Raw genomic sequence first — 127,497 nt, 5'->3', positions numbered from 1 at the left:
CTCTCAGTGTTCATGTACTGGAGTGTCCAGTCAGTGTGTCTGTATTAACCCCTCTCTCTCTCTCAGTGCAGTGTTAATGTACTGGAGTGTCCAGTCAGTGTGTCTGTATTAACCCCTCTCTCTCTCAGTGCAGTGTTAATGTACTGGAGTGTCCAGTCAGTGTGTCTGTATTAACCCCTCTCTCTCTCAGTGCAGTGTTAATGTACTGGAGTGTCCAGTCAGTGTGTCTGTATTAACCCCTCTCTCTCTCAGTGCAGTGTTAATGTACTGGAGTGTCCAGTCAGTGTGTGTGTATGAACCCCTCTCTCTCTCAGTGCAGTGTTAATGTACTGGAGTGTCCAGTCAGTGTGTGTGTATTAACCCCTCTCTCTCTCTCAGTGCAGTGTTAATGTACTGGAGTGTCCAGTCAGTGTGTGTATATTAACCCCTCTCTCTCTCAGTGCAGTGTTAATGTACTGGAGTGTCCAGTCAGTGTGTCTGGATTAACCCCTCTCTCTCTCAGTGCAGTGTTAATGTACTGGAGTGTCCAGTCAGTGTGTGTGTATTAACCCCTCTCTCTCTCAGTGCAGTGTTAATGTACTGGAGTGTCCAGTCAGTGTGTCTGTATTAACCCCTCTCTCTCTCAGTGCAGTGTTAATGTACTGGAGTGTCCAGTCAGTGTGTCTGTATTAACCCCTCTCTCTCTCAGTGCAGTGTTAATGTACTGGAGTGTCCAGTCAGTGTGTCTGTATTAACCCCTCTCTCTCTCAGTGCAGTGTTAATGTACTGGAGTGTCCAGTCAGTGTGTGTGTATTAACCCCTCTCTCTCTCAGTGCAGTGTTAATGTACTGGAGTGTCCAGTCAGGGTGTCTGTATGAACCCCTCTCTCTCTCAGTGCAGTGTTAATGTACTGGAGTGTCCAGTCAGTGTGTGTATTAACCCCTCTCTCTCTCTCAGTGCAGTGTTAATGTACTGGAGTGTCCAGTCAGTGTGTCTGTATTAACCCCTCTCTCTCTCAGTGCAGTGTTAATGTACTGGAGTGTCCAGTCAGTGTGTCTGTATGAACCCCTCTCTCTCTCAGTGCAGTGTTAATGTACTGGAGTGTCCAGTCAGTGTGTGTGTATTAACCCCTCTCTCTCTCTCAGTGCAGTGTTAATGTACTGGAGTGTCCAGTCAGTGTGTGTATATTAACCCCTCTCTCTCTCAGTGCAGTGTTAATGTACTGGAGTGTCCAGTCAGTGTGTCTGGATTAACCCCTCTCTCTCTCAGTGCAGTGTTAATGTACTGGAGTGTCCAGTCAGTGTGTCTGTATTAACCCCTCTCTCTCTCAGTGCAGTGTTCATGTACTGGAGTGTCCAGTCAGTGTGTCTGTATTAACCCCTCTCTCTCTCAGTGCAGTGTTAATGTACTGGAGTGTCCAGTCAGTGTGTCTGTATTAACCCCTCTCTCTCTCAGTGTTCATGTACTGGAGTGTCCAGTCAGTGTGTGTGTATTAACCCCTCTCTCTCAGTGCAGTGTTAATGTACTGGAGTGTCCAGTCAGTGTGTCTGTATGAACCCCTCTCTCTCTCAGTGCAGTGTTAATGTACTGGAGTGTCCAGTCAGTGTGTGTGTATGAACCCCTCTCTCTCTCAGTGCAGTGTTAATGTACTGGAGTGTCCAGTCAGTGTGTGTGTATGAACCCCTCTCTCTCTCTCAGTGCAGTGTTAATGTACTGGAGTGTCCAGTCAGTGTGTGTGTATTAACCCCTCTCTCTCTCAGTGCAGTGTTAATGTACTGGAGTGTCCAGTCAGTGTGTGTGTATTAACCCCTCTCTCTCTCAGTGCAGTGTTAATGTACTGGAGTGTCCAGTCAGTGTGTCTGTATTAACCCCTCTCTCTCAGTGCAGTGTTAATGTACTGGAGTGTCCAGTCAGTGTGTGTGTATTAACCCCTCTCTCTCTCAGTGCAGTGTTAATGTACTGGAGTGTCCAGTCAGTGTGTGTGTATTAACCCCTCTCTCTCTCAGTGCAGTGTTAATGTACTGGAGTGTCCAGTCAGTGTGTGTGTATGAACCCCTCTCTCTCTCAGTGCAGTGTTAATGTACTGGAGTGTCCAGTCAGTGTGTGTATTAACCCCTCTCTCTCTCAGTGCAGTGTTCATGTACTGGAGTGTCCAGTCAGTGTGTCTGTATTAACCCCTCTCTCTCTCAGTGCAGTGTTAATGTACTGGAGTGTCCAGTCAGTGTGTGTGTATGAACCCCTCTCTCTCTCAGTGTTCATGTACTGGAGTGTCCAGTCAGTGTGTGTGTATGAACCCCTCTCTCTCTCAGTGCAGTGTTAATGTACTGGAGTGTCCTGTCAGTGTGTGTGTATTAACCCCTCTCTCTCTCAGTGCAGTGTTAATGTACTGGAGTGTCCAGTCAGTGTGTGTCTGTATTAACCCCTCTCTCTCTCAGTGCAGTGTTAATGTACTGGAGTGTCCAGTCAGTGTGTCTGTATTAACCCCTCTCTCTCAGTGCAGTGTTAATGTACTGGAGTGTCCAGTCAGTGTGTCTGTATTAACCCCTCTCTCTCAGTGCAGTGTTAATGTACTGGAGTGTCCAGTCAGTGTGTCTGTATTAACCCCTCTCTCTCTCAGTGCAGTGTTAATGTACTGGAGTGTTCAGTCAGTGTGTGTGTATTAACCCCTCTCTCTCTCAGTGCAGTGTTAATGTACTGGAGTGTCCAGTCAGTGTGTGTCTGTATTAACCCCTCTCTCTCTCAGTGCAGTGTTAATGTACTGGAGTGTCCAGTCAGTGTGTGTGTATTAACCCCTCTCTCTCAGTGCAGTGTTAATGTACTGGAGTGTCCAGTCAGTGTGTCTGTATTAACCCCTCTCTCTCAGTGCAGTGTTAATGTACTGGAGTGTCCAGTCAGTGTGTCTGTATGAACCCCTCTCTCTCTCAGTGCAGTGTTAATGTACTGGAGTGTCCAGTCAGTGTGTCTGTATTAACCCCTCTCTCTCTCAGTGCAGTGTTAATGTACTGGAGTGTTCAGTCAGTGTGTGTGTATTAACCCCTCTCTCTCTCAGTGCAGTGTTAATGTACTGGAGTGTCCAGTCAGTGTGTGTGTATTAACCCCTCTCTCTCTCTCAGTGCAGTGTTAATGTACTGGAGTGTCCAGTCAGTGTGTCTGTATTAACCCCTCTCTCTCTCTCAGTGCAGTGTTAATGTACTGGAGTGTCCAGTCAGTGTGTGTGTATTAACCCCTCTCTCTCTCAGTGCAGTGTTAATGTACTGGAGTGTCCAGTCAGTGTGTGTGTATTAACCCCTCTCTCTCTCAGTGCAGTGTTAATGTACTGGAGTGTCCAGTCAGTGTGTCTGTATTAACCCCTCTCTCTCTCAGTGCAGTGTTAATGTACTGGAGTGTTCAGTCAGTGTGTGTGTATTAACCCCTCTCTCTCTCAGTGCAGTGTTAATGTACTGGAGTGTCCAGTCAGTGTGTCTGTATGAACCCCTCTCTCTCTCAGTGCAGTGTTAATGTACTGGAGTGTCCAGTCAGTGTGTGTGTATTAACCCCTCTCTCTCTCAGTGTTCATGTACTGGAGTGTCCAGTCAGTGTGTCTGTATTAACCCCTCTCTCTCTCAGTGCAGTGTTAATGTCCTGGAGTGTCCAGTCAGTGTGTCTGTATGAACCCCTCTCTCTCTCTCAGTGCAGTGTTAATGTACTGGAGTGTCCAGTCAGTGTGTGTGTATTAACCCCTCTCTCTCTCTCAGTGCAGTGTTAATGTACTGGAGTGTCCAGTCAGTGTGTGTGTATTAACCCCTCTCTCTCTCAGTGCAGTGTTAATGTACTGGAGTGTCCAGTCAGTGTGTCTGTATTAACCCCTCTCTCTCTCAGTGCAGTGTTAATGTACTGGAGTGTCCAGTCAGTGTGTCTGTATTAACCCCTCTCTCTCTCAGTGCAGTGTTAGTGTACTGGAGTGTCCAGTCAGTGTGTCTGTATGAACCCCTCTCTCTCTCAGTGCAGTGTTAATGTACTGGAGTGTCCAGTCAGTGTGTGTGTATTAACCCCTCTCTCTCTCAGTGTTCATGTACTGGAGTGTCCAGTCAGTGTGTGTGTATGAACCCCTCTCTCTCTCAGTGCAGTGTTAATGTACTGGAGTGTCCAGTCAGTGTGTGTGTATGAACCCCTCTCTCTCTCAGTGCAGTGTTAATGTACTGGAGTGTCCAGTCAGTGTGTGTGTATTAACCCCTCTCTCTCTCAGTGCAGTGTTAATGTACTGGAGTGTCCAGTCAGTGTGTGTGTATTAACCCCTCTCTCTCTCAGTGCAGTGTTAATGTACTGGAGTGTCCTGTCAGTGTGTCTGTATTAACCCCTCTCTCTCTCAGTGCAGTGTTAATGTACTGGAGTGTCCAGTCAGTGTGTCTGTATGAACCCCTCTCTCTCTCAGTGCAGTGTTAATGTACTGGAGTGTCCAGTCAGTGTGTGTGTATTAACCCCTCTCTCTCTCAGTGCAGTGTTAATGTACTGGAGTGTCCAGTCAGTGTGTCTGTATTAACCCCTCTCTCTCAGTGCAGTGTTAATGTACTGGAGTGTCCAGTCAGTGTGTCTGTATTAACCCCTCTCTCTCTCAGTGCAGTGTTAGTGTACTGGAGTGTCCAGTCAGTGTGTCTGTATGAACCCCTCTCTCTCTCAGTGCAGTGTTAATGTACTGGAGTGTCCAGTCAGTGTGTGTGTATTAACCCCTCTCTCTCAGTGCAGTGTTAATGTACTGGAGTGTCCAGTCAGTGTGTCTGTATTAACCCCTCTCTCTCTCAGTGCAGTGTTAATGTACTGGAGTGTCCAGTCAGTGTGTGTGTATTAACCCCTCTCTCTCTCAGTGCAGTGTTCATGTACTGGAGTGTCCAGTCAGTGTGTCTGTATGAACCCCTCTCTCTCTCAGTGCAGTGTTAATGTACTGGAGTGTCCAGTCAGTGTGTCTGTATTAACCCCCCTCTCTCTCAGTGTTAATGTACTGGAGTGTCCAGTCAGTGTGTGTGTATTAACCCCTCTCTCTCTCAGTGCAGTGTTAATGTACTGGAGTGTCCAGTCAGTGTGTCTGTATTAACCCCTCTCTCTCTCAGTGCAGTGTTAATGTACTGGAGTGTCCAGTCAGTGTGTCTGTATGAACCCCTCTCTCTCTCTCTCAGTGCAGTGTTAATGTACTGGAGTGTCCAGTCAGTGTGTGTGTATTAACCCCTCTCTCTCTCAGTGCAGTGTTAATGTACTGGAGTGTCCAGTCAGTGTGTCTGTATTAACCCCTCTCTCTCTCAGTGCAGTGTTAATGTACTGGAGTGTCCAGTCAGTGTGTCTGTATGAACCCCTCTCTCTCTCTCTCAGTGCAGTGTTAATGTACTGGAGTGTCCAGTCAGTGTGTGTGTATTAACCCCTCTCTCTCTCAGTGCAGTGTTAATGTATTGGAGTGTCCAGTCAGTGTGTCTGTATTAACCCCTCTCTCTCTCAGTGCAGTGTTAATGTACTGGAGTGTCCAGTCAGTGTGTGTGTATTAACCCCTCTCTCTCTCAGTGCAGTGTTAATGTACTGGAGTGTCCAGTCAGTGTGTCTGTATGAACCCCTCTCTCTCTCAGTGCAGTGTTAATGTACTGGAGTGTCCAGTCAGTGTGTGTGTATTAACCCCTCTCTCTCTCAGTGCAGTGTTAATGTACTGGAGTGTCCAGTCAGTGTGTGTGTATTAACCCCTCTCTCTCAGTGCAGTGTTAGTGTACTGGAGTGTCCAGTCAGTGTGTGTGTATTAACCCCTCTCTCTCTCAGTGCAGTGTTAATGTACTGGAGTGTCCAGTCAGTGTGTGTGTATTAACCCCCCTCTCTCTCAGTGCAGTGTTAATGTGCTGGAGTGTCCAGTCAGTGTGTGTGTATGAACCCCTCTCTCTCTCTCAGTGTTCATGTACTGGAGTGTCCAGTCAGTGTGTGTGTATTAACCCCTCTCTCTCTCAGTGCAGTGTTCATGTACTGGAGTGTCCAGTCAGTGTGTGTGTATTAACCCCTCTCTCTCTCAGTGCAGTGTTAATGTACTGGAGTGTCCAGTCAGTGTGTCTGTATTAACCCCTCTCTCTCTCAGTGCAGTGTTAATGTACTGGAGTGTCCAGTCAGTGTGTCTGTATTAACCCCTCTCTCTCTCAGTGTTCATGTACTGGAGTGTCCAGTCAGTGTGTCTGTATTAACCCCTCTCTCTCTCAGTGCAGTGTTAATGTACTGGAGTGTCCAGTCAGTGTGTGTGTATGAACCCCTCTCTCTCTCAGTGTTCATGTACTGGAGTGTCCAGTCAGTGTGTCTGTATTAACCCCTCTCTCTCTCAGTGCAGTGTTAATGTACTGGAGTGTCCAGTCAGTGTGTGTGTATTAACCCCTCTCTCTCTCTCAGTGCAGTGTTAATGTACTGGAGTGTCCAGTCAGTGTGTGTGTATTAACCCCTCTCTCTCTCAGTGCAGTGTTCATGTACTGGAGTGTCCAGTCAGTGTGTCTGTATTAACCCCTCTCTCTCTCAGTGCAGTGTTAATGTACTGGAGTGTCCAGTCAGTGTGTCTGTATTAACCCCTCTCTCTCTCAGTGCAGTGTTAATGTACTGGAGTGTCCAGTCAGTGTGTCTGTATTAACCCCTCTCTCTCTCAGTGCAGTGTTAATGTACTGGAGTGTCCAGTCAGTGTGTCTGTATGAACCCCTCTCTCTCTCAGTGCAGTGTTAATGTACTGGAGTGTCCAGTCAGTGTGTCTGTATTAACCCCTCTCTCTCTCAGTGCAGTGTTAATGTACTGGAGTGTCCAGTCAGTGTGTGTGTATTAACCCCTCTCTCTCTCAGTGCAGTGTTAATGTACTGGAGTGTCCAGTCAGTGTGTCTGTATTAACCCCTCTCTCTCTCAGTGCAGTGTTCATGTACTGGAGTGTCCAGTCAGTGTGTCTGTATTAACCCCTCTCTCTCTCAGTGCAGTGTTCATGTACTGGAGTGTCCAGTCAGTGTGTCTGTATTAACCCCTCTCTCTCTCAGTGCAGTGTTCATGTACTGGAGTGTCCAGTCAGTGTGTCTGTATGAACCCCTCTCTCTCTCAGTGCAGTGTTCATGTACTGGAGTGTCCAGTCAGTGTGTGTGTATGAACCCCTCTCTCTCTCAGTGCAGTGTTAATGTACTGGAGTGTCCAGTCAGTGTGTGTGTATTAACCCCTCTCTCTCTCTCAGTGCAGTGTTAATGTACTGGAGTGTCCAGTCAGTGTGTGTGTATTAACCCCTCTCTCTCTCAGTGCAGTGTTAATGTACTGGAGTGTCCAGTCAGTGTGTCTGTATGAACCCCTCTCTCTCTCTCAGTGCAGTGTTGATGTACTGGAGTGTCCAGTCAGTGTGTGTGTATTAACCCCTCTCTCTCAGTGCAGTGTTAATGTACTGGAGTGTCCAGTCAGTGTGTGTGTATTAACCCCTCTCTCTCTCAGTGCAGTGTTAATGTACTGGAGTGTCCAGTCAGTGTGTGTGTATGAACCCCTCTCTCTCTCAGTGCAGTGTTAATGTACTGGAGTGTCCAGTCAGTGTGTGTGTATTAACCCCTCTCTCTCTCAGTGCAGTGTTCATGTACTGGAGTGTCCAGTCAGTGTGTCTGTATTAACCCCTCTCTCTCTCAGTGCAGTGTTAATGTACTGGAGTGTCCAGTCAGTGTGTGTGTATTAACCCCTCTCTCTCTCAGTGCAGTGTTAATGTACTGGAGTGTCCAGTCAGTGTGTGTGTATTAACCCCTCTCTCTCTCAGTGCAGTGTTAATGTACTGGAGTGTCCAGTCAGTGTGTGTGTATGAACCCCTCTCTCTCTCAGTGCAGTGTTAATGTACTGGAGTGTCCAGTCAGTGTGTCTGTATTAACCCCTCTCTCTCTCAGTGCAGTGTTAATGTACTGGAGTGTCCAGTCAGTGTGTCTGTATTAACCCCTCTCTCTCTCAGTGCAGTGTTAATGTACTGGAGTGTCCAGTCAGTGTGTGTGTATTAACCCCTCTCTCTCTCAGTGCAGTGTTAATGTACTGGAGTGTCCAGTCAGTGTGTGTGTATGAACCCCTCTCTCTCTCAGTGCAGTGTTAATGTACTGGAGTGTCCAGTCAGTGTGTGTATTAACCCCTCTCTCTCTCTCAGTGCAGTGTTAATGTACTGGAGTGTCCAGTCAGTGTGTGTGTATTAACCCCTCTCTCTCTCAGTGCAGTGTTAATGTACTGGAGTGTCCAGTCAGTGTGTCTGTATTAACCCCTCTCTCTCAGTGCAGTGTTAATGTACTGGAGTGTCCAGTCAGTGTGTGTGTATGAACCCCTCTCTCTCTCAGTGCAGTGTTAATGTACTGGAGTGTCCAGTCAGTGTGTCTGTATTAACCCCTCTCTCTCTCAGTGCAGTGTTAATGTACTGGAGTGTCCAGTCAGTGTGTCTGTATTAACCCCTCTCTCTCAGTGCAGTGTTAATGTACTGGAGTGTCCAGTCAGTGTGTGTGTATGAACCCCTCTCTCTCTCAGTGCAGTGTTAATGTACTGGAGTGTCCAGTCAGTGTGTGTGTATTAACCCCTCTCTCTCTCAGTGCAGTGTTAATGTACTGGAGTGTCCAGTCAGTGTGTGTGTATTAACCCCTCTCTCTCTCTCTCAGTGCAGTGTTAATGTACTGGAGTGTCCAGTCAGTGTGTGTGTATTAACCCCTCTCTCTCAGTGCAGTGTTAATGTACTGGAGTGTCCAGTCAGTGTGTGTGTATTAACCCCTCTCTCTCTCAGTGCAGTGTTAATGTACTGGAGTGTCCAGTCAGTGTGTCTGTATTAACCCCTCTCTCTCTCAGTGCAGTGTTAATGTACTGGAGTGTCTGGTCAGTGTGTGTGTATTAACCCCTCTCTCTCTCAGTGCAGTGTTAATGTACTGGAGTGTCCAGTCAGTGTGTCTGTATTAACCCCTCTCTCTCTCTCAGTGCAGTGTTAATGTACTGGAGTGTCCAGTCAGTGTGTGTGTATTAACCCCTCTCTCTCAGTGCAGTGTTAATGTACTGGAGTGTCCAGTCAGTGTGTGTGTATTAACCCCTCTCTCTCTCAGTGCAGTGTTAATGTACTGGAGTGTCCAGTCAGTGTGTCTGTATTAACCCCTCTCTCTCTCAGTGCAGTGTTAATGTACTGGAGTGTCCAGTCAGTGTGTCTGTATTAACCCCTCTCTCTCTCAGTGCAGTGTTAATGTACTGGAGTGTCCAGTCAGTGTGTGTGTATTAACCCCTCTCTCTCTCAGTGCAGTGTTAGTGTACTGGAGTGTCCAGTCAGTGTGTGTGTATTAACCCCTCTCTCTCTCAGTGCAGTGTTAATGTACTGGAGTGTCCAGTCAGTGTGTCTGTATTAACCCCTCTCTCTCTCAGCGCAGTGTTCATGTACTGGAGTGTCCAGTCAGCGTGTCTGTATGAACCCCTCTCTCTCTCAGTGCAGTGTTAATGTACTGGAGTGTCCAGTCAGTGTGTGTGTATTAACCCCTCTCTCCCTCAGTGCAGTGTTAATGTACTGGAGTGTCCAGTCAGTGTGTCTGTATTAACCCCCCTCTCTCTCAGTGCAGTGTTAATGTGCTGGAGTGTCCAGTCAGTGTGTGTGTATTAACCCCTCTCTCTCTCAGTGCAGTGTTAATGTACTGGAGTGTCCAGTCAGTGTGTGTGTATTAACCCCTCTCTCTCTCAGTGCAGTGTTAATGTACTGGAGTGTCCAGTCAGTGTGTCTGTATTAACCCCTCTCTCTCAGTGCAGTGTTAATGTACTGGAGTGTCCAGTCAGTGTGTCTGTATTAACCCCTCTCTCTCTCAGTGCAGTGTTAATGTACTGGAGTGTCCAGTCAGTGTGTCTGTATTAACCCCTCTCTCTCTCAGTGCAGTGTTAATGTACTGGAGTGTCCAGTCAGTGTGTGTGTATTGACGCCTCTCTCTCTCAGTGCAGTGTTAATGTACTGGAGTGTCCAGTCGGTGTGTCTGTATTAACCCCTCTCTCTCTCAGTGCAGTGTTAATGTACTGGAGTGTCCAGTCAGTGTGTCTGTATTAACCCCTCTCTCTCTCAGTGCAGTGTTAATGTACTGGAGTGTCCAGTCAGTGTGTCTGTATTAACCCCTCTCTCTCTCAGTGCAGTGTTAATGTACTGGAGTGTCCAGTCAGTGTGTGTGTATTAACCCCTCTCTCTCTCAGTGCAGTGTTAGTGTACTGGAGTGTCCAGTCAGTGTGTGTGTATTAACCCCTCTCTCTCTCAGTGCAGTGTTAATGTACTGGAGTGTCCAGTCAGTGTGTCTGTATTAACCCCTCTCTCTCTCAGCGCAGTGTTCATGTACTGGAGTGTCCAGTCAGCGTGTCTGTATGAACCCCTCTCTCTCTCAGTGCAGTGTTAATGTACTGGAGTGTCCAGTCAGTGTGTGTGTATTAACCCCTCTCTCTCTCAGTGCAGTGTTAATGTACTGGAGTGTCCAGTCAGTGTGTGTGTATTAACCCCTCTCTCCCTCAGTGCAGTGTTAATGTACTGGAGTGTCCAGTCAGTGTGTCTGTATTAACCCCTCTCTCTCTCAGTGCAGTGTTAATGTGCTGGAGTGTCCAGTCAGTGTGTGTGTATTAACCCCTCTCTCTCTCAGTGCAGTGTTAATGTACTGGAGTGTCCAGTCAGTGTGTGTGTATTAACCCCTCTCTCTCTCAGTGCAGTGTTGATGTACTGGAGTGTCCAGTCAGTGTGTGTGTATTAACCCCCCTCTCTCTCTCAGTGCAGTGTTAATGTACTGGAGTGTCCAGTCAGTGTGTCTGTATTAACCCCTCTCTCTCTCAGTGCAGTGTTAATGTACTGGAGTGTCCAGTCAGTGTGTCTGTATGAACCCCTCTCTCTCTCAGTGCAGTGTTAATGTACTGGAGTGTCCAGTCAGTGTGTCTGTATTAACCCCTCTCTCTCTCAGTGCAGTGTTAATGTACTGGAGTGTCCAGTCAGTGTGTGTGTATTAACCCCTCTCTCTCTCAGTGCAGTGTTAATGTACTGGAGTGTCCAGTCAGTGTGTCTGTATTAACCCCTCTCTCTCTCAGTGCAGTGTTAATGTACTGGAGTGTCCAGTCAGTGTGTCTGTATTAACCCCTCTCTCTCTCAGTGCAGTGTTAATGTACTGGAGTGTCCAGTCAGTGTGTGTGTATTAACCCCTCTCTCTCTCTCTCAGTGCAGTGTTAATGTACTGGAGTGTCCAGTCAGTGTGTCTGTATTAACCCCTCTCTCTCTCAGTGCAGTGTTAATGTACTGGAGTGTCCAGTCAGTGTGTCTGTATGAACCCCTCTCTCTCTCAGCGCAGTGTTCATGTACTGGAGTGTCCAGTCAGCGTGTCTGTATGAACCCCTCTCTCTCTCAGTGCAGTGTTAATGTACTGGAGTGTCCAGTCAGTGTGTGTGTATTAACCCCTCTCTCTCTCTCAGTGCAGTGTTAATGTACTGGAGTGTCCAGTCAGTGTGTGTGTATGAACCCCTCTCTCTCTCAGTGCAGTGTTAATGTACTGGAGTGTCCAGTCAGTGTGTGTGTATTAACCCCTCTCTCTCTCAGTGCAGTGTTAATGTACTGGAGTGTCCAGTCAGTGTGTCTGTATGAACCCCTCTCTCTCTCAGTGCAGTGTTCATGTACTGGAGTGTCCAGTCAGTGTGTCTGTATGAACCCCTCTCTCTCTCAGTGCAGTGTTAGTGTACTGGAGTGTCCAGTCAGTGTGTGTATTAACCCCTCTCTCTCTCAGTACAGTGTACCCCCCATGTTTGGGGGTCCAGTTTGTATGAACCCCTCTCTCTCTCAGGTGGCAGTGTTCAATGTACTGGGAGTGTCCAGTCAGTGTGTCTGTATGAACCCCTCTCTCTCTCAGTGCAGTGTTAGTGTACTGGAGTGTCCAGTCAGTGTGTGTATTAACCCCTCTCTCTCTCAGTACAGTGTTATGTACTGGAGTGTCCAGTCAGTGTGTGTGTATTAACCCCTCTCTCTCTCAGTGCAGTGTTAATGTCCTGGAGTGTCCAGTCAGTGTGTCTGTATGAACCCCTCTCTCTCTCAGTGCAGTGTTAATGTACTGGAGTGTCCAGTCAGTGTGTCTGTATTAACCCCTCTCTCTCTCAGTGCAGTGTTAATGTACTGGAGTGTCCAGTCAGTGTGTCTGTATTAACCCCTCTCTCTCTCAGTGCAGTGTTAATGTACTGGAGTGTCCAGTCAGTGTGTCTGTATTAACGCCCCTCTCTCTCTCAGTGCAGTGTTAATGTACTGGAGTGTCCAGTCAGTGTGTGTGTATTAACCCCTCTCTCTCTCAGTGCAGTGTTAATGTACTGGAGTGTCCAGTCAGTGTGCCTGTATTAACCCCTCTCTCTCTCAGTGCAGTGTTAATGTACTGGAGTGTCCAGTCAGTGTGTCTGTATGAACCCCTCTCTCTCTCAGTGCAGTGTTAATGTACTGGAGTGTCCAGTCAGTGTGTGTATTAACCCCTCTCTCTCTCAGTGCAGTGTTAATGTACTGGAGTGTCCAGTCAGTGTGTGTGTATTAACCCCTCTCTCTCTCAGTGCAGTGTTAATGTACTGGAGTGTCCAGTCAGTGTGTCTGTATTAACCCCTCTCTCTCTCAGTGCAGTGTTAATGTACTGGAGTGTCCAGTCAGTGTGTGTGTATGAACCCCTCTCTCTCTCAGTGCAGTGTTAATGTACTGGAGTGTCCAGTCAGTGTGTCTGTATTAACCCCTCTCTCTCTCTCAGTGCAGTGTTAATGTACTGGAGTGTCCAGTCAGTGTGTGTGTATGAACCCCTCTCTCTCTCAGTGCAGTGTTCATGTACTGGAGTGTCCAGTCAGTGTGTCTGTATTAACCCCTCTCTCTCTCAGTGCAGTGTTAATGTACTGGAGTGTCCAGTCAGTGTGTCTGTATTAACCCCTCTCTCTCTCAGTGCAGTGTTAATGTACTGGAGTGTCCAGTCAGTGTGTGTGTATTAACCCCTCTCTCTCTCAGTGCAGTGTTAATGTACTGGAGTGTCCAGTCAGTGTGTGTGTATTAACCCCTCTCTCTCTCTCAGTGCAGTGTTAATGTACTGGAGTGTCCAGTCAGTGTGTGTATTAACCCCTCTCTCTCTCTCAGTGCAGTGTTAATGTACTGGAGTGTCCAGTCAGTGTGTCTGTATTAACCCCTCTCTCTCTCAGTGCAGTGTTAATGTACTGGAGTGTCCAGTCAGTGTGTCTGTATGAACCCCTCTCTCTCTCAGTGCAGTGTTAATGTACTGGAGTGTCCAGTCAGTGTGTCTGTATTAACCCCTCTCTCTCTCTCAGTGCAGTGTTAATGTACTGGAGTGTCCAGTCAGTGTCTGTATTAACCCCTCTCTCTCTCTCAGTGCAGTGTTAATGTACTGGAGTGTCCAGTCAGTGTGCCTGTATGAACCCCTCTCTCTCTCAGTGCAGTGTTAATGTACTGGAGTGTCCAGTCAGTGTGTCTGTATTAACCCCTCTCTCTCTCTCAGTGCAGTGTTAATGTACTGGAGTGTCCAGTCAGTGTGTGTGTATGAACCCCTCTCTCTCTCAGTGCAGTGTTCATGTACTGGAGTGTCCAGTCAGTGTGTCTGTATTAACCCCTCTCTCTCTCAGTGCAGTGTTAATGTACTGGAGTGTCCAGTCAGTGTGTCTGTATTAACCCCTCTCTCTCTCAGTGCAGTGTTAATGTACTGGAGTGTCCAGTCAGTGTGTGTGTATTAACCCCTCTCTCTCTCAGTGCAGTGTTAATGTACTGGAGTGTCCAGTCAGTGTGTGTGTATTAACCCCTCTCTCTCTCTCAGTGCAGTGTTAATGTACTGGAGTGTCCAGTCAGTGTGTGTATTAACCCCTCTCTCTCTCTCAGTGCAGTGTTAATGTACTGGAGTGTCCAGTCAGTGTGTCTGTATTAACCCCTCTCTCTCTCAGTGCAGTGTTAATGTACTGGAGTGTCCAGTCAGTGTGTCTGTATGAACCCCTCTCTCTCTCAGTGCAGTGTTAATGTACTGGAGTGTCCAGTCAGTGTGTGTGTATGAACCCCTCTCTCTCTCAGTGCAGTGTTAATGTACTGGAGTGTCCAGTCAGTGTGTCTGTATTAACCCCTCTCTCTCTCAGTGCAGTGTTAATGTACTGGAGTGTCCAGTCAGTGTGTCTGTATTAACCCCTCTCTCTCTCTCAGTGCAGTGTTAATGTACTGGAGTGTCCAGTCAGTGTCTGTATTAACCCCTCTCTCTCTCTCAGTGCAGTGTTAATGTACTGGAGTGTCCAGTCAGTGTGTCTGTATTAACCCCTCTCTCTCTCAGTGCAGTGTTAATGTACTGGAGTGTCCAGTCAGTGTGTCTGTATTAACCCCTCTCTCTCAGTGTCTGTATTAACCCCTCTCTCTCTCAGTGTCTGTATGAACCCCTCTCTCTCAGTGCAGTGTTAATGTACTGGAGTGTCCAGTCAGTGTGCCTGTATGAACCCCTCTCTCTCTCAGTGCAGTGTTAATGTACTGGAGTGTCCAGTCAGTGTGTCTGTATTAACCCCTCTCTCTCTCAGTGCAGTGTTAATGTACTGGAGTGTCCAGTCAGTGTGTCTGTATTAACCCCTCTCTCTCAGTGTCTGTATTAACCCCTCTCTCTCTCAGTGCAGTGTTAATGTACTGGAGTGTCCAGTCAGTGTGTCTGTATTAACCCCTCTCTCTCTCAGTGCAGTGTTAATGTACTGGAGTGTCCAGTCAGTGTGTCTGTATGAACCCCTCTCTCTCTCAGTGCAGTGTTAATGTACTGGAGTGTCCAGTCAGTGTGTCTGTATTAACCCCTCTCTCTCTCAGTGCAGTGTTAATGTACTGGAGTGTCCAGTCAGTGTGTCTGTATTAACCCCTCTCTCTCTCAGTGCAGTGTTAATGTACTGGAGTGTCCAGTCAGTGTGTCTGTATTAACCCCTCTCTCTCTCAGTGTTCATGTACTGGAGTGTCCAGTCAGTGTGTCTGTATGAACCCCTCTCTCTCAGTGCAGTGTTAATGTACTGGAGTGTCCAGTCAGTGTCTGTATTAACCCCTCTCTCTCTCTCAGTGCAGTGTTAATGTACTGGAGTGTCCAGTCAGTGTGTGTATTAACCCCCCTCTCTCTCAGTGCAGTGTTAATGTACTGGAGTGTCCAGTCAGTGTGTCTGTATGAACCCCTCTCTCTCTCAGTGCAGTGTTAATGTACTGGAGTGTCCAGTCAGTGTGTCTGTATTAACCCCTCTCTCTCTCAGTGCAGTGTTAATGTACTGGAGTGTCCAGTCAGTGTGCCTGTATGAACCCCTCTCTCTCTCAGTGCAGTGTTAATGTACTGGAGTGTCCAGTCAGTGTGTCTGTATTAACCCCTCTCTCTCTCAGTGCAGTGTTAATGTACTGGAGTGTCCAGTCAGTGTGTCTGTATTAACCCCTCTCTCTCAGTGTCTGTATTAACCCCTCTCTCTCTCAGTGTCTGTATTAACCCCTCTCTCTCAGTGCAGTGTTAATGTACTGGAGTGTCCAGTCAGTGTGTGTGTATGAACCCCTCTCTCTCTCAGTGCAGTGTTAATGTACTGGAGTGTCCAGTCAGTGTGTCTGTATTAACCCCTCTCTCTCTCAGTGCAGTGTTAATGTACTGGAGTGTCCAGTCAGTGTGCCTGTATGAACCCCTCTCTCTCTCAGTGCAGTGTTAATGTACTGGAGTGTCCAGTCAGTGTGTCTGTATTAACCCCTCTCTCTCTCAGTGCAGTGTTAATGTACTGGAGTGTCCAGTCAGTGTGTGTGTATTAACCCCTCTCTCTCTCAGTGCAGTGTTAATGTACTGGAGTGTCCAGTCAGTGTGTCTGTATTAACCCCTCTCTCTCTCAGTGCAGTGTTAATGTACTGGAGTGTCCAGTCAGTGTGTCTGTATTAACCCCCCTCTCTCTCAGTGCAGTGTTAATGTACTGGAGTGTCCAGTCAGTGTGTCTGTATTAACCCCTCTCTCTCTCAGTGCAGTGTTAATGTACTGGAGTGTCCAGTCAGTGTGTCTGTATTAACCCCTCTCTCTCAGTGTCTGTATTAACCCCTCTCTCTCTCAGTGTCTGTATTAACCCCTCTCTCTCAGTGCAGTGTTCATGTACTGGAGTGTCCAGTCAGTGTGTGTGTATGAACCCCTCTCTCTCTCAGTGCAGTGTTAATGTACTGGAGTGTCCAGTCAGTGTGTGTGTATTAACCCCTCTCTCTCTCAGTGCAGTGTTAATGTACTGGAGTGTCCAGTCAGTGTGTCTGTATTAACCCCTCTCTCTCTCAGTGCAGTGTTAATGTACTGGAGTGTCCAGTCAGTGTGTCTGTATTAACCCCTCTCTCTCTCAGTGCAGTGTTAATGTACTGGAGTGTCCAGTCAGTGTGTCTGTATTAACCCCTCTCTCTCTCAGTGTTCATGTACTGGAGTGTCCAGTCAGTGTGTCTGTATTAACCCCTCTCTCTCTCAGTGCAGTGTTAATGTACTGGAGTGTCCAGTCAGTGTGTCTGTATTAACCCCTCTCTCTCTCAGTGCAGTGTTAATGTACTGGAGTGTCCAGTCAGTGTGTCTGTATTAACCCCTCTCTCTCTCAGTGTTCATGTACTGGAGTGTCCAGTCAGTGTGTGTATTAACCCCTCTCTCTCTCAGTGCAGTGTTAATGTACTGGAGTGTCCAGTCAGTGTGTGTGTATTAACCCCTCTCTCTCTCAGTGCAGTGTTAATGTACTGGAGTGTCCAGTCAGTGTGTCTGTATGAACCCCTCTCTCTCTCAGTGCAGTGTTAATGTACTGGAGTGTCCAGTCAGTGTGTGTGTATGAACCCCTCTCTCTCTCAGTGCAGTGTTAATGTACTGGAGTGTCCAGTCAGTGTGTCTGTATTAACCCCTCTCTCTCAGTGCAGTGTTAATGTACTGGAGTGTCCAGTCAGTGTGTGTGTATTAACCCCTCTCTCTCTCTCAGTGCAGTGTTAATGCACTGGAGTGTCCAGTCAGTGTGTGTGTATGAACCCCCCTCTCTCTCTCAGTGCAGTGTTCATGTACTGGAGTGTCCAGTCAGTCCAGTCCAGTTAAAGGTACAGCCCTACTGATGCGCTCTGTGTGTACTACTAGTGCAAAGTGCGCTCAGGAAGCCTGTCTTAATCTCCTCCTCTTCCTCTGTTCCCCAGGCTATCTGATGGAGAGGAAGAAGAAGGGGAGCTCCCGCTGGACAAAGCTGAATTTCGATATCTATACCGAAACCACGTATGAGGCCAAGAGGATGATTGAGGGCATTCTGTACGAGATGAGGGTGTTCGCAGTGAATGGCATCGGGGTGTCCCAGCCCAGCGCCAGCTCCAAACCCTTCATGCCCATCGGTACTGTCTCTGTGTCTCTCTCCCCCAGCCCAGCGCCAGCTCCAAACCCTTCATGCCCATCGGTACTGTCTCTGTGTCTCTCTCCCCCAGTCCAGTGTCAGCTCCAAACCCTTCATGCCCATCGGTACTGTCTCTGTGTCTCTCTCCCCCAGTCCAGTGTCAGCTCCAAACCCTCGTGTCCATCGGTACTGTCTCTGTGTCTCTCTCCCCCAGTCCAGTGTCAGCTCCAAACCCTTCATGCCCATCGGTACTGTCTCTGTGTCTCTCTCCCCCAGTCCAGTGTCAGCTCCAAACCCTTCATGCCCATCGGTACTGTCTCTGTGTCTCTCTCCCCCAGTCCAGCGTCAGCTCCAAACCCTTCATGCCCATCGGTACTGTCTCTGTGTCTCTCTCCCCCAGCCCAGCGCCAGCTCCAAACCCTTCATGCCCATCGGTACTGTCTCTGTGTCTCTCTCCCCCAGTCCAGTGTCAGCTCCAAACCCTTCATGCCCAGCGGTACTGTCTCTGTGTCTCTCTCCCCCAGTCCAGTGTCAGCTCCAAACCCTTCATGCCCATCGTACTGTCTCTGTGTCTCTCTCCCCCAGTCCAGTGTCAGCTCCAAACCCTTCATGCCCATCGGTACTGTCTCTGTGTCTCTCTCCCCCAGTCCAGTGTCAGCTCCAAACCCTTCATGCCCAGCGGTACTGTCTCTGTGTCTCTCTCCCCCAGTCCAGTGTCAGCTCCAAACCCTTCATGCCCAGCGGTACTGTCTCTGTGTCTCTCTCCCCCAGTCCAGTGTCAGCTCCAAACCCTTCATGCCCAGCGGTACTGTCTCTGTGTCTCTCTCCCCCAGTCCAGTGTCAGCTCCAAACCCTTCATGCCCATCGGTACTGTCTCTGTGTCTCTCTCCCCCAGTCCAGCGTCAGCTCCAAACCCTTCATGCCCATCGGTACTGTCTCTGTGTCTCTCTCCCCCAGTCCAGTGTCAGCTCCAAACCCTTCATGCCCATCGGTACTGTCTCTGTGTCTCTCTCCCCCAGCCCAGTGTCAGCTCCAAACCCTTCATGCCCATCGGTACTGTCTCTGTGTCTCTCTCCCCCAGTCCAGTGCCAGCTCCAAACCCTTCATGTCCATCGGTACTGTCTCTGTGTCTCTCTCCCCCAGTCCAGTGTCAGCTCCAAACCCTTCATGCCCATCGGTACTGTCTCTGTGTCTCTCTCCCCCAGTCCAGTGTCAGCTCCAAACCCTTCATGCCCATCGGTACTGTCTCTGTGTCTCTCTCCCCCAGTCCAGCGTCAGCTCCAAACCCTTCATGTTCATCGGTACTGTCTCTGTGTCTCTCTCCCCCAGTCCAGTGTCAGCTCCAAACCCTTCATGCCCATCGGTACTGTCTCTGTGTCTCTCTCCCCCAGTCCAGTGTCAGCTCCAAACCCTTCATGCCCAGCGGTACTGTCTCTGTGTCTCTCTCCCCCAGCCCAGCGCCAGCTCCAAACCCTTCATGCCCATCGGTACTGTCTCTGTGTCTCTCTCCCCCAGTCCAGTGTCAGCTCCAAACCCTTCATGCCCATCGGTACTGTCTCTGTGTCTCTCTCCCCAGTCCAGTGTCAGCTCCAAACCCTTCATGCCCATCGGTACTGTCTCTGTGTCTCTCTCCCCCAGTCCAGTGTCAGCTCCAAACCCTTCATGCCCAGCGGTACTGTCTCTGTGTCTCTCTCCCCCAGCCCAGCGCCAGCTCCAAACCCTTCATGCCCATCGGTACTGTCTCTGTGTCTCTCTCCCCCAGTCCAGTGTCAGCTCCAAACCCTTCATGCCCATCGGTACTGTCTCTGTGTCTCTCTCCCCCAGTCCAGTGTCAGCTCCAAACCCTTCATGCCCATCGGTACTGTCTCTGTGTCTCTCTCCCCCAGTCCAGTGTCAGCTCCAAACCCTTCATGCCCATCGGTACTGTCTCTGTGTCTCTCTCCCCCAGTCCAGTGTCAGCTCCAAACCCTTCATGCCCATCGGTACTGTCTCTGTGTCTCTCTCCCCCAGTCCAGTGTCAGCTCCAAACCCTTCATGCCCATCGGTACTGTCTCTGTGTCTCTCTCCCCCAGCCCAGCGCCAGCTCCAAACCCTTCATGCCCATCGGTACTGTCTCTGTGTCTCTCTCCCCCAGTCCAGTGTCAGCTCCAAACCCTTCATGCCCATCGGTACTGTCTCTGTGTCTCTCTCCCCCAGTCCAGTGTCAGCTCCAAACCCTTCATGCCCATCGGTACTGTCTCTGTGTCTCTCTCCCCCAGTCCAGTGTCAGCTCCAAACCCTTCATGCCCATCGGTACTGTCTCTGTGTCTCTCTCCCCCAGTCCAGTGTCAGCTCCAAACCCTTCATGCCCATCGGTACTGTCTCTGTGTCTCTCTCCCCCAGTCCAGTGTCAGCTCCAAACCCTTCATGCCCAGCGGTACTGTCTCTGTGTCTCTCTCCCCCAGTCCAGTGTCAGCTCCAAACCCTTCATGCCCATCGGTACTGTCTCTGTGTCTCTCTCCCCCAGTCCAGTGTCAGCTCCAAACCCTTCATGCCCATCGGTACTGTCTCTGTGTCTCTCTCCCCCAGTCCAGTGTCAGCTCCAAACCCTTCATGCCCATCGGTACTGTCTCTGTGTCTCTCTCCCCCAGTCCAGTGTCAGCTCCAAACCCTTCATGCCCATCGGTACTGTCTCTGTGTCTCTCTCCCCCAGTCCAGTGTCAGCTCCAAACCCTTCATGCCCATCGGTACTGTCTCTGTGTCTCTCTCCCCCAGTCCAGCGTCAGCTCCAAACCCTTCATGCCCATCGGTACTGTCTCTGTGTCTCTCTCCCCCAGTCCAGTGTCAGCTCCAAACCCTTCATGTCCATCGGTACTGTCTCTGTGTCTCTCTCCCCCAGTCCAGTGTCAGCTCCAAACCCTTCATGCCCAGCGGTACTGTCTCTGTGTCTCTCTCCCCCAGTCCAGTGTCAGCTCCAAACCCTTCATGCCCATCGGTACTGTCTCTGTGTCTCTCTCCCCCAGTCCAGTGTCAGCTCCAAACCCTTCATGCCCATCGGTACTGTCTCTGTGTCTCTCTCCCCCAGTCCAGCGCCAGCTCCAAACCCTTCATGCCCATCGGTACTGTCTCTGTGTCTCTCTCCCCCAGTCCAGTGTCAGCTCCAAACCCTTCATGCCCAGCGGTACTGTCTCTGTGTCTCTCTCCCCCAGTCCAGCGTCAGCTCCAAACCCTTCATGCCCATCGTACTGTCTCTGTGTCTCTCTCCCCCAGTCCAGCGTCAGCTCCAAACCCTTCATGCCCAGCGGTACTGTCTCTGTGTCTCTCTCCCCCAGTCCAGTGTCAGCTCCAAACCCTTCATGCCCATCGGTACTGTCTCTGTGTCTCTCTCCCCCAGCCCAGCGCCAGCTCCAAACCCTTCATGCCCATCGGTACTGTCTCTGTGTCTCTCTCCCCCAGCCCAGCGCCAGCTCCAAACCCTTCATGCCCATCGGTACTGTCTCTGTGTCTCTCTCCCCCAGTCCAGCGTCAGCTCCAAACCCTTCATGCCCATCGGTACTGTCTCTGTGTCTCTCTCCCCCAGTCCAGTGTCAGCTCCAAACCCTTCATGCCCATCGGTACTGTCTCTGTGTCTCTCTCCCCCAGTCCAGTGTCAGCTCCAAACCCTTCATGCCCATCGGTACTGTCTCTGTGTCTCTCTCCCCCAGTCCAGTGTCAGCTCCAAACCCTTCATGCCCATCGGTACTGTCTCTGTGTCTCTCTCCCCCAGTCCAGTGTCAGCTCCAAACCCTTCATGCCCATCGGTACTGTCTCTGTGTCTCTCTCCCCCAGTCCAGTGTCAGCTCCAAACCCTCGTGCCCATCGGTACTGTCTCTGTGTCTCTCTCCCCCAGTCCAGTGTCAGCTCCAAACCCTTCATGCCCATCGGTACTGTCTCTGTGTCTCTCTCCCCCAGCCCAGCGCCAGCTCCAAACCCTTCATGCCCATCGGTACTGTCTCTGTGTCTCTCTCCCCCAGCCCAGCGCCAGCTCCAAACCCTTCATGCCCATCGGTACTGTCTCTGTGTCTCTCTCCCCCAGTCCAGCGCCAGCTCCAAACCCTTCATGTCCATCGGTACTGTCTCTGTGTCTCTCTCCCCCAGTCCAGTGTCAGCTCCAAACCCTTCATGCCCAGCGGTACTGTCTGTGTCTCTCTCCCCCAGTCCAGTGTCAGCTCCAAACCCTTCATGCCCAGCGGTACTGTCTCTGTGTCTCTCTCCCCCAGTCCAGTGTCAGCTCCAAACCCTTCATGCCCATCGGTACTGTCTCTGTGTCTCTCTCCCCCAGTCCAGTGTCAGCTCCAAACCCTTCATGCCCATCGGTACTGTCTCTGTGTCTCTCTCCCCCAGTCCAGTGTCAGCTCCAAACCCTTCATGCCCATCGGTACTGTCTCTGTGTCTCTCTCCCCCAGTCCAGTGTCAGCTCCAAACCCTTCATGCCCATCGGTACTGTCTCTGTGTCTCTCTCCCCAGTCCAGTGTCAGCTCCAAACCCTTCATGCCCAGCGGTACTGTCTCTGTGTCTCTCTCCCCCAGTCCAGTGTCAGCTCCAAACCCTTCATGCCCATCGGTACTGTCTCTGTGTCTCTCTCCCCCAGTCCAGTGTCAGCTCCAAACCCTTCATGCCCATCGGTACTGTCTCTGTGTCTCTCTCCCCCAGTCCAGTGTCAGCTCCAAACCCTTCATGCCCAGCGGTACTGTCTCTGTGTCTCTCTCCCCCAGTCCAGTGTCAGCTCCAAACCCTTCATGCCCAGCGGTACTGTCTCTGTGTCTCTCTCCCCCAGTCCAGTGTCAGCTCCAAACCCTTCATGCCCATCGGTACTGTCTCTGTGTCTCTCTCCCCCAGTCCAGTGTCAGCTCCAAACCCTTCATGCCCATCGGTACTGTCTCTGTGTCTCTCTCCCCCAGTCCAGTGTCAGCTCCAAACCCTTCATGCCCATCGGTACTGTCTCTGTGTCTCTCTCCCCCAGTCCAGTGTCAGCTCCAAACCCTTCATGCCCAGCGGTACTGTCTCTGTGTCTCTCTCCCCCAGCCCAGCGCCAGCTCCAAACCCTTCATGCCCATCGGTACTGTCTCTGTGTCTCTCTCCCCCAGCCCAGCGCCAGCTCCAAACCCTTCATGCCCAGCGGTACTGTCTCTGTGTCTCTCTCCCCCAGTCCAGTGTCAGCTCCAAACCCTTCATGCCCATCGGTACTGTCTCTGTGTCTCTCTCCCCCAGTCCAGCGTCAGCTCCAAACCCTTCATGCCCATCGGTACTGTCTCTGTGTCTCTCTCCCCCAGTCCAGCGCCAGCTCCAAACCCTTCATGTCCATCGGTACTGTCTCTGTGTCTCTCTCCCCCAGTCCAGTGTCAGCTCCAAACCCTTCATGCCCATCGGTACTGTCTCTGTGTCTCTCTCCCCCAGTCCAGTGTCAGCTCCAAACCCTTCATGCCCAGCGGTACTGTCTCTGTGTCTCTCTCCCCCAGTCCAGTGTCAGCTCCAAACCCTTCATGCCCATCGGTACTGTCTCTGTGTCTCTCTCCCCCAGTCCAGTGTCAGCTCCAAACCCTTCATGCCCAGCGGTACTGTCTCTGTGTCTCTCTCCCCCAGTCCAGTGTCAGCTCCAAACCCTTCATGCCCAGCGGTACTGTCTCTGTGTCTCTCTCCCCCAGTCCAGTGTCAGCTCCAAACCCTTCATGCCCAGCGGTACTGTCTCTGTGTCTCTCTCCCCCAGTCCAGTGTCAGCTCCAAACCCTTCATGCCCATCGGTACTGTCTCTGTGTCTCTCTCCCCCAGTCCAGTGTCAGCTCCAAACCCTTCATGCCCATCGGTACTGTCTCTGTGTCTCTCTCCCCCAGTCCAGTGTCAGCTCCAAACCCTTCATGCCCATCGGTACTGTCTCTGTGTCTCTCTCCCCCAGTCCAGTGTCAGCTCCAAACCCTTCATGCCCATCGGTACTGTCTCTGTGTCTCTCTCCCCCAGTCCAGTGTCAGCTCCAAACCCTTCATGCCCATCGGTACTGTCTCTGTGTGTCTCTCCCCCAGTCCAGTGTCAGCTCCAAACCCTTCATGCCCAGCGGTACTGTCTCTGTGTCTCTCTCCCCCAGTCCAGTGTCAGCTCCAAACCCTTCATGCCCAGCGGTACTGTCTCTGTGTCTCTCTCCCCCAGTCCAGTGTCAGCTCCAAACCCTTCATGCCCATCGGTACTGTCTCTGTGTCTCTCTCCCCCAGTCCAGTGTCAGCTCCAAACCCTTCATGCCCAGCGGTACTGTCTCTGTGTCTCTCTCCCCCAGTCCAGCGTCAGCTCCAAACCCTTCATGCCCAGCGGTACTGTCTCTGTGTCTCTCTCCCCCAGTCCAGTGTCAGCTCCAAACCCTTCATGCCCATCGGTACTGTCTCTGTGTCTCTCTCCCCCAGTCCAGTGTCAGCTCCAAACCCTTCATGCCCATCGGTACTGTCTCTGTGTCTCTCTCCCCCAGTCCAGTGTCAGCTCCAAACCCTTCATGCCCATCGGTACTGTCTCTGTGTCTCTCTCCCCCAGTCCAGTGTCAGCTCCAAACCCTTCATGCCCATCGGTACTGTCTCTGTGTCTCTCTCCCCCAGTCCAGTGTCAGCTCCAAACCCTCGTGCCCATCGGTACTGTCTCTGTGTCTCTCTCCCCCAGTCCAGTGTCAGCTCCAAACCCTTCATGCCCATCGGTACTGTCTCTGTGTCTCTCTCCCCCAGTCCAGTGTCAGCTCCAAACCCTTCATGCCCATCGGTACTGTCTCTGTGTCTCTCTCCCCCAGTCCAGTGTCAGCTCCAAACCCTTCATGCCCATCGGTACTGTCTCTGTGTCTCTCTCCCCCAGTCCAGTGTCAGCTCCAAACCCTTCATGCCCAGCGGTACTGTCTCTGTGTCTCTCTCCCCCAGTCCAGTGTCAGCTCCAAACCCTTCATGCCCATCGGTACTGTCTCTGTGTCTCTCTCCCCCAGTCCAGTGTCAGCTCCAAACCCTTCATGCCCATCGGTACTGTCTCTGTGTCTCTCTCCCCCAGCCCAGCGCCAGCTCCAAACCCTTCATGCCCATCGGTACTGTCTCTGTGTCTCTCTCCCCCAGTCCAGTGTCAGCTCCAAACCCTTCATGTCCATCGGTACTGTCTCTGTGTCTCTCTCCCCCAGTCCAGTGTCAGCTCCAAACCCTTCATGCCCATCGGTACTGTCTCTGTGTCTCTCTCCCCCAGTCCAGTGTCAGCTCCAAACCCTTCATGCCCATCGGTACTGTCTCTGTGTCTCTCTCCCCCAGCCCAGCGCCAGCTCCAAACCCTTCATGCCCATCGGTACTGTCTCTGTGTCTCTCTCCCCCAGTCCAGTGTCAGCTCCAAACCCTTCATGCCCATCGGTACTGTCTCTGTGTCTCTCTCCCCCAGTCCAGTGTCAGCTCCAAACCCTTCATGCCCATCGGTACTGTCTCTGTGTCTCTCTCCCCCAGTCCAGTGTCAGCTCCAAACCCTTCATGCCCATCGGTACTGTCTCTGTGTCTCTCTCCCCCAGTCCAGTGTCAGCTCCAAACCCTCGTGTCCATCGGTACTGTCTCTGTGTCTCTCTCCCCCAGTCCAGTGTCAGCTCCAAACCCTTCATGCCCATCGGTACTGTCTCTGTGTCTCTCTCCCCCAGTCCAGTGTCAGCTCCAAACCCTTCATGCCCATCGGTACTGTCTCTGTGTCTCTCTCCCCCAGTCCAGTGTCAGCTCCAAACCCTTCATGCCCATCGGTACTGTCTCTGTGTCTCTCTCCCCCAGTCCAGCGTCAGCTCCAAACCCTTCATGCCCATCGTACTGTCTCTGTGTCTCTCTCCCCCAGCCCAGCGCCAGCTCCAAACCCTTCATGCCCATCGGTACTGTCTCTGTGTCTCTCTCCCCCAGTCCAGTGTCAGCTCCAAACCCTTCATGCCCATCGGTACTGTCTCTGTGTCTCTCTCCCCCAGTCCAGTGTCAGCTCCAAACCCTTCATGCCCATCGGTACTGTCTCTGTGTCTCTCTCCCCCAGTCCAGTGTCAGCTCCAAACCCTTCATGCCCATCGGTACTGTCTCTGTGTCTCTCTCCCCCAGTCCAGCGCCAGCTCCAAACCCTTCATGCCCATCGGTACTGTCTCTGTGTCTCTCTCCCCCAGTCCAGTGTCAGCTCCAAACCCTTCATGCCCATCGGTACTGTCTCTGTGTCTCTCTCCCCCAGTCCAGTGTCAGCTCCAAACCCTTCATGCCCATCGGTACTGTCTCTGTGTCTCTCTCCCCCAGTCCAGTGTCAGCTCCAAACCCTTCATGCCCATCGGTACTGTCTCTGTGTCTCTCTCCCCCAGTCCAGTGTCAGCTCCAAACCCTTCATGCCCATCGGTACTGTCTCTGTGTCTCTCTCCCCCAGTCCAGTGTCAGCTCCAAACCCTTCATGCCCAGCGGTACTGTCTCTGTGTCTCTCTCCCCCAGTCCAGTGTCAGCTCCAAACCCTTCATGCCCAGCGGTACTGTCTCTGTGTCTCTCTCCCCCAGTCCAGTGTCAGCTCCAAACCCTTCATGCCCATCAGTACTGTCTCTGTGTCTCTCTCCCCCAGTCCAGTGTCAGCTCCAAACCCTTCATGCCCATCGGTACTGTCTCTGTGTCTCTCTCCCCCAGCCCAGCGCCAGCTCCAAACCCTTCATGCCCAGCGGTACTGTCTCTGTGTCTCTCTCCCCCAGTCCAGTGTCAGCTCCAAACCCTTCATGCCCATCGGTACTGTCTCTGTGTCTCTCTCCCCCAGTCCAGTGTCAGCTCCAAACCCTTCATGCCCATCGGTACTGTCTCTGTGTCTCTCTCCCCCAGTCCAGTGTCAGCTCCAAACCCTTCATGCCCATCGTACTGTCTCTGTGTCTCTCTCCCCCAGTCCAGTGTCAGCTCCAAACCCTTCATGCCCATCGGTACTGTCTCTGTGTCTCTCTCCCCCAGTCCAGTGTCAGCTCCAAACCCTTCATGCCCATCGGTACTGTCTCTGTGTCTCTCTCCCCCAGTCCAGTGTCAGCTCCAAACCCTTCATGCCCATCGGTACTGTCTCTGTGTCTCTCTCCCCCAGTCCAGTGTCAGCTCCAAACCCTTCATGCCCATCGGTACTGTCTCTGTGTCTCTCTCCCCCAGTCCAGTGTCAGCTCCAAACCCTTCATGCCCATCGGTACTGTCTCTGTGTCTCTCTCCCCCAGTCCAGAGTCAGCTCCAAACCCTTCATGCCCATCGTACTGTCTCTGTGTCTCTCTCCCCCAGCCCAGCGCCAGCTCCAAACCCTTCATGCCCATCGGTACTGTCTCTGTGTCTCTCTCCCCCAGTCCAGTGTCAGCTCCAAACCCTTCATGCCCATCGGTACTGTCTCTGTGTCTCTCTCCCCCAGTCCAGCGCCAGCTCCAAACCCTTCATGCCCATCGGTACTGTCTCTGTGTCTCTCTCCCCCAGTCCAGTGTCAGCTCCAAACCCTTCATGCCCATCGGTACTGTCTCTGTGTCTCTCTCCCCCAGTCCAGTGTCAGCTCCAAACCCTTCATGCCCATCGGTACTGTCTCTGTGTCTCTCTCCCCCAGTCCAGTGTCAGCTCCAAACCCTTCATGCCCATCGGTACTGTCTCTGTGTCTCTCTCCCCCAGTCCAGTGTCAGCTCCAAACCCTTCATGCCCATCGGTACTGTCTCTGTGTCTCTCTCCCCCAGTCCAGTGTCAGCTCCAAACCCTCGTGTCCATCGGTACTGTCTCTGTGTCTCTCTCCCCCAGTCCAGTGTCAGCTCCAAACCCTTCATGCCCATCGGTACTGTCTCTGTGTCTCTCTCCCCCAGTCCAGTGTCAGCTCCAAACCCTTCATGCCCATCGGTACTGTCTCTGTGTCTCTCTCCCCCAGCCCAGCGCCAGCTCCAAACCCTTCATGCCCATCGGTACTGTCTCTGTGTCTCTCTCCCCCAGTCCAGTGTCAGCTCCAAACCCTCGTGTCCATCGGTACTGTCTCTGTGTCTCTCTCCCCCAGTCCAGTGTCAGCTCCAAACCCTTCATGCCCAGCGGTACTGTCTCTGTGTCTCTCTCCCCCAGTCCAGTGTCAGCTCCAAACCCTTCATGCCCATCGGTACTGTCTCTGTGTCTCTCTCCCCCAGTCCAGTGTCAGCTCCAAACCCTCGTGTCCATCGGTACTGTCTCTGTGTCTCTCTCCCCCAGTCCAGTGTCAGCTCCAAACCCTTCATGCCCAGCGGTACTGTCTCTGTGTCTCTCTCCCCCAGTCCAGTGTCAGCTCCAAACCCTTCATGCCCATCGGTACTGTCTCTGTGTCTCTCTCCCCCAGTCCAGTGTCAGCTCCAAACCCTTCATGCCCAGCGGTACTGTCTCTGTGTCTCTCTCCCCCAGCCCAGCGCCAGCTCCAAACCCTTCATGCCCATCGGTACTGTCTCTGTGTCTCTCTCCCCCAGTCCAGTGTCAGCTCCAAACCCTTCATGCCCATCGGTACTGTCTCTGTGTCTCTCTCCCCCAGTCCAGTGTCAGCTCCAAACCCTTCATGCCCATCGGTACTGTCTCTGTGTCTCTCTCCCCCAGTCCAGTGTCAGCTCCAAACCCTTCATGCCCATCGGTACTGTCTCTGTGTCTCTCTCCCCCAGTCCAGTGTCAGCTCCAAACCCTTCATGCCCATCGGTACTGTCTCTGTGTCTCTCTCCCCCAGTCCAGTGTCAGCTCCAAACCCTTCATGCCCATCGGTACTGTCTCTGTGTCTCTCTCCCCCAGTCCAGTGTCAGCTCCAAACCCTTCATGCCCATCGGTACTGTCTCTGTGTCTCTCTCCCCCAGTCCAGCGTCAGCTCCAAACCCTCGTGTCCATCGGTACTGTCTCTGTGTCTCTCTCCCCCAGTCCAGCGTCAGCTCCAAACCCTTCATGCCCATCGGTACTGTCTCTGTGTCTCTCTCCCCCAGTCCAGTGTCAGCTCCAAACCCTTCATGCCCATCGGTACTGTCTCTGTGTCTCTCTCCCCCAGTCCAGCGTCAGCTCCAAACCCTTCATGCCCATCGGTACTGTCTCTGTGTCTCTCTCCCCCAGTCCAGTGTCAGCTCCAAACCCTTCATGCCCAGCGGTACTGTCTCTGTGTCTCTCTCCCCCAGTCCAGCGTCAGCTCCAAACCCTTCATGCCCATCGGTACTGTCTCTGTGTCTCTCTCCCCCAGTCCAGCGCCAGCTCCAAACCCTTCATGCCCAGCGGTACTGTCTCTGTGTCTCTCTCCCCCAGTCCAGCGTCAGCTCCAAACCCTTCATGCCCATCGGTACTGTCTCTGTGTCTCTCTCCCCCAGCCCAGCGCCAGCTCCAAACCCTTCATGCCCATCGGTACTGTCTCTGTGTCTCTCTCCCCCAGTCCAGTGTCAGCTCCAAACCCTTCATGCCCAGCGGTACTGTCTCTGTGTCTCTCTCCCCCAGTCCAGTGTCAGCTCCAAACCCTTCATGCCCAGCGGTACTGTCTCTGTGTCTCTCTCCCCCAGTCCAGTGTCAGCTCCAAACCCTTCATGCCCATCGTACTGTCTCTGTGTCTCTCTCCCCCAGTCCAGTGTCAGCTCCAAACCCTTCATGCCCATCGGTACTGTCTCTGTGTCTCTCTCCCCCAGTCCAGTGTCAGCTCCAAACCCTTCATGCCCATCGGTACTGTCTCTGTGTCTCTCTCCCCCAGTCCAGTGTCAGCTCCAAACCCTTCATGCCCAGCGGTACTGTCTCTGTGTCTCTCTCCCCCAGTCCAGTGTCAGCTCCAAACCCTTCATGCCCAGCGGTACTGTCTCTGTGTCTCTCTCCCCCAGTCCAGCGTCAGCTCCAAACCCTTCATGCCCAGCGGTACTGTCTCTGTGTCTCTCTCCCCCAGTCCAGCGTCAGCTCCAAACCCTTCATGCCCAGCGGTACTGTCTCTGTGTCTCTCTCCCCCAGTCCAGTGTCAGCTCCAAACCCTTCATGCCCATCGGTACTGTCTCTGTGTCTCTCTCCCCCAGTCCAGTGTCAGCTCCAAACCCTTCATGCCCATCGGTACTGTCTCTGTGTCTCTCTCCCCCAGTCCAGTGTCAGCTCCAAACCCTTCATGCCCATCGGTACTGTCTCTGTGTCTCTCTCCCCCAGTCCAGTGTCAGCTCCAAACCCTTCATGCCCATCGTACTGTCTCTGTGTCTCTCTCCCCCAGTCCAATGTCAGCTCCAAACCCTTCATGCCCATCGGTACTGTCTCTGTGTCTCTCTCCCCCAGTCCAGTGTCAGCTCCAAACCCTTCATGCCCATCGGTACTGTCTCTGTGTCTCTCTCCCCCAGTCCAGTGTCAGCTCCAAACCCTTCATGCCCAGCGGTACTGTCTCTGTGTCTCTCTCCCCCAGTCCAGTGTCAGCTCCAAACCCTTCATGCCCAGCGGTACTGTCTCTGTGTCTCTCTCCCCCAGTCCAGCGTCAGCTCCAAACCCTTCATGCCCATCGGTACTGTCTCTGTGTCTCTCTCCCCCAGTCCAGCGCCAGCTCCAAACCCTTCATGCCCATCGGTACTGTCTCTGTGTCTCTCTCCCCCAGCCCAGCGCCAGCTCAAAACCCTTCATGCCCATCGGTACTGTCTCTGTGTCTCTCTCCCCCAGTCCAGTGTCAGCTCCAAACCCTTCATGTCCATCGGTACTGTCTCTGTGTCTCTCTCCCCCAGTCCAGTGTCAGCTCCAAACCCTTCATGCCCAGCGGTACTGTCTCTGTGTCTCTCTCCCCCAGTCCAGTGTCAGCTCCAAACCCTTCATGCCCAGCGGTACTGTCTCTGTGTCTCTCTCCCCCAGTCCAGTGTCAGCTCCAAACCCTTCATGCCCAGCGGTACTGTCTCTGTGTCTCTCTCCCCCAGTCCAGTGTCAGCTCCAAACCCTTCATGCCCAGCGGTACTGTCTCTGTGTCTCTCTCCCCAAGTCCAGTGTCAGCTCCAAACCCTTCATGCCCAGCGGTACTGTCTCTGTGTCTCTCTCCCCCAGTCCAGTGTCAGCTCCAAACCCTTCATGCCCAGCGGTACTGTCTCTGTGTCACTCTCCCCCAGTCCAGTGTCAGCTCCAAACCCTTCATGCCCATCGGTACTGTCTCTGTGTCTCTCTCCCCCAGTCCAGTGTCAGCTCCAAACCCTTCATGCCCAGCGGTACTGTCTCTGTGTCTCTCTCCCCCAGTCCAGTGTCAGCTCCAAACCCTTCATGCCCAGCGGTACTGTCTCTGTGTCTCTCTCCCCCAGTCCAGTGTCAGCTCCAAACCCTTCATGCCCAGCGGTACTGTCTCTGTGTCTCTCTCCCCCAGTCCAGCGTCAGCTCCAAACCCTTCATGCCCATCGGTACTGTCTCTGTGTCTCTCTCCCCCAGTCCAGTGTCAGCTCCAAACCCTTCATGCCCAGCGGTACTGTCTCTGTGTCTCTCTCCCCCAGTCCAGTGTCAGCTCCAAACCCTTCATGCCCAGCGGTACTGTCTCTGTGTCTCTCTCCCCCAGTCCAGTGTCAGCTCCAAACCCTTCATGCCCAGCGGTACTGTCTCTGTGTCTCTCTCCCCCAGTCCAGTGTCAGCTCCAAACCCTTCATGCCCATCGTACTGTCTCTGTGTCTCTCTCCCCCAGTCCAGTGTCAGCTCCAAACCCTTCATGCCCAGCGGTACTGTCTCTGTGTCTCTCTCCCCCAGTCCAGTGTCAGCTCCAAACCCTTCATGCCCAGCGGTACTGTCTCTGTGTCTCTCTCCCCCAGTCCAGTGTCAGCTCCAAACCCTTCATGCCCAGCGGTACTGTCTCTGTGTCTCTCTCCCCCAGTCCAGTGTCAGCTCCAAACCCTTCATGCCCAGCGGTACTGTCTCTGTGTCTCTCTCCCCCAGTCCAGTGTCAGCTCCAAACCCTTCATGCCCAGCGGTACTGTCTCTGTGTCTCTCTCCCCCAGTCCAGTGTCAGCTCCAAACCCTTCATGCCCAGCGGTACTGTCTCTGTGTCTCTCTCCCCCAGTCCAGTGTCAGCTCCAAACCCTTCATGCCCATCGTACTGTCTCTGTGTCTCTCTCCCCCAGTCCAGTGTCAGCTCCAAACCCTTCATGCCCAGCGGTACTGTCTCTGTGTCTCTCTCCCCCAGTCCAGTGTCAGCTCCAAACCCTTCATGCCCAGCGGTACTGTCTCTGTGTCTCTCTCCCCCAGTCCAGTGTCAGCTCCAAACCCTTCATGCCCATCGGTACTGTCTCTGTGTCTCTCTCCCCCAGTCCAGTGTCAGCTCCAAACCCTTCATGCCCAGCGGTACTGTCTCTGTGTCTCTCTCCCCCAGTCCAGTGTCAGCTCCAAACCCTTCATGCCCATCGGTACTGTCTCTGTGTCTCTCTCCCCCAGTCCAGTGTCAGCTCCAAACCCTTCATGCCCAGCGGTACTGTCTCTGTGTCTCTCTCCCCCAGTCCAGTGTCAGCTCCAAACCCTTCATGCCCAGCGGTACTGTCTCTGTGTCTCTCTCCCCCAGTCCAGTGTCAGCTCCAAACCCTTCATGCCCAGCGGTACTGTCTCTGTGTCTCTCTCCCCCAGTCCAGTGTCAGCTCCAAACCCTTCATGCCCAGCGGTACTGTCTCTGTGTCTCTCTCCCCCAGTCCAGTGTCAGCTCCAAACCCTTCATGCCCAGCGGTACTGTCTCTGTGTCTCTCTCCCCCAGTCCAGCGTCAGCTCCAAACCCTTCATGCCCATCGGTATTGTCTCTGTGTCTCTCTCCCCCAGCCCAGCGCCAGCTCCAAACCCTTCATGCCCATCGGTACTGTCTCTGTGTCTCTCTCCCCCAGTCCAGTGTCAGCTCCAAACCCTTCATGCCCATCGGTACTGTCTCTGTGTCTCTCTCCCCCAGTCCAGTGTCAGCTCCAAACCCTTCATGCCCATCGGTACTGTCTCTGTGTCTCTCTCCCCCAGTCCAGTGTCAGCTCCAAACCCTTCATGCCCATCGTACTGTCTCTGTGTCTCTCTCCCCCAGTCCAGTGTCAGCTCCAAACCCTTCATGCCCATCGGTACTGTCTCTGTGTCTCTCTCCCCCAGTCCAGTGTCAGCTCCAAACCCTTCATGCCCATCGGTACTGTCTCTGTGTCTCTCTCCCCCAGTCCAGTGTCAGCTCCAAACCCTTCATGCCCATCGGTACTGTCTCTGTGTCTCTCTCCCCCAGTCCAGTGTCAGCTCCAAACCCTTCATGTTCATCGGTACTGTCTCTGTGTCTCTCTCCCCCAGTCCAGTGTCAGCTCCAAACCCTTCATGCCCAGCGGTACTGTCTCTGTGTCTCTCTCCCCCAGTCCAGTGTCAGCTCCAAACCCTTCATGCCCAGCGGTACTGTCTCTGTGTCTCTCTCCCCCAGTCCAGTGTCAGCTCCAAACCCTTCATGCCCAGCGGTACTGTCTCTGTGTCTCTCTCCCCCAGTCCAGTGTCAGCTCCAAACCCTTCATGCCCAGCGGTACTGTCTCTGTGTCTCTCTCCCCCAGTCCAGTGTCAGCTCCAAACCCTTCATGCCCAGCGGTACTGTCTCTGTGTCTCTCTCCCCCAGTCCAGTGTCAGCTCCAAACCCTTCATGCCCAGCGGTACTGTCTCTGTGTCTCTCTCCCCCAGTCCAGCGTCAGCTCCAAACCCTTCATGCCCATCGGTACTGTCTCTGTGTCTCTCTCCCCCAGTCCAGCGTCAGCTCCAAACCCTTCATGCCCATCGGTACTGTCTCTGTGTCTCTCTCCCCCAGCCCAGCGCCAGCTCCAAACCCTTCATGCCCATCGGTACTGTCTCTGTGTCTCTCTCCCCCAGTCCAGTGTCAGCTCCAAACCCTTCATGCCCATCGGTACTGTCTCTGTGTCTCTCTCCCCCAGTCCAGTGTCAGCTCCAAACCCTTCATGCCCATCGGTACTGTCTCTGTGTCTCTCTCCCCCAGTCCAGTGTCAGCTCCAAACCCTTCATGCCCATCGTACTGTCTCTGTGTCTCTCTCCCCCAGTCCAGTGTCAGCTCCAAACCCTTCATGCCCAGCGGTACTGTCTCTGTGTCTCTCTCCCCCAGTCCAGTGTCAGCTCCAAACCCTTCATGCCCAGCGGTACTGTCTCTGTGTCTCTCTCCCCCAGTCCAGTGTCAGCTCCAAACCCTTCATGCCCAGCGGTACTGTCTCTGTGTCTCTCTCCCCCAGTCCAGTGTCAGCTCCAAACCCTTCATGCCCATCGGTACTGTCTCTGTGTCTCTCTCCCCCAGTCCAGTGTCAGCTCCAAACCCTTCATGCCCAGCGGTACTGTCTCTGTGTCTCTCTCCCCCAGTCCAGTGTCAGCTCCAAACCCTTCATGCCCATCGGTACTGTCTCTGTGTCTCTCTCCCCCAGTCCAGCGTCAGCTCCAAACCCTTCATGCCCATCGGTATTGTCTCTGTGTCTCTCTCCCCCAGCCCAGCGCCAGCTCCAAACCCTTCATGCCCATCGGTACTGTCTCTGTGTCTCTCTCCCCCAGTCCAGTGTCAGCTCCAAACCCTTCATGCCCATCGGTACTGTCTCTGTGTCTCTCTCCCCCAGTCCAGTGTCAGCTCCAAACCCTTCATGCCCATCGGTACTGTCTCTGTGTCTCTCTCCCCCAGTCCAGTGTCAGCTCCAAACCCTTCATGCCCATCGGTACTGTCTCTGTGTCTCTCTCCCCCAGTCCAGTGTCAGCTCCAAACCCTTCATGCCCATCGGTACTGTCTCTGTGTCTCTCTCCCCCAGTCCAGTGTCAGCTCCAAACCCTTCATGCCCATCGTACTGTCTCTGTGTCTCTCTCCCCAGTCCAGTGTCAGCTCCAAACCCTTCATGCCCAGCGGTACTGTCTCTGTGTCTCTCTCCCCCAGTCCAGTGTCAGCTCCAAACCCTTCATGCCCATCGGTACTGTCTCTGTGTCTCTCTCCCCCAGTCCAGTGTCAGCTCCAAACCCTTCATGCCCATCGGTACTGTCTCTGTGTCTCTCTCCCCCAGTCCAGTGTCAGCTCCAAACCCTTCATGCCCATCGGTACTGTCTCTGTGTCTCTCTCCCCCAGTCCAGTGTCAGCTCCAAACCCTTCATGCCCATCGGTACTGTCTCTGTGTCTCTCTCCCCCAGTCCAGTGTCAGCTCCAAACCCTTCATGTTCATCGGTACTGTCTCTGTGTCTCTCTCCCCCAGTCCAGTGTCAGCTCCAAACCCTTCATGCCCATCGGTACTGTCTCTGTGTCTCTCTCCCCCAGTCCAGTGTCAGCTCCAAACCCTTCATGCCCATCGGTACTGTCTCTGTGTCTCTCTCCCCCAGTCCAGTGTCAGCTCCAAACCCTTCATGCCCATCGGTACTGTCTCTGTGTCTCTCTCCCCCAGCCCAGCGCCAGCTCCAAACCCTTCATGCCCATCGGTACTGTCTCTGTGTCTCTCTCCCCCAGTCCAGTGTCAGCTCCAAACCCTTCATGCCCATCGGTACTGTCTCTGTGTCTCTCTCCCCCAGTCCAGTGTCAGCTCCAAACCCTTCATGCCCATCGGTACTGTCTCTGTGTCTCTCTCCCCCAGTCCAGCGTCAGCTCCAAACCCTTCATGCCCATCGGTACTGTCTCTGTGTCTCTCTCCCCCAGCCCAGCGCCAGCTCCAAACCCTTCATGCCCATCGGTACTGTCTCTGTGTCTCTCTCCCCCAGTCCAGTGTCAGCTCCAAACCCTTCATGCCCATCGGTACTGTCTCTGTGTCTCTCTCCCCCAGTCCAGTGTCAGCTCCAAACCCTTCATGCCCATCGGTATTGTCTCTGTGTCTCTCTCCCCCAGTCCAGTGTCAGCTCCAAACCCTTCATGCCCATCGGTACTGTCTCTGTGTCTCTCTCCCCCAGTCCAGTGTCAGCTCCAAACCCTTCATGTTCATCGGTACTGTCTCTGTGTCTCTCTCCCCCAGTCCAGTGTCAGCTCCAAACCCTTCATGCCCATCGGTACTGTCTCTGTGTCTCTCTCCCCCAGTCCAGTGTCAGCTCCAAACCCTTCATGCCCATCGGTACTGTCTCTGTGTCTCTCTCCCCCAGTCCAGTGTCAGCTCCAAACCCTCATGTCCATCGGTACTGTCTCTGTGTCTCTCTCCCCCAGTCCAGTGTCAGCTCCAAACCCTTCATGCCCATCGGTACTGTCTCTGTGTCTCTCTCCCCCAGTCCAGTGTCAGCTCCAAACCCTTCATGCCCATCGGTACTGTCTCTGTGTCTCTCTCCCCCAGTCCAGTGTCAGCTCCAAACCCTTCATGCCCATCGGTACTGTCTCTGTGTCTCTCTCCCCCAGTCCAGTGTCAGCTCCAAACCCTTCATGCCCATCGGTACTGTCTCTGTGTCTCTCTCCCCCAGTCCAGTGTCAGCTCCAAACCCTCATGTCCATCGGTACTGTCTCTGTGTCTCTCTCCCCAGTCCAGTGTCAGCTCCAAACCCTTCATGCCCAGCGGTACTGTCTCTGTGTCTCTCTCCCCCAGTCCAGTGTCAGCTCCAAACCCTTCATGCCCATCGGTACTGTCTCTGTGTCTCTCTCCCCCAGTCCAGTGTCAGCTCCAAACCCTTCATGCCCATCGGTACTGTCTCTGTGTCTCTCTCCCCCAGTCCAGTGTCAGCTCCAAACCCTCATGTCCATCGGTACTGTCTCTGTGTCTCTCTCCCCAGTCCAGTGTCAGCTCCAAACCCTTCATGCCCAGCGGTACTGTCTCTGTGTCTCTCTCCCCCAGTCCAGTGTCAGCTCCAAACCCTTCATGCCCATCGGTACTGTCTCTGTGTCTCTCTCCCCCAGTCCAGTGTCAGCTCCAAACCCTTCATGCCCAGCGGTACTGTCTCTGTGTCTCTCTCCCCCAGTCCAGTGTCAGCTCCAAACCCTTCATGCCCAGCGGTACTGTCTCTGTGTCTCTCTCCCCCAGTCCAGTGTCAGCTCCAAACCCTTCATGCCCATCGGTACTGTCTCTGTGTCTCTCTCCCCCAGTCCAGTGTCAGCTCCAAACCCTTCATGCCCATCGGTACTGTCTCTGTGTCTCTCTCCCCCAGTCCAGTGTCAGCTCCAAACCCTTCATGCCCATCGGTACTGTCTCTGTGTCTCTCTCCCCCAGTCCAGTGTCAGCTCCAAACCCTTCATGCCCATCGGTACTGTCTCTGTGTCTCTCTCCCCCAGTCCAGTGTCAGCTCCAAACCCTCATGTCCATCGGTACTGTCTCTGTGTCTCTCTCCCCAGTCCAGTGTCAGCTCCAAACCCTTCATGCCCAGCGGTACTGTCTCTGTGTCTCTCTCCCCCAGTCCAGTGTCAGCTCCAAACCCTTCATGTCCATCGGTACTGTCTCTGTGTCTCTCTCCCCCAGTCCAGTGTCAGCTCCAAACCCTTCATGCCCATCGTACTGTCTGTGTCTCTCTCCCCCAGTCCAGTGTCAGCTCCAAACCCTCGTGTCCATCGGTACTGTCTCTGTGTGTCTCTCTCTTCGTGGGTCTTGTCTCTCTGCAACCTGTGTGTGTGTCTGTCTCTGTGTGTAAGTGAGCTGTTTCACAGCCTCACTCGCTGCCTTCTCGCTGTCTCACCCCCTTCTCTGTCTCCCCCTCAGCCCCCACCAGCGAGCCCACCCACCTGACGGTGGAGGATGTCACCGACAGCACAACGACGCTGAAGTGGCGCCCCCCAGAGCGCATCGGGGCGGGAGGCATCGATGGCTACATCATCGAGTACTGCAAGGAGGGAGGTGAGACACGCAGAGGGAGAGACAGACAGGTACTGAAAGGAGAGAGAGACAGGCTGGGATACAGACAGAGGGAGAGACAGACAGGTAATGACAGGAGAGAGACAGGCTGGGATACAGACAGGGGGAGAGACAGACAGGTACTGACAGGAGAGAGAGACAGGCTGGGATACAGACAGAGGGAGAGAAAGACAGGTACTGACAGGAGAGAGAGACAGGCTGGGATACAGACAGAGGGAGAGACAGGTACTGACAGGAGAGAGAGACAGGCTGGGATACAGACAGAGGGAGAGACAGACAGGTACTGACAGGAGAGAGAGAGGCTGGGATAAAGACAGAGGGGGAGAAAGACAGGTACTGACAGGAGAGAGAGACAGGCTGGGATACAGACAGAGGGAGAGACAGACAGGTATTGACAGGAGAGGGTTTGTTGAACCATATGCTTTGAACCCACTACTGACCTGGCAACGAAGGACAGGGTGCTGTGAGACAAGTATCCCTGGGGGGGTCAAAACATTGGCCAGAGAAAGTCAGAGGTCAGGTCAGAGAAGGTCATGGGTCATGATGGAGGTCAGATCAGCGAAGGTCGAAGGTCATGTAATAGAAGGTCAGAGGTCATGCCGGAGGTCAGTCAAGGAAGGTCAGTGGAGGTGTCAGAGAAGGTCAGAGGTCATGCCGGAGGTCAGACAAGGAAGGTCAGAGGGGGTGTCAGAGAAGGTCAGAGGTCATGCCGGAGGTCAGTCAAGGAAGGTCAGCGGTGGTGTCAGAGAAGGTCAGAGGTCGGGTCACAGAAGGTCAGAGCTCGTGTCAGCCGTCACCCCCAGGGGCGACTGGGCTGCCTGGGGACAGCAGTCATGGTGACAGCAGAGCTGAGGGCGTGTCCTTTCCCCCTCTGCCCCCCCAGACACCGAGTGGGTCGCGGCCAACAAGGATCTGATCGACAGGAACAGCTTCATGGTCAAGGGGCTGCCGACGGGGGAGAAGATGAACTTCCGCGTCACTGCCGTCAACATCGCCGGCCGCAGCGACCCGGCCGTGCTGAGCCAGCCGGTCACCATCCGCGAGATCGTCCGTGAGTCTGCGCTGTGTCCTGTACACCAAGGGGCGTGGGGGTGGGGAACAAGCTGCCCAGCCATGTTGTTGAGGCCGATACCCTGGCTTCTCTCCAGACACAGCTGGGTGAGCTCCTGGATCAATAAACTGCTGATTATGAGTCGTGAGACTGAGGGCACAGTGGCTAAGAGGTCAGCACTGCAGCTGGACTGCACCGGGCTCAGGGCCCAGCTGAGGGACCGGTCAGTCAGTTCTCTCCGTGTGTCAGTGTCGGGTGAGCTCCTGGGGTGTGTGACTGTGCTTCGCTCTCGATCCCACAGAGTACCCCAAGATCCGACTGCCGCGCCACTTGAGAACAAGGTACATCAAGAAGGTTGGGGAGAAGGTCAACCTGGTCATCCCCTTCATGGTCAGTGTCCAGTCAGTGTGTGTATTAACCCCTCTCTCTCTCAGTGCAGTGTTAATGTACTGGAGTGTCCAGTCAGTGTGTCTGTATTAACCCCTCTCTCTCTCAGTGCAGTGTTAATGTACTGGAGTGTCCAGTCAGTGTGTCTGTATGAACCCCTCTCTCTCTCTCTCTCAGTGCAGAGTTAATGTACTGGAGTGTCCAGTCAGTGTGTGTGTATTAACCCCTCTCTCTCTCAGTGCAGTGTTCATGTACTGGAGTGTCCAGTCAGTGTGTCTGTATTAACCCCTCTCTCTCTCAGTGCAGTGTTAATGTACTGGAGTGTCCAGTCAGTGTGTCTGTATTAACCCCTCTCTCTCTCAGTGCAGTGTTAATGCACTGGAGTGTCCAGTCAGTGTGTCTGTATTAACCCCTCTCTCTCTCAGTGCAGAGTTAATGTACTGGAGTGTCCAGTCAGTGTGTGTGTATTAACCCCTCTCTCTCTCAGTGCAGTGTTAGTGTACTGGAGTGTCCAGTCAGTGTGTCTGTATTAACCCCTCTCTCTCTCAGTGCAGTGTTAATGTACTGGAGTGTCCAGTCAGTGTGTCTGTATTAACCCCTCTCTCTCTCAGTGCAGTGTTAATGTACTGGAGTGTCCAGTCAGTGTGTGTGTATGAACCCCTCTCTCTCTCTCTCAGTGCAGTGTTAATGCACTGGAGTGTCCAGTCAGTGTGTCTGTATTAACCCTTTGTACTCTATGTCTCACAGGGTAAGCCTCGTCCCATTGTGAGCTGGACAAAGGATGGGGAGCCCCTAGACCAAAAGAAAATTGGGATTCGGACAAGTGATGTGGACACCATCCTGTTTATCCGCTCGGCAGAGAAGGAGCACTCTGGGAACTACACTCTGACTGTACAAATAGAGAACATGCAGGACTCTGCAACTATCGACATTCGCATTGTTGGTGAGACGGTCTCTCTTAACTTTCTTGGTTTTAACCATGTCAATAGTTACAGAGTTGCAGAGGGATTAATCTGCATTAATCCCTCTGTGTTTGAGGTGTGTCTCTGGGGTCTATATTAGGGTCTGTATTAATCTGTGTGTGACGTGTGTCTCTGGGGTCTATATTAGGGTCTGTATTAATCTCTGTGTGTGTGAGGTGTGTCTCTGGGGTCTATATTAGGGTCTGTATTAATCTCTGTGTGTGTGAGGTGTGCCTCTAGGGTCTATATTAGGGTCTGTATTAATCTGTGTGTGTATGAGGTGTGCCTCTAGGGTCTATATTAGGGTCTGTATTAATCTCTGTGTGTGAGGTGTATCTCTGGGGTCTATATTAGGGTCTGTATTAATCTGTGTGTGTGAGGTGTGTCTCTAGGGTCTATATTAGGGTCTGTATTAATCTCTGTGTGTGAGGTGTGTCTCTGGGGTCTCTATTAGGGTCTGTATTAATCTGTGTGTGTGTGAGGTGTGTCTCTGGGGTCTCTATTAGGGTCTGTATTAATCTCTGTGTGTGAGGTGTGTCTCTGGGGTCTATATTAGGGTCTGTATTAATCTCTGTGTGTGTGAGGTGTGTCTCTGGGGTCTCTATTAGGGTCTGTATTAATCTGTGTGTGTGTGAGGTGTGTCTCTGGGGTCTCTATTAGGGTCTGTATTAATCTCTGTGTGTGAGGTGTGTCTCTGGGGTCTATATTAGGGTCTGTATTAATCTCTGTGTGTGTGAGGTGTGTCTCTAGGGTCTATATTAGGGTCTGTATTAATCTCTGTGTGTGAGGTGTGTCTCTGGGGTCTATATTAGGGTCTGTATTAATCTGTGTGTGTGAGAGGTGTGCCTCTAGGGTATATATTAGGGTCTGTATTAATCTCTGTGTGCGTGAGGTGTGCCTCTAGGGTCTATATTAGAGTCCCTCTAAGCTATCTTTCTCTCTGTATCAGAAAAACCTGGCCCTCCTCTCTTAGTGAAGATCACTGATGTTTGGGGCTTTAACGCCGCTCTGGAATGGAAACCACCCAGGAATGACGGCAACTGCGAGATCACGGGCTACACCATCCAGAAGGCCGACAAGAAAACCATGGTAAACACCTGCCTGTCCTGCTGCCTGTCCTGTGGGCTCCCCTTCTGTTTCTGCCTGTCTGTGTCTTCTCCTGTTGACCTGCCCCTCTGTGCTCTCTCCGACAGGAGTGGTTCACAGTCTACGAGCACAACAGGCGCACCAACTGTACCGTGTCCGACCTCATCATGGGCAATGAGTACTTGTTCCGCGTCTTCAGTGAGAATCTGTGCGGTTTGAGTGAGGAGGCCGGCGTCACCAAGAATACTGCTGTCATCCAGAAGACGGGTCTGTCTGTCTCTCTGTCTGTGTCTGTCCAGTCCTCTGTCTCTCTGTCTGTTTGTGTGTCTGTCTGTCCAGTCCTCTGTCAGTCTATCTTAGTCTCTGTGTGTTTGTCTTTCAGCATCTGTGCCAGTGTGTCGGTCTGTCAGTGTGTCAGTGTGTCATTGTGTCAGTGTGTTGGTCTGTCCAGCCCCGTGTCAGTGTGTCAGTGTGTCATTGTGTCAGTGTGTTGGTCTGTCCAGCCCCGTGTCAGTGTGTCAGTGTGTCCAGCCCCGTGTCAGTGTGTCAGTGTGTCATTGTGTCATTGTGTCATTGTGTTGGTCTGTACAGCCCCGTGTCAGTGTGTCAGTGTGTTGGTCTGTCCAGCCCCATGTCAGTGTGTCAGTGTGTCAGTGTGTTGGTCTGTCCAGCCCCCTGTGTCAGTGTGTCAGTGTGTCAGTGTGTTGGTCTATCCAGCCCCCTGTGTCAGTGTGTCAGTGTGTCGGTCTGTCGGTCACCAAGACCACTTCAGGATGAATTCTCCTGTGTCCCCCAGGTCTGCAGTACAAACCCCCAGAGTATAAGGAAAAGGACATGAGCTGCTCCCCCAAATTCACTCAGCCGCTGGCGGATCGCTCGGTCATCGCGGGGTACAGTGCTGCCATCAGCTGCTCGGTCAGGGGCTTCCCCAAGGTACTGCACGCAGTTTTATTCTCTCCCTCAGGGGACCCCGGTACTGCGGACTGGACTGCTCACTCAGGGGGGACCCCGGTACTAGACAGACTAGAAGTGTAGAAGTGATGACTGGCTATATCAGCCCCCCCCATGCTCTCACTGCCCCCCCTCGGCATGTGACCCCCACCCACACACCTGCCCCTCTCCCTCTCCCGCTGGGGGCACCACTCACCCCGTTTCTACCCCGCCCCCCCCGCAGCCCAAGATCATCTGGATGAAGAACAACATGGAGATCAGGGAGGACCCCAAGTACCTGATGCAGAACAGCCAGGGGGTGCTGACCCTCAAAATCCGCAAGCCCAGCCCCTACGATGGGGGCAGGTACTCGTGCCGGGCCATCAACGAGCTGGGGGAGGACGAGGTGGAGTGCAAGCTGGAGGTCAGAGGTAACGAGGGGGCGTGGCGTGAACAGGGGGCGGGGCTTGATCACAGGGAGGGGACTCGGGGAGGGGGAGGGGTTGAGCAGGGGGAGGGGACTGGGAGAGAGGGCAGGTACTCGTGCCGGGCCATCAACGAGCTGGGGGAGGACGAGGTGGAGTGCAAGCTGGAGGTCAGAGGTAACGAGGGGGCGTGGCTTGAGCGTGGGGAGGGGTTTCAATGGAGGGAGGGGGCGGGGTTACGGGTGGGGGAAGAGATTAATTAACGACGGGTTCAATAAAAGAGAGAGAGACAGGTACAGACAGGAGGGGAACAGCAGTCAGAGAGAGAGAGATGGGTACAGACAGGAGGGGAACAGCAGTCAGAGAGAGAGACAGGTGGTAAGTGCTGAGTCTGGGGACTGTGTCTGTGTGTCTACCTCACCAACAAACTAACCAGCCTTCTCTTTCTCTCTCTCTCTCTGTCCCAGTCCAACCCTCTGAGAAGATTTAAACAGGTGAGTCTCCCTCTGCTCTCTGCCCTCTCTCCTGTTCTCTCTCTCCCTCTCCCTCTTCCACACCTCTGATCTCTCTCACTCCTCCTCCCCCTCTCTCTCTATCCCTCACTCTCTCTCTATCCCTACCTCTCTCTCTCTCTCCATCCGATCCAGTTTTCGGACTCTTCCACGACCCCCTGCTCTCTGCGTCTGTGAGCCCCCGAGGAGAGAAGAAACTACGAGGAAGAGAGGAAAGAGCGGAGGAGTGAGAGAGTGTCTTCGTCAGCCAACATATCCCCCCCCCCCATCCTCTTCCTCCTTTCCCCTCAAACTACCCCCCAGCCCTTAATAAAGAAAGTCTTCAGCCTGTCTCTCCCTGCTGTGTCTGTACTGTCCCTCAGCCTCCAGCCGGCTGAGCACACTGCCGCCACCTGCTGGCACTGCGCTGAACTGCAGCCCGCGTACCCAGCAGCCCCAGTCCCAACTACCTTTGACCTTTAACCCTTGACCTTTATTGCCCCGCTAAGGGAAGTTGTTGCAACATACACAGCAACACATAAGACAATAATACAATACAGCAACAACAGCACTGCCATGCTGCGAACCAACATGTATCAGAATTGCTCAGTCAGAACTCAATTCAGTATCATGAGATGGAAAAACAGACAGGTAGCTGGGAAAGTGTCTAAAACAACAATAAGACCCCTATATCAACGCTGTCAGGTGTAAAAGAAGTGAATGACGAGTCCTGGCCTCTTCTCTGCTTTCAGGGTTCTGATTTAAAGTGAACTGCCCGTTTCAACACCTGCTAATCTCTGTCTCTCAAGGGTCTACAGATGGACAAACACCCCCCCCCCCACAGGGCCAGCGTCGACACTCAAACAGAACGTGACAAGACAATACAATCGTTCTGTGTATTTTCATGATCATGCAGAAACAGAAACAAATTAATAGCACAGCCTTGGAGAGCCTCAGACTGCTCTGTCAGTGTCAGTGGAGTCTGATTATAATCCCAGTGAATCACTAATCCAGCTCCCAGTCCAGTCAGTCCAGTCCAGCCTGGAGAGTCTCAGACTGCTCTGTCAGTGTCAGTGGAGTCTGATTATAATCCCAGTTCATAACTAATCCAGCTCCCAGTCCAGTCAGTCCAGTCCAGCCTTGGAGAGCCTCAGACTGCTCTGTCAGTGTCAGTGGAGTCTGATTATAATCCCAGTGAATCACTAATCCAGCTCCCAGTCCAGTCAGTCCAATCCACCCTGGAGAGTCTCAGACTGCTCTGTCAGTGTCAGTGGAGTCTGATTATAATCCCAGTTCATAACTAATCCAGCTCCCAGTCCAGTCAGTCCAGTCCAGCCTGGAGAGCCTCAGACTGCTCTGTCAGTGTCAGTGGAGTCTGATTATAATCCCAGTGAAGAACTAATCCAGCTCCCAGTCCAGTCAGTCCAGTCCAGCCTGGAGAGTCTCAGACTGCTCTGTCAGTGTCAGTGGAGTCTGATTATAATCCCAGTTCATCACTAATCCAGCTCCCAGTCCAGTCAGTCCAGTCCAGCCTGGAGAGTCTCAGACTGCTCTGTCAGTGTCAGTGGAGTCTGATTATAATCCCAGTTCATCACTAATCCAGCTCCCAGTCCAGTCAGTCCAGTCCAGCCTGGAGAGCCTCAGACTGCTCTGTCTGTGTCAGTGGAGTCTGATTATAATCCCAGTTCATCACTAATCCAGCTCCCAGTCCAGTCAGTCCAGTCCAGCCTTGGAGAGCCTCAGACTGCTCTGTCAGTGTCAGTGGAGTCTGATTATAATCCCAGTGAAGAACTAATCCAGCTCCCAGTCCAGTCAGTCCAGTCCAGCCTGGAGAGCCTCAGACTGCTCTGTCAGTGTCAGTGGAGTCTGATTATAATCCCAGTTCATAACTAATCCATCTCCCAGTCCAGTCAGTCCAATCCAGCCTGGAGAGTCTCAGACTGCTCTGTCAGTGTCAGTGGAGTCTGATTATAATCCCAGTTCATAACTAATCCAGCTCCCAGTCCAGTCAGTCCAGTCCAGCCTGGAGAGCCTCAGACTGCTCTGTCAGTGTCAGTGGAGTCTGATTATAATCCCAGTTCATAACTAATCCAGCTCCCAGTCCAGCCAGTCCAGCCTGGAGAGCCTCAGACTGCTCTGTCAGTGTCAGTGGAGTCTGATTATAATCCCAGTGAAGAACTAATCCAGCTCCCAGTCCAGTCAGTCCAGTCCAGCCTGGAGAGTCTCGGACTGCTCTGTCAGTGTCAGTGGAGTCTGATTATAATCCCAGTTCAGAACTAATCCAGCTCCCAGTCCAGTCCAGCCTGGAGAGCCTCAGACTGCTCTGTCAGTGTTGGTGGAGTCTGATTATAATCCCAGTTCAGAACTAATCCAGCTCCCAGTCCAGTCAGTCCAGTCCAGCCTGGAGAGCCTCAGACTGCTCTGTCAGTGTCAGTGGAGTCTGATTATAATCCCAGTGAAGAACTAATCCAGCTCCCAGTCCAGTCAGTCCAGTCCAGCCTGGAGAGTCTCAGACTGCTCTGTCAGTGTCAGTGGAGTCTGACTATAATCCCAGTGAAGAACTAATCCAGCTCCCAGTCCAGTCAGTCCAATCCAGCCTGGAGAGCCTCAGACTGCTCTGTCAGTGTCAGTGGAGTCTGATTATAATCCCAGTGAAGAACTAATCCAGCTCCCAGTCCAGTCAGTCCAGTCCAGCCTGGAGAGTCTCAGACTGCTCTGTCAGTGTCAGTGGAGTCTGATTATAATCCCAGTGAAGAACTAATCCAGCTCCCAGTCCAGTCAGTCCAGCCCAGCCTGGAGAGTCTCAGACTGCTCTGTCAGTGTCAGTGGAGTCTGATTATAATCCCAGTGAAGAACTAATCCAGCTCCCAGTCCAGTCAGTCCAGTCCAGCCTGGAGAGCCTCAGACTGCTCTGTCAGTGTCAGTGGAGTCTGATTATAATCCCAGTTCATAACTAATCCAGCTCCCAGTCCAGTCAGTCCAGTCCAGCCTGGAGAGTCTCAGACTGCTCTGTCAGTGTCAGTGGAGTCTGATTATAATCCCAGTGAATCACTAATCCAGCTCCCAATCCAGTCAGCCCAGTCCAGCCTGGAGAGTCTCAGACTGTTCTGTCAGTATCAGTGGAGTCTGATTATAATCCCAGTTCATAACTAATCCAGCTCCCAGTCCAGTCAGTCCAGTCCAGCCTGGAGAGCCTCAGACTGCTCTGTCAGTGTCAGTGGAGTCTGATTATAATCCCAGTTCATAACTAATCCATCTCCCAGTCCAGTCTGTCCATTCTAGCCTGGAGAGCCTCAGACTGCTCTGTCAGTGTCAGTGGAGTCTGATTATAATCCCAGTGAAGAACTAATCCAGCTCCCAGTGCAGTCAGTCCAGTCCAGCCTGGAGAGTCTCAGACTGCTCTGTCAGTGTCAGTGGAGTCTGATTATAATCCCAGTGAATCACTAATCCAGCTCCCAATCCAGTCAGCCCAGTCCAGCCTGGAGAGTCTCAAACTGTTCTGTCAGTGTCAGTGGAGTCTGATTATAATCCCAGTGAAGAACTAATCCAGCTCCCAGTCCAGTCAGTCCAGTCCAGCCTGGAGAGTCTCAGACTGCTCTGTCAGTGTCAGTGGAGTCTGATCATAATCCCAGTTCATAACTAATCCAGCTCCCAGTCCAGTCAGTCCAGTCCAGCCTGGAGAGCCTCAGACTGCTCTGTCAGTGTCAGTGGAGTCTGATTATAATCCCAGTTCATAACTAATCCAGCTCCCAGTCCAGTCTGTCCATTCTAGCCTGGAGAGCCTCAGACTGCTCTGTCAGTGTCAGTGGAGTCTGATTATAATCCCAGTGAAGAACTAATCCAGCTCCCAGTCCAGTCAGTCCAGCCCAGCCTGGAGAGTCCCAGACTGCTCTGTCAGTGTCAGTGGAGTCTGATTATAATCCCAGTTCATAACTAATCCAGCTCCCAGTCCAGTCAGTCCAGTCCAGCCTGGAGAGTCTCAGACTGCTCTGTCAGTGTCAGTGGAGTCTGATTATAATCCCAGTTCATCACTAATCCAGCTCGGAGAGTCTCTGTCAGTGTCAGTGGGAGTCTATAATCAGTCAGTTCCGACAGAAACAGAAAGGTAATTTATTTTAACGACTTTCTGAGCGCGTAGCAGACCACACCGAAATCCGTTTCACAAGAGGTGTTGCACAAGCAACCACAACAAACCTACACCAGCTGCACACTGCTAACAACGCACTGTAGAAACACACCCCTTTTAAAAACACGATATTCTCTTCCACTCTGAGAGAACGGACAGTCCCTCCGAAAACTAACGATTATCAAAGAAAAATTAACATCATGTAGGACATTAAGGTGATTATCGAAGGCGAGGGAGAAAAATACCGCCTCACGAGTAAAAGTGAAACAAACCTGTATTTTAGAGGTATTTTCCCAAGTGCGTTGATTTTACTTTTAAATGGAGATTCCTACATTAATGAAAATTCAAAATGAGTTGGCTGAACGACTCTTTTGTGTGCGTAGAAAAGTTTACACAGAAACACGTTTTGCGAAGACCCGTGACACGAGTAACGACAAACCTACACCCGCTACACGCCATTCACCACTCTTTCCAGCTGGGAGGTCCCTGCACTCTTCAAAAAAAACATTTTATTCTCTTCCATAGCCACAATAAATACAATAACGCCTATGGGAGTTAAGAACCGTAATAAACAAATGTGAATTCCTAAATCAAGCAAGCAGAAGAAAGGTAAATTAAATATCGACGGTGAAAGAGAGAAATTAGGCCTCCCAAGGGCAGAAGTAAAAAAAAAAAAAGTACTTTAAGAGGGATTTTCCAAAGGGCGTTAATTAATTAAGGAAGCCCAGCTGCCTCGTCCCGTGACTCCCCTGTGACTGACTGGCTGACCTGAGGCGGGCCTCTTCCGGCTTGACGGGCACCCGCGCCGGCCAATCACCGGCCAGAACCCGAGAAGTGGCGTGGCGCCCGGACCAATCACAGGAGGGGGGGAGCCTGCCTGCCGGAGATAGCCGAACGCCGCCGAGCGGGGACCCGAGTTTCGAAGTGCGGATGCGGACGCGGACGCGGAGAGTTTGCAGCTCCGGGCGTCGCTTCGGGGAAACAAGTTTGGTTTTGCAGCGAGTTGAGACTCCGCGGGGACCCGTGCGTGCGGATACCGAGCAGCGAGCATGGTGCGGCGGGGGTTCGGGCTGCTGGCCGTGTGCCTCGTCCTGTGCTGCGGCCACGCCGTCGTCAGGTACGCGGGGCCCCTGAGCAGTCGAGGCGCGGGGTCTCTGGTGGGGCGGAAGTCGCTTTTCAGCTGAAGCCTGTCGCTGGCTCCCAGTCGGGGACACGAAAACTACGCGGTTTGGGTCTCTCATCTGGAGGGGAGGGGGTCGGTGAGCGATAGGACCACCCCAACAAAGTTGGGTGTTTAGACTGTTGATCTTGTGCGTCTCTGACACCTGTCTCCCTCTCTCCTGTCTGACCGTCCCCTGACCCCTGTTCCTCCTCCCCTGTCTGTCTGTCGGACCCTCAGTTTCTGTATCTCCCCTGTCTCTCTCTCTCTCCTGTCTGTGACTCTGTCCCCCGTCTGTCTCTCTGACACCTGTTCATGGTCAGCGGTTCGGAAACTGTCCAGGATGAATTGGGGTTATTAGTTTGGTGGTTCTGACTAAGAGTTACAGAGCTCCTGACCCTGCAGGAGCAGGACTGGACACCCCTGTCCTAGAGCCAGGACCCTGCCTGGAGGCTCTGATTGGCTCATGAAGGAGTGAAGACCTGTAGAGACACTGACTGACCCTGCAGGAGCAGGACTGGACACCCCTGTCCTAGAGCCAGGACCCTGCCTGGAGGCTCTGATTGGCTCATGAAGGAGTGAAGACCCGCAGACACACTGACTGACCCTGCAGGACCAGGACTGGACACCCCTGTCCTAGAGCCAGGACCCTGCCTGCAGGCTCTGATTGGCTCATGAAGGAGTGAAGACCCGCAGACACACTGACTGACCCTGCAGGAGCAGGACTGGACACCCCTGTCCTAGAGCCAGGACCCTGCCTGGAGGCTCTGATTGGCTCATGAAGGAGTGAAGACCCGCAGACGCACTGATTGACCAACCGTCCCTCCTGGTTCATTTTCCATACCCCCACCTCTCTTCACGTAAAGGCATTCCCCCTGCTGCTCGAGTGTCGCTGTTGATTCTGCTGTACCGTGTCTCTGGGATTGAAGGAGCTGCTTTTGAATGTTTGAATCGAGCCCCAGGGGGAGAGGAAGCCTGACTTCTCCATCGAGCCCTCCTGTGATTCACAACATCCTGCTCTCTGCGTCTCTCGGTCTGTCTCTCTGCATGCGCGCGACACGATCGGCTGCCTGCGGCCGCGATAGGGAGGGACTGTTTCTGACAGGGCCGTTGGTGCTCAGGAAGTGGGGGTGTGGTGACCCCTGCGGTCTCCGTGTGTCGCCCCAGACTTCCTCCCCCAGCTCCTGCAGGAGGCTGGGCCCCGGGGGGGCAGTTTCTGCCAGCAGGGCAGAGAGATTCTGCTCGGCTCCTGTCTGTCCGGAGCGGACAGGGCGTGTCGCAGACGAGTACTCCCGATCCGGTCATTTCTAGCTAACTAATCCCAGGAGCTCACCCAGCTGTGTCTGGAGAGAAGCCAGGGTATCGGCTTCAACAACAGGGCTGGGCAGCTTGTTCCCCACCCCCACCACCCTCTGTGTACAGCAGAGCCTCCTGTCCTGACTGGAGGAGCTCACCCAGCTGTGTCTGGAGAGAAGCCAGGGTATCGGCTTCAACCACAGGGCTGGGCAGCTTGTTCCCCACCCCCACCACCCTCTGTGTAAAGAAGAGCCTCCTGTCCTGACTGGAGGAGCTCACCCAGCTGTGTCTGGAGAGAAGCCAGGGTATCGGCTTCAACAACACAGCTGGGCAGCTTGTTCCCCACCCCCACCCCCCTCTGTGTAAAGAAGAGCCTCCTGTCCTGACTGGAGGAGCTCACCCAGCTGTGTCTGGAGAGAAGCCAGGGTATCGGCTTCAACCACAGGGCTGGGCAGCTTGTTCCCCACCCCCACCCCCCTCTGTGTAAAGAAGAGCCTCCTGTCCTGACTGGAGGAGCTCACCCAGCTGTGTCTGGAGAGAAGCCAGGGTATCGGCTTCAACAACACAGCTGGGCAGCTTGTTCCCCACCCCCACCCCCCTCTGTGTAAAGAAGAGCCTCCTGTCCTGACTGGAGGAGCTCACCCAGCTGTGTCTGGAGAGAAGCCAGATAATCAGCCTCAACAACACAGCTGGGCAGCTTGTTCCCCACCCCCACCACCCTCTGTGTACAGTAAGAGTTGAGAGAGTGATTTAAGAGATATGTTAAGTTACCAAACTGCAGACATGGAGGTGTGGGGTGGGGGACTTCTGGACCCATCTCCAATGGCAGTGGGGTGGGACTTTTGCACAAATACTGACCTCTCATTGGTCAGAATTGGGGGGGGGGGGGTGAGGGGGGTCGAAGGATTGACAGGCTGTGTGTCTTCACTGCTAACGCCTCCCCCTGCGCCCTCTCCCAGAGTTCCTCTCCACAGGATGCGGACTGTCCGCCGCCAGCTGACCGACAGCGGGCTCACAGTCGAGCAGCTGAGAGCGCGATACGGGGCTGCGACGGGGGTCGGAGGGGGCATCACCATGGCCGCGCCCCCGGTGGAGAGGCTGACGAACTTCATGGATGTGAGCAGATCCATCCCGTCTCCTCCTGAACCTGCGGCGCGTTCGAGCGTGTCTGTGCCTGTCTGTCTGTGTCTCTAGGGTCTATATTAATCTCTGTGTGTGTGTGAGGTGTGTTTCTAGGGTCTATATTAGTGTCTGTATTAATCTCTCTGTGTGTGAGGTGTGTCTCTAGGGTCTATATTAGGGTCTGTAGTAATCTGTGTGTGTGAGGTGTGTCTCTAGGGTCTATATTAGGGTCTGTATTAATCTGTGTGTGTGAGGTGTGTCTCTAGGGTCTATATTAGGGTCTGTATTAATCTCTCTGTGTGTGAGGTGTGTCTCTAGGGTCTATATTAGGGTCTGTAGTAATCTGTGTGTGTGAGGTGTGTCTCTAGGGTCTATATTAGGGTCTGTATTAATCTGTGTGTGTGAGGTGTGTCTCTAGGGTCTATATTAGGGTCTGTATTAATCTCTGTGTGTGTGAGGTGTGTCTCTAGGGTCTGTATTAGGGTCTGTATTAATCTGTGTGTGTGTGTGTGAGGTGTGTCTCTAGGGTCTGTATTAGGGTCTGTATTAATCTGTGTGTGTGTGTGTGAGGTGTGTCTCTAGGGTCTATATTAGGGTCTGTATTAATCTGTGTGTGTGTGTGAGGTGTGTCTCTAGGGTCTATATTTGGGTCTGTATTAATCTGTGTGTGTGTGAGGTGTGCCTCTAGGGTCTATATTAGGGTCTGCGTTAATCTCTGTGTGTGTGAGGTGTGTCTCTGGGGTCTATATTAGGGTCTGTATTAATCTGTGTGTGTGTGTGAGGTGTGTCACTAGGGTCTATATTAGGGTCTGTATTAATCTGTGTGTGTGAGGTGTGTCTCTAGGGTCTATATTAGGGTCTGTATTAATCTGTGTGTGTGTGAGGTGTGTCTCTAGGGTCTGTATTAGGGTCTGTATTAATCTGTGTGTGTGTGAGGTGTGTCTCTAGGGTCTGTATTAGGGTCTGTATTAATCTGTGTGTGTGTGTGAAGTGTGTCTCTAGGGTCTGTAGTAATCTCTGTGTGTGTGTGTGAGGCGTGTCTCTGGGGTCTATATTAGGGTCTGTTTTAATCTCGGTGTGGTCAGTGGGTCTGTCAAGTCAGTGTTCATGTCCCCCTGCTCTCTCTGCAGGCTCAGTACTATGGTGTGATTGGGATCGGCTCTCCACCCCAGAATTTCTCCGTGGTGTTTGACACTGGCTCCTCCAACCTCTGGGTGCCCTCTGTGAAGTGCTCGTTCCTGGACCTGGCCTGCTGTGAGTCGCCGGGTCGTGTTCGGGGCTCGTGTCTGGAAGGTTGTGGGTTCGAACTCCAGGGATGAGGGAACAGGGGTGACCTGCTGGAGGGGGAAGAGGAAGGAGGCTCGCAGGAGGAGGAAGCCTGGTTCTCGGGGTCCTGGTGCCCGTTCCAGCCCCCCTCATGCCTGCCGCCCCTCCCTCTGTCCCCCCACAGGGTTCCACCACCGCTACGACTCCAGGAAGTCCAGCTCCTACGTCCAGAACGGCACCGAGTTCGCCATCCAGTACGGGAGGGGCAGCCTGTCGGGGTTCATCAGCCAGGACACCGTGACGGTCTGTGAACCCCTCTCTCTCAGTGCAGTGTTAATGTACTGGAGTGTCCAGTCAGTGTGTGTGTATTAACCCCTCTCTCTCTCAGTGCAGTGTTAATGTACTGGAGTGTCCAGTCAGTGTGTGTGTATTAACCCCTCTCTCTCTCAGTGCAGTGTTAATGTACTGGAGTGTCCAGTCAGTGTGTGTGTATTAACCCCTCTCTCTCTCAGTGCAGTGTTAATGTACTGGAGTGTCCAGTCAGTGTGTGTGTATTAACCCCTCTCTCTCTCTCAGTGCAGTGTTAATGTACTGGAGTGTCCAGTCAGTGTGTCTGTATTAACCCCTCTCTCTCTCAGTGCAGTGTTAATGTACTGGAGTGTCCAGTCAGTGTGTGTGTATTAACCCCTCTCTCTCTCTCAGTGCAGTGTTAATGTACTGGAGTGTCCAGTCAGTGTGTCTGTATTAACCCCTCTCTCTCTCAGTGCAGTGTTAATGTACTGGAGTGTCCAGTCAGTGTGTGTGTATTAACCCCTCTCTCTCTCAGTGCAGTGTTAATGTACTGGAGTGTCCAGTCAGTGTGTGTGTATTAACCCCTCTCTCTCTCAGTGCAGTGTTCATGTACTGGAGTGTCCAGTCAGTGTGTGTGTATTAACCCCTCTCTCTCTCAGTGCAGTGTTCATGTACTGGAGTGTCCAGTCAGTGTGTGTGTATTAACCCCTCTCTCTCTCAGTGCAGTGTTCATGTACTAGAGTGTCCAGTCAGTGTGTCTGTATGAACCCCTCTCTCTCAGTGCAGTGTTCATGTACTGGAGTGTCCAGTCAGTGTGTCTGTATTAACCCCTCTCTCTCAGTGCAGTGTTAATGTACTGGAGTGTCCAGTCAGTGTGTCTGTATTGACCCCTCTCTCTCTCAGTGCAGTGTTAATGTACTGGAGTGTCCAGTCAGTGTGTGTGTATTAACCCCTCTCTCTCTCAGTGCAGTGTTAATGTACTGGAGTGTCCAGTCAGTGTGTCTGTATTAACCCCTCTCTCTCAGTGCAGTGTTAATGTACTGGAGTGTCCAGTCAGTGTGTGTGTATTAACCCCTCTCTCTCTCAGTGCAGTGTTAATGTACTGGAGTGTCCAGTCAGTGTGTCTGTATTAACCCCTCTCTCTCAGTGCAGTGTTAATGTACTGGAGTGTCCAGTCAGTGTGTCTGTATTAACCCCTCTCTCTCTCAGTGCAGTGTTAATGTACTGGAGTGTCCAGTCAGTGTGTGTGTATTAACCCCTCTCTCTCTCAGTGCAGTGTTAATGTACTGGAGTGTCCAGTCAGTGTGTGTGTATTAACCCCTCTCTCTCTCAGTGCAGTGTTAATGTACTGGAGTGTCCAGTCAGTGTGTCTGTATTAACCCCTCTCTCTCTCAGTGCAGTGTTAATGTACTGGAGTGTCCAGTCAGTGTGTCTGTATTAACCCCTCTCTCTCTCAGTGCAGTGTTAATGTACTGGAGTGTCCAGTCAGTGTGTCTGTATGAACCCCTCTCTCTCAGTGCAGTGTTAATGTACTGGAGTGTCCAGTCAGTGTGTCTGTATGAACCCCTCTCTCTCTCTCTCAGTGCAGTGTTAATGTACTGGAGTGTCCAGTCAGTGTGTGTGTATTAACCCCTCTCTCTCTCTCAGTGCAGTGTTAATGTACTGGAGTGTCCAGTCAGTGTGTCTGTATTAACCCCTCTCTCTCAGTGCAGTGTTAATGTACTGGAGTGTCCAGTCAGTGTGTCTGTATTAACCCCTCTCTCTCAGTGCAGTGTTAATGTACTGGAGTGTCCAGTCAGTGTGTCTGTATGAACCCCTCTCTCTCTCAGTGCAGTGTTAATGTACTGGAGTGTCCAGTCAGTGTGTGTGTATTAACCCCTCTCTCTCTCTCAGTGCAGTGTTAATGTACTGGAGTGTCCAGTCAGTGTGTCTGTATTAACCCCTCTCTCTCTCTCAGTGCAGTGTTAATGTACTGGAGTGTCCAGTCAGTGTGTGTGTATTAACCCCTCTCTCTCTCAGTGCAGTGTTAATGTACTGGAGTGTCCAGTCAGTGTCTGTATTAACCCCTCTCTCTCTCAGTGCAGTGTTAATGTACTGGAGTGTCCAGTCAGTGTGTGTGTATGAACCCCTCTCTCTCTCAGTGCAGTGTTAATGTACTGGAGTGTCCAGTCAGTGTGTCTGTATTAACCCCTCTCTCTCTCTCAGTGCAGTGTTAATGTACTGGAGTGTCCAGTCAGTGTGTCTGTATTAACCCCTCTCTCTCAGTGCAGTGTTAATGTACTGGAGTGTCCAGTCAGTGTGTCTGTATTAACCCCTCTCTCTCTCAGTGCAGTGTTAATGTACTGGAGTGTCCAGTCAGTGTGTGTGTATGAACCCCTCTCTCTCTCAGTGCAGTGTTAATGTACTGGAGTGTCCAGTCAGTGTGTCTGTATTAACCCCTCTCTCTCTCAGTGTAGTGTTAATGTACTGGAGTGTCCAGTCAGTGTGTCTGTATTAACCCCTCTCTCTCTCAGTGCAGTGTTAATGTACTGGAGTGTCCAGTCAGTGTGTCTGTACTAACCCCTCTCTCTCAGTGCAGTGTTCATGTACTGGAGTGTCCAGTCAGTGTGTCTGTATTAACCCCTCTCTCTCTCAGTGCAGTGTTAATGTACTGGAGTGTTCAGTCAGTGTGTGTGTATTAACCCCTCTCTCTCTCAGTGCAGTGTTAATGTACTGGAGTGTTCAGTCAGTGTGTCTGTATTGACCCCTCTCTCTCTCGGTGTAGCTGGCAGGTTTGGCCATTCCCGCGCAGCAGTTTGCAGAGGCAGTGAAGCAGCCGGGCCTGGCCTTCGCTCTGGCGCGGTTCGATGGGATTCTGGGAATGGCGTACCCCTCCATCTCTGTGGACGGGGTGCCCCCTGTCTTCGACACGGCCATGGCCAACAAGCTGCTGCCCCAGAACATCTTCTCCTTCTACATCAACAGGTCTCTCCCTCTCCCTCCTCTGCCTCTCGGGTCTCTGTCTGTCTCCGTCTGTCTCTCTCAGGGACTGGCTCCTGTCTGCCTGTGTCACAGTCTGGGTCTCTCTGTCTCAGGGACCAGACGGGCCCAGTGGGCGGGGAGCTGGTTCTGGGGGGCGTGGACCCCAGCTTCTACCAGGGGGAGCTGCACTACGTGAACGTGACGCGGAAGGCGTACTGGCAGATCGCCATGGACGGGTGAGCGACAGTCTGGGGCGGCTCGAACCCGGGTTCTTGCATCCGCTGGCCAGTCTCTCACGATGGGGGTCACCTGATTCCCCTTGTAAGTCCAGGGAGCTGGCCCTTCAGGCCTGACCCTGCCCGTCTCCGATGTTCTCCGAGTTAAAGTCCTGCTGCTGATCGCAGCCAAGACGTTTCAGGGCTCAGGAACTGGTGAATTACTGATCTGTAAAACCTGCTGGATTGGGGAGCTACATAGCCAGGGTCAGGGGTCAGTATCACACTCCGTACTAATCTCTGTGTATGTGAGGTGTGCCTCTAGGGTCTATATTAGGGTCTGTATTAATCTCTGTGTGTGAGGTGTGTCTCTGGGGTCTATATTAGGGTCTGTATTAATCTGTGTGTGTGTGAGGTGTGCCTCTAGGGTCTATATTAGGGTCTGTATTAATCTGTGTGTGAGGTGTGTCTCTGGGGTCTATATTAGGGTCTGTATTAATCTGTGTGTGTGAGGTGTGTCTCTAGGGTCTATATTAGGGTCTGTATTAATCTGTGTGTGTGTGAGGTGTGCCTCTAGGGTCTATATTAGGGTCTGTATTAATCTGTGTGTGTGTGAGGTGTGCCTCTAGGGTCTATATTAGGGTCTGTATTAATCTGTGTGTGTGTGTGAGGTGTGTCTCTAGGGTCTATATTAGGGTCTGTATTAATCTGTGTGTGTGTGAGGTGTGTCTCTAGGGTCTATATTAGGGTCTGTATTAATCTGTGTGTGAGGTGTCTCTGGGGTCTATATTAGGGTCTGTATTAATCTGTGTGTGTGAGGTGTGTCTCTAGGGTCTGTATTAGGGTCTGTGTGTTTCTAGGGTCTGTATTAATCTGTGTGTGTGTGAGGTGTCTCTAGGGTCTATATTAGGGTCTGTATTAATCTGTGTGTGAGGTGTGTCTCTGGGGTCTATATTAGGGTCTGTATTAATCTGTGTGTGAGGTGTGTCTCTGGGGTCTATATTGGGGTCTGTATTAATCTGTGTGTGTGAGGTGTGTCTCTAGGGTCTGTATTAGGGTCTGTATTATGGTCTGTATTAATCTGTGTGTGTGTGAGGTGTGTCTCTAGGGTCTATATTAGGGTCTGTATTATGGTCTGTATTAATCTGTGTGTGTGTGAGGTGTGTCTCTAGGGTCTATATTAGGGTCTGTATTAATCTGATTTGAGGTATGTCTGGGCTCTGTGTTAATGTCTTGTGATGTTTCCTTAGGGTTGCTGTGGGCTCCCAGCTGTCTCTCTGCAAGGGGGGCTGTCAGGCGATTGTCGATACTGGTACCTCGCTCCTTATCGGACCGAGTCAGGAGATCAGAGCTCTACACAAATCCATTGGAGCCATTCCTCTCCTGATGGGCGTGGTATGGGCTGTCCCTGTCTGCTTTGCTATGTTTTGTCTTTACAAGTGAAGCCAGTGAGCTGAACCTCACTCTGTCCTCTCTATCAGGCCATGATAGACTGCAAGAAGATCCCTTCTCTCCCAGTGGTCAGCTTCAGTCTGGGAGGGAAGCAGTTCAACCTGACTGGAAAAGACTATGTTCTTAATGTAAGTAATGTAATTCTCTCTCTCTCTCAGTGCAGTGTTAGTGTACTGGAGTGTCCAGTCAGTGTGTGTGTATTAACCCCTCTCTCTCTCAGTGCAGTGTTAGTGTACTGGAGTGTCCAGTCAGTGTGTGTGTATTAACCCCTCTCTCTCAGTGCAGTGTTAATGTACTGGAGTGTCCAGTCAGTGTGTGTGTGTATTAACCCCTCTCTCTCTCAGTGCAGTGTTAATGTACTGGAGTGTCCAGTCAGTGTGTCTGTATGAACCCCTCTCTCTCCCTCTCTCTCTGTGTGTGTAGGAGTCTCAGGCGGGAGTGTCCGTCTGTCTGTCGGGGTTCATGGGGATGGATGTTCCTCCCCCAGCCGGCCCGCTGTGGATTCTGGGAGACGTGTTTATCGGGCGATACTATAGCGTCTTCGACCGGGAGAAGGACAGGGTGGGATTTGCCCCCGTGAAGTGAGAGAGGGGAACAAGCTGAAAGGAAGCTCCCGCGCACACGCACTGACACACACCCGCGCACACGCACTGAAGCACAAACACACAAACACGCACACGCACTGACATGCACGCGCACACGCACTGACACACACACATGCGCATCTGCGCACACGCACTGACACACACACACCTGCGGGGGGTTTCAGAGGGATTCACACACACACACACAGCTAAAGCTGATGACGGCGCCGATGCCTGCACTCCCCGCCCCCAGCGGAGTGTGGTGCCACCCGTACCCCGCCGCGCCCAAGAGACCAGGACCCCTCCCTGATCCCCGGGACGAGCGCCCCAGGGGCCGGTGACCCCGAAGAGGAGGGCCTCTGGGGGGGACGGGTGTCGCTGCTCCTCCTGTCTGCTGCACTGAAGCAATAAAGCCGTTTCCCAGCCTGATCGCCTGTGGCCCCTGTGTCCCTCAGGCCCGCGGCCCGGTTCTGCTCTCCCTGCGCCCTGGGCCCGGGGTTCTGGGAGGAGGAGGGTGGGGGTGGGGGGGTTGATTGGTCCTGGCCACGCACGCTGGCCAGCCTGGAACGGGAGTTGGACCCCCCTGTTCTGGCACGGGCCGGTGTTCTGGAGCTCTCAGGACCCGGTCTGGCCCGAGGCACGGGGTGCGGAGTTGGTGGGGGTGGGGGAGGTCTCCGGCTCTGGTTCTGGGGTTCGTGGGGGCAGAACGGAACTGGGGGTCTGTGTCCGGGTGCTGACACTCAGCTCGTGCGCCTGCAGTCCCCCCCTGCTTCGCTCCGAGTGGGGCTGAGGGGTGACTCGCCAGCTTGACCTGTAAGACGGGGGGTCTCTGTTCACCCCCTGTGGGTGGGAACCTGTGTGGACGCTGTACCCCCACACTATATCACCCCTGTCACCCTGCAGTGTGAGCCTGCCCAGTACCTGGAGGGGAGACTCCTGGGAGAGCTGAGGCTGCTGCCGGGAGAGGTGTGAGTGGGGCCAGCAGGGGGCGCTAACCCTGCGGTCTGTGTGGGTCCTGATGCCCCAGTATAGTGACGGGGACACTAGACTGTAAACAGGCGCCGTCCTTCAGATGAGACGTAAACCCGAGGTCCTGACTCTCTGTGGTCATGAACAATCCCAGGGTGTCTCTCGACAAGAGTAGGGGTGTCACCCCAGTGTCCTGGCCAAACTCCCCCCTGGCCTTTACCCCTCATGGCCTCCTAATAACCCCCCTCTCTGAACTGGCTCCATCACTCTGCTCTCCTCCCACTGAGAGCTGGTGTGTGTGAGAGGACTGGAGCATCATCCAGGTGGGGGTGCAGGGGATCCCCATGAGCTGTACAGCGCTCAGAGTGGAGAGTCCAGAAAAGTGACATACAGATGTCAGGGATTATTAAGACTCTGTGTGGAAGACGCACCAGACTGGAGTCGAACCCTGGACCCCGAGCTGGACGGCGGTTTCCCCGGTTTGGGAGAGAAATGGGAAAGAGCCGACCCTGCAGCTGCAGCTCCGCCCAGCGCCTGCGGGCGGCTCGTTAGCGGGGTCTGGAGGGGCTTCGTCGGGGGGGGCTCAGGGCAGGACAGTGCCCGGTCCTCAGCTGCCCCCCCTGGACTGTGAGCACGCGCACACACGCGCCGATCGGATCAGCGCTTCCCTCTCGGCGCCAGGCTCGACCCGTCGAGCGAGAGAAAGCCCGGGTCAGAGACGCTATCCTCTCCCCCCCCCCGCCGCCGCCGCTGCCAGAAGCTGTGTCTGGGCAGGAGTCCAGACCCTGAGGCGCGGCCCGGTCTGTCCAGCTCCACCGGTCTCCTCCTGCCCCACTGACCCCCCAGGACCACAGGCCCGGCCGCGGGGAGCGTGGTTTCCAGAGGAACGCGCCGGCCCGACGAGCTCACATTCCTCCTCGCTTTCGTTTGGCTGACACAGGGCCTGCTTCCTCCTTCCCGCCTGCCCTCGCGCTCCTCTGCGGAGAGCCTGACCTTTCCTGACCGAGGAAGGGAAACCGCAGTCTACCGGTTCACAGACAGCAGTGATACCAGCTCGCTGCTAAACACAGGACTGATCTGAATCAGTGAGATATACTGTATGAACCCCTCTCTCTCTCTCTCAGTGCAGTGTTAATGTACTGGAGTGTCCAGTCAGTGTGTCTGTATGAACCCCTCTCTCTCTCTCTGAGTGCAGTGTTCATGTACTGGAGTGTCCAGTCAGTGTGTGTGTATTAACCCCTCTCTCTCTCAGTGCAGTGTTAATGTACTGGAGTGTCCAGTCAGTGTGTCTGTATTAACCCCTCTCTCTCTCTCAGTGCAGTGTTAATGTACTGGAGTGTCCAGTCAGTGTGTCTGTATTAACCCCTCTCTCTCTCTCAGTGCAGTGTTAATGTACTGGAGTGTCCAGTCAGTGTGTCTGTATTAACCCCTCTCTCTCTCTCTCAGTGCAGTGTTAATGTACTGGAGTGTCCAGTCAGTGTGTCTGTATTAACCCCTCTCTCTCTCAGTGCAGTGTTAATGTACTGGAGTGTCCAGTCAGTGTCTGTATGAACCCCTCTCTCTCTCAGTGCAGTGTTCATGTACTGGAGTGTCCAGTCAGGGTGTCTGTATTAACCCCTCTCTCTCTCAGTGCAGTGTTCATGTACTGGAGTGTCCAGTCAGTGTGTGTGTATTAACCCCTCTCTCTCTCAGTGCAGTGTTAATGTACTGGAGTGTCCAGTCAGTGTGTGTATTAACCCCTCTCTCTCTCTCTGAGTGCAGTGTTCATGTACTGGAGTGTCCAGTCAGTGTGTCTGTATGAACCCCTCTCTCTCTCTCAGTGCAGTGTTAATGTACTGGAGTGTCCAGTCAGTGTGTGTGTATTAACCCCTCTCTCTCTCAGTGCAGTGTTAATGTACTGGAGTGTCCAGTCAGTGTGTGTGTATTAACCCCTCTCTCTCTCAGTACAGTGTTAATGTACTGGAGTGTCCAGTCAGTGTGTGTGTATTAACCCCTCTCTCTCTCAGTGCGGTGTTAATGTCCTGGAGTGTCCAGTCAGTGTGTGTGTATTAACCCCTCTCTCTCTCAGTGCAGTGTTAATGTACTGGAGTGTCCAGTCAGTGTGTCTGTATTAACCCCTCTCTCTCTCTCTGAGTGCAGTGTTAATGTCCTGGAGTGTCCAGTCAGTGTGTGTGTATTAACCCCTCTCTCTCTCAGTGCAGTGTTAATGTACTGGAGTGTCCAGTCAGTGTGTGTGTATTAACCCCTCTCTCTCTCAGTGCAGTGTTAATGTACTGGAGTGTCCAGTCAGTGTGTGTGTATTAACCCCTCTCTCTCTCAGTGCAGTGTTAATGTACTGGAGTGTCCAGTCAGTGTGTCTGTATTAACCCCTCTCTCTCTCAGTGCAGTGTTAATGTACTGGAGTGTCCAGTCAGTGTGTCTGTATTAACCCCTCTCTCTCTCAGTGCAGTGTTAATGTACTGGAGTGTCCAGTCAGTGTGTGTGTATGAACCCCTCTCTCTCTCAGTGCAGTGTTAATGTACTGGAGTGTCCAGTCAGTGTGTGTGTATTAACCCCTCTCTCTCAGTGCAGTGTTAATGTACTGGAGTGTCCAGTCAGTGTGTCTGTATGAACCCCTCTCTCTCTCAGTGCAGTGTTAATGTCCTGGAGTGTCCAGTCAGTGTGTCTGTATTAACCCCTCTCTCTCTCAGTGCAGTGTTAATGTACTGGAGTGTCCAGTCAGTGTGTGTGTATTAACCCCTCTCTCTCTGAGTGCAGTGTTAATGTACTGGAGTGTCCAGTCAGTGTGTCTGTATTAACCCCTCTCTCTCTCAGGGCAGTGTTAATGTACTGGAGTGTCCAGTCAGTGTGTGTGTATTAACCCCTCTCTCTCTGAGTGCAGTGTTAATGTACTGGAGTGTCCAGTCAGTGTGTGTATTAACCCCTCTCTCTCTCTCTCAGTGCAGTGTTAATGTACTGGAGTGTCCAGTCAGTGTGTCTGTATTAACCCCTCTCTCTCTCAGTGCAGTGTTAATGTACTGGAGTGTCCAGTCAGTGTGTGTGTATTAACCCCTCTCTCTCTCAGTGCAGTGTTAATGTACTGGAGTGTCCAGTCAGTGTGTGTGTATTAGCCCCTCTCTCTCTCAGTGCAGTGTTAATGTACTGGAGTGTCCAGTCAGTGTGTGTGTATTAACCCCTCTCTCTCAGTGCAGTGTTAATGTACTGGAGTGTCCAGTCAGTGTGTGTATTAACCCCTCTCTCTCTCTCTCAGTGCAGTGTTAATGTACTGGAGTGTCCAGTCAGTGTGTCTGTATTAACCCCTCTCTCTCTCAGTGCAGTGTTAATGTACTGGAGTGTCCAGTCAGTGTGTGTGTATTAACCCCTCTCTCTCTCAGTGCAGTGTTAATGTACTGGAGTGTCCAGTCAGTGTATCTGTATTAACCCCTCTCTCTCTCAGTGCAGTGTTAATGTACTGGAGTGTCCAGTCAGTGTGTGTGTATTAACCCCTCTCTCTCTCAGTGCAGTGTTAATGTACTGGAGTGTCCAGTTAGCGTGTCTGTATTAACCCCTCTCTCTCTCTCAGTGCAGTGTTAATGTACTGGAGTGTCCAGTCAGTGTGTCTGTATTAACCCCTCTCTCTCTCTCAGTGCAGTGTTAATGTACTGGAGTGTCCAGTCAGTGTGTGTGTATTAACCCCTCTCTCTCTCTCTCAGTGCAGTGTTAATGTACTGGAGTATCCAGTCAGTGTGTGTGTATTAACCCCTCTCTCTCTCAGTGCAGTGTTAGTGTACTGGAGTGTCCAGTCAGTGTGTCTGTATTAACCCCTCTCTCTCTCAGTGCAGTGTTAATGTACTGGAGTGTCCAGTCAGTGTGTCTGTATTAACCCCTCTCTCTCTCAGTGCAGTGTTAATGTACTGGAGTGTCCAGTCAGTGTGTGTGTATTAACCCCTCTCTCTCTCAGTGCAGTGTTCATGTACTGGAGTGTCCAGTCAGTGTGTCTGTATTAACCCCTCTCTCTCTCTCAGTGCAGTGTTAATGTACTGGAGTGTCCAGTCAGTGTGTCTGTATGAACCCCTCTCTCTCTCAGTGCAGTGGTAATGTACTGGGGTGTCCAGTCAGCGTGTCTGTATTAACCCCTCTCTCTCTCTCAGTGCAGTGTTAATGTACTGGAGTGTCCAGTCAGTGTGTGTGTATTAACCCCTCTCTCTCTCAGTGCAGTGTTAGTGTACTGGAGTGTCCAGTCAGTGTGTCTGTATTAACCCCTCTCTCTCTCAGTGCAGTGTTAATGTACTGGAGTGTCCAGTCAGTGTGTGTGTATTAACCCCTCTCTCTCTCTCTGAGTGCAGTGTTAATGTACTGGAGTGTCCAGTCAGTGTGTGTGTATTAACCCCTCTCTCTCTCAGTGCAGTGTTAATGTACTGGAGTGTCCAGTCAGTGTGTCTGTATGAACCCCTCTCTCTCTCAGTGCAGTGTTCATGTACTGGAGTGTCCAGTCAGTGTGTGTGTATTAACCCCTCTCTCTCTCAGTGCAGTGTTAATGTACTGGAGTGTCCAGTCAGTGTGTCTGTATTAACCCCTCTCTCTCTCTCTCTCAGTGCAGTGTTAATGTACTGGAGTGTCCAGTCAGTGTGTGTGTATTAACCCCTCTCTCTCTCAGTGCAGTGTTAATGTACTGGAGTGTCCAGTCAGTGTGTGTGTATGAACCCCTCTCTCTCTCTCTGAGTGCAGTGTTAATGTACTGGAGTGTCCAGTCAGTGTGTGTGTATTAACCCCTCTCTCTCTCAGTGCAGTGTTAATGTCCTGGAGTGTCCAGTCAGTGTGTCTGTATTAACCCCTCTCTCTCTCTCTCTGAGTGCAGTGTTAATGTACTGGAGTGTCCAGTCAGTGTGTGTGTATTAACCCCTCTCTCTCAGTGCAGTGTTAATGTACTGGAGTGTCCAGTCAGTGTGTCTGTATTAACCCCTCTCTCTCTCAGTGCAGTGTTCATGTACTGGAGTGTCCAGTCAGTGTGTGTGTATTAACCCCTCTCTCTCTCAGTGCAGTGTTAATGTACTGTAGTGTCCAGTCAGTGTGTGTGTATTAACCCCTCTCTCTCTCAGTGCAGTGTTAATGTACTGGAGTGTCCAGTCAGTGTGTCTGTATGAACCCCCTTCTCTCTCAAGGCAGTGTTAATGTACTGGAGTGTCCAGTCAGTGTGTGTGTATTAACCCCTCTCTCTCTCTCTGAGTGCAGTGTTAATGTACTGGAGTGTCCAGTCAGTGTGTCTGTATTAACCCCTCTCTCTCTCAGTGCAGTGTTAATGTACTGGAGTGTCCAGTCAGTGTGTCTGTATTAACCCCTCTCTCTCTCAGTGCAGTGTTAATGTACTGGAGTGTCCAGTCAGTGTGTGTGTATTAACCCCTCTCTCTCTCAGTGCAGTGTTAATGTACTGGAGTGTCCAGTCAGTGTGTGTGTATTAACCCCTCTCTCTCTCAGTGCAGTGTTAATGTACTGGAGTGTCCAGTCAGTGTGTGTATTAACCCCTCTCTCTCTCTCTGAGTGCAGTGTTAATGTCCTGGAGTGTCCAGTCAGTGTGTCTGTATGAACCCCTCTCTCTCTCTCTGAGTGCAGTGTTAATGTACTGGAGTGTCCAGTCAGTGTGTCTGTATTAACCCCTCTCTCTCTCAGTGCAGTGTTAATGTACTGGAGTGTCCAGTCAGTGTGTCTGTATTAACCCCTCTCTCTCTCAGTGCAGTGTTAATGTACTGGAGTGTCCAGTCAGTGTGTGTGTATTAACCCCTCTCTCTCTCAGTGCAGTGTTAATGTACTGGAGTGTCCAGTCAGTGTGTGTGTATTAACCCCTCTCTCTCTCAGTGCAGTGTTAATGTACTGGAGTGTCCAGTCAGTGGGTGTGTATTAACCCCTCTATCTCTCAGTGCAGTGTTAATGTACTGGAGTGTCCAGTCAGTGTGTCTGTATTAACCCCTCTCTCTCTCAGTGCAGTGTTAATGTACTGGAGTGTCCAGTCAGTGTGTCTGTATTAACCCCCCTCTCTCTCTCTGAGTGCAGTGTTAATGTACTGTAGTGTCCAGTCAGTGTGTCTGTATTAACCCCTCTCTCTCTCAGTGCAGTGTTAATGTACTGGAGTGTCCAGTCAGTGTGTCTGTATTAACCCCTCTCTCTCTCTCAGTGCAGTGTTAATGTACTGGAGTGTCCAGTCAGTGTGTCTGTATTAACCCCTCTCTCTCTCAGTGCAGTGTTAATGTACTGGAGTGTCCAGTCAGTGTGTGTGTATTAACCCCTCTCTCTCTCAGTGCAGTGTTAATGTACTGGAGTGTCCAGTCAGTGGGTGTGTATTAACCCCTCTCTCTCTCAGTGCAGTGTTAATGTACTGGAGTGTCCAGTCAGTGTGTCTGTATTAACCCCTCTCTCTCTCAGTGCAGTGTTAATGTACTGGAGTGTCCAGTCAGTGTGTCTGTTTTAATCTTTATTTTTTTCTTTGTAGAGGATGAGTTTTTCATGAGAAATGAATGGAGTTTTGAGCAGATGAAGAGGCAGATGTTCAGTAGCAAGGAGAGCCGGTCGTTACTGGACAGTTTCAAGTAGGGCCCTGAGACAGACCCTTCTGGACTCGGCCTGAACCTCTTCACTGGGACATTGTGGGTTGAAAGTGAGCTTTTCGGTGCTGACTCCCTCAGAGATCCCGGATTGTGTCTCTCACAGTCCCAGTCTGTCAGGATAACAGTGAATATCGGTCAGTTCATTCAAAACCACGTGCAAATTCATATCGTCTCCCAAAGGTAACTGACCTTTCACTTCCTCAATTGCTGTTTCCACTGAAGACACTGTGACGTCAAGAATGTCCTAAAATGTTAAAAATATTAGCCATAGAAATATAAATATTGTGTGGACACCAGTCTATCACAGTCACACACACTCGCACACCAGGGCCAGTCCATCACAGGACACACACACACGCAGACACACACACTCACACCAGGGCCAGTCCATCACAGGACACACACACACACACACTCACACCAGGGCCAGTCCATCACAGAGCACACACAAACACAAACACACGGGCCAGTCCATCACAGAGCACACACACACACAAACACAAACACACGGGCCAGTCCATCACAGGGCACACACAGACACAGACACACCAGGGCCAGTTTTCCCAGAAGCCACTTAACATGGGGGAACATGCAGACTCCACACAGACAGCACCCCAGGTCTGGAATCGAACCCTGGGCCCCAGCGCTCCCTGACTGCTGCACCTCCTGTACCCCCCTGTACCCCCAGAGTGTTCTTCCCAAAATGACTCACTCAGTGAAACACAGGAACAAAATAACTTCTCAGTGAAACGGGGGATCTGTCTCAATGTGCAATTCAGAGATCGTTTGCGTCGACAAAGAGAGTCCCCTGAGCTGAGGACTTGACCAGGCGACCGGGGTTCGAGACTCTGGAGCTGAGGAGCACGCAGACCGGTTCACACTCTGGTCTCGCTGCAGAACAAGACGGTTTCTGTGTGTGTGTGTGCTCTGTAAGGCCGGAGGAGACACTGGGACACAGTGGTCTCTTACCTGCGTACTGTACATACAAACTTGTTTTGCATGGACTGGCAAAACTGTCTTCAAGCATATACTTGTGAATGCTAGAGTTGAAGACTTTGATATAATTTTATACTTTGCAAGATGTAATATGGTAAAAGAACTATTTTTTATAATGAATCTTTGACTCATACTGGGTAGACTTGATCTAGTGTTTCTCCCGGTAAAGCTGAAATCTTGCGGGAAATCTTACAGTACTTAAACTCCATTAACTGTTAAAAACTGTTATTACTCAGCTTTGTAATAATCTCTGGCAGCGAAATAGTTTGTGTTTCGGTTTTGTACGCTTATCTTGTCTGGATATCTTTTCTCCGTTGTTTGTGTTATTTGATTAGGAATAAAACTCTTGATAACAGAAACACTGGCGTGACTCCACAACCTCAGACAGCAAGACAGGAGGGGCGGGGCGGAGCGCGGAAGTGAACCGACTCCGCCCTCCTTTCCGCCCTCCCCAATCGCCGCTCTACCGGCCAGTGATTGACAGCCCGGTGGGCGGGTGTAAAGCGGACCGGAAATTCCGGTTTAAAGGCGGGTCAGTGTCCCGGCGCCGACCCATCGCAAGCCGCTGACGTCAGCCAACGCTCGCTTTTATTGGGCGAAGATCGCAAAATGGCGCCGCTGTAGGGTCTGTGTTTCTGTGACGCGGTATTTTCAAGCCCGGGCCGGGAGCCGCAGAAGAGGGGATAATTTTCGAAGCAGAAGCTGTAGTGTCACTAGAGTGTGAACTAGAGTGTGAGCTCCCCTTTATTTAGCTGTTCGCTTTCCGCTCCTGGTGGCTTTGGGTTGAATATCACACGGTAAGTGAGGCTCGGAGGGTCTCTATAGTTGAAGTCTGCTCTTTTCCTTTAAATACTGGATTTAAAACAGCGAGGGTTGGTTTCCAGGGGCGCACACAATCTGCGTTTAGCGGTCCTCTTGCTAACTTACCTCCACACTCATCCAGCTGTGTCTGGAGAGAAGCCAGGGTATCGGCTTCAACCACAGGGCTGGGCAGCTTGTTCCCCACCCCCCTCTGTGTACAGAAGAGCCTCCTGTCCTGACTGGAGCAGCTCATCCAGCAGTGTCTGGAGAGAAGCCAGGGTATCGGCTTCAACCACAGGGCTGGGCAGCTTGTTCCACACCCCCACCACCCTCTGTGTACAGTAGAGCCTATGCAGCACACGTACACACTGTCAGAGCTTCTTTCTAAAGTCTCCTTCTAATAAGTGAGTATTGATAAATTACAATCTGTATTTACATACATGATGTTTGTATTGAACCTGTGTACACACCCACTGTCAGAGCTGCTGTCCAAAGTCTCTTTCTCCTGTGTGTCTCTCCCCCAGGAGCTGTAGAGACCAGCGCTCTCCCTGACACTGGGGACAGGGCTCCAGTCTGATCAGAGCTGTTATTAAAGTCTCTTCTCCTGTGTGTCTCTCCCCCAGGAGCTGTAGAGACCAGCGCTCTCCCTGACACTGGGGACAGGGCTCCACTGAGCTGCAGCACTGTGAGCAGGAGTGGGGCTCCAGTCTGAGGCAGGACACAGAGCCCACAGCTCCTGAAGACAGACAGGGGCTCCCTGAGCAGCACAGGACCAGACAGAGTGAGGAGGAGCTCAGCGCGCAGGAGTGTGGAACGAGCAGGAGATGCCGGTATCGACAGCAGAGAGCTGAGCTGAGACCAGCCTGTGCGAAGGAGAATCGCAGACGGGAGCCGAGTCCGGCCATCATGACCGATCCCGAGGCCGAGAGCGCGGCGCGCCCGTTGGACACCCTGGGATCGGGATCGGAATCGGGAATGGGATCGGAGCGTGCCGCGCTCGGGTCCCCGGGCACAGCCCTGGCCGATCAGCCCTTCGTGCTCGTGGTGGTCAAGAGCGAACCGGAGCCGGAGCCGGAGCCGGAGCCGGAACCGGACCCGGCCCGCACCCCTGGCGCCTCCGGGCCGATCAAAGAGGAGAGCGAGGGGGGCTGCGTCGTGAAGGGCGAGCCGGGGTCCCGCGCCGGGTCCCCTTGCGGGGTCCGCGTCAAGGCGGAGGACGAGCCGCCCCCCGTCAAGCAGGAGGGTGACGGCGGCGGCGGCCTCGGGCCCGAGCCCCCCGCCGAGGGCCCGACCGCGCCGGGCGGCCACCCAGCCGGGCCCCCCCCGGCCCACCAGTGCGCGGAGTGCGGGAAGACGCTGAGCAGCGCGGAAAACCTGAAGGTCCACCGGCGCCTGCACTCGGGCCACCGGCCCTTCCGCTGCGCCCAGTGCGGGAAGAGCTACATCCAGGCGGGGCACCTGAAGCGGCACCAGCAGGCCCACACCGGCGAGCGGCTGTTCGCCTGCGCCCAGTGCGGCAAGGCCTTCAGCCGGGCGGGACACCTGGCGGACCACCAGCGCACGCACACGGGCGAGCGGCCCTTCGCCTGCGCCCTCTGCGGCAAGGCCTTCGGCCAGTTCGGCACGCTCAAGTACCACCAGCGCGTGCACACGGGCGAGCGGCCCCACGCCTGCGGGCGCTGCGGCCGGCGCTTCGCCTACGCCACGCACCTCAAGCACCACGAGCGCACGCACACGGGCGAGCGGCCCCACGCCTGCGCCGCCTGCGGCAAGCGCTTCGGCCACGCCGGCTCGCTCCGCGCCCACCAGCGCACGCACACGGGCGAGCGGCCCCACGCCTGCGGGCGCTGCGGGAAGCGCTTCTCCTGCGCCACGCACCTGCGGCACCACGAGCGCACGCACACGGGCGAGCGGCCCCACGCCTGCGCCCAGTGCGGGAAGAGCTTCAGCCTCTCGGGGACGCTCAAGTCCCACCTGCGCACGCACACCGGCGAGAAGCCCTACCGCTGCGCGCGCTGCGGGAAGAGCTTCACGCAGTCCGGGCACCTGCGCAGCCACCTGCGGGCGCACGCCGAGGAGAAGCCGTAGCGCCGGAGGGCGGGAGAGCCGGGCGCGATCCCTCCTGACGACCGCTGCACTGCTCCCATCATCGGCGTCCTTGAGGCCGCATCCAGCATGGACGCAGGACACTGGACCGTACCCAGCATGCCTCACGGCAGGGTGGACCGTGCGCCGGACGCTGGACTGTACCCAGCATGCCTCGTGGCAGGGTGGACTGTGTGCTGGACGCTGGACACTGGACCACTCCCAGCATGCCTCACGGCAGGGTGGACCGTGTGCTGGACGCCGGACACTGGACCACTCCCAGCATGCCTCGCGGCAGGGTGGACCGCACGCCGGACCACTCCCAGCATGCCTCGCGGCAGGGTGGACCGCGCGCCGGACGCTGGACCACATGCTGTCTCGGTGGCGGACGCTGCTGAATGAGTCTAGTGGACCGGCGCCTTGCCCGGGGTGGATGGGAGGAACAGGCGAGGGCGCGGATCCTCACTGCGGCCTTTCCACCTCGGGATCAGTTCCAGACCTGGGGTGCTGTCTGGGGGGAGTCTGCATGTTCTGTCATGGTTCGTGTAGGTGTCCTCCCAGAGTCTAGAGACATACTGGGGGGGTTAATTGGCTTCTGGGAAAACTGACCCTGGTGCGTGCGTGCGTGCGTGCGTGCGTGCGTGCGTGCGTGCGTGCCGTGTCCTGTCCTCCCTGGGATAGACTCCGGCTCCCCACAACTCTGTACTGGCCTCAGCAATAAGAGTTTCTGCTGTTTGTGTTTCCCACTGGGTTCAGGGACAGAAAACAGAAAGAAACGGGTCATTTTGAACTCTTTTCAAAATAAACCGTGCTGGTGCCGGCGTGTGACTTGAGGCAGTGCTTCTGTGGGCACAGGGGTCGTTTTCCCATCGGTTTCCAAACAGCTTTTATTACAGTTAGCAAATTAACAAAGGAAGGAATTTTAAAAGTTGTCTGAAACTTTTCTTTCACAGTACCTTTCATTGATATACAAAAACTGGATTTAGATATATATGTAAATATAAACAGGTCCTTTTAATATTCCATAAATACATTAGAATAAACCGACATGTAAATGCAGCCTCTCACCAGCAGGTGGCCCTCAAAGCTTTTCAAATCACATCTTCCCCTTTTGAACCTTTTAAACATTACTAAACTAAACTGACTGCTCAGAGCCTCTCGGGGTTAAATATTAATTACTCTGGATCTCTGGACTGTAGGGGTACAGTGTGACCCAGACTGGACCAGTGCTCTCTGGACTGTAGGGGTACAGTGTGACCCAGACTGGACCGGCGATCTCTGGACTGTGGGGTTACAGTGTGACCCAGACTGGACCAGTGCTCTCTGGTCTGTAGGGGTACAGTGTGACCCAGACTGGACCAGTGATGTCTGCACTGTAGGGTTACAGTGTGACCCAGACTGGACCAGCGATCTCTGGACTGTAGGGGTACAGTGTGACCAGACTGGACCAGTGATCTCTGGACTGTAGGGGTACAGTGTGACCCAGACTGGACCAGCGATCCCTGGACTGTAGGGGTACAGTGTGACCCAGACTGGACCAGTGATCTCTGGTCTGTAGGGGTACAGTGTGACCCAGACCGGACCAGTGATCTCTGGACTGTAGGGGTACAGTGTGACCCAGACTGGACCGACGATCCCTGGACTGTAGGGGTACAGTGTGACCCAGACTGGACCGGTGATCTCTGGACTGTAGGGGTACAGTGTGACCCAGACGGGACCGGTGATCTCTGGACTGTAGGGGTACAGTGTGACCCAGACTGGACCGGTGATCTCTGGACTGTAGGGGTACAGTGTGACCCAGACGGGACCAGTGATCTCTGGACTGTAGGGGTACAGTGTGACCCAGACTGGACCGGTGATCTCTGGACTGTAGGGGTACAGTGTGACCCAGACGGGACCAGTGATCTCTGGTCTGTAGGGGTACAATATGATACAGACAGAAAATGTTAACGTTTTCGGTGTGAGGACGCTGTTTACAGAGGGAAGAACGAAGGTTCTGGAAGTTATGCCAGTGAGTCAGATGGCTCTCTGTACCGCTGCCCTGTGAGCCCAGCTCTGCATCTGTCAGAGAATCTCTCCGTCACAAACACAGAGAGAGCAGGAACCATCAGCCGGAAGGCTTTGAACTGTTCTGACGAAGCTACATGATTAGGAGATAAAATATGCCCTTTATATATTTTAAATGCAAAGACAGTCGTGAGACGCACCACTGGAGCCGCTGGTCTCTCAGGCTGCGGGGCTAATGAATCAGAGTATTAATCCGGTCAGACTCGGCAGACCAGGGTTTCCAGTGATCAGTCTGTCAGAGGCTGGGGGGTTGTGGTCAGCGCTGGGGGCGGGGTCGGGGGGGGTCGTGACCTCGGAGGGAGGGCGTGGCGAGTCAGGGGTAGGTGGGGGGCGATTGGCCGCCGGCTGCAGGCGGGGCGCCCTCGTTGGGGTTGGACTGGGCCGGAGAGCAGAGGCCCAGCACCTCTCGGACCTTCACCGACACGTCCTGGGAGAGGGAGAGGGAGAGGGAGGCGTCAGAGAGGTCCGGGCCAGGGCCGCGGCGGGCGGGCGGAGGTGCCGGGCGGAGCCTCACCGGGCAGGAGCTCAGCTGGACGCAGATGGCTTCGGCCGAGCACAGGACGGAGGCCAGGTCCAGCCTCATGGTCAGCTCGTTGATGTGCTGGACAGGGCGAGAGAGAGGTCAACAGGGGAGAAACGGCTGCAGTGACGTCACTCCGGTCTCAACGCCAGCACGACTGCGCGAGACGGTGAGAGAGAGATACTGCAGGAGGCATGGAAGACTTCCTGAGTCCGTTACTGTTCATGACACAGTAATGATAATCCCTCACACTTCTCTAGCGCCTGTCTGGACCCTCCAACTCCACTCCTGACGCTGTACAGCTCATGGGGATCCCCTGCACCCCCACCTGGATGATGCTCCAGTCCTCTCACACACCAGCTCTCAGTGGGGAGGAGAGCAGAGGGATGGGGCCAGTTCAGAGAGGGGGGTTATTAGGAGGCCATGAGGGGTAAAGGCCAGGGGGGAGTTTGACCAGGACACTGGGGTGACACCCCTACTCTTCTAGTTAATGACCACAGAGAGTCAGGACCTCGGTTTTACGTCTCATCTGAAGGACGGCGCCTTTTTACAGTACAGTGTCCCTGTCACTATACTGGGGCATCAGGACCCACACAGACCGCAGGGTGAGCGCCCCCTGCTGGCCCCACTAACACCTCTCCCAGCAGCAGCCTCAGCTCTCCCAGGAGTCTCCCCTCCAGGTACTGGCCAGGCTCACACTGCTGGGCTCCAGTGGGGCTGCCAGCTGGGAGCTGGGAGCTGCTCCACGTGGGCACACAGAGGCATCTGCCGGAGGGGAGGAGTGTATATTCACAGCAGAGGGGGTGAGAGACACACACACCTCCCCCCCAGTACTGCTGCTGACCTTCCTGAACACCCCTCTGCTTGTAGAGGATATTAAAGCCCAATTATTGGGCTACTTACTGTCACTAATTTTCCCAACCTGGGTCATTAAACGGTACAGGGGCGCGATCGCAAGTCTCTGGGTAAAAGCGTCAGACAAGTCAATCAGCAATTAGCAGTAATTAGTCATTTGAGGGAAAGGAGACAAACTGGGGCACCTTGGCCTCTGTGCCCAGGACAGGATAAGTGTAATGCAAATCACTGAGAAACAGCGCCCCCCTCCACGGCACAGGCTCAGCGGTGGAACTACATCCTGCCCCCGGGCGCGGTGAGGACTTGCCTTCAGGATCATGTTGAAGTCGTAGTCGGAGCCCATGAGCTCCCCCCGCTGGGAGTCCAGAATGGCGCAGGCCAGCAGCAGGTGGAAGTTAGCGCAGGGCAGACCCGTCCACATCACCTGAGGAAACGGGGGTGTCACGGAGTTCAGGACACAGACCAGAGCGACGGTGTGTGAGAGTTTCTCTCAGTGTCAGTGTGTCACTGTGTGCGTGTCTCAGTTTTTCTGTCTGTCTCAGTTTGTCATAGTTTCTGTCTGTGTGTCTCAGTGTGCCTATCTGTGTCTCAGTGTGTCTGTCCGTGTGTCTCAGTGTGTCAGTGTTTCTGTCCGTGTGTCTCAGTGTGACTATCTGTGTCTCAGTGTGTCTGTCCGTGTGTCTCAGTGTGTCATTGTTTCTGTCAGTGTGTCTCAGTGTGCCTATCTGTGTCTCAGTGTGTCTGTCCGTGTGTCTCAGTGTGTCATTGTTTCTGTCAGTGTGTCTCAGTGTGCCTATCTGTGCCTCAGTGTGTCTGTCCGTGTCTCTCAGTGTGTCATTGTTTCTGTCAGTGTGTCTCAGTGTGCCTATCTGTGCCTCAGTGTGTCTGTCCGTGTGTCTCAGTGTGTCAGTGTTTCTGTCCGTGTGTCTCAGTGTGACTGTGTCTCAGTGTGTCTGTCCGTGTGTCTCAGTGTGTCATTGTTTCTGTCAGTGTGTCTCAGTGTGCCTATCTGTGCCTCAGTGTGTCTGTCTGTGTGTCTCAGTGTGTCAGTGTTTCTGTCCGTGTGTCTCAGTGTGACTATCTGTGTCTCAGTGTGTCTGTCCGTGTGTCTCAGTGTTTTTGTCTGTCTGTGTGTCTCAGTGTGTCAGTGTTTCTGTCCGTGTGTCTCAGTGTGTCTGTCCGTGTGTCTCAGTGTGTCATTGTTTCTGTCTGTGTGTCTCAGTGTGCCTATCTGTGTCTCAGTGTGTCTGTCCGTGTGTCTCAGTGTGTCAGTGTTTCTGTCCGTGTGTCTCAGTGTGTCAGTGTGCCTGTCTGTCTCACCTCCCAGAGTGTCAGAATGTCCTCGAAGGAGAACTCTCTCTTGAACCAGATGAGGAGCCACCGGAAACAGAAACACAGCGAACCGGAGTCCTGGGAGTCTGAGACAGACAGGGGGGTTAACAGAGGCAGACAGACAGAGACAGAGAAAAACAGCGCGAGAGACAGACAGGCAGTCGAAGAGACAGCAGAAAGAGGGATGACGGTGAGGGACACGGGCAGAGAGAGAGGGAGAGAGGATCAAAGAGGTGATGAAAGAGAGAGACAGGCAGCAAGAGAGAGACGGTGGAGGGGGGAGAAAGACAGAGGGAGAGACGGGCAGAGAGACAGGTAGCACTAGTTGGGCAGAGAGAGAGACAGGTAGCATTAGATGGCCAGAGAGAGAGACGGGTAGCACTAGATGGGCAGAGAGAGAGACAGGCAGAGAGACAGGTAGCACTAGTTGGGCAGAGAGAGGGACAGGTAGCACTAGATGGGCAGAGAGAGAGACAGGGAGAGAGATGGGTCGCACTAGATGGGCAGAGAGAGAGACAGGTAGCACTAGATGGGCAGAGAGAGAGACGGGTAGCACTAGATGGGCAGAGAGAGAGACAGGTAGCATTAGATGGCCAGAGAGAGAGACGGGTAGCACTAGATGGGCAGAGAGAGACAGGCAGAGAGACAGGTAGCACTAGTTGGGCAGAGAGAGGGACAGGTAGCACTAGATGGCCAGAGAGAGACGGGTAGCACTAGATGGGCAGAGACAGAGACAGGCAGAGAGAGAGATAGATAGCAGTAGGTGGGCAGAGAGAGAGAGACAAGTACCCAGGAAGTCACACAGCTCTGGGTCCAGGGTTCTCAGCAGGATGTTCAGCTGCAGCAGCTGCTGCTTCATGGCCTCCTGAGACTCTTCAAAGTTCTGGTGCTGAGAGAGAAAACATGTCACAAGCACAGCCTGTCGCACCCCACTCACAGTGTCCACAGACACCACAGAGCCTGTCTCACCCCACCCCAGAGTGTCCACAGACACCACAGAGCCTGTCTCACCCCACTCACAGTGTCCACAGACACCGCACAGCCTGTCTCACCCCACCCCAGAGTGTCCACAGACACCACACAGCCTGTCTCACCCCACCCCAGAGTGTCCACAGACACCACACAGCCTGTCTCACCCCACTCACAGTGTCCACAGACACCACAGAGCCTGTCTCACCCCACCCCAGAGTGTCCACAGACACCACAGAGCCTGTCTCACCCCACCCCAGAGTGTCCACAGACACCACACAGCCTGTCTCACCCAACCCCAGAGTGTCCACAGACACCACACAGCCTGTCTCACCCCACTCACAGTGTCCACAGACACCACACAGCCTGTCTCACCCCACCCCAGAGTGTCCACAGACACCACAGAGCCTGTCTCACCCCATTCACAGTGTCCACAGACACCACACAGCCTGTCTCACCCCACCCCAGAGTGTCCACAGACACCACAGAGCCTGTCTCACCCCATTCACAGTGTCCACAGACACCACAGAGCCTGTCTCACCCCACTCACAGTGTCCACAGACACCACACAGCCTGTCTCACCCCACCCCAGAGTGTCCACAGACACCACAGAGCCTGTCGCACCCCACTCACAGTGTCCACAGACACCACACAGCCTGTCTCACCCCACCCCAGAGTGTCCACAGACACCACAGAGCCTGTCTCACCCCATTCACAGTGTCCACAGACACCACACAGCCTGTCTCACCCCACCCCACCCCAGAGTGTCCACAGACACCACACAGCCTGTCTCACCCCACCCCACCCCAGAGTGTCCACAGACACCGCACAGCCTGTCTCACCCCACCCCAGAGTGTCCACAGACACCGCACAGCCTGTCTCACCCCACCCCAGTGTCCACAGACACCGCACAGCCTGTCTCACCCCACCCCAGAGTGTCCACAGACACCACAGAGCCTGTCTCACCCCATTCACAGTGTCCACAGACACCACAGAGCCTGTCTCACCCCACTCACAGTGTCCACAGACACCACACAGCCTGTCTCACCCACCCCAGAGTGTCCACAGACACCACAGAGCCTGTCGCACCCCACTCACAGTGTCCACAGACACCACACAGCCTGTCTCACCCCACCCCAGAGTGTCCACAGACACCACAGAGCCTGTCTCACCCCATTCACAGTGTCCACAGACACCACACAGCCTGTCTCACCCCACCCCACCCCAGAGTGTCCACAGACACCACACAGCCTGTCTCACCCCACCCCACCCCAGAGTGTCCACAGACACCGCACAGCCTGTCTCACCCCACCCCAGAGTGTCCACAGACACCGCACAGCCTGTCTCACCCCACCCCAGTGTCCACAGACACCGCACAGCCTGTCTCACCCCACCCCACCCCAGACTGTCCACAGTCCACAGGCACCCACACGACACCAGCGTGGGCTCTCACCACCAGCTCCATGAAGCCAGTCAAGCACCAGAAGGCCTCCACCTCATTCTGAGTGACGAAGAGGATGGGAGACAGCAGGTCGCTCATGCCCTGAACGTACCCTGAGACAGAGGGGGGACAGGGTTAGATTTTCACCCTGCGGGAGACGCAGTGACCCCAAACAGGCCCCGTCTCCGCCTCTCACCCAGGTCGAAGTTGTACATGCAGTAGGTCATCAAGACATCGTGCAGCAAGGTCAGTCCAGGGTTCTCATTGCCAGAGAAGAACGGATTATTCCTGTCTGTGCGATTGACATCACGCTCTGGAGAGAGAGAGAGGGGTTAATACACACACACTGGACACTCCAGTACATTAACACTGCACTGAGAGAGAGAGGGGTTAATACACACACACTGACTGGACACTCCAGTACATTAACACTGCACTGAGAGAGAGAGTGGTTAATACAGACACACTGACTGGACACTCCAGTACATTAACACTGCACTGAGAGAGAGAGGGGTTCATACAGACACACTGACTGGACACTCCAGTACATTAACACTGCACTGAGAGAGAGAGGGGTTCATACAGACACACTGACTGGACACTCCAGTACATTAACACTGCACTGAGAGAGAGGGGTTAATACACACACACTGACTGGACTCTCCAGTACATTAACACTGCACTGAGAGAGAGAGGGGTTCATACACACACACTGACTGGACACTCCAGTACATTAACACTGCACTGAGAGAGAGAGGGGTTAATACAGACACCCTGACTGGACAGTCCAGTACACTAACACTGCACTGAGAGAGAGAGGGGTTAATACAGACACACTGACTGGACACTAGAATACTTTAACACTATATTAACCAATAACTACAGATGAAGGAAAGTCACCGACCAATCAAGTTGCGGTATCCACGGAGAAGGGAGTTTCTCATTTCCTGTTCTTCACTAATGGATTTCCACTGTACCTTCATCCTGAAATACTCATCCCTACGATGACACAGGCAGACACACTGAATGGACACTGATGTTACTCGCAGATACAGAGAAAGAGTGATGAAAACAAGAGTGCGCCTGAGATTAACAAACATCACTCACGTCTTCTGTCTCAGGATGTCCTCTCTCTGCTTCACTGTGCTGTCCCAGGGGTAGAAGCCCAAGAGGAACTTCCATACCTCCTTCCTGAGAGCGGGGGAGATTCCCTGAGAGAGACAAAGAGTTAACCAGTTCCTCAAAGATTACATTAACCAGACCCTAGAGACACACCTCACACACAGATTAATACAGACCCTAATATATACCCTAGAGACACACCTCACACACACAGATTAATACAGACCCTAATATATACCCTAGAGACACACCTCACACACACAGATTAATACAGACCCTAATATACAACCTAGAGACACACCTCACACACACAGATTAATACAGACCCTAGAGACACACCTCACACACACAGATTAATACAGACCCTAATATAGACCCTAGAGACACACCTCACACACACAGATTAATACAGACCCTAAAATAGACCCTAGAGACACACCTCACACACACAGATTAATACAGACCCTAATATACACCCTAGAGACACACCTCACACACACAGATTAATACAGACCCTAATATAGACCCTAGAGACACACCTCACACACACACAGATTAATACAGACCCTAATATATACCCTAGAGACACACCTCACACATACACATCTAAATACAGACCCTAATGTAGACCCTAGAGACACACCTCACACTACAAAAATACACACTAACATACAACGTCTAGTGAGTTTAAATGTCCAGGAAGACTCACCCCTCTGAAAATCATCTCTTTGATTTGCTGTGGATTTTGGACACGCCCCTCTCCATCCATAAACTCCTCCCACTTGTCCAGAGGCTCCCCCCTTTTCGCCTCAGGTCGCGGGCCAAGCTCCGCCCCCTGGGAGACACACAGAGAGGAACCAGTGAGAGGGTGAGGGGTGTCACTCCTTCTCATCTGCCGCCTCCCCTAATCCCTTTTCTTCCTCAATCGTCTTCTGCCTCTCTTCACTTCGGTCCTTTAATCACATTCCCACCCCTCCTTCTCACCACCTAACACACAGCCCCACCACCGCTGAAAAATAAACTCTCCCAGTGCCCACCCACCCCTGCCAAACAGTCAGAATGGTTTGCTCCACCACCCCCCCAGCAGGCTCCAGACATGCAGATATAAGCCCCGCCTCTTTCGTGTCAATCAGTCAAATAAAGAAAGAGGATTGGCTAACGAAAGCCTAAACGTTCCCATTGTTATGAACGTGCACTCACTCATTGCATTGCATGTATATATATATATGTGTATGCATAGTAATATATATACACATACATACATTCACATTTAGATTTAGTTTTATAAAAACATACTCATAGCTTATAATATAGATAACACAGACAACAAAGTTCCCCCCTTTTGCTCTCTCATGTATCTATCACTGCAATGAGTCATGGGATAGGGGAAACGGGGTTGATGGGAGGTGCATATCATTTCCCCGCCCTTAGAGACCCCCAACCCCCCCCAGCCTCAGAATAACACACCTGCCTCCACTCCTCGTCCACCTATTTCCCTTCTCCCCCTCTCCGGTCCTGTCCCCTCCCCCCGACTCACGCAGGTGATCACTTCGAACCCCGGCTCGTCCTCGCTGCCCCCGTTGTTCCGGCGGAGCGGGGACTCCGGCTGGCGAAGAGCGCCCCGGAAAAAATTGGTCACCTTGGAGAACCCCCCAAACGTGGTGGCATAAGGGTCCTGGATAAACCTCTGGAACCAAAGGGAAAGGAGAGTCAAAGATAATTACAGATAATAGATAAAGATAATAACAACCTAATACACCTCATACACACACAGATTAATACAGACCCTAATATAGACCCCAGAGACACTCCTCACACACAGAGATTGATACAGACCCTAATATAGACCCTAGAGACACTCCTCACACACACAGGTTAATACAGACCCTAATATAGACCCCAGAGACACACCTCACACACACACACAGATTAATACAGACCCTAATATAGACCCTAGAGACACACCTCACACACACAGATTAATACAGACCCTAATATAGACCCTAGAGACACACCTCACACACACACACAGATTAATACAGACCCTAATACAGACCCTAGAGACACACCTCACACACAGAGATTAATACAGACCCTAATATAGACCCCAGAGACACACCTCACACACACAGATTAATACAGACCCTAATATAGACCCCAGAGACACACCTCACACACACAGATTAATACAGACACTAATATAGACCCCAGAGACACACCTCACACACACACACACACAGATTAATACAGACCCTAATATAGACCCTAGAGACACACCTCACACACACAGATTAATACAGACCCTAATATAGACCCTAGAGACACACCTCACACACACAGATTAATACAGACCCTAATATAGACCCTAGAGACACACCTCACACACACAGATTAATACAGACCCTAATACAGACCCTAGAGACACACCTCACACACAGAGGTCAATACAGACCCTAATATAGACCCTAGAAACACACCTCACACACACACAGATTAATACAGACCCTAATATAGACCCTAGAGACACACCTCACACACACACAGATTAATACAGACCCTAATATAGACCCTAGAGACACACCTCACACACACAGATTAATACAGACCCTAATATAGACCCTAGAGACACACCTCACACACACACAGATTAATACAGACCCTAATATAGACCCTAGAGACACACCTCACACACACAGATTAATACAGACCCTAATATAGACCCCAGAGACACACCTCACACACACAGATTCATGCAGACCCTAATATAGACCCTAGAGACACACCTCACACACACACAGATTAATACAGACCCTAATACAGACTCACAGACACGAGGTCGGGGGCTCCATCCTCGAACATATGCAGCCCGTCGAAGGACTGGGACAGCGCTCCGGAGTCATGCGGGCAGGCCAGGAACAGCCGCCCATCCAGTGGGGACCTGGGGGGAGGACAGGCTCAGGGACACGGGTACAAGCGGAGAGAGACAGGTACAGACAGGGAGAAAGAGAGGGAGACAGAGAGGAACAAACAGACAGACAAACAAGCAGGGAGACAGAGAGACACACAGGGAGGGAGACAGACGGGGAGACGGGCAGATAGAGAGAGGGACAGCGAGACAGACAGGGATACAGGCAGGGAGAGAGAGGAACAGAGAGACAGACAGGCAGGCAGGCAGGGAGAGAGAGACAGGCAGGCAGGCAGGCAGGGAGGGAGAGAGAGACAGGCAGGCAGGCAGGGAGAGAGAGAGAGACAGGCAGGCAGGGAGAGAGAGACAGGCAGGCAGGCAGAGAGAGGGACAGAGAGGCAGGCAGGCAGGGAGAGAGAGACAGGCAGAGAGAGGGACAGGCAGGCAGGCAGAGAGAGGGACAGAGAGGCAGGCAGGCAGGGAGAGAGAGACAGGCAGAGAGAGGGACAGGCAGGCAGGCAGGCAGGGAGAGAGAGACAGGCAGAGAGAGGGACAGGCAGGCAGGCAGGCAGGGAGAGAGAGAGAGACAGGCAGGCAGGGAGAGGGACAGAGAGGCAGGCAGGCAGGGAGAGAGAGACAGGCAGAGAGAGGGACAGGCAGGCAGGCAGAGAGGGGGACAGAGAGGCAGGCAGGCAGGGAGAGAGAGACAGGCAGAGAGAGGGACAGGCAGGCAGGCAGGCAGGCAGGCAGGGAGGGAGAGAGAGACAGGCAGAGAGAGGGACAGACAGGCAGGCAGGCAGGCGGACTCACGGCGTCAGGATGATGTATCTCTGCAGGGCCTTCAGCAGCTCCCGGGTGCCCCCCCGGTGGAAATGCAGGGCGGGGAGGGGGGCGCCCCCCCGGCTCGTCAGCACCAGGAAGTTCCTCCCCAGGGAGAAGCGGGACCGGCGCAGGGAGTAGAGCTCGGAGAGAGGGAGGGAGAAGGACGACCAGTCTCCTGGCAGGGAGAGACACACACACACTGACACCAGGGGCCGGGGACTGAGCAGCACTGCGGTCAGAGTGTCTCTCTCTCTCGGTACCTGTCTCTCTCTCCTTCTCTCTCTGCTGGGGGTGTATCTTCACTCTGCTGATCACTGCCCAGTCAGGTTCATAGCCGGGGTCAAAGTTCGGCTCCTCCTCGCCCTCAGCATCCCCATCCTGAGCCGGACAGGCAGGAGGAGAGAGTCAGGCCCTGTCTTAATTGTTGCTCATCAGGCTAATTACCAGGGTGTTCGTTACGGGCTCTCTGACCTTCTTACTGAAGACCACATGAGGTGTAGTCCCTCTCTCCTCCTCCAGGGGGCTCCACTCCAGCGCAGGCTCGCCCCCCTGCAGCCATAATCAATCTCCTGTTATCAATACACTGGTCACTGTCACCCACTGCACCCTGCGTCTCTCCCACTCTCCCTGTCTCCCCCAGTCTCCTCTCCCCCCAGTCTCCTCTCCCCCCAGTCTCACCCCTCTCCCTGTCTCCCCTAGTCTCACCCCTCTCCCTGTCTCCCCCAGTCTCACCTCTCTCCCCGTCTCACCCCTCTCTCCCTGTCTCCCCCGGTCTCACCCCTCTCTCCCCGTCTCCCCCAGTCTCACCCCTCTCTCCCTGTCTCCCCCAGTCTCACCCCTCTCCCTGTCTCCCCTAGTCTCACCCCTCTCTCCCTGTCTCCCCCAGTCTCACCCCTCTCCCCGTCTCACCCCTCTCCCTGTCTCCCCTAGTCCCACACCCTGTCCCCCTGTCTCCCCTAGTCTCACCCCTCTCCCCGTCTCACCCCTCTCTCCCTGTCTCCCCCAGTCTCACCCCTCTCCCTGTCTCCCCTAGTCCCACACCCTGTCCCCCTGTCTCCCCTAGTCTCACCCCTCTCCCCGTCTCACCCCTCTCTCCCTGTCTCCCCCAGTCTCACCCCTCTCTCCGTCTCACCCCTCTCCCTGTCTCCCCTAGTCCCACACCCTGTCCCCCTGTCTCCCCTAGTCTCACCCCTCTCCCCGTCTCACCCCTCTCCCAGTCTCACCCCTCTCTCCCTGTCTCCCCCAGTTTCACCCCTCTCCCAGTCTCACCCCTCTCTCCCAGTCTCCCCCAGTCTCACCCCTCTCCCAGTCTCCCCTAGTCTCACCCCTCTCCCAGTCTCACCCCTCTCTCCCTGTCTCCCCTAGTCTCACCCCTCTCCCAGTCTCCCCCAGTCTCACCCCTCTCCCTGTCTCACCCAGTCTCACCCCTCTCTCCCTGTCTCCCCCAGTCTCACCCCTCTCTCCCTGTCTCCCCTAGTCTCACCCCTCTCCCCGTCTCACCCCTCTCCCTGTCTCCCCCAGTCTCACCCCTCTCTCCCTGTCTCCCCTAGTCTCACCCCTCTCTCCCTGTCTCCCCTAGTCTCACCCCTCTCCCAGTCTCACCCCTCTCCCAGTCTCCCCCAGTCTCACCCCTCTCTCCCTGTCTCCCCCTAGTCTCACCCCTCTCCCAGTCTCCCCCAGTCTCACCCCTCTCCCTGTCTCACCCAGTCTCACCCCTCTCTCCCTGTCTCCCCCAGTCTCACCCCTCTCTCCCTGTCTCCCCTAGTCTCACCCCTCTCCCCGTCTCACCCCTCTCCCTGTCTCCCCCAGTCTCACCCCTCTCTCCCTGTCTCCCCTAGTCTCACCCCTCTCTCCCTGTCTCCCCCAGTCTCACCCCTCTCTCCCTGTCTCCCCTAGTCTCACCCCTCTCTCCCTGTCTCCCCTAGTCTCACCCCTCTCCCAGTCTCACCCCTCTCCCAGTCTCCCCCAGTCTCACCCCTCTCTCCGTCTCCCCTAGTCTCACCCCTCTCCCAGTCTCACCCCTCTCCCTGTCTCCCCCAGTCTCACCCCTCTCCCAGTCTCCCCTAGTCTCACCCCTCCCCCAGTCTCACCCCTCTCCCTGTCTCCCCCAGTCTCCTCTCCCCCCAGTCTCACCCCTCTCCCAGTCTCCCCCAGTCTCACCCCTCTCCCTGTCTCCCCTAGTCTCACCCCTCTCCCAGTCTCACCCCTCTCCCTGTCTCCCCCAGACTCACCCCTCTCCCCCTGTCTCCCCTAGTCTCACCCCTCTCTCCCTGTCTCACCCCTCTCTCCCTGTCTCCCCCAGTCTCACCCCTCTCCCAGTCTCACCCCTCTCCCAGTCTCACCCAGTCTCACCCCTCTCCCTGTCTCCCCTAGTCTCATCTCTCTCCCAGTCTCACCCCTCTCCCTGTCTCCCCCAGACTCACCCCTCTCCCCCTGTCTCCCCTAGTCTCACCCCTCTCCCAGTCTCACCCCTCTCTCCCAGTCTCACCCAGTCTCATCCCTCTCTCCCAGTCTCCCCCAGTCTCACCCCTCTCTCCCTGTCTCCCCTAGTCTCACCCCTCTCCCCTCTCACCCCTCTCACCCTGTCTCACCCGTCTCACCCCTCTCCCCCTGTCTCCCCCTGTCTCCCCTAGTCTCACCCCTCTCCCCCTGTCTCACCCGTTTCACCCCTCTCCCCGTCTCCCCTAGTCTCACCCCTCTCCCCGTCTCACACCTCTCCCCCCAGTCTCACCCCTCTCCCTGTCTCACCTGTCCCACACCCTCTCCCCCTGTCTCACCCGTCTCACACCCTGTCTCACCCTCCCCCACACCTCTCCCCCCAGTCTCACCCCTCTCCCTGTCTCCCCTGTCTCACCCTGCCCCACACCTCTCCCCCCAGTCTCACCCCTCTCCCCTGTCTCATCCTGCCCCACACCTCTCCCCCCAGTCTCAACCCTCTCCCCCTGTCTCACCCGGCCCCACACCTCTCCCCCCAGTCTCACCCCTCTCCCCCTGTCTCCCCTGTCTCACCCTGCCCCACACCTCTCCCCCCAGTCTCACCCCTCTCCCCCTGTCTCACCCTCTCCACGACCCGGATGACTCCAGGGATGGCGGAGTCCTGGGTGCTCCTCTTGGTGTTGGTGTGCAGGTAGACCCCCTCCTTCTCAAACAGCACCTGGCCACAGGGGGGCGCCAGTTAACACAGCACCAGCGACACCCCCCTCCCCCACACAGACAGGGACAGACAGAGACACACAGAGAGACAGACAGGTACAGAGACACACACACGGTGACAGACAGGCACAGAGAGACACTGAGACAGAGTCAGACAGGTACAGAGAGAGACACACAGTGACAGACGGGCACAGAGAGAGACACACAGAGAGACAGACAGGCACAGAGAGAGACGGACACACTGAAAGAGTGAGAGACACTCACAGAGAGTCAGACAGGTACAGAGCGAGAGACGGGGTGTGTGTGTGTGTGTGTGTCAGGACCTAGTCCATTTCTAACTCTCTGGCTGGAGAAAGTGTGACGTCGACACGGCAGCCGGGCCCATGCTGTGCGCGAGACACAGAGCACAGGGGGTCACAAGAGAAGGGGTTCGGGGTTCGGGGTTCGGGGGGGAGCGAGCAGACACCCTGTTTCCGCAGGCGTCGTCAAAGCCCGCTGTCCGGAGCTGCCAGCGGGGGCAGCTGATCCAGGCGTCGCCACGTCTAGTCTCCCAGACTCCCCAGCACTGTCGCAGTTAAACCCCCGAAAAGAAGTCCAGAGAGACACGGAGAGACACGGAGGCTGTGGGCTGGCAGCGCACTGCCCTGACCCGCTTACCTTGTGACTCTCGCCGCCGGGCTCCATTGTTGTGCGATATTACCAAAACAACACGACACTTCCGCCTCGGCTGCAAGTGGGGCGGCGCGCCACGCCCCCTCCCGGGGCGTCCCCACGGCGACGGCCCCGCCCCCTGGGGCGTCACCCGGGGCAGCGGCCAATGGCGGACGGGAGAGCGAGCGTGTCGGGCGGGGCCACAGCGGGGGGGGGGGGGGGTGAAGGCGCCGCCGCCATCTTGGTAAGGGCGAAACGTGATTTTTGCCTCAACCCAGCGTGGCAGATTAAAACTGGTCACGGTGTCTATAGGCAGGGTTACGGTTACAATACTAAAACAACAGCCCGTTGATATAAACGTGCCGGCCCGCTCGACGGTCAGTTTCTAAGTAGCTCCATTATTTCACAAGCCCAGAGTTATCTTAAAAACCTGACGTTATCTGACACATAATATCATTACTGTTAATCAATAATATTGATCAAAGCTGTGGTAACTTGCACCGGTTTCTGCAGACACGGTGCACGATGAAGATCCACTGTCCTTTAAAATTCGGCTTTTTGACTGAAGTAGAATCCAGAGACCGGGAGGGTTTAAACCCAGTCGATGAGGATGAAGGAGGTGAAGAGGAAGCCTAGAGTTCACCACAAAAGCACAAGCTGTACACGAGTCCCGTCGGAAATGAATTACTCATTCATCGTCGTTAACCGTCTCCAGGCGTGACGCTTGAACAACACCGTGGCGATCTGTCGCGTCGGTAAAGTCAGATCAGATCACTCTATTGGCCAGATACAACTTCTTGCATGAGGAATCTGTCTTTCCGCAGACCCCAGCTCGCTCTCCTGGAGACACACAGACAGGGAGAGAGAAGCTGGGGCGTCACTGCTGCTTATTGGTTTATCGAATACGTGATCGCTGATCGAATGAGCCGATCGGCCTGGGTATTGATCAACCACACACGCAGTCACACGCAGTGCATGAGACGCCGAGCAGCTTCGGGGTGGCGCACAGATCGGCCCCGGCTGGTGACGAAGTCACTTTCCGGAGCTGCAAGTTTGACAATAATGTGTGTGTTTTTTTTTCTTTTTTAAAAACTGTGCCGCCTGCGGGGCTATTCGGAATTGGAGCTACATCGCCGCTCCGGACCGGACAGAGCCCTCCATCTGAATGATTATTGATTTAAGTGGCTGTCGCTTCTCTCCAGATTAACGACGGGGTTTATTTATCATGATAAGAGTGCCGGGCGAGATCTGAGCCGTTAACAAATCGTTTTGCTGTTGGTTTTTTTTTTTTTTAAAGTTTCTGTATCTCATTTTATTTTCTAGGAATTGGCGGTTTTATTTGTTACGTGCTCGTATGCAGCTCCGCTTGCCGACCCTCCCCCCGGAGGTCATGAAAGTATGAGCGAAGCATGAGGTAATTAAAGTGTTTTGAACGGGACCGGACCGGTTCTGTTGGCGTGTTTTAAACCCTGAAACACCGACACGAGGGGGCGCCCGGCCACGTCACTTCCCCCCCGACCCCCCACCCCCCGCGCGCCTGGCTTTGACAGGAGACCCCAGACAGAGATCTGGGGACGAAGAAGTTCGTCGAATGGGGAAACGTCAACATTTCACACGCGTACGTGTAGAGTTAAAAACAAAACTACCCACTTCTGCTGTCCTCACGGTCACTAAAAATATTTAAAAATCCGCTTGGTGGGCTGGTCCGCACAACTCTTCTGGCTTACAAACTTATTTCATGTGACCCCTAACGCCACGCAACCCAAACAAACTTCCCCCGAGGGGCCCGTAAAGCTTGAAGTGAAGACTGCGGACGAAGTGGTTTTTGTGTTGCCGTGCTTCACTCACCTGATGATACCTTTGTTCGACCAGGTTGTGACGTTTGTAAACGTGTATGTATGTATAAACCCCTGTTTGTTGCGTTTTCCCCTGCTGTGTTTTGAAAAAAAAAAAAACCCCAATAAAAACCTTAAAAAAAAAGTTTTGGTAGGAAACAGCGCGAACGAGTGCGAGCCCGACGGGGGGTGCAGCCTCGAGAACGCGCACGTACGCACGTCCAGGACGCACCGTCGAGCGCTTTATCTTCGGCGCCCCCGGACGCCTGTTGCGTGACAGAGGACAGCGAGGCCGAGCCCGTCCGGCGTGCGCGTCCGCGGGAGTGGAGCGGCGAGAGGGGCTGAGCGGGTGTCTGTCTGTGCGTGTAAACAGCTGGGCCCGGCGGGGAGAGGGACGGACCGAGCCGAACCGGCACCAGCAGCAGCACCAGCGGCGGCAGGCCGGGACCCGTGGGCCTCGCAGGCAGGGGTGGAAGGTAAGAGACGCTTCGCTGCGCTTTGTGTTGTGTTGTGTTGTTGTGGGTCGGGAGTTTTGTGCCGACGGAGGGAGGCGCTAGCTTTCTGCACGGAGAGAGGGAGAGAGATGGACGGACCGGTTCGGGGGGGGGGGGGTCGTGCAGCTCTGGGCTCGGTCCGGCCGAGCGCGGCGCCGGCGCAGCCCGACCCCCGAACAGCGCCCGTTGGACCCGGAGCCGCCGCCGCCGCCGCCGCCCGGACTGGACTGGCGGCCTCGGCCCGTCCGGGCCGGTACCGGAGAGCTCGGACCGACCCGGCACCCGGGACCCGGCTGCGGCAGCACGAGCACTGTGCAGTGAGGTCCCCGGCCCCCGGGGGGCGCCCCCCGCCGGCCCGGAGGACCGTCCGCCTGACCCGTTCTGTGTGCGTTCCTCCCGCAGGGCGTCTGGGCCGAAGGGCTGGAGAGCCGGGCCGAGCCGAGCCGAGCCGCCTGGTCCGGAGCGACCCGAGACAGTGGGGACTCCAGCCGGAGGGACACGAGGCCAGGAGGAGCCCCAGCTCGCCCCCGGATCTCACTCCCCTCCCACTCGACCCCCGGACGAACGCGTAGGGCGCCCCACTTCCCCCGCACCCCCCCCCGCCATGGCCGCCGTGACGACCGACGAGGACCCCGACATGCCGGACAACCACCGGGAGAGCTGGCGGGCCCTAGTTCTGGCGGCGGAGGCGCACGCCCAGAAGACGGGCTGCGAGGTGGCCCTGGTCACGGCCCGGAAGAAGTTCCGGCCGGTGGGGGCGGAGTCGGGGGCGGGGGAGGGGCGTGCTGAGTTCGCCTACCAGGTGTGGGGGCGGGGCCAGCTGGGGGAGGCGGCGCGCCGCTACCTGGACGACATCGCCGTGCTCCACAGCGCCTCCCTGGTGACCGCGCACCGGCAGACGCGCCGGCCGGGAGACGCCCCCGCGGTGAGCACGCCGAGACGGCGCATTAACCCCTCTCTCTCTCAGTGCAGTGTTAATGTACTGGAGTGTCCAGTCAGTGTGTGTGTATTAACCCCTCTCTCTCTCTCAGTGCAGTGTTAATGGACTGGAGTGTCCAGTCAGTGTGTCTGTATTAACCCCTCTCTCTCTCAGTGCAGTGTTAATGTACTGGAGTGTCCAGTCAGTGTCTGTATTAACCCCTCTCTCTCTCAGTGCAGTGTTAATGTACTGGAGTGTCCAGTCAGTGTCTGTATGAACCCCTCTCTCTCTCAGTGCAGTGTTAATGTACTGGAGTGTCCAGTCAGTGTCTGTATTAACCCCTCTCTCTCTCAGTGCAGTGTTAATGTACTGGAGTGTCCAGTCAGTGTGTGTGTATTAACCCCTCTCTCTCTCAGTGCAGTGTTAATGTACTGGAGTGTCCAGTCAGTGTCTGTATTAACCCCTCTCTCTCTCTCTCTTTGTGTTTCCTAGTCTCAGTGTCTGACAGTGGAGGGCAGTGCCTCCAGTCCCAGCTCGCGCCTCTATTCGCAGAGCTACCCGTCCATCTACAGCTCGGGCCTCCTGATTGGCTCGGCGAAGCTGAGTGGCGATCGGGACCGAGAGGGCGGGGGCCTGGAGCTGGGCCTGCGCCCGGCCGACCGGCCCGGGACAGGGGAGGAGGAGGAGGAGGAGGCAGACGAGGATGACGAAGATGAGATGGAAGGACAGAGCGGCAATTTGAATGATGTTGCAGGTGGGCTGTCTCCCAGTCTGACCAGTATGTGAGAGAGGCTCTGTCTGGTGCGCTGTCTCTCTCAGACTGGAGTCCCAGTGTGTGAGAGAGGCTCTGACTGGTGCTCTGTCTCTCTCAGACTGGAGTCCCAGTGTGTGAGAGAGGCTCTGACTGGTGCTCTGTCTCTGTGAGACTGGAGTCCCAGTGTGTGAGAGAGGCTCTGACTGGTGCTCTGTCTCTCTCAGACTGGAGTCCCAGTGTGTGAGAGAGGCTCTGACTGGTGCTCTGTCTCTCTCAGACTGGAGTCCCAGTGTGTGAGAGAGGCTCTGACTGGTGCTCTGTCTCTCTCAGACTGGAGTCCCAGTGTGTGAGAGAGGCTCTGACTGGTGCTCTGTCTCTCTCAGACTGGAGTCCCAGTGTGTGAGAGAGGCTCTGACTGGTGCTCTGTCTCTGTGAGACTGGAGTCCCAGTGTGTGAGAGAGGCTCTGTCTGGTGCTCTGTCTCTCTCAGACTGGAGTCCCAGTGTGTGAGAGAGGCTCTGACTGGTGCTCTCTCTCTCTCAGACTGGAGTCCCAGTGTGTGAGAGAGGCTCTGACTGGTGCTCTGTCTCTGTGAGACTGGAGTCCCAGTGTGTGAGAGAGGCTCTGACTGGTGCTCTGTCTCTCTCAGACTGGAGTCCCAGTGTGTGAGAGAGGCTCTGTCTGGTGCTCTGTCTCTCTCAGACTGGAGTCCCAGTGTGTGAGAGAGGCTCTGACTGGTGCTCTGTCTCTCTCAGACTGGAGTCCCAGTGTGTGAGAGAGGCTCTGACTGGTGCTCTGTCTCTGTGAGACTGGAGTCCCAGTGTGTGAGAGAGGCTCTGACTGGTGCTCTGTCTCTCTCAGACTGGAGTCCCAGTGTGTGAGAGAGGCTCTGACTGGTGCTCTGTCTCTCTCAGACTGGAGTCCCAGTGTGTGAGAGGGGCTCTGACTGGTGCTCTGTCTCTCAGACTGGAGTCCCAGTGTGTGAGAGAGGCTCTGACTGGTGCTCTGTCTCTCTCAGACTGGAGTCCCAGTGTGTGAGAGAGGCTCTGACTGGTGCTCTGTCTCTCAGACTGGAGTCCCAGTGTGTGAGAGAGGCTCTGACTGGTGCTCTGTCTCTGTCAGACTGGAGTCCCAGTGTGTGAGAGGGGCTCTGACTGGTGCTCCGTCTCTCCTGGCCCCGTGTTTGACCCCGGCGTGTGTCTCTGCAGGCGTCTTCTCGATGGACGAGGACTCGGTGTCGCGGGACTGCGAGCCCTTCTTCGAGTCGGACGGCGAGGAGGAGAGCACGGACGGTCAGTCAGTCCGAGCGGCCCGTCCTGCCTGGGCTCGTGTGGGAGGAGTCCAGGGATACGAGCCCCCTGGGCCGGAAAGCAGGCGCGTCGATCCAGCTGTGGGCCCGGCAGGGGGGGGGGGGCGAAGTCCGGGCCCACTCCTGGATCTTTCGAGATCTAGCGGGGCGGTGGAAAGCCGCTGGGGGGATCTGGGGGGGCTGCGTTGATCCGGTGATCCAGTTCGACCCTGGGGCTGGGGATCTGGTCCGGGGATCTGCTCCGACCGGGCTCCAGGCACCCCAACTCCAGCACCGCCGACTCCCCCCCCCCAATGCAGCACGGCACCCTTCTCTTCGGGGCGGCCAGAGGGGGGTCCCCGTGGGTCGACTCCCCCGCGGCCCCGGGCAGCGACGGGGGCTCCCTGACGTTGTGCCTCTGTTCCCCCCCCGCAGGCTCCCTCAGCGAGGACGCGCCGGCGCCCCCCAGGGCTGTCGCCGTAGGGATGAGCTCGCTGTCGGCCCGCACGGCGGCGCCCCCCCCGCTGGCCCGCTCGCTCCCCGTCTCGGTGCCAGTGTGGGCGTTCAGGGCAGGGCGCCCCTCCCACGGGGACAGCCACAGCGGAGAACGAGTGAGTGAGCCGGCCGTGAACCCCAGTACCCCAATACCCCAGTGTTCATGTACTGGAGTGTCCAGTCAGTGTGTCTGTATGAACCCCTCTCTCTCTCAGTGCAGTGTTAATGTACTGGAGTGTCCAGTCAGTGTGTCTGTATTAACCCCTCTCTCTCTCAGTGCAGTGTTAATGTACTGGAGTGTCCAGTCAGTGCGTCTGTATTAACCCCTCTCTCTCTCAGTGCAGTGTTAATGTACTGGAGTGTCCAGTCAGTGTGTGTGTATTAACCCCTCTCTCTCTCAGTGCAGTGTTAATGTACTGGAGTGTCTAGTCAGTGTGTGTGTATTAACCCCCCTCTCTCTCAGTGCAGTGTTAATGTACTGGAGTGTCCAGTCAGTGTGTGTGTATTAACCCCTCTCTCTCTCAGTGCAGTGTTCATGTACTGGAGTGTCCAGTCAGTGTGTCTGTATGAACCCCTCTCTCTCTCAGTGCAGTGTTAATGTACTGGAGTGTCCAGTCAGTGTGTGTGTATTAACCCCTCTCTCTCTCAGTGCAGTGTTAATGTACTGGAGTGTCCAGTCAGTGTGTGTGTATGAACCCCTCTCTCTCTCAGTGCAGTGTTAATGTACTGGAGTGTCCAGTCAGTGTGTGTGTATTAACCCCTCTCTCTCTCAGTGCAGTGTTAATGTACTGGAGTGTCCAGTCAGTGTGTGTGTATTAACCCCTCTCTCTCTCAGTGCAGTGTTCATGTACTGGAGTGTCCAGTCAGTGTGTCTGTATTAACCCCTCTCTCTCTCAGTGCAGTGTTCATGTACTGGAGTGTCCAGTCAGTGTGTCTGTATTAACCCCTCTCTCTCTCAGTGCAGTGTTAATGTACTGGAGTGTCCAGTCAGTGTGTCTGTATTAACCCCTCTCTCTCTCAGTGCAGTGTTAATGTACTGGAGTGTCCAGTCAGTGTGTCTGTATTAACCCCTCTCTCTCTCAGTGCAGTGTTAATGTACTGGAGTGTCCAGTCAGTGTGTCTGTATTAACCCCTCTCTCTCTCAGTGCAGTGTTAGTGTACTGGAGTGTCCAGTCAGTGTGTCTGTATTAACCCCTCTCTCTCTCAGTGCAGTGTTAATGTACTGGAGTGTCCAGTCAGTGTGTGTGTATTAACCCCTCTCTCTCTCTCAGTGCAGTGTTAATGTACTGGAGTGTCCAGTCAGTGTGTCTGTATTAGCCCCTCTCTCTCTCAGTGCAGTGTTAATGTACTGGAGTGTCCAGTCAGTGTGTCTGTATTAACCCCTCTCTCTCTCAGTGCAGTGTTAATGTACTGGAGTGTCCAGTCAGTGTGTGTGTATTAACCCCTCTCTCTCTCAGTGCAGTGTTCATGTACTGGAGTGTCCAGTCAGTGTGTCTGTATTAACCCCTCTCTCTCTCACTCTGCAGCAGGAGTGTCCAAACCTGGATCACATTGCTGCCAGTATGCGGGCTCTCACCATGAGTGTGACCGATGGCACAGAGATGTTTGGAGACCTGCCTCGCCCCCGGCTGAACACTGGAGACTTCAAGAAGCCGCAGTACTGACAGAAGGCAGCAGAGCTGTAGAGAGAGACAGGGACAGTAAAGACTGGTGCATAAGTACAGACACTAAGGATTAAAATAAGCTAACTTAGAGAAGTCAGTACTGAGCAGAGGTGCAGTATATGAACACACTGACTGGACACTACAGTACATTAACACTGCACTGAGAGAGAGAGGGGTTAATACACACACACTGACTGGACACTCCAGTACATTAACACTGCACTGAGAGAGAGAGGGGTTAATACAGACACACTGACTGGACACTACAGTACATTAACACTGCACTGAGAGAGAGAGGGGTTAATACACACACTGACTAGACACTACAGTACATTAACACTATACTGAGAGAGAGAGAGGGGTTAATACAGACACACTGGCTGGACACTACAGTACATTAACATTGCACTGAGAGAGAGAGGGGTTAATACAGACACACTGACTGGACACTCCAGTACATTAACACTGCACTGAGAGAGAGAGGGGTTAATACACACACACTGACTGGAAACTACAGTAGGTTCTTTCTCTCAGTGGGGTGTTAAGCTCTAGGCACACTGCCCCACACAGAACACGAGCTAAACCAGACGCTGACTCCTGTAATGAGTGGCTACAGGTTGGGGTGGGGGTGACAGTGCTGTATTTACACCTTTGTGAGCTCCCCTGTCCTTCGTCCGCTGACACGACACACCTGTGACACAGCATCAGAGCGGACAGGACTGTCCGCAGGGTCTGACGTAGGCGATCGTGTCCCCAGGCGTGGGGAGGTTTTAGGAGGCACAAGACAAGTGGGGTGTTTTCCTTCTTGACTTGTTGTTTTTAGATGTGAAGAGGGAGGGAGGGAGGGGGGTTGTTGATTTTAACGTGACTGAGAGCCGACGGGCTGCGAGGGTGGTGATCTCGGGGTCTGGCCCCTCTGTCCTCACAACAGTGGGGTGACGGGCTACACGACAGTGTGTAGAGTAGATGGGATCTCCAGCCCTGGGCCTGTAGAGTTTCAGGGTACAGATCCCTGTGACTCTGGGCTCATGAGGGCAGGAACTGCCTCGGTTCAGTCCCTGAGAGCCCAGTCCTCCAGTCAGGGGTTAGAGGTCAGTGTGACTCTGGGTTCATGACGACAGTAACTGGCTCAGTTCAGTCCCTGAAGGACTGGTGTCTCAGGGACTCTGGGGGTCTTCAGTCAGGGGTTAGAGGTCAGTGTGCAGCAGGTGTAGAATCAGACTCGAGCCCGGCAGTCTCTCTGGGCCTGGAACAGTTTAAGCATGGTCAGTGAAGTCATCCAGAGATCAATCGGAACAAAATGTGTGTGACCCCTCCAGGACCAGTGTCCCCCCTCGGTAAGACCAGTTCTACCGGCTTCAGCTAACGGGTCTTTGACACGCAGACCCTGAGGAGTGGCGTGTTTTGTTTTTGTTTTGTTTTTTTGGATTGATGGCTGATTTCCCCCCAACACTGCAGAGACTAGACTGCCCCCTGGTGGCCGGAGGACTGAACTGCAGTTTCCCCAGCATTCCAGTAGCCTTTTTTCCATGGCTGAATGTTCCCGTTTATTCTCCTCGCCCTCCCTGTTCCGGGAAGCGCGGGCCTGCCTCGTGAGCCTTCTGAACGGCTTGGCTAACGAGCGGTCGGAGACGTTTTTAATTGCCCTCCGCCGCCGCCCTTGCTGGTGGGGTGTACCCCAGAGCCCCAGCGGGGGCGCTGACTGGCCTCCCCCGCGCAGTGACCGCGGCCCTGCTGGTTCCCGGACCCCCGGGTGGGGGGGCAGCTGTGCGCCTCCGCACGCGGACAGTCGGCTGGAGACGACGTCCAGGCAAACCGCAGTTCAGAGGTCGACTCTGTTTTTAATGCGCTCCTCTCTGCGGTCGACACGCACCCCCGCCCCACCCCCGTGTCTCTCTTTCCTGATCTATTGATCAGGTGAGGTGAGAGAGAGAGATATATGTTTTTAATTATTATTACATGCGCACAGAGAGCTGGCCCTGGGGTGCTGTCTGGGTGGAGTTTGCATGTTCTCCCCTTCCCCCCGGGCGCTCTGGTTTCCTCCCGCGGTGGGTGGGTTGGCCGCCCACCGGAGGGGGGACTTGCCTGGGTGCGAGTGCGCGTGTCTGCCCCGTGACGCACTGGCAGCTGGGTCAGCCCAGGTCCCATGGCTCTCGGCTGGGCAGCGGTGGGCAGGAGGGGAGGCCGGGAGCAGAGCCCGAGACCTGGACGGAACACGGACGCCGAATCGTTGACGCTGGAGTAGTTGGCCTTTGGAAATCATCATCATCATCATCATCGACTTGAGTTTGTTCCCTGAATGATTCTTCAAGCTGTTCAGTGAAACTCTCTGGAGAAACTTTAATAAAATTTCAAAAAACAAAATCTATGATTACCTATGCCTTTTTTTGTTCTCTCTTTTTTTTTTTTATTCAGGCATTCCAAGAAAATACATTTTTATTCTGCTATTGTAAAAGCACTGTTCTATTGTACAATAGGAGCTATAGTAACAGACTGTTCTACTGTACTGGGGCAATAAGAGCTCCAGTCCCAGTGCAGTAGGACAGTCCTGTTACAATAGGAGCTCCAGTCCCAGTGCAGTAGAACAGTCTTGTTACAATAGGAGCTCCAGTCCCAGTGCAGTAGAACAGTCTGTTACAGTAGGAGCTCCAGTCCTAGTGCAGTAGAACAGTCTGTTACAATAGGAGCTACAGTCCCAGTGCAGTACAACAGTCTGTTTCAATAGGAGCTACAGTCCCAGTACAGTACAACAGTCTGTTACAATAGGAGCTACAGTCCCAGTGCAGTAGGACAGTCTGTTACAATAGGAGCTACAGTCGCAGTACAGTAGAACAGTCCTGTTACAATAGGAGCTATAGTCCCAGTACAGTAGAACAGTCTGTTACAGTAGGAGCTCCAGTCCCAGTGCAGTGGAACAGTCTGTTACAATAGGAGCTCCAGTCCCAGTACAGTAGAACAGTCTGTTACAATAGGAGCTCCAGTCCCAGTGCAGTAGAACAGTCTGTTACAGTAGGAGCTCCAGTCCCAGTGCAGTAGAACAGTCTGTTACAGTAGGAGCTCCAGTCCCAGTACAGTAGAACAGTCTGTTACAGTAGGAGCTCCAGTCCCAGTGCAGTAGAACAGTCTGTTACAGTAGGAGCTCCAGTCCCAGTGCAGTAGAACAGTCTGTTACAATAGGAGCTCCAGTCCCAGTGCAGTAGAACAGTCCTGTTACAACAGGAGCTCCAGTCCCAGTACAGTAGAACAGTCTGTTACAATAGGAGCTCCAGTCCCAGTGCAGTAGAACAGTCCTGTTACAACAGGAGCTCCAGTCCCAGTGCAGTAGAACAGTCTGTTACAATAGGAGCTACAGTCCCAGTACAGTAGAACAGTCTGTTACAATAGGAGCTACAGTCCCAGTACAGTAGAACAGTCCTGTTGCAGTAGGAGCTCCAGTCCCAGTACAGTAGGACAGTCTGTTACAATAGGAGCTACAGTCCCAGTACAGTAGAACAGTCTGCTACAATAGGAGCTACAGTCCCAGTGCAGTGGAACAGTCTGTTACAGTAGGAGAGATGAGGAGTAAGGGGATGAGGAAGACGGCGGCGTTCCTGTTCGGTGGTCCCCTGTCAGTGTCCACATTCCCACGGCTCTTCCCTCCCTCCCTGCTCCCTGCACCTGTCGCTCTCGTCACTGTCCCATCTGAGAAGGGGCGTCTCCCGACCCCTGGCCTGGGAAATGAGCTGGAAAATTGGGGGAGGTCTGTGCCGTCCCCCCTCTCTCTGTCTCTGTCCTGTTCTGTTCCAACACAGGGGCCTGTCCTTTCAGTGTGAGAGCACAGCTGCAGCTCATGAATACAGCACTGCGCTAATCAGTGTGTGTGTGTACAGTATCTGTATATATATATATCTGTCTGAATACAGCACTGTGCTAATCAGTGTGTGTGTGTGTACAGTATCTGTATATATATATCTGTCTGAATACAGCACTGCACTAATCAGTGTGTGTACAGTATCTGTATATATATATCTGTCTGAATACAGCACTGCGCTAATCAGTGTGTGTACAGTATCTGTATATATATATATGTCTGAATACAGCACTGCGCTAATCAGTGTGTGTACAGTATCTGTCTGTATATATCTGTCTGAATACAGCACTGCACTAATCAGTGTGTGTACAATATCTGTCTGTATATATCTGTCTGAATACAGCACTGCACTAATCAGTGTGTGTACAGTATCTGTATATATATATCTGTCTGAATACAGCACTGCGCTAATCAGTGTGTGTGTGTACAGTATCTGTCTGTATATATCTGTCTGAATACAGCACTGCACTAATCAGTGTGTGTACAGTATCTGTCTGTATATATCTGTCTGAATACAGCACTGCGCTAATCAGTGTGTGTGTGTACAGTATCTGTATATATATATATCTGTCTGAATACAGCACTGCACTAATCAGTGTGTGTACAGTATCTGTCTGTATATATCTGTCTGAATACAGCACTGCACTAATCAGTGTGTGTACAGTATCTGTATATATATATATCTGTCTGAATACAGCACTGCGCTAATCAGTGTGTGTGTGTACAGTATCTGTCTGTATATATCTGTCTGAATACAGCACTGCACTAATCAGTGTGTGTACAGTATCTGTCTGTATATATCTGTCTGAATACAGCACTGCACTAATCAGTGTGTGTACAGTATCTGTATATATATATCTGTCTGAATACAGCACTGCGCTAATCAGTGTGTGTGTGTACAGTATCTGTCTGTATATATCTGTCTGAATACAGCACTGCACTAATCAGTGTGTGTGTGTACAGTATCTGTATATATATATATCTGTCTGAATACAGCACTGCGCTAATCAGTGTGTGTGTGTGTACAGTATCTGTCTGTATATATCTGTCTGAATACAGCACTGCACTAATCAGTGTGTGTACAGTATCTGTATATATATATATGTCTGAATACAGCACTGCGCTAATCAGTGTGTGTACAGTATCTGTCTGTATATATCTGTCTGAATACAGCACTGCACTAATCAGTGTGTGTACAGTATCTGTATATATATATCTGTCTGAATACAGCACTGCACTAATCAGTGTGTGTACAGTATCTGTATATATATCTGTCTGAATACAGCACTGCACTAATCAGTGTGTGTACAGTATCTGTATATATATATGTCTGAATACAGCACTGCACTAATCAGTGTGTGTACAATATCTGTCTGTATATATATCTGTCTGAATACAGCACTGCACTAATCAGTGTGTGTACAGTATCTGTATATATATATCTGTCTGAATACAGCACTGCACTAATCAGTGTGTGTGTACAGTATCTGTATATATTTCTGTCTGAATACAGCACTGCACTAATCAGTGTGTGTACAGTATCTGTATATATATATCTGTTTGAATACAGCACTGCACTAATCAGTGTGTGTACAGTATCTGTCTGTATATATCTGTCTGAATACAGCACTGCACTAATCAGTGTGTGTGTACAGTATCTGTATATATTTCTGTCTGAATACAGCACTGCACTAATCAGTGTGTGTACAGTATCTGTATATATATATATCTGTTTGAATACAGCACTGCACTAATCAGTGTGTGTACAGTATCTGTATATATATATATGTCTGAATACAGCACTGCCCTAATCAGTGTGTGTGCAGTATCTGTCTGTATATATCTGTCTGAATACAGCACTGCACTAATCAGTGTGTGTACAGTATCTGTCTGTATATATCTGTCTGAATACAGCACTGCACTAATCAGTGTGTGTACAATATCTGTCTGTATATATCTGTCTGAATACAGCACTGCGCTTATCAGTGTGTGTGTGTACAGTATCTGTCTGTATATATCTGTTTGAATACAGCACTGCACTAATCAGTGTGTGTACAGTATCTGTATATATATATATGTCTGAATACAGCACTGCGCTAATCAGTGTGTGTGCAGTATCTGTCTGTATATATCTGTCTGAATACAGCACTGCGCTAATCAGTGTGTGTGCAGTATCTGTCTGTATATATCTGTCTGAATACAGCACTGCGCTAATCAGTGTGTGTGCAGTATCTGTCTGTATATATCTGTCTGAATACAGCACTGCACTAATCAGTGTGTGTACAGTATCTGTCTGTATATATCTGTCTGAATACAGCACTGCGCTAATCAGTGTGTGTGTGTACAGTATCTGTCTGTATATATCTGTCTGAATACAGCACTGCACTAATCAGTGTGTGTACAGTATCTGTCTGTATATATAGTGTCTATATACTGTACACTGTATTTCTGTCTGAATACAGCTCTCATGTCAGTCTATCTGAATCTAGATCAATGGTGCACAGACAGGGGGCAGTGGTGAGGCACTCATATCCTTGTTTGGGCACTTTCTCTCACCTGTGTACACTTCAGGCTACCAGAGCACAGGGCTGTGGGTAAGCAAGCAGCACATTTCAGCTGTCGACTGTCTTTAAGGTATCTGTTGACAGTCGTCACTGATTTTGTCTTTGGAAACTGTTCTGCTTGAGCCTGCGAGTTTGCAATAAAAAAATGATTGGAAAAAGACCTGCAAGTGTCATTTGTAATCCTGCAACATTTGAAAACTCTATAAGGGTCTGAGTACGTCTGCAAGGCGCTGTATAAACACAACATCCCCTCCTCCGCACTCCGGCCCTCCCGTCTGTGTGACTTGTCCGTGAGGAGGACCTGACGCCACTGCAGACGAGTCCATCAGCCCCTCTGTCTGGCCCAGGCCAGTCGGGTGTGACGTCTAGGAGGTGTGAGCAGAGGGCCTCTGACCAGTCGCCTTGCTCTGAGGCTCTGAGCCCAGCAGCATGGAGCCTCACTGTCCTGCCACTGATGTGAGCATTGTGACTGCCAGCAGGTTCAGCAGCAGTACGGGTGGCAGATCTGAAACGATCTCTCAGATGGACCAGTCTGATGCGTCGGTCCTGCTCTGGTGTGGTCACTCGAGGGCGACCGGATCTTGGACGGTCATCTGTCCTGCCGGTCTGCTGAAACCTTCTCTGCAGTCGGGACACAGTGGAGCGGCTCACTCCATAGTGTCTGGCAGCGCTGGCACATGACGTGCCTGCCTGCAGCATGCCAATGGCCCCCTTCCTTATTCCTGGTGACATTCGAGGCATTATGGGACGCACCGAAAACTGACTGTGTGGCCTTTTTCTTGCAGTGACCTAAGCTGGGAATTAAGGCCCTTTTAAAGGAGACCTGATCAGGCATTGCTCCACCTGGGCATCGCTGGGTAAAAGTGCGCCTCACGAGCTTTCATGAGATTGGCAATTTGCGATGCCTCACTGCACAAGCTGTACTGCTGGTCAGGGGGCTTCAAACAAATTGACAACTTTTTGTGAGAGTCCATAAGCTATAACTATAGTATTCTCATTCCAGAAAATGTTGCGTTTCTTTTTTCCATCAGTATATATATCCCCTGGCCAAGTCTCCCCCCTGGCCTTTACCCCTCATGGCCTCCTAATAACCCCCCTCTCTGAACTGGCTCCATCACTCTGCTCTCCTCCTACTGAGAGCTGGTGTGTGAGAGAGGACTGGAGCATCATCCAGGTGGGGGTGCAGGGGATCCCCATGACCTGTACAGCGCTCAGAGTGGAGTTGGAGTGTCCAGACAGGCGCTAGAGAAGTGTGAGCAATTATTATTATTGCTACTAATACTACAGTAAACTACAGTAGTGTCACAGTGTCCTTGTTACCTGTAAAGAGCTCTGAGTGGAGTGTGCAGAAAAGCGCTATATAAGCACTGTATATTGTTGTTGTTATTTTATTATTATTATTATTGTTGTTGTTATTATTGCTGTAGTTGTTGTTATTATTATTATTATTGTTGTAGTTGTCGTCGTCGTCGTCGTCGTCGTCGTCGTCGTTGTCGTCGTCATCATCATTATTATTATTGTTGTTGTCGTTGTTGTTGTTGTTGTCGTTGTTGTTGTTGTTGTTGTTGTCGTTGTTGTTGTCGTTGTCGTTGTTGTTATTATTATTATTTGATGATGAGGAGGAGGATGTGTCTGCCTGCGACAGAGGCGCGCGGTCAGGATGAGCTCTGCAGCGGAGCTCCGGGTCACAGAGCCTGGCTGTGTGAGCGGGGGCGTGTCCGAGCAGCAGGTGTCCGTCTGCGGGACAAAGGGAGCAGATTGCGAGGGCGGGCAGCGGGTGCTCAGGAATGGGCTGCGAGTGACGGACAGCCGCGCCATTGTGCTCCTGTCGCACTGACAGCCCGGCCCCCTCCAGCCCCGGTGGGCGCGTCTTCCACAGCCTCCCTACAGACAAACCCCCTTTCCACGCTGACCGAGTCAAGCCCGGTTCAGGAATTTACTGGGCCAAAGGACATTGAGCCTGTCCTCTCTGGGCAGCCAGGTCTGCCTGTGTCCAGTGTGTGTGTCCAGGCTGTGGTCACTGAGCCTGTCCTCTCTGATCAGCCAGGTCTGTCCGTGTCCAGTGTCCAGGCTGTGGTAACTGAGCCTGTCCTCTCCGGGCAGCCAGGTATGTATTGGGCATAGGCTCAGTGGGCAGTGTGGACTGGACAGGCTCAGTGGGCAGTGTGGACTGGACACAGGCTCAGTGGGCAGTGTGGACTGGACAGGCTCAGTGGGCAGTGTGAACTGGACACAGGCTCAGTGGGCAGTGTGGACTGGACAGGCTCAGTGGGCAGTGTGAACTGGACACAGGCTCAGTGGGTAGTGTGGACTGGACAGGCTCAGTGGGCAGTGTGAACTGGACACAGGCTCAGTGGGCAGTGTGGACTGGACACAGGCTCAGTGGGCAGTGTGGACTGGACAGGCTCAGTGGGCAGTGTGGACTGGACACAGGCTCAGTGGGCAGTGTGGACTGGACACAGGCTCAGTGGGTAGTGTGGACTGGACAGGCTCAGTGGGCAGTGTGAACTGGACACAGGCTCAGTGGGTAGTGTGGACTGGACAGGCTCAGTGGACAGTGTGGACTGGACACAGGCTCAGTGGGCAGTGTGGACTGTGCAATTGAGGAGACAGGGGAGGCCAGACCCGAATGAATGAGTGAAAGGGGTAATGGAGGAGGAAGAGGGAGAGGAGAGATAAGAGGAGGAGAGGAGTTGTGCGTGCGCCTGTTGTTGGCGTGTCAGTGTGTTTGAACTCTGACCTCCCTGGGGAACTGTTTGCGGGGAAGTCATGTGTCTCCGAATGGGCCCCAGTCTCAGGGGACAGAGAGCCCCAATGACAACCTGGGAGGTCAGAGTTCAAACACACTGTCACTCCAGCTCACACAAGCAGGCCTGTGTGTCAGACAGAGCGCTGCTCTGCGGCGGCAGTATCTGTCACAGGTATAGAACTGAGCCTGTGTCCAGTCCACCCTGCCCACTGAGCCTCTGCCCACTGAACCAGTATCCACTGAGCCTGTGTCCAGTCCACCCTGCCCACTGAACCAGTGTCCACTGAGCCTGTGTCCACTCCACACTGCCACTGAGCCTGTGTCCACCGAGCCTGTGTCCACTCCACACTGCCCACTGAGCCTCTGCCCACTGAACCAGTATCCACTGAGCCTGTGTCCAGTCCACCCTGCCCACTGAACCAGTGTCCACTGAGCCTGTGTCCACTCCACACCGCCACTGAGCCTGTGGCCACTGAGCCTGTGTGCAGTCCACACTGTCCACTGAGCCTGTGTCCACTCCATACTGCCCACCGAGCCTGTGTCCACTGAACCAGTATCCACTGAGCCTTGTCCAGTCCACCCTGCCCACTAAGCCAGTGTACACTGAGCCTGTGTCCACTGAGCCTGTGTCCAGTCCACCCTGTCCACTGAGCCAGTGTCCTCTCTGGACAGCCAGGTCTGTCTGTGTCCAGTGTGTGTGTCCAGGCTGTGGTCACTGAGCCTGTCCTCTCTGGGCAGCCAGGTCTGCCTGTGTCCAGTGTCTGTGTCCAGGCTGTGGTCACTGAGCCTGTCCTCTCTGGACAGCCAGGCCTGCCTGTGTCCAGTGTGTGTGTCCAGGCTGTGGTCACTGAGCCAGTGTCCTCTCTGGACAGCCAGGTCTGCCTGTGTCCAGTGTGTGTGTCCAGGCTGTGGTCACTGAGCCTGTCCTCTCTGGACAGCCAGGTCTGCCTGTGTCCAGTGTGTGTGTCCAGGCTGTGGTCACTGAGCCTGTCCTCTCTGGGCAGCCAGGTCTGCCTGTGTCCAGTGTGTGTGTCCAGGCTGTGGTCACTGAGCCTGTCCTCTATGGACAGTCAGGTCTGCCTGTGTCCAGTGTGTGTGTCCAGGCTGTGGTCACTGAGCCTGTACTTCGTCAGGGTCTGTTTAGGTTTGTTGTTATTTATCTTGGTGAGATATTCAGCTAGTGTGTGTTGTCTGTTCAGGGTTCTGTAGCAGAGTCCAGTGTGTGTGTGTGTGTGTGTGTGTGTATCTGTGCTGTCATGAGGTTGAGTCTCTCCTCTCCTCCTCCCCTCCCTCTGCCTGCCGTCTGCAGCTCCTCTTCCTCATTGTCAATCCCGTCTCTGCTGAACGCTTAAACAAATCCATTGTCTCTCTTTGCCAGATGACCCCGGCGCCCCTCCCCTCTCCTCTCCCCCTCCCCTCGTCTCCCTTCTTGCCTGTCAAAGGGAAGGTCTGGGAAAGACGCCCAGATCTCCTCCTCCTCTCCCCTGCCACCCCCCCCCCTCAGAAAGCACTTGGCCATTGTTAGACGGGAGACACACGCGCAGCCTGCACGCACACCCTTTCCTTCAACACGCCTCTTCTCTCCCTTCGCTGGGATCTACTCGAGACACTCCCTGCGTTCAGGCTGTGCACGCACACGCGCCAGCGGGCACAGTTGTTTGTTAAGGACCAGCTTCGCAACCGCTCAACGCAGCACGGTTGTTTGTTAAGGTGAGACGAGCCGCGCTCTGGAAAGGAGGATGTAGAGAAAGGGCTCGTTTTGACCGGAATACAGGCAGAAGTGCACTTAAACCTGAGAACAGGAGGCTCTTCTGTACGCCGAGGGTGGTGGGGGTGGGGAACAAGCTGCCCAGCCCTGTGGTTGAAGCCGATACCCTGGCTTCTCTCCAGACACAGCTGGGTGAGCTCCTCCAGTCAGGACAGGAAGCCTTACCGTACACAGAGGGTGGTGGGAGTGTGGAACAAGCTGCCCAGCCCTGTGGTTGAAGCCGATGCCCTGGCTTCTCTCCAGACACAGCTGGGTGAGCTCCTCCAGTCAGGACAGGAGGCCTTACTATACACAGAGGGTGGTGGGGGTGTGGAACAAGCTGCCCAGCCCTGTGGTTGAAGCCGATACCCTGGCTTCTCTCCAGACACAGCTGGGTGAGCTCCTCCAGTCAGGACAGGAGGTATGTCTTTACACAGAGGGTGGTGGGGGTGGGGAACAAGCTGCCCAGCCCTGTGGTTGAAGCCGATACCCTGGCTTCTCTCCAGACACAGCTGGGTGAGCTCCTCCAGTCAGGACAGGAGGCTCTTCTGTACACAGAGGGGGGTGGGGGTGTGGAACAAGCTGCCCAGCCCTGTCAGGACAGGAGGCCTTACTGTACACAGAGGGGGGTGGGAGTGTGGAACAAGCTGCCCAGCCAGGTTGTTGAAGCCGATGCCCTGGCTTCTCTGGATGAGCTCCTGGGATCAATTCACCACTAATTACCTTTGACTGTTTCTATGTTCTGATGTTGATTCCTAACACCAGTCCTTAGTCAGACATTTGATGATAAACCCTGAGAAACAAAAAAAACTTAAACCTTAGTCACGGGTAAGCTTGATCTTCATCCTCAAGACTGAAAGACTGAAACCGAGAAAATGAATCTCTGAATCACACGATTACAATTATATGACATAAATATGATTAGTGAGCCTTCGTACCAGTTAATTTGACCATTACTGGTAGATCAAAAAGATTTCTCAGTGAATGTGTGCAGCCCCGACAGACTTTTATCTTAAAAATTAAAAGAAATAATAATATAAGAGGTTAAGTTATTGATGAATCTGTTTGCCTGTTCTTTTCAACAAAACTTCCAGATCTCTTTCCAAAGTGCTGGACGAACAGCCAATCGCAGAGAAGCTGGAGGAGAAGGCGGAGCAGGAGGGTGGAGGCTGTGGGAGAGGTGAGCTCACAACCAGCCAATCACAGCAAAGCTCAGGGAGGAGGGGGGGCAGGGGGTGGAGCTCCCAGGAGAGGTACATAAACAGATCCCAGGGCTGTCTGGGGTCAGTGTACATCAGATCACAGAGAGACGACCACTGACTGACACAGGAGGGACAGGACAGGACAGGAGGCTCACACACTGATAGCCTTGCACACACACAGTGGTCACTTCAACACCAGAGTGGGACAGACACTGGACACACACACTGACAGACAGGAGGCTCACACACTGATAGCCTCGCACACACACAGTGGTCAGCTCAACACCAGAGAGGGACAGACACTGGACACACACACTGACAGACAGCGGACTCACACACACTCTTGGGGACAGGCAGACACACAGAGAGATTTCAGTCAGAAGCCTCTCTCTCTCTCTCTCTCTCTCTACGATGTGGGACTCGCTGCAGTGCGGACAAGTGCCTGTGGGGGGCGCTGTTAGGGCGCACTGGGACCCCTGTGCCTCGGGGGACAGAGTGATGGAGACTCTGCTGATGACGGAGGAGAGATACCTCCCCTCTCCAGGCTACCTGGCCTCTGTCCAGAGCGAGCCCAGGAACAGACAGCTGCTGGCCAACTGGACGCTGGAGGTACTGACCGGGTATCCGTCTGCACGTGGACTGACAGTGTGTCCGTCTGTGTTTGGACTGACAGTGTGTCCATCTGCGTGTGTACTGACCGTGTGTCCGTCTGCACGTGTACTGACAGTGTGTCCCCCTGCATGTGGACTGACCGTGTGTCCGCCTGCACGTGTACTGACAGTGTGTCCGTCTGTGTTTGGACTGACAGTGTGTCCATCTGCGTGTGTACTGACCGTGTGTCCGCCTGCACGTGTACTGACAGTGTGTCCCCCTGCATGTGGACTGACCGTGTGTCCACCTACACGTGTACTGACAGTGTGTCCCCCTGCGTGTGGACTGACCATGTGTCCATCTGCGTGTGGATTGACAGTGTGTCCGCCTGCACGTGTACTGACAGTGTGTTCCCCTGCATGTGGACTGACAATATTACCCTTATAGTCTGGAGCTACAGTCTGCGGTTATATTACAGTTACAGTCTGAAGTTACAGTTACAGTCTGCAGTTATATTACAGTTACAGTCGGAGTTACAGTTACAGTCTGCAGTTATATTAAAGTTACAGTCTGTTACAGTTAGAGTTACAGTCTGGAGTTACAGTTAGAGTTACAGTCTGGAGACACAGTTACAGTCAGCAGTTAAAGCCACAGTCCAGAGTTACAGTAATAGCTACACTCAGAAGTTACAGTTACCATCTGGAGTTACAGTTAGAGTTACACTCTCAAGTCCCAGTTGTAGCCTGGAGTTATATTAAAATGACAGTCTGAAGTTACAGTTACAGTGGCAGTAATGTTACAGTTACAGTCCTGGGTTATAGTTAGAGTCTGAAGTTGCAGTCTGCAGGTACAGTTACAGTTGCAACCTGGAATTACAGCTGAATCTGAAGTTACAGTTACAGTGTGCAGTCATATTACAGTCTGGAACAAGCTGTCCAGTGTTCAGTATGCACTTACAGCATTCTTTTATAATACAGTTACATTCTGGGGTTATATGACATTTATAGTCTGATGTTACAGCAATATCTGTGTGCTCAGTGTGCTGTGTGTGTGTGTGGCAGTGCTGTAGGGCTGTGTGCTCAGTGTGCTCAATGTGCTGTGTGTGTGTGGCAGTGCTGTAGGGCTGTGTGCTCAGTGTGCTCAGTGTGCTCAGTGTGCTGTGTGTGTGTGGCAGTGCTGTAGGGCTGTGTGCTCAGTGTGCTGTGTGTGTGTGGCAGTGCTGTAGGGCTGTGTGCTCAGTGTGCTCAGTGTGCTGTGTGTGTGCGGCAGTGCTGTAGCTCTGTGCTCAGTGTGCTCAGTGTGCTCAGTGTGCTGTGTGTGTGCGGCAGTGCTGTAGCTCTGTGCTCAGTGTGCTGTGTGTGTGTGTGCGGCAGTACTGTAGCTCTGTGCTCAGTGTGCTGTGTGTGCAGCAGTGCTGTAGCTCTGTGCTCAGTGTGCAGTGTGTGTGTGTGTGCGGCAGTGCTGTACAGTAGCTCTGTGCTCAGTGTGCTGTGTGTGTGGCAGTGCTGTAGCTCTGTGCTCAGTGTGCTGTGTGTGCGGCAGTGCTGTAGCTCTGTGCTCAGTGTGCTCAGTGTGCTGTGTGTGTGGCAGTGCTGTAGCTCTGTGCTCAGTGTGCTGTGTGTGCGGCAGTGCTGTAGCTCTGTGCTCAGTGTGCTCAGTGTGCTGTGTGTGTGGCAGTGCTGTAGCTCTGTGCTCAGTGTGCTGTGTGTGTGTGTGTGGCAGTGCTGTAGCTCTGTGCTCAGTGTGCTGTGTGTGTGTGCAGCAGTACTGTAGCTCTGTGCTCAGTGTGCTGTGTGTGCAGCAGTGCTGTAGCTCTGTGCTCAGTGTGCTCAGTGTGCTGTGTGTGCGGCAGTGCTGTAGCTCTGTGCTCAGTGTGCTGTGTGTGTGTGTGTGTGCGGCAGTGCTGTACAGTAGCTCTGTGCTCAGTGTGCTGTGTGTGTGGCAGTGCTGTAGCTCTGTGCTCAGTGTGCTGTGTGTGCGGCAGTGCTGTAGCTCTGTGCTCAGTGTGCTGTGTGTGTGTGTGCGGCAGTGCTGTAGCTCTGTGCTCAGTGTGCTGTGTGTGTGTGTGTGCGGCAGTGCTGTAGCTCTGTGCTCAGTGTGCTGTGTGTGTGTGTGTGTGCGGCAGTGCTGTAGCTCTGTGCTCAGTGTGCTGTGTGTGTGTGTGTGTGCGCGGCAGTGCTGTAGCTCTGTGCTCAGTAGTCTCTCTCCCTGCAGGTGTGCTGTGACAGCCAGTGTGAGGAGGGGGTGTTCTCCCTCTCTCTGGCCCTCCTGGACAGGGTGCTCTCCGTGTCGCCGGTGCGCCCCGACTCCCTGCAGCTGCTGGCGGCCGCCTGCCTCCTGGTGGCCTCGAAGCTGGGGCAGAGCGTGGCGCTGGGGGCCCGGGAGCTGTGCGCGGCCTCCGGCCTGGCCTTCCTGCCCCACGAGCTCCGGGTGAGTACCCTCCGCCCCGCCCGTCCGCGCGCCGGCCGCCCGCCCCCCCGCGCCGCGGCCCTGACCCCCCCTCTCCCCCCCCCAGGGCATGGAGCGCGTCGTGCTGACCGCGCTGCGCTGGGACGTCGCCGCGGTGACGCCGCACGACTTCCTGCCCCACTTCCTGTCCGCCCTGGGCCTGGAGGAGGAGGAGGGGGAGCAGGGGGGGGACTTCCTGCCCACGGTCCGTCGCCACGCCGACACCCTGGTGGCCCTGTGCGCCTGCGACGCCCGCTTCCTGGGCCTGCCGCCGTCCGTGGTCGCCGCGGCAACGCTGTGCTCCGCCCTCGGGGGGCTGGGCTACGGGGGTCCTCGCGAGGGGCTGGCTGCGCGGCTGGCCCGACTGTGCCGGACCGAGCCGGTGAGTGTCTGATCGAGATCGCGGCTGTGCGCTCCGCACTAATGGCTCGTTAAGCCCTAATGACTCGTTAAGCACTAATCCCACAGCCTGCATATTTAGAGGCCGACACAGATAGAATATAGATAGATAGGAAAACAGGTAGACATCCGAAAGAGGACTGATCAATGATAGATTTTTGATAGATTGTGATAGATGATTGACTGATAGATGGTTGTTTGAGAGGCTGATTGATTGATGATTGATAGGTGATTGATCGAGAGGTTTGTCGCTAGATGATCGATAGGGATGCTGATTGACAGCGTATTGATAGAGAGGTTTATTCAAAGATGATTGACAGAGGGTCTGATTGATATGTGATTGGTAGAGAGGCTGATTGATAGAGAGGTTTATTGATAGATGGTTGATAGAGAGGCTAATTGATTGATGATTGATAGGTGATTGACAGGTTTATTGATAGACGATTGATAGGGATGCTGATTGATATGATCGACAGGTGATCAACAGAGAGATTGGAAGATGGACAGACGAGCAGGCAGAGACTGTGGTACTAACAGGGCTCCCTGTGTGTGTGTGTTTCAGGCCACGCTGCAGTTCTACTCCGAGCAGGTAGAGGGCGCCCTCTCTGACCGGCTGCACTCGGGGCAGCGGCCGGGGAGGGAGAGGGCAAAGGAGGGAGACGGCGCGGGCGCCAGGCACATGAAGGAGGGAGCCGTGGAAGGAGAGAGGGCCAGCACCCCCACCGACCTGAGGGAAGTGGATTTCTGACCCCGGCCCCGCTCTGACTGCTGTGCTGCGGCTCGGCCAGCAGGGGCGCTGCGAGGACTTCGGGCGGCTCGACAGGGCCGGGACGAGGAGCTCAGTGACGTCACCTCCTCGCCTGACGTGGCCCGTCGGTCTGGCCTCCGTGTGTGAAGAAACAGCCCCACCGTGTGGCCGAGAAAAGAATTGCACTTTGTGTAACTTGTGCTTTGCCTTGTACTGTATTATTATTATTGTTATTATTATTATTAACAACGATTATTAGTATCGTTGTTGTTCTCGTGATTTGAAGCATTCTGTTGGTTCTGCGGTGATATTTATGTGTTTATTTATCGGCATTGTCCCTACTGCATTGTTTTCTTATTTAAGTATTTATTGCGTGTGTTGCTACTTGTTGTTATTTATCGACCATTTGTATTTATTTGAAATTGTGGATGTAACTGTTACTTTGCGTTGATCGCTGAAAGTATTATCGGTGTGTGATGTGTGTGATCCGGGGTGTGATGTGAGTCTCCTCGATGACTCGTGACAGATGATCTATTTTTGAATAAATTACTTTTTCATGGAATCAGCGCGCGCTGCCCACACACCGCTCTGAGGAGGTATTTCTGCGCAGATGTTTGTTAATGGTTTTGTTAAAAAACACACACACATTTTCTTCCCTTGCTAGTTTCACTCCTACGAATTTCGCAGTTGCTTTTTTCATGGTAACAACAATACTACATACATCACACACTAGAGTACATGTACTATCATCAGGAACGTAGTCGCCCCTCGGCCACGGTGAGGAACGCTCAGGTTTCATATTCTTAATTTTAAAAAGTAGTCTGGAGATGTGCCCTTAGTTGTTTCTGAGGGAGGAAAGGAAAGAAAACAAGCCTGCGCGTCAACACCCGTGAATACGGTAACCCCCCCCCGGGCTGCGGGCTTCTCGCGAGAAGAGCAGAAGACCGGGAGCTGGACGCGTCCTTATGACGTCACAAGTTCCAGCAGGTCCCGTGTGCAGTTGCGGGTGTGGAGACGCGGCCCGTGTGTTTACAGGTGAGTCAGGGATGCAGGTGTGAGTCTAAACAGTACCGACAGCCCGGTACCGTCCGAGAGACAGAGGGGAGCGGGGCCGCCGCCGCCGGAGCCGGGGAGTCACGGTGTGCCCCGACAGTGTTCCCCCTCCACCTGCTCGTGTTTGTCGGTCATTGTGAAGAGCCCTGTGCCTGAGGCCGGGGAGAAGGGTCTGCAGCCCTGGCTCAGTCGTGTCAGCTGAGGCCGGGGGGGGGTTTCCGAGCAGGTCGAAACCTCGGGGTCGGGAGCTCCTGCTCCGTCACTGAGAGCGCACCTCGGGGTTCAGGGTGTCAGGAACTGGACCAGGAGACTCGAGCAGGGATCCTCCCGGTCTAACAGTTCTGGACCTGAACCACCGGACCAGCTGTCCTCCCGGTGTAACAGGACTGGACCTGAACCACTGGACCAGCTGTCCTTCCGGTCCAACAGGACTGGACCTGAACCGCCGGACCGGCTGTCCTCCTGGTCCAACAGGACTGGACCTGAACCGCCGGACCGGCTGTCCTCCTGGTGTAACAGCACTGGACCTGAACCGCCGGACCGGCTGTCCTCCTGGTGTAACAGGACTGGACCTGAACCGCTGGACCGGCTGTCCTCCTGGTGTCACAAGACTGGAATTATTTTTTTTCAGTTTTCTCAAGCACATAAGGACTCCTTTTCACTGAGTACAGATGAGCTGTCAGACCTGGAGTTACCAATCCAGTGGCGGAGCGGCGGCTCTGTGGCTCAGGATCGGCGCCTGTGGCCGAGGGGTTGCCGGTTCGAATCCCGCGGCCGGCAGAGGAATCCTACTCCGTTGGGCCCCTGAGCGAGGCCCTTCACCCCAGCTGCTCCAGGGGCGCCGTATAAATGTCTGACCCTGCGCTCCGACCCCCAGCTTCTCTCCCTGTCTGTGTGTCTCCTGGAGGGCAAGCTGGGGTCTGCGAGAAGACAGATTCCTCATGCAAGACACTGTATCTGGACAAATGATCTGATCTTATCATATCAATCCCACATTGCAACAGTGCATCAGATTCTGTTTAATTCCTCCTTTCTCTTTCTTTCCCCATCCAGAATGACTGCCACATATCATTGGCTGCTGCTGCTGTCAGTCATCCTAGGGGCGTGGTCAGTGCCTATTCATCGCAATCAGAAGCCGCCTGAGGACCCACCTCCTCAACAGGACAAACAGGAAGAGTCACTGGTACTAGCTATGTGTTCGTCATTAAGGAACTACAACTCCCACTGAACACTGGGGCAGGTATTCTTCCCCATCCAGCAAGGGGGCCGCTGCAGAGGTTCATGGGTGATGTAGTTCTTTCCAGCGTGTTTGTCTGTGAGCGGCCTAGAGTGGGCATGACCTTCTTTCTGTGTCTCAGGACACAGGGCTGTACTACGACCGATACCTGCGGGAGGTGATTGACGTGCTGGAGACTGACCCTCACTTCAGAGAGAAGCTGCAGACGGCAAACACAGAGGACATCAAGGCACGGAGAGCAGATGGGTAGTGAGAGGGAGTGTCCAGTCAGTGTGTGTGTATTAACCCCTCTCTCTCTCTCAGTGCAGTGTTAATGTACTGGAGTGTCCAGTCAGTGTGTGTGTGTATTAACCCCTCTCTCTCAGTGCAGTGTTAATGTACTGGAGTGTCCAGTCAGTGTGTCTGTATTAACCCCTCTCTCTCTCAGTGCAGTGTTAATGTACTGGAGTGTCCAGTCAGTGTGTGTGTATTAACCCCTCTCTCTCTCAGTGCAGTGTTAATGTACTGGAGTGTCCAGTCAGTGTGTGTGTATGAACCCCTCTCTCTCTCAGTGCAGTGTTAATGTACTGGAGTGTCCAGTCAGTGTGTCTGTATTAACCCCTCTCTCTCTCAGTGCAGTGTTAATGTACTGGAGTGTCCAGTCAGTGTGTCTGTATTAACCCCTCTCTCTCTCAGTGTTAATGTACTGGAGTGTCCAGTCAGTGTGTGTGTATTAACCCCTCTCTCTCTCAGTGTTAATGTACTGGAGTGTCCAGTCAGTGTGTCTGTATGAACCCCTCTCTCTCTCAGTGCAGTGTTAATGTACTGGAGTGTCCAGTCAGTGTGTCTGTATGAACCCCTCTCTCTCTCAGTGCAGTGTTAATGTACTGGAGTGTCCAGTCAGTGTGTCTGTATTAACCCCTCTCTCTCTCAGTGCAGTGTTAATGTACTGGAGTGTCCAGTCAGTGTGTCTGTATGAACCCCTCTCTCTCTCAGTGCAGTGTTAATGTACTGGAGTGTCCAGTCAGTGTGTGTGTATTAACCCCTCTCTCTCTCTCAGTGCAGTGTTAATGTACTGGAGTGTCCAGTCAGTGTGTGTGTGTATTAACCCCTCTCTCTCAGTGCAGTGTTAATGTACTGGAGTGTCCAGTCAGTGTGTCTGTATTAACCCCTCTCTCTCTCAGTGCAGTGTTAATGTACTGGAGTGTCCAGTCAGTGTGTGTGTATTAACCCCTCTCTCTCTCTCAGTGCAGTGTTAATGTACTGGAGTGTCCAGTCAGTGTGTCTGTATTAACCCCTCTCTCTCTCAGTGCAGTGTTAATGTACTGGAGTGTCCAGTCAGTGTGTCTGTATTAACCCCTCTCTCTCTCAGTGCAGTGTTAATGTACTGGAGTGTCCAGTCAGTGTGTGTGTATTAACCCCTCTCTCTCTCAGTGCAGTGTTAATGTACTGGAGTGTCCAGTCAGTGTGTGTGTATTAACCCCTCTCTCTCTCTCAGTGCAGTGTTAATGTACTGGAGTGTCCAGTCAGTGTGTGTGTGTATTAACCCCTCTCTCTCAGTGCAGTGTTAATGTACTGGAGTGTCCAGTCAGTGTGTGTGTATTAACCCCTCTCTCTCTCAGTGCAGTGTTAATGTACTGGAGTGTCCAGTCAGTGTGTGTGTATGAACCCCTCTCTCTCTCTCAGTGCAGTGTTAATGTACTGGAGTGTCCAGTCAGTGTGTCTGTATTAACCCCTCTCTCTCTCAGTGCAGTGTTAATGTACTGGAGTGTCCAGTCAATGTGTGTGTATTAACCCCTCTCTCTCTCAGTGCAGTGTTAATGTACTGGAGTGTCCAGTCAGGGTGTGTGTATTAACCCCTCTCTCTCTCAGTGCAGTGTTAATGTACTGGAGTGTCCAGTCAGTGTGTGTGTATTAACCCCTCTCTCTCTCAGTGCAGTGTTAATGTACTGGAGTGTCCAGTCAGTGTGTGTGTATTAACCCCTCTCTCTCTCAGTGCAGTGTTCATGTACTGGAGTGTCCAGTCAGTGTGTGTGTATTAACCCCTCTCTCTCAGTGCAGTGTTAATGTGCTGGAGTGTCCAGTCAGTGTGTCTGTATTAACCCCTCTCTCTCTCAGTGCAGTGTTAATGTACTGGAGTGTCCAGTCAGTGTGTCTGTATTAACCCCTCTCTCTCTCTCTCTCAGTGCAGTGTTACTGTACTGGAGTGTCCAGTCAGTGTGTGTGTATTAACCCCTCTCTCTCTCAGTGCAGTGTTAATGTACTGGAGTGTCCAGTCAGTGTGTGTGTATTAACCCCTCTCTCTCTCTCAGTGCAGTGTTAATGTACTGGAGTGTCCAGTCAGTGTGTCAGTATTAACCCCTCTCTCTCTCAGTGCAGTGTTAGTGTACTGGAGTGTCCAGTCAGTGTGTCTGTATTAACCCCTCTCTCTCTCAGTGCAGTGTTAATGTACTGGAGTGTCCAGTCAGTGTGTGTATTAACCCCCCTCTCTCTCTCTCAGTGCAGTGTTAATGTACTGGAGTGTCCAGTCAGTGTGTCTGTATTAACCCCTTTCTCTCTCAGTGCAGTGTTAATGTACTGGAGTGTCCAGTCAGTGTGTCAGTATTAACCCCTCTCTCTCTCAGTGCAGTGTTAATGTACTGGAGTGTCCAGTCAGTGTGTCTGTATTAACCCCTCTCTCTCTCAGTGCAGTGTTAATGTACTGGAGTGTCCAGTCAGTGTGTCTGTATGAACCCCTCTCTCTCTCAGTGCAGTGTTAATGTACTGGAGTGTCCAGTCAGTGTGTGTGTATTAACCCCTCTCTCTCTCTCAGTGCAGTGTTAATGTACTGGAGTGTCCAGTCAGTGTGTCTGTATTAACCCCTCTCTCTCTCAGTGCAGTGTTAATGTACTGGAGTGTCCAGTCAGTGTGTCTGTATGAACCCCTCTCTCTCTCAGTGCAGTGTTAATGTACTGGAGTGTCCAGTCAGTGTGTCTGTATTAACCCCTCTCTCTCTCTCAGTGCAGTGTTCATGTACTGGAGTGTCCAGTCAGTGTGTCTGTATTAACCCCTCTCTCTCTCAGTGCAGTGTTAATGTACTGGAGTGTCCAGTCAGTGTGTGTGTATTAACCCCTCTCTCTCTCAGTGCAGTGTTAATGTACTGGAGTGTCCAGTCAGTGTGTGTGTATTAACCCCCCTCTCTCTCAGTGCAGTGTTAATGTACTGGAGTGTCCAGTCAGTGTGTGTGTATGAACCCCTCTCTCTCTCAGTGCAGTGTTAATGTACTGGAGTGTCCAGTCAGTGTGTGTGTATTAACCCCTCTCTCTCTCTCAGTGCAGTGTTAATGTACTGGAGTGTCCAGTCAGTGTGTCTGTATTAACCCCTCTCTCTCTCTCAGTGCAGTGTTCATGTACTGGAGTGTCCAGTCAGTGTGTCTGTATTAACCCCTCTCTCTCTCAGTGCAGTGTTAATGTACTGGAGTGTCCAGTCAGTGTGTCTGTATTAACCCCTCTCTCTCTCAGTGCAGTGTTAATGTACTGGAGTGTCCAGTCAGTGTGTGTGTATTAACCCCTCTCTCTCTCAGTGTAGTGTTAATGTACTGGAGTGTCCAGTCAGTGTGTCTGTATTAACCCCTCTCTCTCTCAGTGCAGTGTTAATGTACTGGAGTGTCCAGTCAGTGTGTCTGTATGAACCCCTCTCTCTCTCAGTGCAGTGTTAATGTACTGGAGTGTCCAGTCAGTGTGTCTGTATTAACCCCTCTCTCTCTCAGTGCAGTGTTAATGTACTGGAGTGTCCAGTCAGTGTGTGTGTATTAACCCCTCTCTCTCTCAGTGCAGTGTTAATGTACTGGAGTGTCCAGTCAGTGTGTGTGTATTAACCCCTCTCTCTCTCAGTGTAGTGTTAATGTACTGGAGTGTCCAGTCAATGTGTCTGTATTAACCCCTCTCTCTCAGTGCAGTGTTAATGTACTGGAGTGTCCAGTCAGTGTGTGTGTATTAACCCCCCTCTCTCTCTCAGTGCATTGTTAATGTACTGGAGTGTCCAGTCAGTGTGTCTGTATGAACCCCTCTCTCTCTCAGTGCAGTGTTAATGTACTGGAGTGTCCAGTCAGTGTGTGTGTATTAACCCCTCTCTCTCTCAGTGCAGTGTTCATGTACTGGAGTGTCCAGTCAGTGTGTCTGTATTAACCCCTCTCTCTCTCAGTGCAGTGTTAATGTACTGGAGTGTCCAGTCAGTGTGTCTGTATTAACCCCTCTCTCTCTCAGTGCAGTGTTAATGTACTGGAGTGTCCAGTCAGTGTGTCTGTATTAACCCCTCTCTCTCTCAGTGCAGTGTTAATGTACTGGAGTGTCCAGTCAGTGTGTCTGTATTAACCCCTCTCTCTCAGTGCAGTGTTAATGTACTGGAGTGTCCAGTCAGTGTGTGTGTGTATTAACCCCTCTCTCTCAGTGCAGTGTTAATGTACTGGAGTGTCCAGTCAGTGTGTGTGTATTAACCCCTCTCTCTCTCAGTGCAGTGTTCATGTACTGGAGTGTCCAGTCAGTGTGTCTGTATGAACCCCTCTCTCTCTCAGTGCAGTGTTAATGTACTGGAGTGTCCAGTCAGTGTGTCTGTATGAACCCCTCTCTCTCTCAGTGCAGTGTTAATGTACTGGAGTGTCCAGTCAGTGTGTCTGTATTAACCCCTCTCTCTCTCAGTGCCGTGTTAATGTACTGGAGTGTCCAGTCAGTGTGTGTATTAACCCCTCTCTCTCTCTCTCAGTGCAGTGTTAATGTACTGGAGTGTCCAGTCAGTGTGTGTATTAACCCCTCTCTCTCTCAGTGCAGTGTTAATGTACTGGAGTGTCCAGTCAGTGTGTGTGTATTAACCCCTCTCTCTCTCAGTGCAGTGTTAATGTACTGGAGTGTCCAGTCAGTGTGTGTGTATGAACCCCTCTCTCTCTCAGTGCAGTGTTAATGTACTGGAGTGTCCAGTCAGTGTGTCTGTATTAACCCCTCTCTCTCTCAGTGCAGTGTTAATGTACTGGAGTGTCCAGTCAGTGTGTGTGTATTAACCCCCCTCTCTCTCAGTGCAGTGTTAATGTACTGGAGTGTCTAGTCAGTGTGTGTGTATTAACCCCTCTCTCTCTCAGTGCAGTGTTACTGTACTGGAGTGTCCAGTCAGCTGACCCCTGTGTCTCTCTCAGAGTGGGAAGCTCAGTAAGGAGCTGGACTTCGTGGGTCACCATGTGCGGACTCGTCTGGACGAGCTGAAGAGACAGGAGGTGTCCCGCCTGCGGATGCTCTTGAAGGCCAAGCTGGACAGCACTGACCAGAACAGTGAGTCTTACTGGCGAAAGTGCCTTCCCGTGGCCCTGTGGCTGGTGACTCCAGTCCTGAAGGTCCTCCCCAGGTTTCTGTTCCTACAGATCTCTTGATCTCTGTGTCGTGTAGTGTGAGACCAGGAGCTGCAGACTGCTCCAACATTCCTGCTAATTCGTTGATCTAGATATTGAACAGTGTTGGGCTCAGGCTGCAGCCCTGTCTCACCCCGCGGCCTTGGGTGAAGAATTTGGTCCTTTTGTTTCCAATTTTCACTGCACATTTGCTCTCTGAATACATTGATTTAATGATGTCGTACACTTTGCCCCCTATGCCACTGTGGAGAAGTTTTATAAAACAATCCTTCGTGCCAAATCGAGTCAAATGCTTTTCTGAAATCGACAAAGCAGGCAAAAATTTTTCCTTTGTGTTTTTGGTGGACGTGTTTGTCTATCAGTGTGTGTAGGGCGTAAATGTGATCTGGTAAGAAGTCAATCTGACTCTTGCTCAGGACATTGTGTTCAGTAAGGAAGGCCAGTATTCGTGTGTTCAGGATACTGCAGAATACCTTCCCCAGGTTACTGTTCACACAGATGCCCGGTAGTTGTTGGGATGGAGTCTGTCTCCACTCTTGCAGATGGGCGTGATCAGTCCTTGGTTCCAGGCCTCGGGGAACATCCAGCTGTCATGATGAGATTGAGGAGTTTGAGCAGGGCTTGTTGCAGCTCTGGGCTGCTGTGTCTCAGAATCTCGTTGTTGACTCCATCTTGGCCACAGGCTTTGCGTGGTCTGAGGGCCTGGAGTTTGTCCAGTAGCTCTCTCTCTCTGCAGGTGTGCAGGTAGATCACACCTCTCTCTCTCTCTCTCTCTCTCTCTCTCTCGCTCTCTCTGCAGGTGTGCAGGTAGATCACACCTCTCTCTCGCTCTCTCTGCAGGTGTGCAGGTAGATCACCTCTCTCTCTCTCTCTCTCTCTCTCTCTCTCTCTCAATTCAATTCAATTTCAATTCAAGGTGCTTTATTAGCATGACCGATGGGTACAATCAGTGTTGCCAAAGCAAATGAAAGTAATGATATTTACATGAAACAAAACAAAAATAGAAGTAAAATAAAATCTACAGACATATTACAGACATTTACAACAAAGACATATTATACAATATTGACATATTCTGTAGGCGGCTGGAGCATTATTGGGAGACAGACTCACTGTTCCTCAGGCTGTGACAGGAGATCACATACTGGGCTGCCAGTTCAACTGAGTTCCCTCCTCCCTCTCCCAGTAGGATTGGGACCCGTTGTGATTCTGGCAGGTGTGGGAACTCTGGGATTAGATTTCTGAATTTCGGGAAGAATGTTTCTCTAATCCCAGAGTATCTGTCACAGTGCAGTAGGAAGTGCACCTCTGTCTCTATTTCTCCCCGCTGGCAGTGGGAGCACAGCCTGTCCTCTCTGGACAGCCAGGTCTGCCTGTGTCGCCCAGTTTCTATGGCCAGGTTGTGGTCACTGAGCCTGTACTTCGTCAGGGTCTGTTTCTGTTTGTTATTTTTTATTTTGGTCAAATATTCAGCTAGTGTGTATTGTCTGTTTAAGGTTCTGTAACATTCCAGTTTATGTTGTGTCTGTGTGTGTGTGTCCCAGTGTGTGAGATATTGCTGTTTGATCTGTGCTGTGATGTGGTTGAGTCTGGGTTGTGGTGCTCTAGCAGTGCTGTCCTGAGGCTGGTTAGTGTCGGTGTGGCTCAGGTCGGTGAGCCTCAGGACCAGCTGGCTCAGGGGGCTCTGTTCTGGGCTCAGCTCTTGGCTCAGCAGGGCTTTGTGGTGGTAGGAATTTTGGTCACTGTTTTTTAGGTGTAGCCAATACTTGAATATTCTTTTCTGTATGTTTATCAATAGTGGGTACTGGCCTAATTCGGCCCTGCACCCGTTGTTAGGAGTTCTTCTCTGCACACGGAGGATGTTTCTACAGATCTCCATGTGCAGAGTTTCTGTGGGGTGTTTGTCCCATTGGGTGTAATCCTGGTCTGTGAGGGGACCCCACACTTCACTGCCGTATAGGGCAATGGGTTGGATTACACTTTCAAGTATTTGGAGCCAGATTCTTGTTGGTGGGTTGATGTTGAAGAGCCTCTTTCTTATTGCGTAGAAAGCCCTGAGTGCCTTCTCCCTCAGTGCCTTCACTGCCAGGTCAAAACTCCCGGAAGAGCTGATGGTGAGACCGAGATATGTGTAGCTGGATGTGTGCTCCAGTGTGTTGTTGTTCAGTGTGAATTTGTACCTGTTTCCCTGAGGTCTGGCTTTCTTCTGGAAAACCATAACTCTGGTCTTGTCCAGATTGACTGTCAGTGCCCAGGTCTGACAGTACTGCTCCAGCAGTGCCAGGTTCTGCTGCAGCCCCTGTTCTGTGGGCGACAGCAGGACCAGGTCATCTGCGTAGAGCAGGAACTTGATTTCTGTGTCGTGTAGTGTGAGACCAGGAGCTGCAGACTGCTCCAACATTCCTGCTAATTCGTTGATATAGATATTGAACAGTGTTGGGCTCAGGCTGCAGCCCTGTCTCACCCCGCGGCCTTGGGTGAAGAATTTAGTCCTTTTGTTTCCAATTTTCACTGCACATTTGCTCTCTGAATACATTGATTTAATTATGTCGTACACTTTGCCCCCTATGCCGCTTTGGAGTAGTTTATAAAACTCTCTCTCTCTCTCTCTCTCTCTCTCTCTCTCTCTCTCTCTCTCTGCAGGTGTGCAGGTAGATCACACCTCTCTCTCTCTCTCTGTCTCTCTGCAGGTAGATCACACCTCTCTCTCTCTCTCTCTCTCTCTCTCTCTCTCTCTCTCTCTCTCTCTCCCTGTCTCTCTGCAGGTGTGCAGGTAGATCACACCTCTCCCTGTCTCTCTGCAGGTGTGCAGGTAGATCACACCTCTCTCTCTCTCCTTGTCTCTCTGCAGGTGTGCAGGTAGATCACACCTCTCTCTCTCTCTCTCTCCCTGTCTCTGCAGGTGTGCAGGTAGATCACACCTCTCTCTCTCTCTCTCTCTCCCTGTCTCTCTGCAGGTGTGCAGGTAGATCACACCTCTCTCTCTCTCTCTCCCTGTCTCTCTGCAGGTGTGCAGGTAGATCACGCTACTCTGCTGAAGCAGTTTGAGCACCTGGACCCTCAGAACCAGCACACCTTCGAAGCCAAAGACCTGGAGCTGCTGATTGAGGCGGTGAGACAGACCAGGGGTGAAGTCTTGTGCTGCGGTACACTGGGGGCTCCGCTGTGCTGGGGTACACTGGGGGCTCCGCTGTGCTGGGGTACACTGGGGGCTCCGCTGTGCTGGGGTACACTGGGGGCTCCGCTGTGCTGTGCTGTGCTACACTGGGGTACACTGGGGGCTCTGTTATGCTGTGCTGTGCTGGAGTACACACGGGGGGTCCCGCCGTGCCGTGCTGTGCTGTGCTGGGGTACACTGGGGGCTCCCCTGTGCTGTGCTGTGTTGTGCTACACTGGGGGCTCCTCTGTGCTGTGCTGTACTACACTGGGGTACACTGGGGTCTCTGCTGTGCTGTGTTGTGCTACACTGGGGTCTCTGTTGTGCTGTGCTACACTGGGGTACACGGGGGGCCCCCCCTGTGCTGTGCTACACTGGGGTACACGGGGGGCCCCCGGTGACGCCCCGTCCCTCTCCGGCCGGCCCAGGCGACGCGGGACCTGGAGAGCTACGACGCGGCTCGGCACGAGGAGTTCAAGCGCTACGAGATGCTGAAGGAGCACGAGAGGAGGGAGTACCTGAGGGGGCTGGACCAGGAGAGGCGCCAGGAGGAGGCGCAGAGGCTGGAGGAGCTGCGCGAGAGGCACCGGCAGCACCCCAAGATCAACGCCCCGGTGAGGGGGATCGGGGCGAGGGTTACTGAGAGAGGGAGGGAGAGATCGGGGTTACTGAGAGAGGGAGGGAGAGATCGGGGTTACTGAGAGGGAGGGAGAGATCGGGGTTACTGAGAGGGAGGGAGAGATCGCGGTTACTGAGAGAGGGGGATCGGGGTGAGGGTTACTGAGAGAGGGAGGGAGAGATCGGGTTTACTGAGAGAGGGAGGGAGAGATCGGGGTTACTGAGAGAGGGGGATCAGGGTGAGGGTTACTGAGAGAGGGAGGGAGAGATCGGGGTTACTGAGAGGGAGGGAGAGATCGGGGTTACTGAGAGAGGGGGATCGGGGTGAGGGTTACTGAGAGAGGGAGGGAGAGATCGGGTTTACTGAGAGAGGGAGGGAGAGATCGGGGTTACTGAGAGAGGGGGATCAGGGTGAGGGTTACTGAGAGAGGGGGATCGGGGTGAGGGTTACTGAGAGAGGGGGATTGGGGTTACTGAGAGAGGGTGATCAGGGTGAGGGTTACTGAGAGAGGGGGATCAGGGTGAGGGTTACTGAGAGAGGGGGATCGGGGTTACTGAGAGAGGGGGATCAGGGTGAGGGTTACTGAGAGAGGGAGGGAGAGATCGGGGTTACTGAGAGAGGGGGATCGGGGTTACTGAGAGAGGGGGATTGGGGTTACTGAGAGAGGGGGATCAGGGTGAGGGTTACTGAGAGAGGGGGATCGGGGTGAGGGTTACTGAGAGAGGGGGATCGGGGTTACTGAGTGAGGGGGATTAGGGTGAGGGTTACTGAGAGAGGGAGGGAGAGATCGGGGTTACTGAGAGAGGGGGATTGGGGTGAGGGTTACTGAGAGAGGGGGATCGGGGTTACTGAGAGAGGGGGATCGGGGTGAGGGTTACTGAGAGAGGGGGATTGGGGTTACTGAGAGAGGGGGATCGGGGTGAGGGTTACTGAGAGAGGGGGATCGGGGTTACTGAGTGAGGGGGATTAGGGTGAGGGTTACTGAGAGAGGGAGGGAGAGATCTGGGTTACTGAGAGAGGGGGATCGGGGTGAGGGTTACTGAGAGAGGGGGATCGGGGTGAGGGTTACTGGGAGAGGGAGGGAGAGGGAGATAGAGGGAGATTTAGGGTTAGGGTTACAGGAGGCTGGAGGGAGAGAGATTAGGGTTGGGGTTCAAGGGGGAGCTAGTATAGTCAGTAACAGTACAGCGTGGGGCTGGTCTCTCCTAGGCGGGGGTTAGAGAGAGGGACGGATGGAGTCTGTGTGACGCGGGTCTCTCTGTCTCCCAGGGGAGCCAGGCTCAGCTCCGAGAGGTGTGGGAGGAGACGGACGGACTGGACCCCCAGGAGTTCAACCCCAAGACCTTCTTCACCCTCCACGGTCCGACTCTGTCACTGGCGCTGTGACTGTCTCCCTCTGTCTCTCCTGTATCATTAGTGTCTGATACTCACACACCCGGCCTGTCTGTCTGTCTCTCCTGTATCATTAGTGTTTGATACTCACACACCCGGCCTGTCTGTCTGTCTCTCCTGTATCATTAGTGTCTGATACTCACACACCCGGCCTGTCTGTCTGTCTCTCCTGTATCATTAGTGTCTGATACTCACACACCCGGCCTGTCTGTCTGTCTCTCCTGTATCATTAGTGTTTGATACTCACACACCCGGCCTGTCTGTCTGTCTCTCCTGTATCATTAGTGTCTGATACTCACACACCTGGCCTGTCTGTCTGTCTGTCTGTCTGTCTGTCTCTCCTGTATCATTAGTGTTTGATACTCACACACCCGGCCTGTCTGTCTGTCTCTCCTGTATCATTAGTGTCTGATACTCACACACCCGGCCTGTCTGTCTGTCTGTCTCTCCTGCAGACACTAATGGCGACGGTGTTCTAGATGAACAAGAATTGGAAGCCCTGTTTACTAAGGAGGTTGGTCTAAACTCTTCGTCTGTTTCTGTCAGAGTGTCTCTCTGTCTGTCTGTTTGTCCGTCCCAGCTGGAGAAGGTGTCTGTGTGTCTGCAGGTGTTATCCTGTCTCCCTCTCTGTCCGCCTGTTCCAGCTGGAGAGGGTGTATACGTGTGTGTGTTGACCTCTCTGTCTCTCTCTCTCTCATACTCTGTCTCTGTCCCAGCTGGAGAAGGTCTATGACCCCCGAAACGAGGAGGACGACATGGTGGAGATGGAAGAGGAGCGTTTACGCATGAGGGAGCATGTCATGAGCAACGTCAGCACTGTCTTATTATTATTATTATTATTATAATTATTTTATTATTATTATTGAGAGACAGGCTCAATGGTCATCAGGCTGGGACAGGAGGTCACACACTGTATTATTATTATTGAGAGACAGGCTCACTGTCTGTTCCTCAGGCTGGGACAGGAGATCACACACTGTATTATTATTATTATTGAGAGACAGGCTCACTGTCTGTTCCTCAGGCTGGGACAGGAGATCACACACTGTATTATTATTATTGAGAGACGGGCTCACTGTCTGTTCCTCAGGCTGTGACAGGAGATCACACACTGTATTATTATTATTGAGAGACAGGCTCACTGTCTGTTCCTCAGGCTGGGACAGGAGATCACACACTGTATTATTATTATTATTGAGAGACAGGCTCACTGTCTGTTCCTCAGGCTGGGACAGGAGATCACACACTGTATTATTATTATTGAGAGACGGGCTCACTGTCTGTTCCTCAGGCTGGGACAGGAGATCACACACTGTATTATTATTATTGAGAGACAGGCTCACTGTTCCTCAGGCTGGGACAGGAGATCACACACTGTATTATTATTATTGAGAGACGGGCTCACTGTCTGTTCCTCAGGCTGGGACAGGAGATCACACACTGTATTATTATTATTGAGAGACGGGCTCACTGTCTGTTCCTCCAGTAGGAGTGGAAACTGTTGATTTTGGCAGGTGTGGGAATTCAGGGATTAGGTTACTTATTTTTGGAGAAGAATGTTTGTCTAATCCTTGAGTACTTTTCACACTGTGGCAGAAAGTGCAACTCTGTCTCTCCTCTGCTCCACTGTCCGTGCTGGCAGTGTGTCCTCTCTGGGCTGCCAGGTCTGCCTGTGTCCAGTGTCTATGATCAGGCAGGGTCCTGGCTCTAGGACAGGGGTGTCCAGTCCTGGTCCTGCAGGGTCAGTCAGTGTGTCTGCGGGTCTTCACTCCTTCATGAGCCAATCAGAACCTCCAGGCAGGGTCCTGGCTCTAGGACAGGGGTGTCCAGTCCTGGTCCTGCAGGGTCAATCAGTGTGTCTGCGGGTCTTCACTCCTTCATGAGCCAATCAGAGCCTCCAGGCAGGGTCCTGGCTCTAGGACAGGGGTGTCCAGTCCTGCTCCTGCAGGTTCAGTCAGTGTGTCCGCAGGTCTTCACTCCTAAATCCTCCGACCCCCCCAGGTGGACTCCAACCATGATCGCTTGGTCAGCCTGGAGGAGTTCCTGAAGTCGACGGAGAAGAAGGAGTTCAGTAACCCGGGAGAGTGGGAGGTGAGAGGAGGGGGGCGGAGAGAGAGAGAGGGGTTTGAGGGGAGTGGAGAGGGGGGCGGAGAGAGAGAGAGGGAGGGATTTGAGGAGAGTGGAGAGAGGGTTTGATGGGAGTGGAGTGGGAGGAGTTTGAGTGGAGTGGAGAGGGAGGGGTGTGTGGGAGTGGGGAGGAGTTTGTGGAGAGGGGGGGTTTGAGGGGAGTGGAGAGGGAGGGGTGTGTGGGAGGGGGGAGGGGTTTGTGGAGAGTGAGGGGTGTGTGGTAGTGGGGAGGGGTTTGAGGAGAGTGGAGTGGGAGGGGGGAGGGGTGAGTGAGGGGGAGGGGAGGGGTTGAGTAGTCCATCTGCCCCCAAGTGGATTAAATGCAGTCTGGAGCAAATGCAGGGGGGGTATTAAAGGGACAGTGGGGCATCAGGGCGCGATGGAGGAACGAGGTACCCTGGGGGGGGTTGTGGCCCAGCGTGCCGGTGATGGGAGGAAATTGCCGTCGCCCCCTTTCCGGAGGTGGTGCTGCGGATGTGTGCCGACTCCCCCCCGTCGGGAACGGGGAGGAACACCCACCAGCGACTCGCTCTCGCTCCCAGACGCTGGACCAGAAGCCCCTGTACACGGAGGCGGAGCTGCAGGGGTTCGAGGCGGAGCTGGCAGCCAAGGAGGCGGAGCTGGGCGAGAGGGCGGAGCAGCTGCACCACGAGCAGGAGGCGCTGAGGGAGAGAGGGGAGGCGCTGGCGCTGCAGAAGAAGGAGTACCAGCAGGTACTGGGGAGGGGTGGGGAGGCACTGAGGGAGAGAGAGGAGGCGCTGGTGCAGCAGGAGGAGGAGTACCAGCAGGTACTGGGGAGGGGTGGGGAGGCACTGAGGGAGAGAGGGGAGGCGCTGGTGCAGCAGGAGGAGGAGTACCAGCAGGTACCGGGCAGTGGGGAGGTGCTGAGGGGGAGAGAGGGGAGGCGCTGGCGCTGCAGAAGGAGGAGTACCAGCAGGTACTGGGCAGGGGGGAGGCGCTGAGGGAGAGAGGGGAGGCGCTGGCGCTGCAGAAGAAGGAGTACCAGCAGGTACTGGGGAGGGGTGGGGAGGCACTGAGGGAGAGAGAGGAGGCGCTGGTGCAGCAGGAGGAGGAGTACCAGCAGGTACTGGGCAGGGGGGAGGTGCTGAGGGAGAGAGGGGAGGCGCTGGTGCAGCAGGAGGAGGAGTACCAGCAGGTACTGGGCAGGGGGGAGGTGCTGAGGGAGAGAGGGGAGGCGCTGGTGCAGCAGGAGGAGGAGTACCAGCAGGTACTGGGCAGGGGGGAGGTGCTGAGGGAGAGAGGGGAGGCGCTGGTGCAGCAGGAGGAGGAATACCAGCAGGTACTGGGCAGGGGGGAGGTGCTGAGGGAGAGAGGGGAGGCGCTGGTGCAGCAGGAGGAGGAGTACCAGCAGGTACTGGGCAGGGGGGAGGTGCTGAGGGAGAGAGGGGAGGCGCTGGCGCTGCAGAAGGAGGAGTACCAGCAGGTACCGGGGAGTGGGGAGGTGCTGAGGGAGAGAGGGGAGGTGCTGGCACAGCAGATGGAGTACCAGCAGGTACTGAGCAGGGGGGAGGCGCTGAGGGAGAAGGGGGGAGGTGCTGGTGCAGCAGAAGAAGGAGAACCAGCAGGTACTGGGCAGGGGGGAGGTGCTGAGGGAGAGAGAGGAGGTGCTGGCACAGCAGAAGGAGTACCAGCAGGTACTGGGCAGGGGGGAGGTGCTGAGGGAGAGAGAGGAGGCGCTGGCGCTGCAGAAGGAGGAGTACCAGCAGGTACTGGGCAGGGGGGAGGCGCTGAGGGGCAGAGAGGAGGTGCTGGTGCCGCAGGAGGAGGAGTACCAGCAGGTACTGGGGAGTGGGGAGGCGCTTGTAGAAGTGCGGCGTCTGATTGGTCGGCCTGAGTCAGCAGCGCGGCGTCTGATTGGTCGGCCTGAGTCAGCAGCGCGGCGGCTGATTGGTCGGCCTGAGCCAGGCGCAGTTATTATGATTATTGTATAATGGATATGATTTTCTTCTCCTCAGGCAGTGATGCAGATGTCCCAGAGGCAGAAGGCCCCACCGGCACAGGATGGACAGCCCCCCGCGGGCCCTAATGGAGAGCTGCAGTTTCACAGCGAGATGAAGAAACTAGAGCAAAGTGCGTCTTGACCAATCCTCGCCCGTCTGTGTCCTGTCTCCCTCTCTGTGTGCCCGCCCCCCTGTCTCTCTCTCTGTGCCTGTTAGAACCTGCAGCACCAGGACTGGACAGACTGCTGACCCCTGTCTCTCTCTCTCCCTCTCTGTCCAGGTGAAGACTCCCCTCTCTCCCAGGACGGTGTCGAACCCCAGAACGCCCTCGCTGCCGAGCCACCCCAAAACCAGCCTCTCCACACCTCCTAATGACCCCTCCTGCACCCCCAAACCCAGCCTCCCCTCACCTCCTTATGACCCCTCCTGCACCCCCCAAACCAGCCTCTCCTCACCTCCTTATGACCCCTCCTGCACCCCCCAAACCAGCCTCTCCTCACCTCCTAATGACCCCTCCTGCACCCCCAGATCAGCCCGGTGTGTGGTGACAGTCCTCTGTGGGTCTGGCCGCTTGTTTACAATGTTGCCAAAATGGAGCTCCAGTCACAGGGTGGGGTTCACGGGGTCCCCCCCCCTTCACGGTTGGGATTGTTTGTTCTGGTCCCCCAATAAAGACTCGAACCGTGTCTGGGTCTGTGGTTTACTGGGGTTGACTCCCCACTTCCTCCGGGGCGCCTGACCCCCCCCAGATCTCCCCCCATCAGATCACCCCCGTGTTTCACACAGGTCAGATCAGTGGAGAGCGTGTGTGTGTCTGTGTGTGTCTGTGTGTTGGCAGACTGCGCTATGCTCACTTGGTGGTGTGTGTGGCACTGCAGGACTGCACCCTACACTCAGTAAGATCAGATCACTTCATTGTCCAGATACAGTGTCTTGCATGAGGAATCTGTCTTCTCGCAGACCCCAGCTTGCCCTCCAGGAGACACACAGACAGGGAGAGAATCTGGGGGTCGGAGCGCAGGGTCAGACATTTATACGGCGCCCCTGGAGCAGCTGGGGTTAAGGGCCTTGCTCAGGGGCCCAACGGAGTAGGATTCCTCTGCCGGCCGCGGGATTTGAACCGGCAACCCCTCGGCCACAGGCGCCGATCCTGAGCCACAGAGCCGCCGCCCCGCGGACTAGATCCATCGCACAGCTCTCGGGACTCGCCTTCTCCCGGCCTCTCCTCGCAGCTGGCGGAGGTGCGATCCGGCCGTGCACACGCGCCCCCTAACGTGTTCCCCGCACCCCACCCGTTGCCTCGCTCGGGATCTCGACGTCGGACCCCAGACCGGGCCCGTCTCTCGCCGCCCTCCTCCCCGTCGAGCTGGTCGTCGGTTTTGACGGACCGCGCCGAGGCCGCGGGCTGGGTAAGTAGTTCCCAAACCTGAGCCCGGGTGCGCCAGACGGGAGTTTTCGTGAATTCGCGTCGACACGAACTCGCGTATGAAGACGTTTTGCGTAAAACACACAGGCGGCTGCTGTACTGTTTTTTGGCACCCTGCGCCCTGCGGGTCCGTGCCTGTGGTTCGGTTCTGGGTCTCGGATTCATCGCAAACAGTCACGCGCAGTAACACAGAGCCCGAGGTCCTGTCGCACTGACGGGCAGGAGGAACTGAGTCTCTTTAGTTGGAAGGAAGTGTCCCACACACACACACACTCAGCTCCCGGTCACAGACACCAGCGATGACCACTCAGCTCCAGTTCAGACACCAGCGATGACCACTCAGCTCCAGTTTAGACACCAGCGATGACCACACAGCTCCAGTTCAGACACCAGCGATGACCACTCAGCTCCAGTTCACAGACGCCAGCGATGACCACACAGCTCCCGTTCACAGACACCAGCGATGACCACTCAGCTCCCGTTCACAGACACCAGCGATGACCACACAGCTCCAGTTTAGACACCAGCGATGACCACTCAGCTCCAGTTTAGACACCAGCGATGACCACACAGCTCCCGTTCACAGACGCCAGCGATGACCACACAGCTCCTGTTCAGACACCAGCGATGACCACTCAGCTCCCGTTCACAGACACCAGCGATGACCACTCAGCTCCAGTTCACAGACACCAGCGATGACCACACAGCTCCAGTTTAGACACCAGCGATGACCACACAGCTCCAGTTCAGACACCAGCGATGACCACTCAGCTCCCGTTCACAGACACCAGCGATGACCACACAGCTCCAGTTCACAGACACCAGCGATGACCACTCAGCTCCCGTTAATAATAATAATAATAATAATTGCTTACACTTACATAGCGCTTTTCTGGACACTCCACTCAAAGCTCTTTAGAGGTAATGGGGATCCCCTCCACCCCCACCAGTGTGCAGCCCCACCTGGGTGATGCGACGGCAGCCAGAGTGCGCCAGTACGCTCCCCACACACCAGCTCTCAGTGGGAGGAGAGCAGAGGGATGGAGCCAGTTCAGAGAGGGGGGTTATTAGGAGGCCATGAGGGGTAAAGGCCAGGGGGGAGTTTGACCAGGACACTGGGGTGACACCCCGACTCTTCTCGAGAGACACCCTGGGATTGTTCATGACCACAGAGTCAGGACCTCGGGTTTACGTCTCATCGGAAGGACGGATCACAGACTCCAGGGTTACGGTCAGATTCCCTCATTACCTCATCCCTCTCCCTCTGTCTCCCCATTCCTCCCTCTGCCTTTACCTCTCCCCCTCGCTCCCTCGCTCCCTCCATCACAGAGTGTCCATTGTTCCCACAGTCTTCCAGGACAACCGGAGAGAGACAACGGCAGCGGCAGGCCCTTCCCACGCTCCCTC

General features: G+C 53.6%; 7 protein-coding genes across 11 annotated transcripts; 6 read left to right on the top strand and 1 right to left on the bottom strand.

The window, feature by feature from the left end:
* The first annotated feature begins 17,005 nt into the window (after positions 1–17,005).
* LOC148829010 (myosin-binding protein C, fast-type-like) lies at positions 17,006–42,632 on the top strand. 4 transcript variants are annotated; one of them, XM_088923282.1, is made up of 11 exons: positions 17,006–17,281; positions 36,797–36,931; positions 37,833–38,000; positions 38,302–38,390; positions 39,135–39,330; positions 40,299–40,438; positions 40,543–40,702; positions 41,232–41,368; positions 41,610–41,796; positions 42,258–42,284; positions 42,438–42,632. In XM_088923282.1, the coding sequence occupies exons 1-10, from the start codon at positions 17,014–17,016 to the stop codon at positions 42,278–42,280; spliced, it is 1,503 nt and encodes a 500-aa protein (XP_088779408.1). In that variant the 5' UTR covers positions 17,006–17,013; the 3' UTR covers positions 42,281–42,284; positions 42,438–42,632. The 4 variants fall into 4 exon arrangements, with proteins under 4 accessions (XP_088779408.1, XP_088779409.1, XP_088779410.1 ...); XM_088923283.1 differs by lacking the exon at positions 17,006–17,281 and adding an exon at positions 25,926–25,950; XM_088923284.1 differs by lacking the exon at positions 17,006–17,281 and adding an exon at positions 28,462–28,486.
* A 4,677-nt stretch (positions 42,633–47,309) lies between these two features.
* Positions 47,310–57,179, top strand: LOC148829009 (cathepsin D-like). Its single transcript, XM_088923294.1, has 9 exons — positions 47,310–47,524; positions 49,822–49,978; positions 51,115–51,238; positions 51,435–51,553; positions 54,306–54,505; positions 54,616–54,738; positions 55,968–56,112; positions 56,199–56,297; positions 56,593–57,179. Exons 1-9 carry the CDS (start codon positions 47,457–47,459, stop codon positions 56,752–56,754), a joined length of 1,197 nt encoding a protein of 398 aa, XP_088779420.1. The 5' UTR covers positions 47,310–47,456; the 3' UTR covers positions 56,755–57,179.
* Positions 57,180–66,725: 9,546 nt separating this feature from the next.
* On the top strand, positions 66,726–69,003 carry LOC148829008 (uncharacterized). The gene has a single exon (XM_088923295.1). It carries the CDS (start codon positions 67,004–67,006, stop codon positions 68,183–68,185), a length of 1,182 nt encoding a protein of 393 aa, XP_088779421.1. The 5' UTR covers positions 66,726–67,003; the 3' UTR covers positions 68,186–69,003.
* A 48-nt stretch (positions 69,004–69,051) lies between these two features.
* Positions 69,052–84,125, bottom strand: tbc1d17 (TBC1 domain family, member 17). The gene is made up of 17 exons (XM_088923278.1): positions 84,026–84,125; positions 83,274–83,369; positions 80,687–80,764; positions 80,476–80,593; positions 80,204–80,390; positions 79,315–79,426; positions 78,026–78,175; positions 77,198–77,323; positions 76,474–76,577; positions 76,271–76,365; positions 75,563–75,679; positions 75,379–75,479; positions 73,746–73,845; positions 72,945–73,042; positions 71,932–72,048; positions 70,764–70,850; positions 69,052–70,676 (listed from the first exon to the last, which is right to left on the bottom strand). The coding sequence occupies exons 1-17, from the start codon at positions 84,050–84,052 to the stop codon at positions 70,563–70,565; spliced, it is 1,827 nt and encodes a 608-aa protein (XP_088779404.1). The 5' UTR covers positions 84,053–84,125; the 3' UTR covers positions 69,052–70,562.
* Positions 84,126–86,135: 2,010 nt separating this feature from the next.
* akt1s1 (AKT1 substrate 1 (proline-rich)) lies at positions 86,136–93,831 on the top strand. 2 transcript variants are annotated; one of them, XM_088923301.1, is made up of 6 exons: positions 86,136–86,330; positions 86,751–87,273; positions 87,760–88,021; positions 89,229–89,312; positions 89,744–89,919; positions 91,333–93,831. In XM_088923301.1, exons 2-6 carry the CDS (start codon positions 86,953–86,955, stop codon positions 91,465–91,467), a joined length of 978 nt encoding a protein of 325 aa, XP_088779427.1. In that variant the 5' UTR covers positions 86,136–86,330; positions 86,751–86,952; the 3' UTR covers positions 91,468–93,831. The 2 variants fall into 2 exon arrangements, with proteins under 2 accessions (XP_088779427.1, XP_088779426.1); XM_088923300.1 differs by having other exon boundaries at positions 86,137–86,330; positions 91,330–93,831.
* A 10,159-nt stretch (positions 93,832–103,990) lies between these two features.
* Positions 103,991–107,765, top strand: ccndx (cyclin Dx). The gene is made up of 4 exons (XM_088923302.1): positions 103,991–104,188; positions 106,385–106,600; positions 106,686–107,000; positions 107,580–107,765. Exons 1-4 carry the CDS (start codon positions 103,991–103,993, stop codon positions 107,763–107,765), a joined length of 915 nt encoding a protein of 304 aa, XP_088779428.1.
* Positions 107,766–108,724: 959 nt separating this feature from the next.
* On the top strand, positions 108,725–125,350 carry nucb1 (nucleobindin 1). Its single transcript, XM_088923292.1, has 13 exons — positions 108,725–108,800; positions 109,872–110,001; positions 110,177–110,284; positions 115,199–115,331; positions 118,417–118,520; positions 118,994–119,179; positions 120,454–120,544; positions 121,032–121,090; positions 121,293–121,385; positions 122,578–122,667; positions 123,246–123,416; positions 124,680–124,794; positions 124,945–125,350. The coding sequence occupies exons 2-13, from the start codon at positions 109,873–109,875 to the stop codon at positions 125,034–125,036; spliced, it is 1,371 nt and encodes a 456-aa protein (XP_088779418.1). The 5' UTR covers positions 108,725–108,800; position 109,872; the 3' UTR covers positions 125,037–125,350.
* Positions 125,351–127,497: the final 2,147 nt, after the last annotated feature.

Source organism: Atractosteus spatula, chromosome 8 (genome assembly GCF_055471065.1).
Source record: "Atractosteus spatula isolate fAtrSpa1 chromosome 8, fAtrSpa1.hap1, whole genome shotgun sequence".
Taxonomy (NCBI): Eukaryota; Metazoa; Chordata; class Actinopteri; order Semionotiformes; family Lepisosteidae; genus Atractosteus; species Atractosteus spatula.
This window is presented reverse-complemented; position numbering and strand designations above follow the sequence as displayed.

Excerpts from the sequence above, each read along its gene's own strand:
- LOC148829009 (XM_088923294.1), top strand. The coding sequence starts at position 47,457 with ATGGTGCGGCGGGGGTTCGGGCTGCTGGCCGTGTGCCTCGTCCTGTGC. Across the intron at positions 47,525-49,821 it reads TGCGGCCACGCCGTCGTCAG|AGTTCCTCTCCACAGGATGC; the intron begins GTACGCGGGGCC and ends GCCCTCTCCCAG. Across the intron at positions 51,554-54,305 it reads TCAGCCAGGACACCGTGACG|CTGGCAGGTTTGGCCATTCC; the intron begins GTCTGTGAACCC and ends CTCTCGGTGTAG.
- akt1s1 (XM_088923300.1), top strand. The coding sequence starts at position 86,953 with ATGGCCGCCGTGACGACCGACGAGGACCCCGACATGCCGGACAACCAC. Across the intron at positions 87,274-87,759 it reads GGCCGGGAGACGCCCCCGCG|TCTCAGTGTCTGACAGTGGA; the intron begins GTGAGCACGCCG and ends TGTGTTTCCTAG. Across the intron at positions 89,920-91,329 it reads ACAGCCACAGCGGAGAACGA|CAGGAGTGTCCAAACCTGGA; the intron begins GTGAGTGAGCCG and ends CTCACTCTGCAG.
- LOC148829010 (XM_088923282.1), top strand. The coding sequence starts at position 17,014 with ATGCGCTCTGTGTGTACTACTAGTGCAAAGTGCGCTCAGGAAGCCTGT. Across the intron at positions 39,331-40,298 it reads TATCGACATTCGCATTGTTG|AAAAACCTGGCCCTCCTCTC; the intron begins GTGAGACGGTCT and ends TCTCTGTATCAG. Across the intron at positions 41,797-42,257 it reads GTGCAAGCTGGAGGTCAGAG|TCCAACCCTCTGAGAAGATT; the intron begins GTAACGAGGGGG and ends TCTCTGTCCCAG.
- tbc1d17 (XM_088923278.1), bottom strand. The coding sequence starts at position 84,052 with ATGGAGCCCGGCGGCGAGAGTCACAAG. Across the intron at positions 80,594-80,686 it reads ATGTGGTCTTCAGTAAGAAG|GATGGGGATGCTGAGGGCGA; the intron begins GTCAGAGAGCCC and ends TGTCCGGCTCAG. Across the intron at positions 76,366-76,473 it reads GACATCCTGAGACAGAAGAC|GGATGAGTATTTCAGGATGA; the intron begins GTGAGTGATGTT and ends GTGTCATCGTAG.
- nucb1 (XM_088923292.1), top strand. The coding sequence starts at position 109,873 with ATGACTGCCACATATCATTGGCTGCTGCTGCTGTCAGTCATCCTAGGG. Across the intron at positions 110,285-115,198 it reads CAAACACAGAGGACATCAAG|AGTGGGAAGCTCAGTAAGGA; the intron begins GCACGGAGAGCA and ends TGTCTCTCTCAG. Across the intron at positions 123,417-124,679 it reads AGAAGAAGGAGTACCAGCAG|GCAGTGATGCAGATGTCCCA; the intron begins GTACTGGGGAGG and ends TCTTCTCCTCAG.
- LOC148829008 (XM_088923295.1), top strand. The coding sequence starts at position 67,004 with ATGACCGATCCCGAGGCCGAGAGCGCGGCGCGCCCGTTGGACACCCTG.
- ccndx (XM_088923302.1), top strand. The coding sequence starts at position 103,991 with ATGTGGGACTCGCTGCAGTGCGGACAAGTGCCTGTGGGGGGCGCTGTT. Across the intron at positions 104,189-106,384 it reads TGGCCAACTGGACGCTGGAG|GTGTGCTGTGACAGCCAGTG; the intron begins GTACTGACCGGG and ends CTCTCCCTGCAG. Across the intron at positions 106,601-106,685 it reads TCCTGCCCCACGAGCTCCGG|GGCATGGAGCGCGTCGTGCT; the intron begins GTGAGTACCCTC and ends TCCCCCCCCCAG.